General features: G+C 41.7%; 1 protein-coding gene and 1 long non-coding RNA gene across 2 annotated transcripts; one reads left to right on the forward strand and one right to left on the reverse strand.

Annotated features, from left to right (window-relative positions):
• Nucleotides 1–22,580: 22,580 nt before the first annotated feature.
• On the forward strand, nt 22,581–81,982 carry LOC144589446 (uncharacterized). Its single transcript, XR_013545541.1, has 2 exons — nt 22,581–42,161; nt 81,796–81,982. It is a non-coding gene; the product is annotated as an uncharacterized LOC144589446 (long non-coding RNA).
• On the reverse strand, nt 59,550–64,554 carry LOC144589445 (uncharacterized). The gene has a single exon (XM_078394063.1). It carries the CDS (start codon nt 63,824–63,826, stop codon nt 61,793–61,795), a length of 2,034 nt encoding a protein of 677 aa, XP_078250189.1. The 5' UTR covers nt 63,827–64,554; the 3' UTR covers nt 59,550–61,792.
• Nucleotides 81,983–144,179: the final 62,197 nt, after the last annotated feature.

Genomic DNA, 144,179 nt, shown 5'->3' on the forward strand with positions numbered 1-144,179 from the left:
CAATCTTACAATGGCTGGTCTTACGACCGTGCAGCACAGAGGCTTCTGTGGTTTAATCCACAGTGTTACCATGCCCCTCTTATAAGCCACTTATATGTATATCTTGCTAAATGTATTATGGGAAACATACAAAGCATGAAGACGCATAGGAACAAAGAAGCCTTAGGTACAATAGCACAGGTATACTATCCTCTGCATAAAACAGGTTAAGGACACAGATAAATCCTATCCATCATTTTTGTTTTGGACTCGTCAGATGCAGAAGGAAATTGTTACAGTTTGAGAAACATCCTGAAGGAAAAAGGTTACTCCAAGGAAAGAAACTTTAAGGAATACCACTTTTAATTACTTATTTCAATTCAATCAAATTAATCAATCAAAAACCTTTATTGGCAATAAAACCAATAACCATACAATCAAGATTAAACTTTCCACTGCAATAAGATAAATACAGTCAAGTTATTGATTTATCAGTGTTGATGGTTAGATCATTCTTGGAGCAGAAATCAGCAAAAGCTGGGAGCAATTGTATAAGGTCTGACTTAGTGGTAGATAAAAGAACAGTATCAACCTACAATAGCAATGGAACAGAAGATGAGTTCATCCTAGGAGCATGATGTTCAATTATGGCAATATGGTCTGGTAGATCTGACATGAATAAACTAAAAAGAGCAGGAGCAAGGACACCAGCTTGTTCAACTTCTTTAGAAATTGGCTTCTTTGGTCAGAAGATGTTTATTATTGACCTGACTTGGCAACTATTGTCAGAGTGAAGTTTACATACCAAGAACAACAGACGAGGGTCTTTTCCTTTGCTGGTCAGTTTATTCCAGAGCAGAGATCAATTGATGGAGTCGAATGCTTCATAGAAATGAAGATAATATTTCTCAGCTAGAAATGCTTGAGTGAGCGAGTGATGAAGTGTTGAGGATCCCACTTGGAAGCCCACCTGATCCTTACCAGGCAGGCTAAGATCAGTCATCCATTCCAAGAGATGCTTCGCTAGATGCTTAGCATATATTTTACCAAGTATTGAAAGTAAGCTAATAGGGCGGTTGCCCTTTTTAAACACTGGAATAATGATCCTCCTGGGACAAAGCCTTGTTGTCAAGATCCAGTTGTAAGAAGATTTCCCATAGAGTCGAATCTATGAGATCACTTAGTCTTGGGGTTTTTAAGGAGGGATGTACTCTCTGTTGGCTCTTATCTGAGTGTCCAGGCAAGAGTAGATCATGTGATGGGGCATCCACACTGCCTAAAGTAGGTTCTCCTGAAGTGATCTCCATCAGGGCATCATTTCCAGGTGATGCAGAGATAATTCCAATAGATCTTGTATTGGGAGGGCATGTTGAGTGTGTTGAGCCTCATGGTTGCCAGATTCCATAGGCTTTACTGCTGAGCTTAGTTGCACAGGGATAGCCTCAAATTTTAAAAGCAATTCTCCAAGGCAATTTGTCAGTTCCTCGAGTTTTTTCAGAGTATCAGACCTCTTGTCCACAGCTGTCTGGCTCTGTTTAATCTTTTGCTAATAAGCTCTGGAAGGAGGATTCTCGGCGGTGTTGTGTTTTGGCTGCTTATCAGTATGTAAGTGAACAGAAAATGACCACTGTCTTTAACACAGTGACATATGCCTTAGTTACATCTTATGGAGAAACTGAGAACTTAGGAATATGAAATGTAGTCATTTGACACTTTGATGCTTCTGTAAGTGCCTAGGAACTGACGCAACAGAGAAGTTCAGCATGTAAAAATACAATCCATAGGTCAGCTTAGCCCAACGGTTCCTTCTTCTTTGTGATGATTGCAAAAATACAATCCATACTTCCAACTTACCACCTGTTATTGAACACTTCAAAGAAAGGGCTGAGATAGAAACAGACACTTCTATATGTATTTTATCAGAGGGCAAAACAACCGCACATCAAAGCAACCACACAAGGACTTGAGAGGGTTACTAATAAGTTATCCTGCTTGAATGCTCCCACAGTGATAAGCTACGCTACCTGGTCATTTCCATAGCAATGTCCTATACTAGCAACATCAGTCTTGCAATAAGGCAGGTCGTTTTCGCTTGGTTAAATTATAAATACAAGATGAAATCTCATAGAACATTATTAATAAGATACAATAAAAGACACAGACTGTTATTGAATGGACACATATCTAATCTGAAGTGATCACAGAATTATAGAATCACAGAAAAGTGAAGTTGGAAGGGGCCTACAAGGCCATCAAGTCCAACCCCCTGCTCAATGCAGGAATACAATCAAAGCATATCTTCCAGGTGATGATCTAAGTTTTTCTTCAATGTCTCCAGGGTTGGAGCACTCAACAACTCCCGAGGTAACTGGGTCCACTGTCGTACTGCTCTAACAGCTAGAATACTAAATCGAAATCTGGCTTCCTGTAACTTGAGCCCACTGTTGTGTTTCCTGCACTCTGGGATGATCAAGAACAGATCTTGCCCCTCCTCTGTATGACAGTGTGAGGGTTCATTATTCTTCACCTCCCCCGAACCAAATAAACTCAGAGACTTGTTTAAACCAAACACTTTGTCTTCATTTATTAATGGGGGTAGGGGAATGGAAATGTCCATTAACCTGGGATCAAACTTCTCCTGAGGAAACAACGGTTCTCTCAGGGTTGCACCATCTTCAACAAACGGGTTGCTTGACCTCGACGTCCATGGACCGGCCTGAACCTGTGAGGGTTCTTCGGGTTCAAGGTCATCTGTATCCTTCATCAATAACGGGGTGGTCTCTTCATACCCTGCAGATTCCCAGGGTATGTGGTTCTCTCCCTCAGTGTAACCCCAGGGTCCTGGTAGCCACCCAGTTTCCTGAGTTCTTCTATATGCCATTGTCTTTTTTCTTCCCTGTCCCTTTTTATCTTCCTCTTCTCTTCCACTAACCTGCGTCTCCACTCCCGTGTCTCTCTTTCTCCCCAATAGGAGGGGCGTACTGACATTTCTCGCCTCCTCCTTTCCTCTGCCTCCCTTTTAGTTAGGCATACCGATTCCCACAGGCCGGTCCAAGGGTCTTGAATGGAGACCCATTCCCATCCACCCTCTTCCCTCTCTCTCTCCTGACTGACTTCCCCAGCAGCCCCCTCTTCTGGAACTCTCCTCTCCTTTCCCGCCCAAACTTGAGGAGTCTGGGTAGCTACCGTTAACCCTCGCATGTCCCGGGTTAGATCTAGGGTGTCCACTGCTTGATGAAGCATCCGTGGTGGGAAGGGCGGGGGAGCTGTTTGCGTGCCCATAGTGGCCTTAGGGCGAGACGGCACTCCCAACATCACCTCTCGACCCGGGGTATGGGTATCACACATCCCCCCCCCCAAGAGTGCCATCCGCTTCTCCTCGCTGCTCGCCCACGGACCCTGCTGAGAAAAATAGTCGACATTAGTATGCTCTTTACCCTTCCTGTACCTTACTTGAAAGGAGAATGGTTGCAAAGCTAAGTACCATCTGGTTAATCGCTGATTGGTCTCTTTCATCCTCTCTAACCACTGCAAGGGGGCGTGATCGGTAACAAGATCAAAGGGAGCCCCTAGTAAATAACATTTGCGCTTATGTGTAGCCCATTTGATGGCCAAAGCCTCTTTCTCAATGACAGCATACTTCTGTTCCCGGGGAGATAACTTACGACTTAAATATAACACCAGGTATTCCGCCTCTTCTTTAATCTGCGATAGGACTGCACCTATACCCCAATCTGAAGCATCCGTAAAGAGGGTGAAGGGTATACTGAAGTCAGGTGCAAACCTAGTGGGTAGTTCACAAATGATCTCCTTCAGGGTTTTAAATGCCCCCTCTTGAGAGGGACCCCATTTCACTTTAACCGGGGCCTTCTTTCTAGTAAAATCCGTTAGCGGGGCTGCTATGGACGCGAAGTTGGGCACGAACTGCCGGTAGTACCCAATAAACCCAAGAATTGTTGGACCTCCTTTTTGGTCCTAGGTCTATACCATTCTGATATCTTGGTCACTTTTTCCTCTTGGGGTTGAATCTCCCCTTGTCCCACTTTATATCCTAAATATTCCACTTTGGGTAACCCTATTTTACATTTCTTAGGGTTATCAGTTAGCCCAGCTTCTCACAGCCTTTCCAGCACCCTTCTAAGGTGGGATAGGTGTTCCTCCCAGGAGCTATTAAAAACTATGATGTCATCTATGTAGGCTGCTGCACAATCTTGTAAGGGCTCTAACACCCTATCCATTAGCCGTTGAAATGTCGCAGCTGCCCCATGTAGCCCAAACGGCATTTTCTTGAATTGGTATAACCCTTTAGGGGTGCAGAATGCCATTTTCTCCTTGTCTTGGGGTCTTAAATGGATTTGCCAGTATCCCTTAGTTAAATCGATTGAACTCAGAAATTTGGCCCCCCCTAACTTATCTAACAAGTCCCCCACTTGAGGCATGGGGTACTCATCAAACCTTGAGATGGCATTAACCTGTCTGAAGTTGATAGAAAACCTGAGCGACCCGTCAGGTTTTGGTACCATAACTGGGAAGCTTCTCCAGGGTCCATTAGCGGGTTCTATCACCCCAAGTTTAAGCATTTCCTCTACTTCTTGGTTAATGACCCCCATCACATGTCTAGGCCATGACCTTCCATTGACCCTTACCACCTTCCCGGGGAGCGTTTCAATATTGTGTTCCACCAGTTGTGTACACCCAGGTATTGGGGAGAATACCTGAGGAAAGTCTTCCTGCAACTGCATAGCTTGTTGCCTTTGTTCACCCGACAGTAGTTCCCCTACAATTACATCACCTCCTGCGGTTAGTTCTTCCCTGTCAGGCCCCAACTCCTCATCTACTTCTGAGCCGAACAACACCTCTCGGTCTACCCATTCTTTCAATAAGTTTATGTGAAATACTTGTTTTTTCTTTTTTCTATCAGGGGTCTCTACTTCATAATCTACCTCATTTAATCTCCTTAGAACTGTGTAAGGTCCATACCATTTAGCCAAAAACTTCGAAGTGTCGGTAGGTAACAACACTAATACTTTCTGTTGGGGTTCAAAACTCCGGGGTCTCACCTTTTTGTTGTATGACCCCTTCTGTCTAACCTGGGCCTGTCCCAGATTTTCTTTAGCCATTTCCCAAGCCAATTGTAAGCTATTTCTTATCTCTACAATTTGCTGTAACACCCCTTTTGAATGATCTTCTCCTTCTTCCCATCTTTCTCTTATCAGATCCAGTACTCCCCAGGGTCTTCTGCCATATAACAACTCAAAAGGGGAAAAACCAGTGGAGGCCTGAGGAGCCTCCCTGATAGCAAACATCAGCGGGGCTAGAAAAGTATGCCACATCCTGGGTTTTTCCATGGATAACTTCCTGAGCATCCCCTTAAGGGTTCGATTAAACCTTTCCACCAATCCATTGGCTTGTGGATGATATACCGAGGTTCTGAGAGGTTTGACCCCTAGTAATTGTCACATCTGTTTAAAGGTCAAGCTCATAAAATTAGAGCCTTGGTCGGTTAGAACCTCCTTTGGGAAACCCACTCTGGAAAATAATTCAAGCAACTCTTTGGCCAAGACTTTTGCTGTGGTGGACCTTAAAGGCACAGCTTCAGGGTATCGGGTGGCATAATCAATGACCACCAATATGTACTGATGTCCCCCAGCCGACTTGGTTAGAGGTCCTACGATGTCCAGGGCAATCCTGTCAAAAGGTCGGTCTACTAGAGGCATAGGTACCAGCTCTGCACCTGGCCCTGCTTTAGGTTGGGTCATCTGGCACCTGGCACAAGAATGACAGAATTCCTCTATATCTTGGGACATCCCCGGCCAAAAGAACCGCTGTTTAACCCTAGCCAATGTCTTCTGGGTAGCCAAATGACCGGCTACTGGTAGGTCATGTGCCCAATGCATCACCCAGAATCGCAAACTCTCTGGAATTACCAGCTGGGACTCTTCGTCGTCAGAGGTGTTGTTCACTTGATACAACAAGCCTCCCCTCAGTTCAAATCCCTTTGCCCCTGCTGGGGTAGTCCCTTCTGCCACCGCATGTTGCAAACAGTTGATAAGTCCCGCATCATCTTGCTGTAGGCTTCTTATCTGTTCTCGGGACAAATTCATGACCTCTAACTCTCTGGCCTCATCCTCTTCTTGAGCCCAGTCTATTTCCCTAGGCTCGCTAGTCAAATGGTTTAGTCCAGGCCAGTCTCTACCTAGCAGCATTTCTCTGGTCATACCGGGGACTATTCCCACTTCCATTTCTCGCTTATGGCCGCCTATCTCAACCTCGGCCATTGTAGTCGCATACTCCTTGGTATCCCCATGAATGCATTGAATCACCGTGATCTCGGGTAACCGGTCGCCCTCTAGCTCTTTTACCAGCGTTTTACTGCACCCGGTATCTACTAAAGCCTTCTTCGTTTGTCCGTTAACTTTTGCCTCCACTACCCAACCTGGGTGGTTTTCTTCACCCACCTTGGTCATCCCGGCACAAGCCTCGGCCCACGCACACTCCACTACGGGGCAGTACTTCCGGATGTGGCCGAACTGGCCGCAGCCGAAGCAAGCGGTCATCTTCTCCTTCCCCAGGTTCCATGTCGCTGCCTGCTTGGAGCCTGCTGGGTTATTGGTTATCGTCGGCCTGGGCACCTGCGCTCCCACCGGGTTTGCATACTCTATCCGGTCAGGACGCGTCTTCTTCACCACCACCGGGTTGGCTCCGCCGGAGTTTGCTTGACCACTTTGCTTCGCCATCTTCTCTCGCGCTCTCACCTTCTCTCCCTGTGGCGCAGTTCGAGTTCGCCACGTCTCTTCCACTTCCAAATAATCCTCTAGTAGCTTCACAGCGCCTCTAGGTCAGAGGGCTTGTTCTTAACCACCCAGTTCCGCGCGCCACTGCTCAACGTTGAGACTAACTGTTCCATAATCACTATTTCTAGAACTTGTTCCGCTGTCTTCCCTTTGGGTTGAATCCACCGGGTTGCGTTAACTCTGAGCTTCTGGGCCGGTGTCCTGGGATGTAAGCCTGGTTTTAGTTTTAACTCTCGAAACTTCCTTCTGTATGCTTCTTCGTTTAAGTTTAGGGTATTCAAAATGGCTGTTCTGACTACATCATACTTTCCCGCCTCTTCTGGGTCTAACGTATCTACTATTTCTTGAGGTAATCCAGTGAGGTATGAGGTCAATATTAGAGCCCACTGTTCTTTCAGCCATTGAGCCGAGGTGGCTACCCTTTCAAATGTGTGTAGGAAGGCGGCTGGGTCGTCCCCCGGACCCATTTTTTGAAGCTTTATGGGTGGGCGCATAGCTATTTGTTGTTTCTGTGCTAAACCTTCTGGGGTTACATTGGGCTGAGGTGATTTCATTTGTTCGATTATCATCCGTTGTTGATTGGCTAGATGTTTCAACAGGGCTTCTTGTCCCTCAGTTATACGTTTCATCCATTACTCCGCGTCTGTGGGTTGCGGGGGAGGCCCCACGGTCTGGGCGCCAATATGTGAGGGTTCATTATTCTTCACCTCCCCCGAACCAAATAAACTCAGAGACTCGTTTAAACCAAACACTTTGTCTTCATTTATTAACGGGGGTAGGGGAATGGAAATGTCCATTAACTTGGGATCAAACTTCTCCTGAGGAAACAACGGTTCTCTCAGGGTTGCACCATCTTCAACAAACGGGTTGCTTGACCTCGACGTCCATGGACCGGCCTGAACCTGTGAGGGTTCTTCGGGTTCGAGGTCATCTGTATCCTTCATCAATAACGGGGTGGTCTCTTCATACCCTGCAGATTCCCAGGGTATGTGGTTCTCTCCCGCGGTATAACCCCAGGGTCCTGGTAGCCACCCAGTTTCCTGAGTTCTTCTATATGCCATTGTCTCTTTTCTTCCCTGTCCCTTTTTATCTTCCTCTTCTCTTCCACTAACCTGTGTCTCCACTCCCGTGTCTCTCTTTCTCTCCAATAGGAGGGGCGTACTGACATTTCTCACCTCCTCCTTTCCTCTTTTAGTTAGGCGTACCGATTCCCACAGGCCGGTCCAAGGGTCTTGAATGGAGACCCATTCCCATCCACCCTCTTCCCACTCTCTCTCCTGACTGATTTCCCCAGCAGCCCCCTCTTCTGGAACTCTCCTCTCCTTTCCCGCCCAAACTTGAGGAGTCTCGGTAGCTACCGTTAACCCGGGTTAGATCTAGGGTGTCCACTGCTTGATGAAGCATCCGTGGTGGGAAGGGCGGGGGAGCTGTTTGCGTGCCCACAGTGGCCTTAGGGCGAGACGGCACTCCCAACATCACCTCTCGACCCGGGGTACGGGTATCACACACAGCCTTTCAAATGTTCCAAAAGTGCTATCATATCACCCTTCAGTCTTCTTTTCTCAAGGCTAAATGTGCCTAGTTCTTTCCTCATAAGGCTTGGTTTCCAGCCCCCTGATCATCCTAGTCGCCCTCCACTGAACTTGTTCCAATTTGTTAGCATCCTTCTTGAAGTGTGGTGTCCAGAAAACAATCTTCAAGGTGAGGCCTAACCAGTGCTGAATAGAGGGGGACCAGAACCTCTTGGGATCTGGAAACCATACTTGTATTAATGCAGTCTAAAATAGCATTTGCCTTTTTTTTTTAGCCACATCACATTGTGGGCTCATATTTAGCTTGTGATCTACGACAATTCCAAGATCCTTCTCACTCACAGTTTTGCTGAGTCAGGTATCCCCCATCTTGTAACTGTGCAATTGTTTTCTTTTTCTGAGGTGCAGTACTTTGCACCTATCCCTGTTGAATTTCATTCTATTGCTTTCGGCCCAGTGCTCCATCCTATCAAGGTCATTTTGAATTTTGTTTCTGTCTTCTAGGGCACTGGTTCTTAACCTTGGGTTACTCAGGAGTTTTGGACTGCAACTCCCAGAAGCCTTCACCACCAGCTGTGCTGACTGAGGTTTCTGGGAGTTGCAGTGCAAAAGCATCTGAGTAACAAAGGTTAAGAACCACTGTTCTAGGGTATTAGCTATTCCACACAATTTGGTATCCTCTGCAAATTTGAAAAGCATCCCCTGCACTCCCTTATCCAAGTCCTTAATAAAAATATTGAAGAGCACCTTGAACAGGACTGAGCCTTGGGGTAACCCACTTGTGACTTCCTCCCAGTTAGAGAAGGACTCATTAATCATCACCCTCTGAGTACAATTCTGTAGCCAATTGTGTCTCCACCTGACACTTGATCTATCCAGCCCACACCTAGTATTAGCTTGCCAATCAGAATATCATGGGGCACTTTGTCAAAAGCTTTGCTGAAGTCAAGATATACTACATCTACGGCATTCCCTCTGTCTATCAGGGAGGTGTGATCAAAAAACAAGATCAAATTCATTTGGCAGGATTTGTTTTTGACGAATCCATGTTAGCTTCTAGTTATTACTGCATTGTTTTCTAGGTGATGCACAATGACCGCTTTACAATCTGTTCCAGAATTTTGCCTGGGATTGATGTCAGGCTGGCCTGTAGTTCCCAGGTTCATCTTTTTTTGCCCTTTTTGAAAATAGAGACAACATTGGCCCTCCTCCAACCCTCTGACATCTCACCCATTTCCCCTGATTTCAAGAAAATAATGGATAGCTGTTCTGCGAGTTCTTCAGCCTGTTCTTTCAGTACACTCAGACGCAGTTCATCTGACCCTGGAGATTTGAACTCATTCAAGTTGGTAAGGTATCCCTTGACTATTTGTTTATCTACATCCAGCTGCAATCCTCTTTGCCTCCCCCCTTTGCACTTCCAATTTGTTTGGAAGTTTATAGTCTGTCTTATGGGAAAAGATGTTAGAGCATGTGACAGAAAATGGAACTGATGCCAGGTGAACATCCTTAGAGCAGTTGAAAAGATAACAGAAATGACTATGGATAAATTTACTCCTTATTCTTTTATAAGGCTGGTGAGCCATTATCTTTTTAGAAATAAGGCTATGCGTGTATAGAGATGCTAACAGGCTGAATGATTCTTCTGATTTTTTACAAATTTCTTCTTAAGAACTTTGATATATTCTAGATATGTATTCTCTGCCTTGTTAGGTTATTAAGTCCTTATTCTTCATTTTCACTCTTGGAAGAGTCTGTATTCATGATAGAAATGCTCCTGTATTTCTGGATATAACATAAAATATTCTTTTCATGTTTTATTGTACTTATGCTCCTATATTTTACTGTATTTAGGTTATTTCAATACTATGTTTTAAATTCAAACACATCTTAAGTTCACTTTTTGTATTTTTAAACATTTATATCTACATAGCTGTAAGGATATTTGCAAGATAAAGTGGCATGCCTGTAATGTCTTAGGAGTCACATGTTTTTAATACTTTTGGGTTCTATGTTTTTCATAGAGAACATAGTTGTGGCGTTCACCCTTATTATTCTGAATAGGTTATGCATTATTCATGTTCTGTGCTGATGTGGTTGAGCAGTGGGGCCACCAGAGATGTTAAAAGTGCGGAGCCTGAGAGGAGAAGGGAGAGTGGAGTTCAGCCAGAGATAGAGAGAGAGAGAGAGATAGGTGGGAGATCTGAGGTGTGATTAGTCTAAGGAGTGAATAGTAACCTGTGAGATTTAAATAGAAGATTGATGCTTGATGAACCTGAACTAAATGCTTATGAATTATTAAAGAAACATCTGTAATTAATAAACTTGTTTTAAGAAAAAGTGAAAACTGAATGGACCTTCATCTTTCCTTTAAAAAAGTATGTTGATTTAGTGATCAACTGGTGGCAGCATGTGAAAAGGTGTTTGGTTTGCCATCATGTGCTCTGTGTTTGGGAGACTAACAGGGGCCATGAGGCACAAATGTCACAATAGTATATGTAAAAATAAAACTTGTAGAAAATTAACAAGTTGTGGCATTGCCTGGAATGAAAACACCTGCAATGAGATACATGAGTTTAAAATTGCTTGTCACTGAATGTCTCGTTTCATTCTTGTCAAGGATAATTTTCAAACTTGCGACAGAACAAGGTTTGTGTTAATGAGCAGCCATGTTTGTACAGGTGTGCAAGAGTGCTGAATCATGCTGAGTCATGGATGATTCAACATCTGCAGTGATTGGTTATATGCAAATGTGTATATGCATATATATGTGGAGATGTACTGAAGATGCATCTGGATCTCTTACTTGAATGTTATCCTGTCATGCCGTCAGTTGATGCTGCTGTACATACTGTAAATATACTCTGGTGTCGAGAGAAGCTGCCTGTGTGTATGTGTAAGTTATTTGGCCTACTTGGACTGGGCAAGACTCTGCTAATTTCCACCAGTGCTGCACCAACAATTCTGGGATTAATCCTTTATTGGGATAATGTCAGCGATGATTAATCATAAGCTTCTGTTCTTTACCTGGGTCCTTTCTGTAGGGTCCTTTCAAGCAACTGTCTGGATTTTTGGTTGAAAGGGTTATGGTACTAAAACTAGTCCTGCTTCAACCAGTACTGAGATGTTTCAGTGTTTGTGTGGGAGTGGCGGCAGTTACTTGACAAGGTTGGGGCACTGGCTCTAAGTGCCTAGCCTAGACATTGGGTGGAGGGGGGAGCTTTTTAGTGACTGGTCTCACATTATAGAACTCAGTTCCATGAGACACCAGCTTGGCACTCTCCCTTCTGTCTTTCTGCCTGCTGTCAAAAACCTTCAATTTCATGCAGGTATTAATGTGTAAAGATTTGAAACTGCCGCTAGGAAGGGATGTATAATTTTAACTGGTTTTAACAGAGTTTCATCTTCTGTCTTTTAATAATTCACATGCTTTTTCAAAATAATGTTGATTTTTATACATTGTGATTGTTTTAACATTTTTGTTTTTTAAACCATTGTAACGTTCAGCCCTGCCCTCACCTGTCCGTCACAGCTGGAACAGCAGCCAATGAGGGGACGGAAGGTGGTGCTAAAGGGGGAGGAGCTAGGGTATAAAGGGGTTTGTATGGTTTTTGAGAGATCAGTTTGAGAGACAGATAGAGTTAGAGAGTGAGTGAGATCTGGAGAGCTTGTTTAGAGGCCTGTGTGCCTGTGTAGTCAGTAAGGGATAGTCTATGTTTTGCTTAAATAAGAAACAGTGATTTACCATTGAGATTAACTTCCTGTGATTTACTTATTTTATTTCTTGTAATCAATAAACCATTTTTGTTTAAGAGAAACCCTAGTCCTTGTGATTTAAAGGACAGGTTGGTGGCAGCAAGAGTGTGTAGTGGCGAGTTGGGCATTCTGAGAGGCCTGAGTAGGAGGTGACCTCAGAGTGGCTCAGCCACGTTACAACAATTAACCAAGTAAACTATGGATTTACTTGTTTTAACCTCTGGCCTTTCTCTACAACTAACCATGTCTTCAGCCTCTGTCCTAACTTAGTTTAGGGAATAGTCACTGCTAGAGCATCATTTGCATTCTTTTTCTGAGCTAGTCATAAAATTTATGTCAACAATCCTAATGGTTCATCTTTCGTGTCGAATCTAGCCATTCTGATCATTTATCCATTTCCACCGTATCCAGAATTTTTGCTGTTAACTCAACTTGTGATGGATTCTCTGGGACTTTCCAAAGTTTTGCAAAGAGAATTCTTGTAGCTGTCAGGATATGGATGGCTAAATATGTTTTCATTCATTCTATTGATTTCAGAATTATATTTAGAAGAAAGAATTCAGGGGTTACAGTTATTGGAATCTCTAGAACCTCTTGCAAAACCATTTCAACCATTTTCCAATATTTTTGGGCTTTCCTGCATGACCATCACACATAGTAAAAAGAACCTTCTTTTTGTTTACATCTCCAAAAGAGGTTTGAATTTTTTTTGCATCCATTTTGGCTAGTTTTGTGGGAGTTATTTACCATCTGTAAAACATTTTAAATATATTTTCTTCAAATGTTACTGACTTAGTAACTTGTTTTTTTCATATTTGTTCCCACAGATCCAAACTTATGTTGTGCCCAATATGCTGTGCCCACCTTATCATACATTCCTTAACCACCTCATCCTGGGTATCAAAATCTAATACAAAAATTATATAGGGCTTTAATATGCTTGTCTTTGCTATCCAAGAGGATTCTGTCAAAGGGAGTATTGTCCACATAGAAACCTTGCTGCTTATCTTTACCATATCTTGAAATTAATTGAAAATGCGACCACCAATTCATATCAAATCCCTGCGCTACTAATTCATCTTTGATTTTCAGTGTCCCATCTGGTTTTAGTACTTTTCTATATCTTAAGATTTTCTTGTTTTCTCTTGAGTTCAGAAGAGAAAATGCCTCCACTGGTGTTACCTACTGGTGTTATTTTGACATACATCTGTCTCTGAATTTTAGTCCCAGACCATAGTAAAGATTTTCTCAAGATATGATTATTACATTGTTTAAAATCATTCACTCTGCTGTACCAAAGAAAGGCATGCTACCTCCATTTCAAATCATGACATTCCAATTTTAATAGTCTTTGATTTTCCAGTCTTTGATCCGCGTTAATGAGGCTGCCCTGTAATATAGCAGCCAGTTCAGGAGACCCATTCCTCCTCTCTGTTTCATATCCTGAAGTGTCTTTAATTTTATCCTTGGTTTCTTCCCTTGCCAAACAAATTTAGAAATAAGCTGGTCAAGTTCTTTAAATATTGGTTGTTTCAAAATCACTGGAAAGTTTTGAAATAAAAAGGATATTTTTGGTAGGATATTCATTTTAACTGTTGCAATCTTGCCCATCATTGTTAATTGTAGATTTCCCCAACTAATCAAGTTTTTATTTCTTCCATCAATTTCAGGTATTTATCTTTCGTTAAGGTACTTTTTTTAAATAAAGTTTATTCCAAGATATTTTACTTTCCCTCCTGGAAATTTGTAAGATTCAAGAAGTCATCAATTTCTTTATGTTGTGTGTCTTTGGATAGAATTTTTGTCTTTCTATGGTTTATTTTGAGGCCCACCATTTCTCCAAACTCTTTTAATTCTTTCATAAGTGCTTTAGTTGATTCTTGTGGATCTTCCACCACTACAAGTAAGTCATCTGCAAAGGCCTGTACTTTCAACAACTGGCTTCTAATTTTGAGCCCTTTGATTTTATCAGAAATTATTATCTGATGCATTAAAATTTCGATTACTGTCAAAAACAGCATGGCTTTTTGTATTTTAGTTTCTTCTGATAGTTCTCCATTAATTCTTATTTTTGCTTTTTGATGGGAATAGATCAGTGTGGTATCTGCCCAGGTTATGAATATTAATGTGCTATATGCATGGACCAGTGAGAGTCCTGGAGAGGTGGAGCCACAAGATATGAGTTTCTGCAGGAGGAGGAGAGAGTTAGATTGGAAGTTTTAGATTTGAAGATTGGTGGTTTTGGAGTTTGGGGTGAAGAGAGAGAGGGTTGCTGGCTGAGGGCGGATGAAGTAGGACATTTAGTTAAGAGTTAAAGACATTGTACCTTCATCACCTGTAATAATAAACAACTTCTATTTGGTTCTGTTTAAAATGACACATTGCCTGGACCTCTGTTATTAATAATACATAATGTTGATGTAATCAACTGGTGGTAGCGACAAAACACGTAGCTTGTGCCCTTTGATTGGTGAAACAACCAAGGGACAGACAGGAACATGACAATCACTTTTATATTGTTGATAAAGGATTGGCCCACCTCCATTTCTTCTAAATAAAATATCATAAAATTTCAGTTTATGTTATCGAAGGTTTTCTCTGCATTGATAAAGAACAATGCTGTTGATTTTTCTGGATGTGCCTCATAGTATTCTAGGAAGTTTATAAGATTCCTCAAATTATGTCTTAAATATCTTTCTGGCAGAAATCCTGCTTGATCTTCATCAATTACATTGATCAATACCTTCTTCAATCTTGTAGCTAGAATAGTTGTATATATTCCATGGTCAATGTTAAGAAGAGATATTGGTCTGTAATTTTGAATTTCTTCAGTATCAGTGTCTTCTTTGTGAACTATCGTGATTATAGCTTCTTTCCATGTACAGTGGAGTCTCGACTTACGTCAGGCTCCACTTACGAACTTTTCGACTTACGAAATTCTCCGGCTGCAAAATTCCACTTCGACTTGCGGCCGGAGAATCGACCTACGGACCAGAAGGTGGAGGCGGGGAAAGCGCCAAATTCAAGTTTGGTGCTTTCCCCACCTCCCCCTTCCAGTATGTAGGCCGTAGGTCGTGCCTCTGGATGCCTTCCAGGGCTTCTCCGCCGCCATGGGAGGCATCTTGGAGGTCCCCACCACCACCGATAGTGCTTTGGAGCCACTATCGTCGTTGGCGGGGGACCTCTGAGATGCCTCCCATGGTGGTGGAGAAGCCCTGGAAAGCATCTGGAGGTCCCCTGCCGCCACCGCCGCTGCTGGGAGCCGCACCATGCCCGGCTATCCCAGCCATGCTTGGACTCCCATGAGTCCCAGCATGGCTGGGATAGCCCCGCGTGGCTCGGCTCCCGGCGGTGGCGGCAGCAGGGTGGGGGGGTCTCCGGATGGCTTCTCTGCCTGGAAGGTATTGATTTTACCTTTTAAGAAACTACTCAATGAAATTCAACAGGAGAAAATGATACTGAATACAGTGGGGTCTCGACCTACAAACTTAATCCGTATTGGAAGGCAGTTCGTAGGTCGAAAAGTTCGTACGTCGAAAATGCATTCCCCATAGGAATGCATTGAAAACCAATTAATCCGTTACCCACCCAAAGAACAATCCCCCCCACACACATGAAATTACATTAAAAATAAATTTTAAAAAACAACTTAACACATCTTCAAGGGGTCCCCCGCCACCATTGCTGCTGTTGCAGGGCTTCGGTGCGGCTGCCAGAGGCCTCTCAGAGCTCCTTCGCCACAGTCATCAACGCTGCCGGAGGACTCTGAGGGCTTCGGCGCCGCTGCTGGAGGGCTCTCCGAGGTCCCCCGCCACCACCGATAGTGCTTCAGAGGCACTATTGGCAGTGGGGGGGGACACCCAAGAGGCTTCCCATGGTGGTGGGGAAGGCCTCTCGAGGTTCCCGCGCTGCTGCTGCCACTGCTGGGAGCCGCGCCGGGCTATCCAGATAGCCCCGCGCGGCTCGGCTCCCACCGGCGGTGGCAGCAGGGTGGGGGGGCTCCGGATGCCTTCTCTGCCTGGAAGGCATCTGGAGACCCCACCCCCACCCTGCTGCCGCCGCCACTGGGAGCCTTCCAAGCTCTGAAATGGCTTCCTCCGATGTTGGGGGAAAAGCCCTTTGAGAGCTCGGAAGGCAAACAGGCAGGGAGAGAAAGGCTGGAAATGCGAATTTTTCTCCCTGCCTTCTTGCCTTCGGAGCTTTCCGCTGGACATTGGAGGAAGCCATTTCAGAGCTCCGAAGGCAAGAAGGCAGGGAGAAAAGGCGGGAAATTCACATTTCCAGCCTTTCTCTCCCTGCCTGTTTGCCTTCCGAGCTCTCAAAGGGCTTTTCCCCTGACGTTGGAGGAAACCCCTTGAGAGCTTGGAAGGTTCTCGCCGCCGGCGGCAGCAGGGTGGGGGGGGCTCCGGATGCCTTCTCTGCCTGGAAGGCATCCGGAGGTCCCCCCACCGCCGCTGGGAGCCACGCCGCGCCCGGCTATCCCAGCCATGCTTGGACTCCCATGAGTCCCAGCATTGCTGGGATAGCCCCACGCGGCTCGGCTCCTGGCGGCGGTGGCGGCAGGGTGGGGGGTCTCCGGATGCCTTCCAGGCAGAGAAGGCATCCGGAGCCCCCCCCCCACCCTGCTGCCGCCGGCGGCGAGAACCTTCCAAGCTCTCAAAGGGTTTCCTCCAACGTCGGGGGGAAAAGCCCTTTGAGAGCTCGGAAGGCAAACAGGCAGGGAGAGAAAGGCTGGAAATGTGAATTTCCCGCCTTTTCTCCCTGCCTTCTTGCCTTCGGAGCTCTGAAATGGCTTCCTCCAATGTCCAGCGGAAAGCTCCGAAGGCAAGAAGGCAGGGAGAAAAATTCGCATTTCCAGCCTTTCTCTCCCTGCCTGTTTGCCTTCCGAGCTCTCAAAGGGCTTTTCCCCCAACATCGGAGGAAGCCATTTCAGAGCTTGGAAGGCTCCCAGTGGCGGCGGCAGCAGGGTGGGGGTGGGGTCTCCAGATGCCTTCCAGGCAGAGAAGGCATCCGGAGCCCCCCCACCCTGCTGCCACCGCCGGTGGGAGCCGCGCCGCGCGGGGCTATCTGGATAGCCCGGCGCGGCTCCCAGCAGTGGCAGCAGCAGCGCGGGAACCTCGAGAGGCCTTCCCCACCACCATGGGAAGCCTCTTGGGTGTCCCCCCCCCACTGCCAATAGTGCCTCTGAAGCACTATCGGCGGTGGCGGGGGACCTCGGAGAGCCCTCCAGCAGCGGCGCCGAAGCCCTCAGAGTCCTCCGGCAGCGTTGATGACTGTGGCGAAGGAGCTCTGAGAGGCCTCTGGCAGCCGCACCGAAGCCCTGCAACAGCAGCAATGGCGGCGGGGGACCCCTTGAAGATGTGTTAAGTTGTTTTTTAAAATTTATTTTTAATGTAATTTCATGTGTGTGGGGGGGATTGTTCTTTGGGTGGGTAACGGATTAATTGGTTTTCAATGCATTCCTATGGGGAATGCATTTTCGACGTACGAACTTTTCGACCTACGAACTGCCTTCCAATACGGATTAAGTTTGTAGGTCGAGACCCCACTGTATTCAGTATCATTTTCTCCTGTTGAATTTCATTGAGTAGTTTCTTAAAAGGTAAAATCAATATTTCCTCAAACTTTCTATAATACTCTGCACTAATCTCATTGCTTACTGGAGATTTCATAAGTTTTTGTTTAGAGAAAGCAGTTGAAATTTCATTCATCAAGTATGGTCGATTTAAAATTTCCTGTTGTTGTTTGGATAATTTCAATTTGTATTTTCCTGTTAATTTTTTAAATTTTTTAATTTATCTTCGGATGGCAGTCCCTTCTCCATGTAGAGTGTTGTATAGAATTTTTCCACTATTTAAAAAAAATCTTTAAAGTTTGTAAAGTTCTCACCCACTTTATTCTTAAAACTTTGAATGTAGTTTTTGGATCTTTCTCTTTTCAGTTTGTATGCAAGCCATCTTCCTGTTTTATTGGCGTTCTTAAAATAATTTTGTTTAACAAATTTCAGTTTGGTTGCAGTATCTTCTGTCAAAAGAGTATTTAATTCGTGTTGTTTTATTTGTATTTTCTGTTTTATTCACGCTGCTGGTGGATTTTTTTCATTTTTTCCCCTAAATTTGCCAATTCTTTCTCCAAATTCCTATATCTTGCCTCTTTTGACCCCTTTTTTTTGCTCCAAGTCTTATCAAAATGCCTCTAAGGACCACCTTACTGGCTTCCCCTACCACCTGCATGGGCATTCCTTTGGTGAAGTTCCTCTGAAAATACTCCTTCATTTCTTCATTTACTGTCTTGGAAATTTCTTCATCTCTAGGCATGTTTGTATTCAGTAGCCACAGTATTGGTCATTTAGATGTCTCCAGCTCTAAGGTTATTATGCAATGGTCTGATATTGTTCTAGGAATTATTTCTGTCCCCACTAAATTCTTTATCTATGTTTTCGGAATCCATAAAGCATCAATTCTGATTGATGTCTATTTGAGATGCATGGATTAATTTAGGTTGCAATTTTTCTTGAACAAACATTGCCACTCCCTTCTTTTTCTTCTCTGGGTCAGAAGATAAGAATAGCTTTCCCAGGCCTTTGTTTTCAATCAGTTTGGAGCCTTGTCTTATTGTTTGGATTTCTTGGAGACAGATTATATCCATATTCAAATTTCACAAATATTGAAATGCTTTGGCTTGCTTTTGAGGTGAATTCAGACCATTGATATTCAAAGATCAGATCTTCCATTTTCCCTTAAACATGTTTTGGTTTCTTATTAATTTTATCATCTTTCTGGTCCTTGGTTTTATCTCTTGCTGCCCTCCTGGTCAGTGGTGCTGCTGCCGCTCCCATCAGATCATCTTCTGGTTGGCATTCTTGATCTTGTAAGTCTACCAGGTCTTCTTCTATTTCTGACCCTATTTCTGATTTATCTGAATGATCAGATTTATCCATATGGTTATCCTCCTCTTCGTCCTCCTTGGTTTTGTTCTTAATTTTTCTTAAGTGATCCACTTTCATAGTAGAGGCGATGAAGTATCTCTGAGACTGATATTCAAATGTAAGCCCCTCTGGTGTGATCCACCTATAATGAATTGATTTTGTTCTGAGGAAGACCATTAGTTTTCCATATTCTTTCCTTTTAACTCTAACTTTCCATGGAATATGTTTCAGAGCTTTAACATTCCTACCATCTTGTACTAACTGTTTATCTTGTATTGCTCTCAGGATTCTGTCTCTAAAAGTCATTTTGATGAAACAAATATGAAGTTATTTGGGTAAATGGTTCTTTCTGATATATGCTGAAGATGTCCTTTTCATCAAATCAATATTCTGTAATATCTCTTCTCTTCAAATTCCAGACCATGTTGACAGGAATTTGCTGATGACTTCCAGTAAATCCTCAGATTGTTTCTTAGGGACATTGTGAAGTCTTAAAATATGGCTAGCTTGTTGCATTTGTATCTGTACCAAGTCTACTTCATCTTGTTGTCTGCATCTTTTCCTTTCTTCCAGGGTCTTCTTGACTTCATCTACTTTTTGCTCTGCTCATTAAGATGTTTTGGTTGCCCTGTTTATCACCTCTTTTTTTATCATCTACCTCTCTTTTCATCTGGGCTAGGTGCATAGAAATCTCTTTTGTTTGTTGCATCAGTGCCTCAATGCTTGTTTTTATTTCCTGTGTCTGAATATTCTGCTGCTGAAAGAACGTGTTTTGCTGGGTCATCATTTTTTTGAGCATCTCCTGCATGGTGTTTTGCATTTTAATTTGCCAATTTTGAGACTCTTGTGATGTCAATTTTGCCAATTTGCAATCTGGGGCAGGGGATGAGCATCCACTTCCTCCTCTGCCCTTAGAAGTCATCTTAAGGAAGCTAATAAGATTACAGTGGTGCCCCATTTGACAATTACCTAGTTAGATGAGGAAATCGCTTAAGGATGAAGTTTTTACGATCACAAAAGCAATCGCAAAACAATGTTTTAATAGGGGAAAATCGCTTCACGATGATCGGTTCCCTGCTTCGGGAACCGATTCTTCGCTTAATGATGATCAAAACAGCTGATCGTTGGGCTTTCAAAATGGCTGCCCGCTGTGTTTTAGGACGGAATCCTTGCCTTACAGGCACCGAAAATGGCCACCCTATGGAGGATCTTCGCTGGACGCTGGGTATTTCGCCCATTGGAATGCATTGAACTGGTTTTCAATGCATTTCAATGGGAATTTTACTTTTGCTTGATGACGATTTCGTTCTACAGCGATTTTGCTGGAATGGATTATCCTCGTCAAGCGAGGCACCACTGTAAAGTGTAACAAATAATATTTTTCTAACTTGGCTGGGTGTGACTAATATCTGATCAACAAATTTAATTCAAATGCATATGTGATAGACATAGCGAAAATACATATACATATACGCAAAAACCATCCAATGCCTAAGCAACATTTAGGTCATAGTTCATCATTGAAACAAATTCTGTCTTGTAGAGTCTCCCTTTGATGTCCGCTGGTTCGTAGCTTCTTCAGAGTCCATTCAATGTTCTTTATAATCCAGTATAATTTGTAATCCAAAATGCTCTGTCATCTTGTTCTAGTCCCTCTCTCATCAGCTTTCCACTTGATCACAGTTCAACCAAAGGTGGCATCATAGTTTTAGTTTTCTTACCAGGCAGGTCTTGTCAGATATCAAATTACTAAAGGGTTATTTTCAGGGTCATTCAATACACCCAGAACAGCAGACAAAACAACAGGAGTGACTTTCTCTGAATGCTTTCTCCTCCAGAGCCAAACTGCAAAGAAATGGAAAGAAGGAGGGGCAAAGAGAGCAAAGAAAAAAAGAAAGAAAAAAGGAAGACCTGTCTGGACTCTAGGACTTTTAAAAGCAGAAAGAAAGAAAGAAAGAAAGAAAGAAAGAAAGAAAGAAAGAAAGAAAGAAAGAAAGAAAGAAAGAAAGAAAGAAAGAAAGAAAGAAAGAAAGAAAGAAAGAAAGAAAAAGAAGACCAAGCAACCAAAATGAAGCTAGGGAGGGACAATTTGAATCAGCACTCCCTTCTTGAGTCGGGTTTAAGGATCTCCTGATGTAATCATTGGTCTAATTATGACAATAAAAATTTAATTATTATTATTATAAGCTACATAGGATAGGGTGGAGAGTTTGTCTTTCAGCATAAATAGTAAAACTACATTGAATCGGAACAAACTTTAATATTGTTCCAGAAAGTTGCAAGCAAGTTTTGCTGAATGTAGTTTTTAACTAGGTGTTTTGTACAGTATATGCCAATAAAGGCTTTTTGATTTGATTTGATAAGTAGGGATTCCTTTCTATTTATTAATCCTCAGCACTCAAAGGAACGTGGTGGCGCTGAGGGTTAAACCACAGAAGCCTCTGTGCTGCAAGGTCAGAAGACCTGCAGTTGTAAGATCGAATCCACATGATGGAGTGAGTTCAATCAATCAATAGTTTATTTACAGTCCTTAGACCAGTCGCTTGTCCCAGCTCCTGTCAACCTAGCAGTTCGAAAGCATGCAAATGCAAGTAGCTAAATAGGTACCACCTCAGTGGGAAGGTAACAGCATTCCGTGTCTAATCACGCTGGCCACGTGACCACAGAAGATTGTCTTCGGACAAACGCTGGCTCTATGGCTTGGAAATGGGGATGAGCACTGTGCCCTAGAGTCGGACACAACTGGACAAATTGTCAAAGGGAACTTTTACCTTTACCTAGCATTCAAAATTGGGTAAATCCACCATTTAATCTCTTTTGCAAAGGTCAGATTCGCCATCATCCATGTATTGAGAGAAACACAGTAGCTGTGTACCAAATTTTTCTATCGTCCTCTCTCAGAACAGTCTATAGTCACAAAAATACTGAGCAAGGCTTCAGCAGCTGGGGGGGGGACTTGGGAGAACTTCATTGCTTAACAACAAAACAAAACCACTTCCAAAGTAAATTCAGTCTCTTGCTTTTGATGTTCAGTTTCAGTTCCCCCCTCATCCCCTGAGCAGGTTTTCACCAAGTACTTCAAGTAAATAAAAAGTGGCCTTGATACAGGTATATAAAGTTCAGTTACCTCAGTTGTCCACCGGTTTATCTTGTTCCAAATAAGTTCATGTTTTGCTGTTTGCATGGAGCAATCATGACAACACCATATTTTTTGGCCCCTTCCAGTGATTCTGCCACAAAGGGAGATTTTCTCTGAGCTTTGGAGGTTGCCCTCAGACACCTCCTTTATCAGCTCAGGATCTCTCTCTGTTTAGGACCACCAATCTCTCCTGATTCACTGTTGTTGGCTCCTCCCCTCCCCGTATGTAGGACTTAAACTGAATTTTAGTATTAACACCTCCGGATCCAACATGAACTTTATGCTTTAATTGAAAACTTCCATTTTAAAAAGCCAGAAAAAATCCAGTTCTTTAAAAATCCTCTTTTTTGTCAAAATATGGCTATTACTCCTGTGCAGTGAATTCATGACTCCGAAAGCCGAGATGTGGATTGACATTGTGCCTGCAAGGAAAAGGATGCTAAGCATTACATAGCAAAGGTTGACTATAGCACTGATGGTAGTCAAGATAATCTGCAAACTCCACCCTTGTTCTCACCATTGTTTAAAAAACAGACTCCAAACAAGGGAACAACCCAGAATCTAAGTCTTTTTTAAAAAAAATCATATTAACCTTTTCTCACCAAAACACTAAATCATGCTATTTCTTTGTAAAGTTCTATAGATAGTTCTATAGATTGAAGAAATAATTAACAAATATGCACCAGTAATGTACATACACCACTTTACATGCTTTCCTTCTTGATACTTTATGCAGAAAATAATCTTGTAAGATAGGTTGGCCTGACAGTTGCTGACTAGCCAAAAAAGACAAATCAGTTCTTCATAGCTTCACTTAAACAGCTCTGCCCTGCATGTGAGTAGATGAATATACTTGGGATAGTACTGGCTGTCTTTATGTCCTACAGCATTCCAGCTAAAGCAGTTTATACAAACGGATGGACAGACGGACGGACGGACAGATGAATGAATGGACGGATGGATGGACAAACAAACAAACAGTGTGCTATTACCAGCTGCTTTGTTTAGGCTTGTCCCACATTATATAGACTCTCCATTTAGGAACGCAAAGAAAGTGTGTCAAATCCTTCATTGTCACCTATTTGGTCTCAAATCGACAAGAGTGCCTCTTAAGGAATTTTTCATTTCCCATGAGATTTCTTGTGGCTCTCACCTCCAGGTTAAGAGTAAGACAAGGAGCACTGTTTTTCTCATCCAGGTATCTGCAGTTTGTGCAAACTGTCTTTGTTCAAAGCTCACATTATTTCCCTTTGAGCAGAAAAACACACAAACACACACACACCAATGGGATATTGGTTTTAGGAAGCTTGAGACTGAATCCTCTCTCAGCTGTGTAGCACTTTTGGCAAGTCACTGCTACTTATTTGGACATTATAGGGAAAAGAAAGGGGCCCAATTTCCTTTTTGTTATTTGGTGACAGAAGTATCACTCTTCACTGGTATCCAAGGAAGCAGTGCCTTTCTAGGTGCAGAATACTGCTATTTCTTATTCATGCAAGCCCTTTCTTTCTGCTGATACATATGATGTGACCAAATGATGTGAGAAAGTAGTACTACATTATGTGAACTTAATGGTCAAACTGTAGGCTGTGCACCAAATAAAACAAACGGATCATATTCCATATAGTGCAACATGTCATGTCTAATTCTTTCCAAACCATCTTCCCACTATGTGAGTGCCTCAAGAAGAAATTCCTTTATACTTTGCTCAGAACACCCTCTTGACCACAACACTCCGTTGACCAATTGTTTTTCCTGGCTCAGTTTACTGTCTTTCATATTAGCTTCATATTTCAAACTGATAAATTGGCATTCAGCTGCTGGGGTTCTGGTTAAGCTCTCAAAACACCTCCACCATCTATATGATTTCAGTTTTAAATGATTGGCTGTGAGACTACATCTAGTTCAGTGAAGAACAGCAACTATTCATCATCAGGTAACAATGATAACAAATCTCTAAAATAGAGGAAATGTTGCAATAATTTTGAACAAATTTACCACTGGATGAGTGTCATAATGGCACAATGCATGGCTTATCCTTAACTCTGGAAATACTTTAGCTTTGTTTTAAGACAAGGGATTTAATAGACTAGATTTCACAGGCAGATAAATTTTATTATTTTTCTAGTCCTTGGAAACACTTGCCACACTTTACAAGTATCACATGGGGAAGACAGATAAGGGTTATTCAATATTGCAAAGTGTTTCAGAGTGGTGTCTCCCCTTGCTGCCTTTGGAAAATACATGTTGCATGAACTGCAGGTTTTTCATGCCATTTTTTAACTTACAAGAAGTCAGTTATCAATTATTTAGTGCATTTAAGGGCATGTTTGGTTTCTCATTGTGCTGTGTCTGAGTATTTCTGGGGTTGTGCTTCATTTTGGTCTGTGATCATATGCTTAGCTGGTGTCATCATTTAAGGACACACATTTTTCACAACCAGGTCCTTACTTGAACCAGGTCTGGACAGCATTTGCACCACTCCATTATCAGAGCTTTCACACTACAGCTAAAATGGCATGAAACCCACAAGTGATACAAAGCACATGATTCAAGGCCATGAAACCTATCATTATCACTGCAGGAAAGTTTAGTGGTGTTATTGTAGCAGAAAAAACAACAACATTCTACAAGGCAATTCTAAAAATGGGGACAGCCCAAACAAAAAATATATAATTTTCAAAATGAATTTGGATCAGTACCATATTTGGCACAGGTGTTGCAGACAGTCTGTGCCAAAACTTGGGCAAAGGGTTTTTGAGTAATGATTTTTTAAAGTAAAATTGCTTTACTGACCCACCCCTGGTGCAGAAACAAGTGATCTTAAATGTTCTCAAATTTAAAACGACCTAAGCCATAAACAGATGTGCAGTTCCAGTAATTAGATACCCAGCTGGAATAATAGATTGGACCCAAAATTAATTAGAATAATTGGATCGAAAAACAGGGAATCTAATGAACATGCATCACATACTCCATCCAAAAAGTGATGTAGACAGATTATATTTATCACGAAAAAAATGGAGGCTTTTGATTACTGCAAATACAGCAGGTAGCAGATGAAGGAAAAAGGAGCCTAAGTCTCCTCATCTGTGAATATCCATATACTGTACAAACAGATTACAAAATTAGACATGATAGAGTGGTGAAGTTAGTGCACTGGTCATTACGCAAAAAATGTAACATGCTAGCCTCCAAAAACCCATTGGAACATCAGGTAGAGAAGATGTCAGAAAATGATGAAGTCAAGATTTTGTGGGATTTCTGGATCCAAACTGATAGACATCTTGACATAACACACTGGACATTGTTCCCCCAATGGAATAAAGAGGCAAGTCACCGGTGCTGGAATTAATTAGGGCTACATTTTATTGAACAGGTAATGTTAACTCTTGCTGTTCTCCAACAGGAGGGCCTGCGATAGTGTGGAATTGGCTTTGAGGCTGAAGGTCTCACCAGACCCCCTCTCCAACTACATTCAGGCAAGTCCCACGCCCTGTTGTCATGCAGTCCCTTGGACAGTGTGATGCTAGCCAGCATCTGATGTGACCACCCCCAGGCCTGTAAGCCCCCTGTCATTGACAACCTTGCCCTGGGGAAGGCCCCAGCATGTACTCCCCCCGGCACTGTAACCTCAGGATCTGCAGCACCATGAGGTCAGACAGGCTATCAGCTCCCTTGCACTCCCTGGGCACTCACTGATCCTTGTTCTTTCCACACTACATGCCACAGAAATGGTGCTAGCTCAGCTATGCTCCATTTCCCCCACCAAAATGAGAATCTCAGCCTGCAGGCCCCTCTATAAATCACTCAAAAGTATCTTGATAACCTGTTCTGAGAAATGAACACCATCACCTCTATAGAACTCTGGCCTATTCAAATGGATGTCTGTATGGTCTACAAACTGAAACCAGGCCCTGGCTCACTGCCCTACAAACTCCTTATTAACGTTCCTCTTAACATGGTTTAAGCATTGCAAGTTACATGCTGCCCTCCAAATGTAACATAAATAATAGTAGACCAAAAAATCCTAGTTGCAAGAAACCTGTACTTCCAATCTTGCAAGTACCTCATCGCATCAAAGATAACAGCTTTGCCACAACACTTGGCCAAATCATTACTTGATAGGCTGTTTTTCAAAACTCTGCCCACATCATTCCCCTCTGTTCTTTCCATTCCAGCCAGATGGAGTCTCCCAGGCCTAAATCTTGGCCCCGTGATGTCCTGGCAGTATACTTAGCTGCCCAAAAGATAAAACTGTGGCCCACCAGCTGGATCCTCCAACGTTGCATGGGCATGTCAATACCTGGAAACAAAATAACCAAGAGCCAGTCTCAGGCCTAAAGCTGCAGCATGTCGTGAACATAAAGACTGTACTACTTTGATGACCACCTCCCCAATTTCTTGATGGGCTCCGAGCTATATCCCAATGTGGCTGCCATTGAAGCTGCCCCAATGTGAAATGAATGGGTTCCAAAATGCCAGTCCTGCAAGCCGACATACTATAATGCAAAAAAGTTGGTAAGCTTCCGAACCTGATACAGTGGTGCCTCAATTTATGAATGTCCCGACTTACAACCATTTCGATTTACAACCAGCTCCAGCCATTTGCTTCAACTTGCTGCCAGAGTTTTGAGCTATAATGAAAAAGGGGGGGGGAGGGAAAAAGGCAGGGAATTCAAATTGCTAACCATTGGTAGGTGAAGAGGCTGCTTCTTTGTAGCTCTTTCACCCAACCGTTAGAGTGAGTGTGATCAGAGGAGGCTTTGGATTGCTTGGTAAGGTAAGGTGCTGCTTTCTGCTTAAAAAAACTGTTCTAGGTGGTTTTTGCAGTGTGGCTTTGGGCTGAGGGGGTTATGTTTCTGTGCTGTGATAGGTCTTTGGGGGTTTGTATCAATTTCCCCCCCCATTTCCGATGGGTCTTGGGGGATTGCTTTTTGATTTTTCCCCCCATGTCCAATGGGTCTTGGGGTGTGTGTTTGCTTTTGGGGTTTTTTACCTTCCATTTCCAAAGGGTCTTGGGGGGTTTGTTTGCTTTTGGGGGGTTTCCCCTACTTCCAAAGGGTCTTGGGGGGATTGTTTGCTTTTTGGTGTGTTTTCTCCCATTTCTGATGGGTCTTGCAAGGTTTGTTTGCTTTTCTTACTTTCTGCTCTTATTTGCATTTCCAAAGGGTCTTGCACTGTTTGCTTGCTTTCTGCTTTGCTTTTTTGCATTTCCAATGGGTCTTGCATGCTTGCCTTGCTTTCTGCTTGGCTTTTTTTGAATTTCTGATGGGTCTTGCACGCTTTGCTCACTTTCTGCTTTGCTTTTTTGCATTTCTGATGGGTTTTGCATGTTATGCTTGTTTTTCTCCCCCCCCCCCCCTTTTCGGACAGAATAGATTAATTGTGTTCCAATGTATTCTTATGGAAAATGGTGCTTCGACCTATGACCATCTTATGGAACAATTAAGTTTGTAAGTCTTGGCACCCCTGTATCTGGTTAATGGGAAACCAAGTATCCCTGATATTACCCCCTACACCTCAAGAATGTCTCCAACACCTGTACCGGGCAATTTTCTGTAAGGGAACAGGGACCCAAAGTAACATAAGTCCCCTTACCAACCTGGTCCAACTTGGACCAATGGATGCATAGCTGAATTCCTCCATTTAAAATAGACACATTGTCCAACTGTAAGGCCATACGCGAGATGTCATTTTTAGCAGCTGCCACTACTTCCCTAACCCTCGAGGTTCCAAAAAAAAAATGCAATTAGCATGGCTGCTTGAATAAGTGCAGCCTCATTGGTTTCCCAACAGAAGGTGCCCCACAATCTGCTAAATCTAACCAGTATGTCTGGAGTCATAGGAGACCTGTCAGCGGTTGCTCTCACCCATTCCTTGTTCCACTCCTCAATCATCTTCCTGACCCTAAAATCAACTGTGGAATCTTGAACCCCTAGTGTCTTGAAGTGCCAATGCGGACATTTTGTCCTGAATCAAATTGGGGACTAAACCCTTCCTATGCAGTTAAACCGCAAATTGCTGTATGTGCTCCACTGGCACTGGCCATAATGATTCCAATCCCTCTACAACCTGAAATAGCCTAAAACTCTTCATTCACTGCTGTGTACCTGCAGCAGGTACTTGGGGCAACTGCCAGTCCTATTGCTCTTGTAGCTTCCCTTCTCCAATCTGCCATACCTCTACTGGAAGAACTTCAGACAACCTCCTGGAGCCAGCACCCTGAACCGCTTGTTCTCCTGTCAGGACAGGGCATCAGCAACACCCTTATCCAGACCGGAAATATGCCGTAGAGGTACAACAATGTTACATTGTAAGGTGTGCAACACAAACATCCTAACTTGCTCCATAACCCACTCGGATGTGGATGTTGTTCTTAATGATGTGCACAACTGCCAAGTTATCACACCAAAATTGTACCAAAGAATTCACCCATTCCTGGTCCCATAAAGAAAAAGGCACCCATTATGGGGAAGAAATCAAAAAATGTCAAGTCTCTCGTCAAGCCTGCTGCATGCTACTCATCTGGTCAGACGTCTGCACACCAGCACCCATTGGAATAAATGACAAACCACAGAGAGCCCACTGCATTGGCCTGCACCTGTAACTCTGCCCCCAAACTAATTTCAGTTCTCAAAAAATAATAAAACTTTTCAAAAATTGAACCCATACTTACAGATCCTGCCTCATTCCCCAAGTCATCTTGTTTTATGTTAAGGTTTGTGTAGGCCGCTCATAGCCTCGCATAACCTCCTAATGAACACCCTACCAGGAGCTACTTCTCTGCAGGCAAAATTAAGGTGCCCGACTACTTCCTGAAGATCTTTGAGGGTAACTTTTCTTTGGCTGATTAAATCATTCAATATCCTAAAGTTCAGCTATTTTCACCACTGACAGCCTACAGGTCTGTTGCCAGGTGTCTAATTCTATACCTAAGAAGGTTAAAACTGTGGCAGATCCTTCTCATTGGTCAATGGAAGCCCTAGTTCATGGGCCATCAACTGAAAGGCCTCTAGCAAAAACTTGAATCCTTTTCCCCACAAAAAAGAAAGTCATCTAAATAATGGGTGGAGCTATGTAATCCCATCCTGCCTCACAGCTCCCACTCCAAAAAGGAGCTGAAATGCTCAAAAGCTGTGCAGGAAACTGAACAGCCCATTGGTAGGGCTCTGTCCATAAAGAATGTGTCTTTGGAAGCAAGCCTAACAACTCAAAATAATCGGGATGAATTGGGAGGAAGCAAAACACAGATTTAACATCATACTTTGCCAATTCATCTCCCACCCTGCAGGACTGCACCATGTGCATGGCAGTATCAAAAGTGGTATACAGTACTGCACTGTGCAGAGCTCCTACGCAATGCCATCTGGATCAGCCAGGTGATGAATGAGTCTAAACTCTACTGGAGCTTTTTTGGGATCTAGTCCAAGAGGGGACACCCTGAGGTTGAGCACTGGCAGGTGATGAAAGGGGCCAAGAACTCTGCCTTGACACACTTCCTTACCTAGTTTGGCCCTAACCATATCCTCCATCCCTATGACTGACTTCAAATTGTTCGCAAATGCAGCCTTCCTCTCTCCTGTCACGGGAATTGGAAGCCAAACTGAAACCCATCAAACAAACAGGCAGTGTCTTCCTTTCTTGGATATCTCACTGAACATTTTCCTAGCACCCTAACTTTAATGGGCCTGGGTCCCTTTAGGAGTAGTAGAGGGGCCATCTGGCTTCCTATCACCACCTGCCTCCTTGCTGCCCCCTTTTTGTGGTTGTCCCATAAAACATCTTGCACTAGCATGATACCCTCCATATATGGAGCATTCACACCATTGGTGACATGTCCAAAACTGAACACAGTACTCTAGATGGGGGCTAATCAGTGCTGGATAGAGGAGAACTGGTACATCACAGGATTTATAGACTATATTTTTGTTAATGCATCCTAAAATAGCATTGGCCTTTTTTGCAACCACATCACACTGTTGGCTCATATTCAGTTTGTGATCTACAATGATTCCAAGATCCTTCTCACTCAGTATTACTAAGCCAAGGATCCCCTATCTTGTAACTGGGCATTTGGTTTTATTTCTCGAGGTGTAGAACTTTGCACTTATCCCTGTGAAATTTCATTCTGATGTCTAATTAAAATTGGGGTTGCTTTCAACTCAGAAAAGGAAGTGGCAATATCATTTTTCACTTTTAAGAGGCAATAGTCATTTGCTGAAGTAAGCTCATTCTGTAAAAGTCAGCTGTGTTGATCCTTTTCCCTTTTCTAAGGGGAAACTATACATTGAACCTTAAGTTTTTCATCAGTTTATATAAGATCACAATTTTTTGGTTGTGGGTTTTTCGGGCTCTTTGGCCATGTTCTGAAGATTCAGAATACAGCCAAAGAGCCAGAAAAACCCACAACAACCATTAGAACCCGGCCATGAAAGCCTTCGCGATCACATTTTTTTGCTCTACCAGCTCTACCACAAAGCAGATGGGCTTGCTTTCCCTTGATTCACATGATAATGGAACATAGAAGCAAGTCATGATCAATTAGACAAAACAGTTGTCTGTTATTTTATGTTTTAAGTATGGTAAGGTATGAGATCTGTATTCAGTGTCAGGTATATGTTGCATATATATGGCCTTATATTAGTTCTACTTTTGGGCTTCCATTTCTGCACACACACAAAAGGAGCATTCACGGCCCAGGGCATTTCAATTCAATTTTTTCCCCACAGATAAAATTTATCCTCATTTTCAATTGTTCACATATTAGCCATCATAAAAGGAATCCTTTGGAATCCTTAAGGGAGGCCTAGACTATACAGCACATGTTCTTCACTTGCTGCATTATGAGGTAGCATGTGAAATTGATTTATGATAAAGCAGAATATCTGATAGCAAAGGTAGCAATAAAACAGATGGGTCATTGGTATGACATATACAAGAGATATTCACCTAAAGCCAATTTCTTAGTACATTCTATTGTAACTCTATGCTTCATGATGATTGTATTGTTGTGTCTATTATATCATTATAGAAAGATTTTCATATTGTACACATAATTTGTATGGAAGCCACCTAGAGTGGACTGGTAGCCCAGATAGGCGGGATAAACAAACAAACAAACAAACAAACAAACAAACAAATAAATAAATAAATAAATAAATAAATAATACAGTAGCTGGGCATGACAATTTGTTGGTATGAGTGAGGGTGTGTGTTCATATCAGAATTAGATTAGACTAGTGTTTAAATTAGGTAATAATTAATAGAGGTGTCAGTTAGATTAGGCTGTGCTACCATTAATTAGTAGATAAATAGAAAAATAGTAGCAGTGTTATCAGAATAACATACAGTATTTTGATAATAAGGGGAGGTGGAATAACACGTTATGGTTAGAACATATTAATAATAGACAGTAATGGATAAAGCTGTGCTAGCAGATACACCACTGTGGGACAAAAGCATTGTTTTGCTGATAAACATGCTTGACCTGTGCAGAAAAAGTGTCTAAAGGGCAAAGTGCTCTGTCTAGAGTAGAAACTGTAAATAAGTGTTTGAAGTAACGTCACCAGGAAGAGAACAGAAAAACAAACAACAGAGTCAACAGGAACTGGAAGAAAACAGCAATAGAATATGTGGCCAGGAAATGATGAGAAAGCAACTTCAGTTGGAGAATCCCAAAGCTGCAAAAATTTGTAAATGTAGGAGGGCTGCAGCCCCTATTTGGAGAAACACCCACAGAAACATCAACATGCACCCATCTCCCCCACACCCCTTTGATATCCCAGCAAGGTAGAAGTGTTGTTGTTGTTATTGTTTAGTTGTTTAGTCATTTCTGACTCTTCATGACCCCATGGACCAGAGCACGCCAGGCCCTCCTATCTCCCACTGCCTCCCGGAGCTGGGTCAAATTCATGTTGTTAGCTTCGATGACAATGTCCAACCATCTCGTCCTCTGTCGTCCCCATCTCCTCTTGCCTTCACTCTTTCCCAATATCAGGGTCTTTTCCAGGGAGATTTCTCTTCTCATGAGATGGCCAAAGTATTGAAGCCTCAGCTTCAGGATCTGTCCTTCCAGTGAGCACTCAGGGTTGATTTCCCTTAGAATGGATAGGTTTGATCTCCTTGCAGACCAGGGGACTCTCAACAGTCTCCTCCAGAACCACAATTCAAAAGCATCAATTCTTCGGCGGTCAGCCTTCTTTATGGTCCAGCTCTCACTTCCATACATCACTGCTGGAAAAACCATAGCTTTGACTATGCAGACCTTTGTTGGCAAGGTGATGTCTCTGCTTTTTAAGATGCTGCCTAGGTTTGTCATTGCTTTCCTCCCAAGAAGCAGGAATCCTTTAATTTCATGGCTGCTATCACCATCTGCAGTGATCATGGAGCCCAAGGAAGTAAACTCTGTCATTGCCTCCATATCTACCCCTTCTGTTTGCCAGGAGGTTAGTTTTTTTTGATGTTGAGCTTCAGGCTATTTTTTGCACTCTCCTCTTTCACCCTCACAAAGAGGTTCTTTAATTCCTCCTCACTTTCTGCCATCAGAGTGGTATCATCTGCATATCAGAGGTTGTTGATATTTCTTCCGGTAATCTTAATTCTGTTTTGGGATTCATCCAGTCCAGTCTTTTGCATGATGTATTCTACATATAAGTTAAATAAGCAGTGAGACAATATACAGCCTTGTTGTACTCTTCCCAATTTTGAACCAATCAGCTCTTCCATATCCAGTTCTAACTGTTGGTTCCTGTCCCACATATAGATGTCTTAGGAGACACATAAGGTGGCCAGGCACTCCCATTTCTTTAAGGACTTGCCATAGTTTGCTGTGGTCCACACAGTCCAAGGCTTTTGCGTAGTCAATGAAGCAGAAGTAGATGTTTTTCTCAAACTCTCTGGCTTTCTCCGTAATCCAGCACATGTTAGCAAAATGGACTCTAGTTCCTCTGCCCCTTTGAAATCCAGCTGGTATTACTGGGAGTTCCCAGTCCACATACTGTTGAAACCTGCCTTGGAGGATTTTGAGCATTACCTTGCTAGTGTGTGAAATGAATGCAATTGTACGGTAGCTGGAGAATTCTTTGACACTGACTTTCTTTGGGATTGGGATGTAGACTGATCTTTTTCCAATCCTCTGGCCACTTGCTGGCATATGGAGTATAGTACCTTAACAGCATCATATTTTGAGATTTTAAATACTTCAACTGGTATGCTATCACCTCCACTGGCCTTGTTGTTAGCCATGCTTTCCAAGGTCCACTTGACTTTACTCTCCAGGATGTCTGGCTCAAGGTCAGCAACCACAATATCTGGGTTGTCCGGGACATACAGATCTTTCTGGTATAATTCCTGTGTATATTCTTGCCACCTCTTCTTGATGTCTTCTGCTTCTGTTAGGTCTCTCCCATTTTTTGTCCTTTATCATGTTCATGTTTGCACAAAATGTTCCTTTATTATCTCCAATTTTCCTGGACTGATCTCTGGTTTTTCCGTTTCTATTTTCCTCTCTTTCTTTGCACCGTTCATTTAAGAAGGCCCTCTTATCTCTCCTTGCCATTCTTTGGAAGTCTGCATTCAATTTTCCATAACTTTCCCTATCTCTTTGCATTTTGTTTCCCTTCCCTTCTCTGATATTTGTAAGGCCTCGTTGGACAGCCACTTTGCTTTCTTGCATTTCCTTTTCTTTGAGATGGTTTTTCTTGCTGCCTCCTGTACAATGTTACGAGCCTCCATCCATAGTTCTACAGGCACTCCAAATCGAGATCCTTAAATCTGTTCTTCACTTCCACTGTGTATTCATAAAGGATTTGGTTTGGATTATACCTGTCTAGCCCAGTGTTTTTTTCTACTTTCTTCAGTTTAAGCTTGAATTTGGCTATAAGAAGCTGATGATCAGAGCCACAATCAGCTCCAGGTCTTGTTTTTGCTGACTGTATAGAGCTTCTCCATCTTTGGCTGCAGAGAATATAATTAATTTGAATTCAGTATTTCCCATCTGGTGATGTCCATGTGTAGAGTCGCTTTTTGTGTTGTTGGAAAAGAGTGTTTGTGATGACCAGCTTGTTCTTTTGAAAAAACATTTAGTCTTTGCCCTGCTTTGTTTTGAACTCCAAGGCCAAACTTCCTGTTATTCCTTTTATCTCTTGACTCCCTACTTTAGTATTCCAGTCCCCTATAATGAGAAGAACATCTTTCTTTTGTTTCAGTTCTAGAAGGTGTTGTAAGTCTTTGTAGAATTGGTTAATTTCAGCCTCTTCAGCATTGGTGGTTGGTGCATAAACTTGGATTACTGTGATGTTGAATGGTCTGTCTTGGATTCATATTGAAATCATTCTATCATTTTTGAGATTGTATCCCAGTACAGCTTTTCCCACTCTTTTGTTGACTATCAGGGCTACTCCATTTCTTCTAAGGGATTCTTGCCCACAATAGTAGATATGATAATCATCTGAACTGAATTTGCCCATTCCCGTCCATTTTAGTTCATTGACACCCAGGATGTCAATCTTGCCATATCATGGTTGACTGCATCAAGCTAACCAAGGTTCATAGCTCTTATATTCCAGGTTCCTATGCAGTATTTTTCTTTGCAGCATCGCATTTTCCTTTCACTTCCAGGCACGGCTGCAGCTGAGTGTCCTTTCAACTTTGGCCCATTTGCTTCATTAGCACTGGAGCTACTTGTCCTTGTCCTCTGCTCTTCCTCAGTAGCATGTTGGATGCTTTCTGACCTGAGGGGCCCATCTTTCAGTGTCATATCTTTTTAGCCTTTTGTCTCTGTCCATTGAGTTTTCTTGGCAAGGATACTGGAGTGGCTTGCCAGTTCCTGCTCCAGGTGGATCACGTTTCGTCAAAACTCTCCACTATAACCTGTCCATCTTGGGTGTCCCTGCGTGACATAGCCATAACTTCTCTTAATTATTCGAGCCTCTTCACCACGAGAAGGCAGCAATCCATGAAGGGGAGGTAGAAGTAGGGAATGTAAGTATGGTTATGTGCATATATAAATACATGTAAGGATGTAAGTGTCTGTATGTATGTGTTTTCATGCATTCATGTGTATTTGTATATTGTTGTGATTTACTCAGTATTTCAAATTAAACTAAAGAACATGAAAATCCAATTGGTCTCTGTGGCACTCTGTCTGATGTACCGCCCATAATCAGCTGTAAAGAACCTCACATAATTTGTAATAAGGATCAGCTGGTACATCAGATGATCCACTTGAATCATCAGCAATAAAACCAGTGTTGGCACCCAGCAGTAGTACTGGAAGTTATATTTTTCACAATGGCTGCACCATGGTGTCATTCTGGTTTATAAAGTGATACAAGATATAGTCTTCAAGCACTGCAGGAAATGTCCCAGGGTGTCACATCATTGAATGGATAGCATGATTAAATTATCAGATACACACACACCACTCAATTTGTAAACACACTCAAAAAATGTGCCTCAACCACAAGAATTTCAACAAATTTTCTTTCAGTTTCAAACAATTTTGAAAGTATTTTATTTACAAGTGTAATTAAACAAGAATTGGTTGAAATATGGAGAATATTTCTGACACAGCAGTAGTGTATGTTTTGCTCATTATGCCTTTCATGACTAACAGCCACAAACTGATTCTTGAAAATATGTTCCTGGTAGCATCCCAATGATAATTGCAGTGTTTGTTCTGGACATTTATGACAACTGATATGGGCTGAACAATTCACACATTTAAATCATTACTTATTGCAAAAATCAAATAATAAACATGTGTGTGTGTGTGTGTGTGTGTGTGTGTGTGTGTGTGTGTGTGTGTGTGTGTGTGTGTGTGTGTGTGTGTGTGTGTGTGTGTGTGTGTGTGTGTGTGTGTGTGTGTGAAGAACCATCCCCAAATCCACATGAATCAAGGTTTAAGAAATAAGGTCATACACATGCATGTGAAACCAAACATTGGGCACTAATAAAACTCCAGATGAACAGAAGTCACAAACCTTTAAGAGAAGAGACGCTATGATAAAAATCTGAAGAAAAAAGAATTGTAAGCAACATCCAAAATAACAAGAGAATAAATCAGTGAGATGTGAATGCTTGAGCCCTACACCAATAACAGACATTTTAAATTGACAGTCTCCAACTCCTATGGGACATCTTAGAGCAAGATGATTGGTTGGTGAAATTAGACTGGAATGATGTCTCTCTGTCCTGCAAGTGAAAGAATGTCAAAGGTTCCTCTGAGCCTTGCTGGGAAGGCAATGATTTGGCAGGACTCCAGATTACCATTTGGCTTCTTGTCAGCTCTATGGTACCAGCCTTCTGTGAACTACAGCTCAAAGTAATAGTCTGTTTAGACAACATGCTGATTGTAGTGGAGAACAGAGAGCTGTTAGTAGTGCAAGCTGTTTTGGTCGAAAGAGTGGGACAGAGCCAAGACTTCCTTCAAACTTTGGCCCCCATCCAATGCTTAATTCAGTTCCTTGGATGTACAGTGCAGAAGTCTGTCTGTTTTGAGAGATTTCTAGCCCATTACAAAATAGCTAGTAAATAGTCAACAGCAAATAATAGGCTTTTGAATGGTGCAAGTTATCTTTCTTCGGGATTTAACTTAATATAATAGAATTTTTCTTAGGTCACCCTGGCAAAACCCTTAAAGATGAATGTTCTGTTCTTATTTTGCAATGTTGGGAAACAAGCAATTGAGTTTCCCCTTTAATATCTTTACATTGAACAGTAACACTACTCCTTCCTTCCAAATTTGTATTGAAATAATAGACCTGAAATTAAATTTTTCTGCCTATTGAACCCATTCAATTTTTTATATAGCATAACTTCATGATAATCACTGTGCCGTCCACCCAGGTCATGAATATTCATATGTTATCTGCATGGACCAATGAGAGTGCTGGAGAGGAGGAGTCACAAGATAGAAGATTCTCTGCAGGAGGAGGGGGAGAAGAGATTGGAGTTTGAGAAGAGTTGAGAAGGGAGGTTTTGGAATTGGAGAGGATTTGCAGTTGAGAGTGAATGAAGTGAGATGTTTGGTTAAGAGTTAAAGACATTGATTGTACCTTCATCACCTGTATTAATAAACAATTTCTATTTGGTTCCATTTAAAATGATGCATGGCTTGGGCATCTTTTATTAATAATACATAATGTTGATGTAATCAACTGGTGGCAGCTGAAAGACATGTAGCTTGTGCCTTGTGTTTGGTGAAGCAACCAAGGGACAGGCAGGAACATGACAATCACCAACTTCTTTAAACTCTACCACCTTATCAGCTAGAATGTGTTTTCCTTGCCCTCTTTTCCCATCCCTGATCAGCCCCTTTCCTTCAGTCTGTTTTAACTTTCTTACCTCTTAAACTCCTTTGCAACTTGTTACGACTTGAAAATAACTGTCCACAAGCAAGAACAGAGTGCTATCCCAGGTCTCTGTATCTTGAAAGAAGAAGGGTAGGTAAGTTAGGTGAAGAATTGGAATTGGTACTTGACACTGGAAACTTTGTTTATCCCTAGATTTGACCTTCTGAAATGAAACATGTTAAAGTGTTGGTTCTGAAAATTCAAACTTAATTTTCAATTGTTCTTAAAATTTTTAGTTCAAATTACTTTAAGAATTCACACCACACTGAAAAAAAAACCATGTCCAAAGTGTTCCCTCATTATGAACATAATGACTAAAGACTGCAGCAAAGTTCCCCTTCAGTTAAAAAGTCTAAAGAAGTTAACTGCCTAAAACTGAAGGTATGTATTTGACATCATTGATCTTTCTCAAGGACAATGAGAGAGAAAACTAGCAAGGCATAGGAGATGCCTTCCAGCATTCAATTCATCATCAGCTATCTTTAAATTCAGCATAGTTTGCTCAGGAGGGCTCTCCCAGGAAACTGTCCAGAGACAAAAGAATTTTGCATGGACATAGAAATGTGATTACTGTCACTCTTCATTTCTTTCTTTACAAAACACGTCTGCAGCAATAGATGGTGCCTTGCAGCAAGGTCTTGCTATCCTCATTTTTTACCAGGGCAACACAGTCCTTTTTACAAGTCCCAGTTTTATCCTTTACATGAACAAAAGTTGGCACCTACTGTGCTATCCTTTGATAGTGGCATTCATGTAAAGTTCTTGATGGAGTCCGATAGCTGAGTTGATAGCTGCAGGATATCTTCTGCGTGCTTCCCATTATGTTCCATGGTATGAACTAAATGAGATACGGTTTGACATGCGGTGGGGAAATCTTGACTCTCATTCCAAGGATTAGGTCTTGGGGGCCAGAAACAAGTTGAAGCCCTCACCTAATATGCTAATACAACATATTTTTATTCCAGGAGTTACTTTTTCAAGTGGAAAAAGGCAGCTGCTATTCAAGCATGCAAAGAAAAGTAATCACAGACACAGTGATCACAGACACAGAGACTTTAATATATATGCTCAAGCCATTTCTTTACACACACAGCACCCCTTGACCTAAACCATGATATGATGGACATTTTGCTAGTAACATATATTTTATCCAGGCAGGGAGAACTGCGTTTTCTGCCCAGGCACACAGGCAAATGACTCCCACAAATTACTGTCAAGCCTATATTCATTCACACGTGTCTATTGAAAACTGATTCCCTGGTAGACAGGTGATCATAAGCTGGATTTATTGCAGTTTGTGAATCTGTCAAGTTGGCAGCTGTGCATATTATTCATTCAAGCAAGATATTTGCATGGCAGTCGTGGGAGTCATCTCATGTCTGAAAATAAATAAATGAGCAGATTTCAACTAAGCAATACAGAATATCACTACTTAGAGTTTAGACTGCCAACAAAGGACAGTATTTCATAGTGCTATGCCTCCATGGAAACGTATTTATAATCATATAGATTTTCACCTGAGTGGTGCAACTAGAATAGCTGTCCTTAACGACACCTATGTGCTTTCGAGTTCAGCAACATGGGTACAGGGATGTGGGCCCATGTGCTGTACAATCTTGAATTTGGGACAAGTTAGCAAATAGTTTTCAGCTACATCATTTATTTTTTCCTGCTCAGAAATATTAGCAGAAAGCTGCATCCCAATAGGAATTCTATTGGGTAGAATGGGTGTAGGAATTTTGACCTTTGTCCCCCCCCCCAAGAGTACTGATTGAGATTGGTGTTCTCTCATCAGCAATATACATTGGGGAGCCCTCTATTTCAAACTAATGAAGTATGACAAATGGGGGGATAGAGTAAAGGGAGATGGGAAATAGACAATAGTTGGAATGACTGTTATAAGGGGCATTGGAAAGGAAACAGGTGAAGCTATCAGTGATGCTTGAGGTATGGAGCGCAGCAAACTTACTTTTTGTATCGATTTCTTTTTTCTTTTTTTACTGCTACTACTGTTAGAAATCAGGTGATGGTACCAGTGTGTGGCAGAAAACCTGCCAGTACCACCTTCTTTTAGCAAATTCACAGTGCTAGAGAGACTCATGAATCTGTGTTGCCAGAGTCCAGGGCTGGCATAAGACACTATGTTATCTGAGTCCAGAAATTGACATTATGAATTGCCTGTAGTCACTGTACCCTAATGTTGGAGAGAAGTGAATTGCAGCTGTCTTCCAGGTTTGTGAAACCAGACTTCAAAGGAATCTTGTACAGAAATTGTGAAGAACAATAACTGAAAAAAGCAAGCTAATTGCATATTTCCAGAAAATGGGACAAGATGCTACTGAAAGACAATCTGACATCTAGACATTTTGAATAGTTAAGGATTGTTCCCTTCTGAACATGGGCAATCATTAACATCTGATTTTTCTCTAAGATGTAGCAACAAAAAACACCCTCCTCATTTCAAGTGCATAAATGCCAAAACAAGCACAGTATTTTGGAACAAAGGACAGGAAACACCAGAAAAATAAAATGATTTAAATAACAAGCAACATGCTGCCTTCTCTTGACTCCTATTGTCTGCTCCCTGACGTGATTGCCCCATCTTGCCTAATGGTAGGGCCAAACCAGCTAGAGACCCTATTTCATGCCCTGTATTGCGATTTTCCTTTGCCTGTAATCTTTTTATTCCTCTCACCACATCCCAACAAACATTTCACAGTTCTGTAATTAGTAATATGTATGATAAAGAAACTATCAGAGAGATTGTATGTCCAGCAGGATGACATCTATAGGACAGGCCTTATGGAATATGTGAGAGAAGAAAAATAAATTATATTTTACAGCTTTAAAATATTTGCACATTTCTGACAGACACCTGGTGATGTATGGATGGAATAAACCTCAGACATCCACTTTGCATTGGGAAATGGCCTAACACTGAGAAGCTGATTTTAAGAGCTCAGTTGAAGCTGGCAAACCATGGGGGGGGGCAAGGAGGGAGGGAGACAAGGAAGCAAGAAACAGCTGGAGCTGGGCTAACTTCCAAGACAAAACATTCATGATTGATGACTAAAAGTAAGTCCATATTGGACCTCTTCCTTTCTGGCTTTTATTAACTCTTTAACAGCTATCAGTATGTGAAGACGCATGCATGGAAATGCAATACACTGTTGAAAAGGCAGATTTATAGTCTCAAATGTTGGTTATGAATCTTGTTTTTATATGTTGAATTCACTCATCAAAATAAATGTCTGTGTGACTACCTATATCTCTACTCACCTTGGTCCTGCACATTATATGCCTCAGTCTCATGCAGCTGCTACTTGTTTCAACAGGACGTGCCCAAAGCCTCTTTGTGGACTTCACTAAGGTTTTCTGGATATGACCATTCAACTGCATGGTTCAGACATGGTTATATAAAATTTCTGGCTAGTAGCCAGAGTTAGTAGCATGGCATAAAAACAGCATGTAATGTGGGAAGAGGATGTGTTTCATGTAAGGAAAACATAAGAGTCCAGCTATCAAAATTAGTTCCTGCTACATATGTGATTTTCAAACTGGAAAACCTGTGAGCAAGCAGGGAACATGGTCTTATTGACCAATCTGATGCATGTCATTTAGTCTCACCTTAGACCATCCACCTATGTAGCATAAATATCTGTATGAGGGCTCTGCTTTTCACATGCACAGCATCACATACAAAGGCATCCTTGCAAGTCAGAATGCTATGCCATCTGGCTTTCATGCAGATGCTAGGGTGGATCTATTTGATATGGCATGTTGGCTAGAAAAGTATTTGGTGAGGTCCCATGTTTTGCTCATGTTTTTAGGTTGCCCATTTTACTATGCCTGCATAGGACTTCTCTAAGTAGAGTACTGTTCAAACATACAGCGTTTTGGCTGATCTATATTGATTGTATCCAGGACTTCTGAGACCTGCATTCAAATCCTCACTATGGAAATTCATTGAAAAGTTGTGAGAAAGGACTATTAATATATTATATTATTTATATATATTACAAATACATATAGTAATATTACTGTCTCCCACTCTTAGAAAAAAGACAAAGAATAAAAGGATTTTCTCTTCACAGCAAGATTTTTCTGTGCGATTCCCCACTTCTCCAGGAATCATATAGTAAATTTTACAGGATTTCTTCAGTCTTCTGAAGCTGAAAATTGATACTGAGATCTCCATTTTTCGCCCTGGGATCTGAGATTTCTTAGGGAAAAAAAAATCCAAAGGAAGCCATGTGATCATTACATGATACAAATATAGGTGAATGTGACACCTTTATTAGACTACTAAAAATCAAACAATTAATGTAAGCTTTCATGGAATAAACATCTTATTATTCAGGCACATACCAGTGAATTGTGATTTGTGCAGAAAAATTGTAAATGAATGTCCCAAAATACATGGCAAAGTTTGCCAAACACAATTTTCTTCAGCTGTATTTAAAGCTAGTAACAGGCAGGCTGTGGGGGTGTGGTTTAATGCTTCATCTCACATGATGTGGTTGGAAATTTCAACAGTATTCAGACAGAGGCAGTCCGTCACTCTGCTTAAGCCTCCCCTTCCTCAACATAGGCTGCTTTGGAAAATGAAGCCCTTCTGAAGAGCTGTCGACTACGGAAGATAGAAAACCCAGCAAAAAATAATCAAAATCCTTTATGGTGAGACTCTCTGTGATTTGTCTTTTTTCTTTTGTTAGTTCCTGGTCTGTTTGAGCTCCTCCTCATAGTTATTTGATTTTACCCACCCCCTCCCTCTGAACAGCAGCTTGGAGCAAGGAGAGCTGTGAGGTGTGGAGAAACTGGATTATAAAATGGGAGCAAAACTGAAGAATCAACTGACAGTCAAATGTAAATGAAGAGTTAAAAAGTGTATTTGGTTTTTCCTTTATGGCATCTGGTAAGACCTCTTGGAAAATTACAGGAAACTTTCTCTGAAAAAGAGGGATCTGTCTTTCTAAACCTACTACAACTCCTGCATAAAAAGCAGAAGTGCCATTTTGGCAAAGCACGTACTGAGTAGACAGTATTTGTTCTTTTTTGTTTCTTTGCTACTGGCATACATCCAAAAACTCCCCAGGGAGTGTCAAGGCTATCCTGTAAGCATACAGGAATTAACTCATTACTTGCCGTTCAATAACGAGGAAAAAGATCTCAACTTGTTATAGGGAAAACCACTGGAGGGCAGCAGAGGACAACAGAGGACGCAGAAGATACAGTGTTGATATATCCAAAGAAGATACATTTCTTTACTGTGCGCCTAGACTTAATTTTGATCTCTGGAATTGTACAAACAATGATTATTGGCCCCTCCTAACCCATTGGGATCTAGTGGATATAATGCTGGTTTGATTTGTTCCTATCCTTTTATTTTGTTTTTTGTTTGCTTGTTTTTTCCTTTATTCTTAGAAAACTTTTTTCCCCTACTGCTTTTTCATTTTTGAAGTAGCTGGAATTTTTCTTTTTTGTTCCTTTTTCCTTTTTTGCCTTGTGTTTTTCCCTTCCTGATATTTTTTATTTTTATTTATTTTCTTTTTTTGGTTTAATTTTTGAATTTTTCAGAGCTTTATTCAATCTTGGGCTATAAATTTTGCAATTTAGAGGCATTGGAAGATTCCTTGGATTACAATCTTACAAAGATCCGTTGGGATCTCTAGAAAAGTATAAATAAACAAGCTACTAATGGAATACTTACATAAAGACTTGGCAATCCAGTCTGGGTTTTGGAATTACAATACAAACAAATTTGGGCATTGTTGGGGTTAACCAGTAACATTTTGTTAAGGGGCTGTTGACCCAAGCTGTTACCTTTCTCCCTTCTTCAACTTCATTTGTCAAAACCAAAGTTAGAAGATACAAGCATTGGAAATAATAGGAAAATGATTAATTATAGGGAAAGAACATTCACATTTGAGAATTTAAAAAAGAGAGAGACTCTAGGCAAAAGCTGCGATCCATTGGGGATATTGCCTCAAAGAGACCTATTGAGGAACTAAGAGATTATAAAATGTTATGTCTTTATTCTGGAGTTTCTAAAACTGTTAAGCTTGATCTGACATTGTAAGTGGTTAGCTATTGCCCTGTCATATAACATATTGTGAGCCATACTAGGTTAAGGGGGGAAGCTAGAATAGGCTTTAGGAAAATAAGTCCTAGTACAACTAAAGGCTCCAAAAAGACAGGATCTGCACCTCCCTCAGGAGCATCCTCAAATGCATCATTGACAACAGCAAGTCCAGCCCAACAGAAAAATGTAGGAGACATTATCCAAAAAGAACAACAGAGTAAAGAAATGCAAACCATTTTGGAAATGTCCACTGATATAAAACTAAACCAGCAATGCATAGAAGAAACAATTGGTATAAACCAAGCTAAATTAGAAAATAAAATGGAGGAGATTAACCAGCAGATTGTCACATTAGCTAATCAAATTGTGGAAACGAATCAGAAAGTTTAAGAAAATAAATTGCAAATTGAAAAGTTAGATGGAAAAATAATAGAAAACAAAAAAGAACTGGCAATATTGAAAGAGGAAGAGAAAAAAAGCCGAAGAAGCTTTGAAGATGTATGCAGATGCAACATTGGTATTAGAAATGGACAGAGCTTCAAACATCCTTAGATTTTGTAATGTTCCTGAAAATAAAGACATCAAGCTCTCAGATCAAAAGGAAGACGCCTTGGCTGAACTTTAATATATGGAGAAATCCCAGATGAACCAAGAAATGGACCAGATTTTCAGAATTAACTCAAGCTTTGCAAGAAAGAATAAGACCCCAAGGGATGTTCATATATTCCTGAGGAGGAAAGTTAAAGAGAAAAGGCTAAGAGAATACCCATTAAAGATCAAAGATAAAGAAATCAAAGTTTTAAAACAGATTCCATGGAAAATTCGAGAGATTAGAAAACAATACTTTCTAACAAAAAAACTAAATGAGAAGAACATACATTTCAGATGGCTGATACCAGAAAGAATTTTAGTAAATTGGCAGTCAAGAAGATTTAGGTTAGACAGTCTCAACAAGGCCAGAGACTTCTATGAGAAATATATAGCCACAGGGGAAGAACAAAGCTTCTCAACGGAGATAGAAGAAGAAAGACAGATAAGAGCATTTATAGATATGAAAGGGGAGGAATACAAGGAATGTCTAACAACCTATAAGACAATGCAATGAGAAAAACAAAAGGATGTCAATTACAAAACTGCTGAAAAGAGGAAAAGAGGAAAACCAGAGGAATCAACCCAACATATAAGTGAACAGGAGATAACAACAGTATTTTTAGGAAATATAAATGGACTGAATTCCCCAAAGAAAAGACGGATTTTTTTTTTCAAAGCTCCAAAAAGAAAAGACAGATACAATTGTTCTCCAGGAAACCCATATCCAAGAAAAAAATAGCAAACTATTAGAATGTCCTAAATAAGGTAACCTGTTTTACGCGTATGATCCAAAACAAAAGGAAAGGGGAGTCGCTATCTACGTGAAAGCCTATAAGGAATCCAAATTTATCTACACAGATCAAGAGGGAAGAATTCTAATGGTGGAAACAGAGATTAATAATAAAAATCATTGGTAGTTGCCATATATGCCCCCAATGAAGCGTTTTATAAGAGGCTTTATAATCTTCTAATGGAGAAGAACTATCAAAACATTTGTTTAATTGAAGATTTCAACGCGATAGTTGACCCAGCCAACAAAGGATTACAAAAAGAACCATAAAGGGAAAAGTAAAAGAAAGATATTACCTAAAATATTTTTGCAAATGGCAGAAGAGTTAAGGTTGGAAGACACTTGGCGTGGACATAATGGAGAAAAATTACAATATACATTTTATTCTAATAGACATGAATCCTGGTCCAGAATTGACATGGTATGGACAACAATTGATCGCAGGGTAGGAATAGATGAATATACAAACAAACATATGGGCAGATCACAACCCACTTAAAATTGTTTGGAAAGAAAAAGAAAAACAAAAAGGAAGATGGACACTTAACACAATGATTTTGAAAGAATAAGAATTCATAGACAAAGCAAAAAAAGAAATGCAATACTAGTTTAAAGAAAACAGAATACAGCACTCCTCGTCAAAGGTGATATGGGATGCAGCTAAGGCGGTATTCTGTGGCTTAGCAATATCATATATAATTAAAAGAATTAAAAAGAAAAGACAGAGACACAATAACATGAAAGAAGAATATAAAAAATTGGAATCAGAACTTCAAAATAACAACAAAATGGTGAAAAGGGAAATGAACTTGCTGAAACATAAATTGAACCTTATAGATACAGAAGAAATGGCACAATAAAGCTACATTTTTTGAAAACGCAAACAAGCCACGAAGATGGCTAGCATATAAACTGAAGAAACAGAAAGAAAGGAGACAAATAAATAGATTAAAAGATAAAAAGGTACCTTACAAACTCAAAAAAGTCAAATACACAGTATAATAACGGACTTCTATACTAATCTTTACAAAGCACGAGTGACAGATAAGAAGATAAAGATCTACCTGGAAAGAGCAAATCTCCCCAAACTATCAGAAAAAACTAAAAAGATGATGAATGCAGAAATAACATAGTTAGAAAGTATAAATAAGCAAAAAAATGAGAAAAACCCTGGTCAAGATGGACTTCCTGCCGAATATTACAAAACTTTCCAAGATGAAATTGTGGAACCACTGAAAAATGTTTGTAACCAAGCACTGAAAGAAGCGAGGACTCCAAAACCCTGGTCAGAAGCAAACATTACATTAATACCCAAGGAAGGAGTGGACTTGACTCAAATAGGGAATTATAGGTCAAATTCTCTTCTCAATGTAGATTATAAAATATTTGCATCCATCATGGCAGAAGGACTGAAAAATTTTTTTATGCAATTTATACATGAAGACCGAAATGGTTTTCTCCCAAAACGACAACTGAAGAATAATATAAGAATAATAGTAGATATTCTATAATATTATGAAGCACATCCGGGAAAACAAATGGCTCTTCTGTTTTTGGATGCACAAAAAGCTTTTGATAACTTAAATTGGGATTTTATAAAGATACAACTTGAGATGATGGACTTTGGACAAAACATTTTGAATATGATAGGAGCAATTTATACAAATCAAGCAGCAAAAATAGTTGTTAATGGAGAAGGAACAACAAAAATTGAGATTGCTAAAGGAACACGGCAAGGATGTCCACTCTCCCCATTGCTGTTTATTCTCTCATTGGAAACATTAAAGAGAGAAATTAGACAGAATTAAGGAATACAAGGAACAAAGATCAAAGATGAAACTTATAAACTTCAAGCATTTGCAGACAATCTGGTCTTCATTTTAGAGAACCCAACAGAAACAGCTCCAATCTTACTTCAACAAATTAAGGAATTTGGCGAGGTAGCTGGACTAGATAATCAAGAAAAAAACAAAATTCTTAACCAAAAATTTAACTGAAAAACAAAAGACCCAACTCATCTCAAACACAAACATTCAAATAACAAAAAGTAAAGTATTTATGAATTAACCTGACTGCCAGATGTTCACTGAAAGAAGATAACTATGTGAAACTCCTTGAGCAGATTAAACAAGACTTGGAAAGATGGGAGAAATTACAACTTACATTTTTAGGAAAAATTGCAATGGTTAAAATGAATATTCTCCCAAAAGTAAACTTCCTTTTCCAGAACTTACCAATCAAATTAAAGGAAAAGTTTTTTGAAGAGTTAAACACCCTAGTTGCAAAGTTCATATGGCAGAAGAAGAAGTCAAGAATTAAACGTAAATTACTACAAGACGCAGAAGAAAGGGGAGGATTTGGTTTGCCAAATTGGAATTTATACTATCAAGCAAGCACTTTAACTTGGTTTAGGGAATGGATAAAGCTAAAAAAATAAGAGAATACTATACTTACAGGGACATAACCTGCAAGCAGGTTGGTATGGGTTTCTATGTTAAGGAAGAACTAAAACTCACAAATACTTTGAAAGAAATATAATAAGGAATTCTCTGTTAAAAGTCTCAGGAAAAAATTAACTTAAAATATATGTGAAAATACCTAGTTGGATTTCACCCATGGAAGCATTTACACTCCCAAACTTGCTAAATTTTGAAAAAATAATGATGTATAATGAGCTTTTAAATGCTGAGGGACTTCTAAAGAAAAAATTCAACTAGAGAACCAAGAATTGATCTTTTCATGGTGGCCTCTAATGCAATTACAATCAAACTACAATCAAGATTTTAAAAAACCACAAGTATTCTATAAAGAATATATAATATTTGATAATGTATTACTCTCCACAGAAGAACAACAAATTAAAAACTGTATACATTTCTATTGCAATGGGACACAGAAGACGAAGAAGTTAAGGAGACAATGTTAAAATAGTCTAAAAACTTTGGATATAATATAGAATTAGAAAAATGGCAACAAATGTGGACAAAAAATTACAAGCTAACATTAGCAACCTCCTATAAAGAAAATTTACATATAAATTCCCTCCAGCCAGACTTGCAAAAATGTTTCCAAATATGTCGAATAAATGTTGGAAATGTAAGAATCATGAAGGAACTTACTACCTTGCATAGTGGACATGTAATAAAGCAAGAAAGTATTGGGTTAAAATTCACGTGTAGATTAAGCAAATGTCCGAACAAGAAATAGAATTTAAACCAAAAAATATATTTATTGAGATTAACAAATAACATACGTAAATACACAAAGCTATTACCTATTACTACATGTTTTGACTTCAGCTAGATTAGTATGAGCGCAGGTCTGGAAGGAGGGAAATCCGCCAAAGGATGACATGATCATTAAGAAAATACTAGAATGTGCAGAAATGGACAGATTAACAAAGAGATTAAAAGGACAAGAAAAATCAACTTTTTACCTAAACTGGAATTTATTTCATGACTGGTGTAAAGCAAAAGTCCCGTAATAATGGAATTAAAGTGAACAGTACGGAGAGGACCTCACCAGAAAAAGTATATCAATAAATAAGATTGCTTGTAGGTTAAGCTTATATTTTTTTCACTTTATATATGATGCTGTATTTATATGTTTTTAAGTTTTATGTTGGAAAATAAAATATATATTTTTTAAAAAGAGAGAATAAGAGGGTGTGGGGTTTGCCCTTGTGGCCCCTGCTTGTCTTTCCTTCACAAAGGCTTATGTCACATTTTCTTCTCGCTGCCACCAGTGGATTACCTCAATTCACAATATAAATCACGTTGTTTATTGGAGTGAGGCAGACTGAATAACAGCAGTTCTTATGCTAAGATTAACAGCCATAAGGACTTTACAGTAGATTGTAGGATAAGGTCCAAGGAGAGGGGGAGGGTGTGCAACTCCAGGAGACCTGTTTCCCCGCTCCTTCTTGAACAGTTATGTGATCAAGAGGAGAGTCTATGTAGGGACCAATATGAAGTGGCTTTATTTAAAGCAGCTGCTTATATTTTAGTTATTTTATTTTGGTGCCCCTTTGAGTCAGCGAGTTGGTGCAACAGGAAAGGCAGATGCCTCTAGATATGCACTGCAATAGGGTGATGTTATGATCCAGCTACAGCAATTTTAAAATTACAATTAGGCGAGCAAAGGCCGACCAGAAAGGCAAAGGGAGATTGTTGGTGTTTGAGTAAGGTGGCTTTAGGTGTCTTTGTCTTGTCGTAGCCACCCAAGCGTTCATGGAGTTTAGATGTCAAGGGCCTGGATACTTTTACAGCATGCAGCCAAATCACCATTTACGATATATCAATTTTGAAAGTTGATGGACCTGTCATTGGACAGAATATGTTTTAGGGGTTTGCAATTTGGGACATGTTCTTTCAGAATTGGAGCAACACCCAGCGGCTGCTCTTGGGTACAGTACAGATCACATTAAGCAGTTTGGAAGTTGGTCCTCATTTAGTTATCAACGTTATATCGGAACCCTACCTAATGTGTGGGCAGGGCTTATTATGTTGTTTCAGGTGCTGCGGGGACTGCAAGTCGAAGACATGTTAGGATCATCCACCATGTCTGTGTTATTGGGCAGGACCTTGTGCTGCCAATTCCCACTTGGGCACTGCACTTGGGGCTTTCTCCCCATGCTCATGCTTACTTGAGAGGTGTGCGTGGCTTGCTACGGATCCAGCTTGGATGGCTGACAGTGTTTGACCAGCACCACGGCTTTGTTATTGGGCAGAACCTTGTGTGGCCAAGTCCCACTTGGGGACTGCTCTTGGGGCTTGGTGCCCATGCTCATGCTTACTTGAGAGGCGTGTGTGGCTTGCTATGGATCCAGCTTGGATGGCTAACAGAGTTTGACCCATCCCCGCCAAATGTCTGGTTGATGCATTAAGGCGGCAATGGTTTGTCTAGTGCACCTACTATGCTGATCATATGGTTCGCGATCATTCCATGACTTGTATGGTGTGGTGTGTGAAATGTGCTTGATGTTAACACAGCTCGGCACCATGTTAATCATGAAGTGTGTAAAGGTGTCTGCCAGGGTGGTCTTGGCTCTGTGGTTAGTCACCACAGGATTCAAGTATGCAATCCTGCTCTTGTTCACAGTGATGATATCCACTTGTCGGATGCAGGCTTGAATATCTTTTTGGATGATATTAGAAGGGGCCTGCTTGCTGAACTTCAGAGGCTCTGTGGTGGGCATGGGATTTACCTATGCTAGTCCCTATGCTGTGGCGGGTAGTGCAGAAAAACAGGTGTTTTGGTGTGTCACATTTGTAACTCAGGTAAGCCAACAGCGCATCTGACCTCCTGGCTCTGCGGATCGTGTGATTATAGGGCTGGTTTGGGAAGGATGCGCTGGGACCAATAGTCATCAAATAAAGATGGCTTGAGGTCTGGAGGTGTTTATTAGCAGCACGCCGGGTTCCTGCTGTCTGTGAGACAGCAGGAATCCGAGGCCAGGGACTCGCCCAATGGATAAGCAAGGGGTATTTTATTACCCCTATCTGTCATCATTTCCACACTATTGCAGGCCCCTTTTACTGAGCCAATTGATGATTAATTTGAAAATCTTGAAATAAAGTGTGGCCTGTATTATAATTCCAACACTGTTGTCTCGCGTCTTTATTCCGGGCTTGGGCGGGCAAGTGGTTTTCCCCATGGTGTTGCAGAACTGTGCAGCTTGCCCAAGGCCACACAGAGTGGCTCTGCTCACAGGGGGCACACTGGGGAATTGAACTCCCCACCACTGACTCTGCAGCCACATGCCTAACTCAATGTTTACTCAGACATAACTCCTATTGTATTCAGTGGGACTTAGTTTCAGGTAAATATGTACAGCAGTGCAACCTCATAAGGTTTGAGTGTTACTTTCTTAAAAGGCAAAATCCAAAGAAACCAAACCAAATGAGACAAACATGTGGCACCTTAAAGACTAAGTATTATATTTGCATGTGAGCTTCAAAGTGGACTTGTCCAGAAATGATTTTTGACAGAAAATTGCTCAAGGAATTTCAGTTGTTATCATACAACCCTACTGGTTTGTTAACCCAATTTTACTAAAAGATGCCCAGAATGACCAAGAGCGATCAGTAGGTTTGCACTTCAAGCAGAAGCAAGAAAACATTATGTGAATCAAAATGTTCTTGGCTATAACCTTTTAGTTAAAATCAATAACAGAAATTTTGAATTAAGTGCAATTTATATCCTTCACAGTTTCTTTTAGTGTGGATGTGGTAAAGACTAAGGATATGGAGAAATAAATGGCATGTTAAAAAAACTAAATATGGAATATATTGTTATACATATATAATGGATAAACTGAGTGACTTTTAAAAAAAGATGAGTCATGAAAATCTTCAAGAAGTTTTGCTTCTATTCATTCTCTCTTAGTGCCAAGTCTCCATGTTATTATTATGGAAGTTCCCATAAGGTTATGTGTGTGATCACTATATTCTCAGTCTCACTAAGATGACATTTATTATTATAAAAATAATCATGACATTAGAAAGGAAAGATTAAAAAAAGGATGACAAGGTTTATGAGAATAGCATGCATCTCAAATGAATACATTGATTTAAAAAGTGAAATTATTATAGATAGACAGGAGTTTCCTGATTAGTCAACAGATTATCACAGATTATTTAAAGCAGGTCAACCTAGAAGACATACCTGCTTCGTGATACCTGTAATATACGGATTATTCAGTGATGCAGCCAATACCTGAGAAAAACTACAAAATCCCTATTTCATGAGGAAAGATCATGAAAAAGGTATAATTTGACAACCTCCATTTCTAGAGAATGGAAATTCTAGACCAGTTTTGACTATTTCTTTTATATCATAATAGATGCAATCTAACCAATGGTAGTTTCCAAACCTGTATCCACTTACCAAAATGAGTTTGCCTTACTGTTCAGTAGAACCATAGAAAGAGTTCCCCATTCAGATCCCATTTAATGTGCTATCCAGATCACATCTTTGTATTACAAATACAGATGCTTCACAACTAATTTTAGCAATTCTTACAGGTATAGGAAAGAACCTGAGCAGAAGTAAGTTGAAAGATGCTTCACACACAAATTATTCACATATATGAACCTGATGTTCGTTGGGGCCAGATGAAAATTTCATTTTGATAAAAATTGGCCACATCAATCAAAATGTGGAAGAAAGTGAAAGATTTCCCCATCCCTGACCTCTGTTTATGAAATGGAAATAGAGAGGAAAAACAAACTGGTTGCAATTGTGTGACTTCACACTGCATCTTAATCTGGAGGTTGTGCAGAATAAATTCATGAGGCAGATACTGGGTCTTCCTCCCGGGACTCCTTCAGCTCATATTAGGGCTGAGCTGGGTCTCCCTTCAATTATGGTCAGAATTGATTTGGCCTATTTTAGATACTGATGTAAACTAAATAAGCATGGAGGACCACTCCCGGACCAAATGCTGCTGGTTAGAGCAATTGTGGATGGGAGGATGGGCACAGTGGTGTCAATTAAAGGTTTTCAGTCTTTCCATGGAAAGGTTTCTTTGTTTTTAGTCCTCAAGCTCTTAGGAGTTGGATTTTTGACTCTGATGCCAGTCAAGATAGGGCTGCCATTGGGTCACAATTCTCTATTGGGTATCCTCAACTTCAAGTTAATCATGCAAAACCATACTGTGTTGAAACACTATCCTTCCCACAGCTCTGTAGAGCTTTTACAGAACTCAGATTCCAACAGATGCCCTCTACATATCTTAAAGGGCAATATCATGGGACCCCAGTTTCAGAACAAATATGCGTCTATGGCTGTAATCAGTTTGAAGATATAACTCACTGTTTATTGTTCTTCTCCTTTTAGATGGATCTTAGAAAAAGATTTCTGTCACCTGTCATCCAGTCATTTGCCAGCTACACCTCTGAGTAGCAGTATTACGTCTCCTCTCTGAAAATCAGTGATTTATACTTACTCTGTAGCCCAATTTGCGCTGGTAGACAAGAAGCTGGGTTTTTGTTTTCTCAAGGATCTTAATGGTGTAGAGCTACCACAAACATGTGCAGCAGGTTTGATGGTTTTGAAGGATGTGATGTTTGGTCAGATGACAAGCATCCTAATGAGCTATCATAATTACCTGTTTTAAACTGGAAAATATTATACCTTTTTTTGTATTGTATATTGTAAAGGCCTTTGGTCAGAAACAATTAAGTATTTTCTAGTATAGTATCTTAATTCTTTCCCTTCCATGCTATCCTTATTCTTCCCATATCTCCTTTGTTGGTCTTATCACTTGCTCCATGTTATTGCAATGTGTGCTACTCTCATGCAGATATGCTAAAGTTCTCAGCAGGTGAATCCTTGCTCCTGGTTGCCAAAGACGTCCCATGATACATGATACACCCATTCTTTATGCTGACACTGGCTGCATGATTTCCCCTCTCCATCATGTTGTTCTATCATCATAATATCATGGAAGACATGCAGTGAGTGACACATATCATGAAGCCAGAATTTTACTAAGTTCTCCAAAAAAAATTCGAGTTCATGAAGGTGATCTCATTTTGGCAAATGTGAATCTTAATGAGCACAAAAGGGTATCCTGAAGACCCATGTTGCCAGCAGAAAAAATGATACCAAAGCTTTACAGAGCAAAGGGCAGCCAGAATGGTTATAGTACCAATGGCAACTGGTTTCTAGGATACCCTCTTGTGCTCACTACAATTCACATTTGTTAAAAAACAGCCCTGACAACTGCTTTCTGTTTGAGTGAGAAGGGGCTCACTTATGAAAAAAGGAGTCAATTTCTGGAATTTTCCCTTGCTTATTTATTTATTTATTTATTTATTTGATTTGTATCCCGCTCATCTGGTAACACAGTACCACTCTGAGCGGCTAACATAAAAATATACAATTATAATAACATAAGTCCAAAATATCAAAATATCAATTAACAAAACATAAGTCATAAATAATAGATAGAGAAAGAAGAAGAAGTAATATAAATTAAATTAGGTGCTGGCAGGAGGGAAGGCCTTAACATAAAGCCATGTTTTTAATTGAATTTTGAATGTACCCAGCGAAGGGGCCGCGCGAATCTCAGGAGGGAGATTGTTCCAAAGGCGAGGGGCCACCGCCGAGAAGGCCCGGTTTCTTGTCCTCTCTCTCCGGGCCTCCCTCGGCGTCAGGCCCCTCAGTCTCACCTCCTGGCTCGCGCGGGTGGTTCGGGTAGAACTTGGTGGGTGAAGGCGTTCCGCCAAGTATCGAGGTCCCAAACCGTTTAGGGCCTTATAAGTAAGCATTAAGACTTTGAAGTCAATACGGAAACAAATGGGCAGCCAGTGCAGTCTAGCCAGGGTGGGGGAGATGTGATGATATTTCCTCCCTCCGGTGAGGAGTCTGGCTGCTGCATTCTGCACCATCTGAAGTTTCCGTATCAGCCTCAAAGGTAGCCCCACGTAGAGCGCGTTGCAGTGATCTAATCTTGAGATTACGAGCGCATGTACTAAGGTAGTGAGGGCCCCCGTGTCGAGATAGGGCCGCAGCCGGGCAATCCGCCAAAGATGGAAATAGGCGGAGCGGACAACCGACGTCACCTGTGTTTCCATGGTGAGCGTCGGGTCCAAGTGTATGCCCAAGCTGCGGACCCCGCTCACTGGGGCCAAGGTCGCCCCCCCGAAAGAGAGAGGGCCAACCAGGCCACCAACTACGGGGGGCCCCACCCTCAGAACTTCCGTCTTGTCCGGGTTCAGCCGGAGGCCATTTTCCTGCATCCATTCCAGGATGGTCTCCAGGCAGCGCTGGAGGGTCAGGACGGCATCACCTGCAGTTGGCAAAAAGGAGATGTAGAGCTGAGTGTCGTCAGCGTACTGGTGACACATCGCTCCACACCTCCTGATGACGCCCGCTAGCGGCCTCATATAGATATTAAATAGCATTGGGGAGATAATCGACCCCTGTGGAACCCCACAATTGGAGCTCCACGGGGCCGAGACATTCTCCCCAAGCTGAACTCTCTGGGGACGGTCCTCCAAGAAGGAGCGGAGCCAGGCTAACGCCAGGCCACCGATTCCCAACTCGGAGAGCCTCCCCAGGAGGATACCGTGGTCGACGGTATCAAAGGCCGCCGAAATATCGAGGAGGACCAGCAGAGACGTTTTGCCCCTGTCGGCCTCCCTCAGCAGGTCATCATACAGGGCGACCAATGCCGTCTCTGTCCCGTGGCGCGGCCTGAAGCCCGACTGGAATGGATCCAGTGCATCTGTTTCATCCAAGAGTGCCTGAAGCTGGTCTGCCACCACCCTCTCCACCACTTTGCTCATGAAAGAAATATTGGCGACGGGCCTGTAATTGCCAATTTCGTCCGCCGCCAAACTAGATTTCTTTCGTATGGGCCTAATGAGTGTCTCCTTGAGGGCAGATGGGAATCTGCCCTCAAGGAAAGACCCATTTATTATAGCTGTGGCCCATTCAGTTGTTTTCGGCCTGGCTGCTTTGATTAGCCAGGCCGGGCAAGGGTCCAAGGAGGAGGTGGTGGCCCGACAGCGGTCAAGCACTCTGGTCACAGAATCAGGCGTAACTGGCTGAAAAGAATCAAAAATAACCGGGCAAGACAGAGCGCTGGACATCTCAGCTCGATTCACTGTATTCAAAAAAGGAGAGAGCTCCCGGCGGATGGCCTCCACTTTAGATTTAAAAAATGCCGCAAATTGGTCCGGTGAAAAACTAGGGGGAGGCCGATCTCCCGGGCCAACTCCGGATAGGTCGCGCACTATACGGAAAAGTTCCGCCTGCTGGTTGGATGCTTCGCTTATCCGGTTAGCGAAGAATGATCTACTGGCAGCCTTCACCTTATTCAGGTAAAGGTTAGTTGCGACCTTAACGGCTATCCAGTTATTGTCCGTCGGATTCTTCCTCCATCTACGCTCTAGCCTTCTCCTTATTCGCTTCATCACCCGGAGCTCCTGGGAAAACCAGGGCGCCGGACGAGTTCTGCGTCGGAGAGGGCGTTTGGGCGCGATCGTGTCCACTGCCCGGGTGGCAGCGGTAGACCAGCTATCCACCAGGACGTCGACAGGAGCGCTAGCCAGGTCAGCGGTAATCCCTCTCATGGCATCTTGGAAACCAATCGGATCCAGTAGTCTTCGAGGGCGGGCCATAACAATAGGCCCCTGCTCCCTGCGTGGGGGGAGAGCCACTGTGAGGTTACATTTAATCAGGTGGTGATCTGACCATGACAAGGGGACTGACACCAGGTCCGCCACCATCAGACCACTCTCACCCCAATTGGAGGAAAAGACCAGGTCCAGTGTGTGACCACCCACGTGGGTGGGGCCGTTGACATGTTGGGACATGTTCAAGGAAGCCATGGTTTCCAAGAACTCAGAAGCTGGCCCAGTAACCTCTGCCTCCGCATGCACGTTGAAATCACCCAAGACCAAAAGCCTCGGGGATCCCAACAATGCCGCGGAGACAAAGTCAGCCAGCTCCGGAAGGGAAGTGGCTGGGCCGCAGGGAGCCCGGTAGCCCAGCAAAATCCCAATTCCATCCCTGGCCCCAATCAACACGTGAAGGGCCTCTAGACCCGGCCTTACCGCCGAGGAGCGCCTGGTAACCTCCAAGGTGGATTTATATACAATGGCTACTCCCCCCCCCCCGCCCTTCCAGTCTACCCTGGTGCTGGACATCATAACCGGGCGGGCAGATGAGAGCCAGAGGAGGTCCACCCTCCCCATTAAGCCACGTCTCGGTTATGCATGCCAGGTCTGCATCCTCCTCCAGAATAAGATCTTGAATTAGTTGGGGCTTGTTGGATACAGACCTGGCATTCAACAGCAGCAGGGTTAGAGTGGAAGGCTGGCTGAACTGGTTACCTCGATTCTGGGGGTTGGTCGCAGCCTCAGAACAGGGGACAGCCTTCAGACATCTGTTCCGCGTTCTACTAACACGAGTGGGGGCTGCGCCAACGCCATATCGCCCTCTACCCATAACCACCGGAATGTTGAAAGGCCCCTCGCTGGTCAGGCAAGCCTCCCACTCCATACCAGACAGAGTAAAAAAAGAAAAGAAAAGAAAGAAGAAAAAAAAAAAAAAAAAAAAAACCTAACTAATAACACAAACGTTCTAATACAGATTTATAAGCAAATACAAAGTGAATTAATTTAAAATTAAATATAACTAACGGTGTAAAACATAATAAAATAAAAGAGGTGTTACCCCCCCCCAACTGGGTCCAGTCCATCCTTTACTGGCTCGCAGCCTTACCCTTTGAGCTTTGCTTGGTGTCTCTTTGTGAATGGTGGTGAGCAGAAGAGGGTATCCTGTAGATCATCTTGACTGCTGACATTGGTGTAATCAACATTCAGAATGCCCTTTGTTAGGCAAAGCTTGGCATCCTTTTTCTTGTGAGCAATGCAGGCACAATACTGCACAACAATACTAGCCATTTCCTGGCATTTTCAATCATGAATAAAGAAGCACAGTACCCCAATTCAGAAACTGGAAGTTATTTGAAGAATTGTATTGGATAAAAAAGTGTAATTGTGTATAGATTTAAGTAATGTAATGAACACAGCCTTCCTATTACGTTCACAGGCACAGCTAATGGATTTTGCATCTGAGACGGCATGAGTAGCTGTTTTCTGAAAACCCCATGATATTTGATTTTATGTCATTAGACTATGATATGTATATGATTGTGATCAGACATGACATTTTCTCTTTAGCTACCTTTTGTTGCTTTTAGTGCCTGGTCATGTTACTTCTCTTGGTGCTCTTTATGACCTCTCTTTGGTATCTGTAACATCCTGAGAGAAATAAGCAAGATACTCTCCATGATTTATGGGATTCCTGGTTTTGTATTTTGTATCTCTCTGTTGTTTTAGAAGTACATCTGGATTTTATATATATATAAAATTTTATATACATAATTTTTGCACAGTTCTGGAGAAAATATGATGTTGGACCTGTTCCATAACTCAGTTCTCTGAACCTTCATTTTGCTCAGACAATTTCCATTCAATAAATCTACAAGATTTCCAACTCTGATTTTCTTGGATACAAGATTCATTCCTCAAGCTTTGAAACAAAGGAAACTTAGAATAAACTGGATGGCAGTGTGAAGTTTACCTAACAGAACTGCTTTTCTCACAGAGCCCTGCTTGCCTAAACACAGCTGTGCTTTCTTGTATTTTTTGAAAGTCTGACAATAGCAACAATAAGTTCAGTTGACTCTCAATACCTATAGATATCCCTATGTAAAGATTGTGGCCTTCATAGTGGTTCTGTGAGTGTTCATGGAGAGACTTCTTATTAGAATTATCTCTGTTCATGAACATAAGTACAGTTTGAGCTGAATTGAAATATATATTCAGCATTATGATAAACAATTTTACACTGGCCATGTTCCTTGTACTACATGTAAAAAATCATTCTGAACTAAGGAGGTTTCATTTTTTCTGGCATTGTAAAGGGAAAGTTGTGAGGAAAATTTATTTTACACAGAAAGGGATCGTATTTTTCAAATATTGATGGTAAGCACCTTCAGACATGAATTTTCTTTTGTTCATGTTATTGTTTAAAGCATTATGTTTAGTCAAATTAAATATTACTTTAACTAAATGATTGGTGAAAATGCAGTTATCAGCCACATTGAAAAAGTGTGGACTCCTTTTGATTTTTATTTCGATCACACTATGTAGTAACAGAAAATTATATCCTTTCCTCTCCAGCTACAGCCTTGATAAATATGTAATGCAACCAAAGCATAGTAGCTTTTGAAAAAGTACATGAGTATATGGAATATGGAATAAAACAACCACACATCAAAGTAACACCTATTTTTCACATTAGTCATCCGTCTAAACAGGCATATATAACACGTTGTTGTTATTTAGTTGTTAAGTCGTGTCCGACTCTTTGTGACCCCATGGAGCAGAGCGCACCAGGCCCTCTTGTCTTCCACTGCCTCCAGATGTTGGGTCAAATTCATGTTGGTAGCTTTGATGATACTGTCCAACTATCTCATCCCCTTTTCCTCTTGGCTTCACACTTTCCCAACATCAAGGTCTTTTCCAAGGAGTCTTCTCTTCTCATGAGATGGCCAAAGTATTGGAGCCTCAGTTTCAGGATCTGTCCTTCCATTGAGCACTCAGGGTTGATTTCCTTCAGAATGGATAGGTTTGTTCTCCTTGCAGTCTCCTCTCCTCCAGCACCACAATTCAAAAGCATCAATTCTTCAGTGGTCAGCCTTCTTTATGGTCCAGCTCTCACTTCCATACATTGCTACTGGAAAAACCATAGCTCTGTCGGCAAGGTGATGTCCCTGCTTTTTAAGATGCTGTCTAGGTTTGTCATCGCTTCCCTCCCAAGAAGCAGGAGTCTTTTAATTTTGTGGCTGCTGTCACCATCTGCAGTGATCCTGGAGCCCAAGAAAGTAAAATCTGTCACTGCCTCCATATCTTCCCCTTCTATTTGCCAGGAGGTGATGGGACCAGTGGCCATGATCTTAGTTTTTTGGATGTTGAGCTTCAGACTGTTGGAATCCGGCTCCAACAACCTGTGGTGATGGGAGAGGTCCCTGAAAGGTTCCGGAGGGAGAGACCTCTGAAATAAGGAGACTGCAGTCGAATTAATCTTAATCTTTTCAAAGCGTGCTCAGGATCATTGGCTGAAGTTGCTGTTCAAATGGTCAGTGATAACAGCTCTCTGTGAAGACAGCTCAGCTCTCTGTGATATCAGCTTCCCCAATGATGCCTGGCACCTCCTTTTATTCTCTTACCGGTTACATAACATCAACTGTCAGGTTTACATGAGCCAATAGGACGCTCTGCTCAGTAACACACCATATTACATCACATGAGGAGATCAACATGGTTCATACAACATGGATATTAACATGACAAGAAATACCTTTATATGTTTAGCTATGGCATACATTCCCACATTCCCTCCGTTTTTGTTTATTTAAAATGTTGCCAAATGTAAACACTAACAGATTTAAAAGTCATTATCATAAGAATACAAAGCATGGTACCTAACTTGATATAATTGTTTTGCGGAGACAGTTTGGGATGATTTCTTGCAACACTGTATACACATAGTGAGAAAGGATGAAATGCACTGCACAGAACAACAAACAACAACCAATATTGCAATAATGATAACATACATCAATAGAGAATGAACCCAGCCAAAACCTGGAAGCCAAGACCATAGAGACTCCCACCAAGATAGGTCAGAGGAGTCGTCCCTAAGACCGTCCATGACTTCTTGCAACCGAAGGACAGATTGCTCAATAACCCCAGATTTATTTATATAGAAGCAACAAGAAGTATTGAGCCAGGCACACAAGCCACCATTGCGAAGAAACAAAAAGTCAAGGCCCAAGCGATGTTGTACAACAACGTTAGCTAAAGAGTCTATTTCAGTTTGTAGGGCTTTGATGGCAATTTTAGAAGCATTAGCAAGTAGCTCTATATCTTGGGAGATTAATTCTAGCTTAGCATTGGTGGCAAGCCCATTGAGACCTGGTACAAACCATCCAAAAATATCTAATGCAACAATACCAGCAGTTTTATTCAGTGCACATTTATAGATATGAGGGTTTCTAGCATGTTTTACGTTGTGATGCTGAGCAATATACAAATTATAGGGACCTAACGTTCCAAGAGTACAGCGTCCTTTCCAATTAGCAGGGAGAACCTTGTAAGCGGCATGACCACAGATGAAGAAAATGCCTGGGGGTAAACCAAACGTGTAATTTTCAGAGACATTTCCTAAATGAATATCTGTACATTGATATTGCATGGTCCGAAACAGAAGATATTGTTGAAATGGGAGTGACATATGGGCACCATATCGAGTTACGTTATCAGGCCAGCCAGTATAAGGGATACAGGTGAGATCCTTACTAGTACAGGAATTACCCAAAATATTACAGGTCCCACCAGTGAAAACACAGGATGAGTCAGGACAAGGGCAAGTAGGTAAATAGGCATACTCGCCATATCCCGAGGAGGCATTAATCCAGTCTATGGCACCATAGGGAATAGCGATGGAAAGATTACAAAAGGGATAAGAACCTAGATCCACAGAACCATTAAACAATTCAATACAAATGGGAGCTTTGGGCCATAGGTAGTTAGGTACTAATGAAATGGCACGGGGGGTTTGCTTGGAAGACGCAGTAGCATTATCATTAAAGATAGATACATTAGCCCAAAACGAAGTGTTAACAAAGCTGAAAGGGCCTAAAGGCCAATATCTATTATACAGAGAATGAGCACACATCCAACAATCAATATTAAAATTAAGCATACAATGGTAAACATGCAGGAGGCCACCTTTGTACACAATGTTTTCCCCATATTGTGCATCCTGGAGCTGCTTTGCAAGTCTGATTACAGCACAGGAACTTCCCATTGGAAAAAGAAGCCTTTGTGATACTTGTGTAGTAAATCTGTATTGTTTTTCAGTTCTCTATGCAAAGTCTCTAACCATCGTCTTTGACTCTCTTCGCTGGCAGAGTTACGAAACCAGGAAAGGTTGGGCAGCCAAGACCATAGGCTATCCCAAAAACCAATTGCTTCTGAATCCAAAGGAATCAGAGGTTAACCTTAAGAGAATCTTCCATATGTGATATAGTAGCAATAATATTTGGTGTATAATCAGAAATAAACATGCAACAATGAGTATGAACAACAGCACAGATTCCTCCTTCGGAGGCAAGCAACATATCAACAGCGTAACGAGTTTGTAATACAAAATCACGTATCTCACTTTGTTCTTTCTTTAGCAAAGTTATAGCTGTAATCATATCATTAAACATACTGATAGTCCAGTTGTTTAAGGCATGTAAGTCATAATAATTCATCATAGTACCCATAGGTGGAATAATTCCATGAGAAGTACCTGCCCACCAGGATCGGGAAAGAAGCGAAGATAAACATATTGTGTGTCCACTACTAGGTTGAAGTCTTCATATCGAAAGAGGTCAAATTCCAAAACAGCAGCAAGTTCAGAACGTTGAGCTGATGTCTGTCGCTTGGTAAATCGAGACATCCAATGCCCTTCAGGATCTTGCCAGACAACTACTCTTTGTTGTGGAGAACCATTGGTAAACAACATGCGCTTTCCTGCTAATGGCTGGGGAGAAAAGCAAGTGGTTAAAGAGTAAGAACCAGTAGAGAAAAATGTTAGCCTTTTGTCCTTTGGTGGGATAGGGAGAACAGTCCCTACGAAATCAGCAAAAGCAACCTGGAATGTGGAACAAGTTTGCAAAAGTCTCACCACGTCGCCCTGTGGAAAGGAAGAATACACAGATTGAATATCAAGTCCAGAAAGCTGACAACATCTGGTGCAAGCTTTGTAGAACAGATCTGCTATCTGGGCAAGAGCTTGGTAAGGAGACTGTCTCTCTTCAACTTTGACAACACTATCACCAGGCTCTCTGACTTTACTGTTCCCTAATGTGACTTTTTCTATAGCTCCTGCCACCACCTTAGCAGCTTGATAAGGGACCGTGGGGAGGTCTTCAGTCTCTGGAGAGGATTCTATGGACACCACCATTTTATCCACCTTTTTGAGCTCCTTAGAAACAGAGACATCATCTGCATAAATATTCTCCATTTGCAGCTGAGGAATCTTCTCTTTCTTAGGCAGATCTGCAGCCTCTGCATCCAGAAACCAAGAAGTGGGTTCATTTTTGGATGGTTCCAATGGAGGCTGGAAGGATTCCAAGTAGGGCTTGCTAAGGGAAGGAGATACCTCTTCCTGAACTCCTTTTGGTGCAATCTTGGCAGTAGCTTCAAGTGGTTTCTCTTGCACAGCTTCTTCCTCCTTCTCACCAGAACCAAATTCTGGCTGGCTCCTCACTGTGTCACTATTTCCAGAGGGCAGTGATGCCTTCTCAGTATGTTCGGTATACTCGGGCACAGGATGTGGAACAAATTCTGGAATCATCATCTTGGAGTAATCTGTAAAGGCTGGTGAAGCACATTCATCAGAGTCCTTTGTTTCTTTAACTAAGTCACATGCAATGGATATATAAGATGTCTCCAGGTTTTCTAAAGGTACATCATTCTTAGAGTCAGGTTTCTTGCTAACAGCTTCAGCCTTCATTTCTGGTGGCTGGTTTCCCGATACATTCATGGCCTCCTGATAGGTTGGTGACTTGCGTGGTGGGTCTTTTTGAGGCTCATATCTATCAGGTACAGGTGGTCTGCCAGCTACGCCAGGGTCATTATCATCAGCACCGGGAATAGCTGGTACAGCGGGTCGTCCACGAATAACAGGAAACGCTGATAAGATAGAGTTATCTGTAGCCCCAGCTTCGCAAAGGGCAGCTGCAAGGGATCTGGAATGCATAGTAGTGTGCCCATGGGGGGTTGAACCTGACGCAGAGGGTTTAATTAGTACTGCCTTGTTATGTTCATCAGTGGGAAACAGATCAGGGCTGGAGTCCTCATCATCTCTCAACAGTTTATCTGGAGGTTTTGGTGGCAGCCGCCCCTGGTTGTAATTTGGTGGCGGCGGTGCTGAAGGCATGAGATTTAAAGGTTGAGGAGGCAAGATTTGAGGCAAGGGAGGATAAGAGCTGTTCCCAGATGCTAGTTGTTGACTAAAGAGAATGTTATTTGGTGTAAGTCCCTTTAAACAAGCTCGGACCTTACACCAGGTAAACAGAATTCGAGAAGACACTTTTGGATTGCCTTGAAAATTCATGCCAATTTTTGTCCACTTTTCCAAATCAAAAGTTCCAGATTCGGGTACCCATGGACACATATCGCTGATAGTCCAAACTAGGGCTTCGACTTCCTTTTTAGTAGCAGAGTGTCCATTTTCCGTTACAAGATAGTAAAGATCATCAACATATTTAGACTGTTGAGGAGACAGTGAAGAACCCATAGTTTTCTAACTTTGAGAGGATCACTCACCCGGGATCTAAAAAGATGCGAGGCGCGCGCTGTAATCCTTGCCGGACGTGGGTGAGGGAGTGACCTTCCACCGGTCTTCTTAGCTTCTGGGAGCCTCACGCTGAGAAGCAGGCCTCACACTGAAGTAGGCCGCACACGCTGGAGTAGGCCTCACACTGTGATGTAGGCTTCACACAGTGGAGTAGGCCTCACACTGTTAAGTAGGCCTCACACAGTGGAGTAGGCCTCACACTGTTAAGTAGGCCTCACACAGTGGAGTAGGCCTCACGCAGGGCACCACTTGTTGGAATCCGGCTCCAACAACCTGTGGTGATGGGAGAGGTCCCTGAAAGGTTCCGGAGGGAGAGACCTCTGAAATAAGGAGACTGCAGTCGAATTAATCTTAATCTTTTCAAAGCGTGCTCAGGATCATTGGCTGAAGTTGCTGTTCAAATGGTCAGTGATAACAGCTCTCTGTGAAGACAGCTCAGCTCTCTGTGATATCAGCTTCCCCAATGATGCCTGGCACCTCCTTTTATTCTCTTACCGGTTACATAACATCAACTGTCAGGTTTACATGAGCCAATAGGACGCTCTGCTCAGTAACACACCATATTACATCACATGAGGAGATCAACATGGTTCATACAACATGGATATTAACATGACAAGAAATACCTTTATATGTTTAGCTATGGCATACATTCCCACATCAGACCATTTTTTGCACTCTCCTCTTTCACCTTCATTAAGAGGTTCTTTAATTCCTCCTCACTTTCTGTCATCAGAGTGGGATCATCAGTATATCTGAGGTTGTTGATATTTCTTCCAGCAATCTTAATTCTGGTTTGGGATTTCTCCAGTCCAAACTTTTGCATGATGAATTCTGCATATAAGTTAAATAAGCAGGGAGACAATATACAGCCTTGTCGTATTCCTTTCCCAATTTTGAACCAATCGGCTGTTCCATATTCAGTTCTAACTGTTGCTTCCTGTCCCACATATAGGTTTCTCAGGAGATAGACAAGGTGGTCAGGCACTCCCATTTCCTTAAGGACTTGCCATAGTTTGCTGTGGTCCACACAATCAAAGGCTTTTACATAGTCAATGAAGCAGAAGTAGATGTTTTTCTGGAACTCTCTGGCTTTCTCCATAATCCAGTGCATGTTAGCAATTTGGTCTCTAGTTCCTCTGTGCCTTCAGAATCCAGCTTGTACTTCTGGGAGTTCTCGGTCCACATACTGCTGAAGCCTACTTTGTAGGATTTTGAGCATAACGTTGCTAGCATGTGAAATGAGTGTTTAACATACATGCTTTTATTTTTGTTTCTCTCCCCCCCCCCAGTCTGAATTGTGGTCTGAATCTGGGTGTGGATCCTGCACTAATTTTTATTGGGAATCCAGATGGGTGGCTTTGCCTGTTTCTAGGGAGTTCTATGCCTCCCTCCACAACCAATCTTCCCCACTGCAGCCTCCCACTCCAGTTCTATAACATAATTGCCCAGCCTAATGCCAACTCAAACTAGCATGGGGGTGTTCATCCAGATCTATACCAGGGTGATTGCACTCATGATTGCAGTCATGAAGATGTTGTAACATTATGTTGCTAAATACCTTGAGGGGAAGGAATTATTATTATTATTATTATTATTATTATTATTATTATTATTATTATTATTATTATTATTATTATTATTATTATTATTATTATTATTATTATTGTTGTTGTTGTTGTTGTTGTTGTTGTTGTTGTTGTTGTTGTAGTAGTAGTAGTAGTAGTAGTAGTAGTAGTAGTAGTAGTAGTAGTAGTAGTAGTAGTAGTTCATTCATGGCAGGTAGTTTCTGACTATCCTTTACATTCACCCACTATGGAGAGGTGAACATTTCAGTTTTCATAATCAGTTTGACTGAAATATTTGTTTTTAAAATGAATGTGAGAGCAAGTAAATGACAATCCTACTAAAGCGCATTTATTGTATAGCAGCCCTGGCCAAGACCCTGTTGGATGTCAGTGAAGTGTAAAGGTCTGCTGGCTCATTGATATGGTATGTCTTTCTACCATAAGCATTATCTTTACATAAGCAGAGATCCCTGTTAAAAGTAGCCAACCTATGCTTGTTTTAAAAAGGTCCCAGATACCTCTAAAATAGAACAGTGCAATATGCAAAAGGCTCAGACTACAATAATGGCATGCAGTGCATAATTTTTTTTAAAGTTTTTTTAAAAAACTTTTTTTGTTTCTGGTGCCAAATTAGGATTTCCACCTCTGTTTCTGGCTGGATCCATATCTTTAACAATATGATTCTGTCCATACGAGGAATTCATCTATATTGAGTTTGGTTGGTACTGATAGCTGAGATGTTTGTTGCATTCATTTTCTCTAAAATTCATATTTTTAAATAGATTCATAAGGAAGAACTTCATAATGTTTTTAAATATATAAATATGGGAGAAAGTGCAACTGGCAGATAAGTTTATAGCAATTCTTGGCTTTTCAGAAAGCTTCATATTAATGAGTCTGACCATAACCTTGAAAAGTAAGTTAGTATAATTATGTTCCTCCCAGCATCATGCATATGTTGGCCTCAGGTTGACCAATTGATTATTGGCTTGGTTGTCTGCATAGGTCAGTTTGGATTTGAGGTAAAATTTGAAATGGAAGGAAAACCACCTGGGTTGCCTTCTTGGCCATGATCGGACACTCATTCATATTATTATTTATAATGCACATAATATTGTACTTCATTGTACATCCAGAGAATATTGTCATGCTGCCAGCACCCAAGGGGATTAGATCTCTCTTCCTCTATCAGGCTTTTATTAAACCATTTTTGTAGGGGCCACAACATCAGTTTAGATACCACTGTTTCTACTGTCTCCCAAATGTCTGTCTCAAGGTGAAGTCTTTGTCAATGTTTGAATCCTCTCCCCAAATGCTGCATAGGGAATATAGTCTTGTATTATGTTTTAAAGGTCATTTCACATGGAGCTTATCTTAAAATGCTGATTGATCCTTTTATTCTTTAGACCCATCTGATATGAATTCCTTTCACTAGAGCCTCATGAACTGTCTGCATGTGCTGCTGTGAAAATCATTATGTTACAGAACTGCAGCAAAATTCTCAACAGCAATGGCAGGAAATTTTATTGGAACCTGTTGCGCAATTAAATACATCACAAGCTAGATCAGGACTTCTCTGCATTTTTAAAAACCATACAGTGCTCTTTCCTATGAGGGTACTTTAAAAATAAACACAGACAAGAAGAAAGAGGACAAAGAGAAGAGAAAGCAAAATCAGTGTGTTGGACTTTAAGAGCCATGAACAGAAGGAACATTCTGCAAATATCCATTATGTAGAGATGAGTGAGTACTTCAGTTCATTTTTTCCTGGAATTTACAGAAATCCACAAACTGCTTATTTATTTCTTGCATTTATGCCTTGCCTTTCCATTAAAAGAAGCGCACAAAGCAGCTTACAGTCCTCATAAAAGATTAAAACAAGTAAAGCCAAATGTATCTATAAAATCAAATAAAACCAATCTCACTGCAAAAAATATTAAAATCAGCTAAATGGATTAAAACCACTAAATTCAACTACTGTAAATGTACAATTTTAAAAAACTACTCTGTAGGGCAGATTAAACTTCATATGCCATTACCTGCCCCACCCTGGAATAAAGACACGAGACAATTATTATGGAATAAACATGGGCCACACTTTATTAATTATTCATTAATACCATCAGTAAATTGGATGGCCCTGCCATAGTGCAGAATCAGGTTCTGCAAAGCGGCCTCAATAGACCCCTACCAAATTATGGGTGAGTCCCGAGCCCCAAGTACCCACGGTCCCGAAGACAGCAAGAACCTGGCCGGCCCCAATTTGACCACCCCCGGAACTCCGGCCACCTCCTCATTGTTGGCTGTTGGCTCGGGAGTGGCCCCAGTGGCCCCCAAGCACTGTAATCACACTATCGGCAGCATTGGGAGATCAGATGAGATATACTTTACCTGTGTTTGTGAGCTATACTTTACCGGTGACCTGTGTCACCGAAACCTATTCTATCCGCACTACCCACCTGTTTGACTAAATTAACCATCTATGCCAGCACTCCTCAACCAGATAGGCAAAAAATCCCCGCCTCCAAAGGCCAATCAGGAAGCGGGTAAAAAATTTCTATCCAGCCCCCAAAAGGCAACCAGTAAAACTCACACTAGTATATAGAGCGGGCAGGTGGGCAGTGAGTGACGAAGAGGCTGAAAGGAGGCGGGAACCCAGAAGATATCTTCTGCTCCTTCCCCTCCCCTCCAGGATTGCTCAAGCGAGATCACTGTGTCTCATGCTATCCGAGGAGGGAGATAATGGTGGCCCATGCTGACAAAGAAATCTCACCAGCAGACTGAACAGTCTAAGTAGACGAGGTTTTGCCCCCTTCTTAACATCAGTCAGAGCAAAATCAAGTTCCAACTTGGAAGGGAATGCATTTCACAATCTGAAAGCCATACATAAGAAAGCTCTTTCTCATTTGTCTGTGCAACCAGAGATGGGGACTTGGATTTAAATTGCACTGGTGACTCGGCTCCTAGAGGCATCTTTTGGGGCCACTGTAAGATACAGGAAGCTGGACTAGATGGGCCCTTGGCCTGATCTCCAGGATAGGCCATTCCTCGAAACTCTGTCCACATCATACCTCTCCATCCTTTCCATTCAAGCCATGTGGAGTCTCCCCAGCTGTTCGGTTAAGATCTTCAGGTGAAGTGCTCTTAGGAATGTAAACCTCGAGGCAAAATCCAGAGTCCCGGAGGCAGTTCATGTCATTCTGGCAACTCCTGTGATGACACTGGAATCAGTTGTATTGGCTCTTGCCTTTCCATTGGAGTATTTCAATGATGTAGAGAGAGGGGATCTGCTGTTTGGGTAACATATTATTTTACCCAGGCTTCATGTTCTGAAAAGGACACTCCAGCTTCACATACAGCATCAAAATAACATGGGAAGTAGCAGTTACTGGTTATAAGTCTTTGCTCGATTGGAGTAGAGCTATTTCCGATGGTGGGAGAGGTAATTGCACCTCACTAGGTAGCTACTGCCCACCTTAAGCTGGGCAGCCTGCAACCAGTAAAGTGCTGCCTCGCCATGGTCTGTTAACCCCACAGGATGCATGGAGTTTAGAGTGAAAGCCAACAAGCAGATCAATAACTCTGTACCATGCAACAATCATAAGAAAACTTCTGCCCTAAATTTGGGCACCTGGAATGTTTGGACGATGACCCTGGCTTTTCTGATGAAATGAAGGAAATAAACAGCATGCACAAGACAGCTGTCATCGACAGGCTGCAGATGGACATTGTTGCCCTGCAAGAGATGAGATTGGCAAACATGGGATCTGTGAAAGAAAAGAAAATCTTATTCTTCTGGCAGGAAAAACCATTGAATGAGACCAGGGAATATGGTGTTGGCTTTGCAGTTAGAAATACTCTGCTAAGATCCATGGTTTCACCTACTGTGGGGAGTGAAAGAATCCTATGTCTGCAGCTCCACTGATCAGCAAGACCGGTCACCCTCATTAGTGCATATGCACCAACACTGTCTTATTTATTTATTTATTAAATTTATACCCCACCCATTTAGACTATGTCTACTCTCGGCGGCTTACAATAAAATAGCATAAAAGCCATAATTAAAAGGAACAATTTAAACAGCAATATTGGTAACATTCAAGATGAAAAGATGGAAATCAGAATAGACAGTGGAAAGAAAAATAAAACTCAGGAAGTAACATGGGGGAAGGCTTGCCTAAAGAGCCAGGTCTTAAGTTGGCTCTTTAAACTGTCATCTACAATGGAAGTCAAAGACAAATTCTATTATGGTATGGCAGCTGCTATAAAAAAAAAATCCCTGAGAGAGTGCCGCTTTTTATTCTCAGAGACTTTAATGCTGGAGTTGGTGCTAATCACAATTCTTGGCCCACTTGACTAGGCCTTTTTGGCATTGGAAAGATGAACGAAAATGGCCAATGATTGCACGACTTTTGTTGTTATTATGATCTTTGTGTCAGCAACATGTTCTTTAATAGCCTTCCCAGTATTATGATCACACACAGTTATCAGGGTGCTGATTGGGACACTGATCACTCCCTTTTCTGGGCAAGGTGTTGGAACATGTGGTGGCTGAGCAGCTCCAGACTCTCCTGGATGAAACGGATTATCTAGATCCATTTCAATCATGTTTCAGGCCGGGTTATGGGACGGAAACTGCCTTGGTCACCCTGTTTGACGATCTTTGCCGGGAGAAAGACAGGAGCAATGCATCCCTGTTGATTCTCCTGGACCTCTCAGTGGCTTTCAACACCATCGACCATAGTGTCCTTCTGGACAGATTGTCTGGGATGGGAATGGGAGGTACTGTTTTAAAGTGGTTCTGCTCCTACCTGGCTGATTGAGTCCAGAAGGTAGTGCTGGGGGATAGTAGCTCTGATCCATGGCAGTTGCGTCATGGGGTTCCTCACAACTCTATACTGTTCCCCATGCTATTCAATATCTACATGAAACCACTGGGGGAGGTCGTTAGGAGGTCTGGGCTGCGGAGTCAGCAATATGCTGACGACACCCAGCTCCACCTCTCATTTTCTATCAATCCAGGCGTGGCAGTCACCGTTCTGAACTTGTGCCTGGACTCGATAATGGTCTGAATGAGGGTCAATAAACTGAGGCTCAATCCAGACAAGTCAGAAGTGCTGCTGGTAGGTGCCCTGCCAGATAGGTTAAAGAGCCATTTCCTTGCCTTAGACGGGATTACATTCCCCCTAAAGGACAGGGTCCGCAGCTTGGGGATGCTCCTTGACCCCGGACTGACCTTGGAAGCCCAGGTGGACTCAATGTCCGGGGTGCCTTCTTACAGCTGCGGAGAATATATCAACTTCACCCTTACCTGGATGAGCGGAGCCTGGCAACAGTCACTCATGCAGTGGGAACAACCAGACTGGACTACTGCAATGCGCTATACATGGGGCAGCCTTTGAAGATGGTCCAGTGACTGCAACTGGCACAGAACTGGACTGTGCGGCTGGTAAGTGGTGCCACCGCACGGATTCGTATCATGCCAGTTCTGAAAAATTTACACTGGCTGCCGGTTGCTCCTCGGGCCCAATTCAAAGTGCTGACTTTGACATATAAAGCCCTAAATGGCTTAGGACCTGGTTATCTAAAGGATCGCCTTCTTCCACATGAGCCTGCCTGTCTTCTGAGATCAGGCCAGGAGGCCCTTCTTAAGGTGCCATGCCTGAAAGAGGTGAGGGGGATGGCATGTCAAAAAAGGGCCTTCTCAGCTGTTGCCCCCCAACTTTGGAATGCCCTCCCTATAGAGATCCGCCTGGCTCCAACACTTTTGGCTTTTCGGTGCCAGGCAAAGACCTTTCTGTTTAGCCAGTATTTTAATTGAACAGTATTCTCTAGCTGGCCACATGAGCAGCAGGACTTATTAATATTAATGTTTTAAGAATTGCTTTAATATAGTATATTTTATATTGTCTTTTTAATGTTTTTAATGTTTTTAAGTTTTAATATTGTTGCACGCCACCCAGAAGCCACTGGTAATGGTGCAGCTAAAAAATACTGTAAATAAATAAATAAAGAAAGAAAAACTGTGAACAAAGAGATTGTGTTACACGAAAAAGGAAGGAAGACCACATACTGACTTCAGCAAGACTCACAATCAAAGAAAATGGAGGAATTTGCCCTAGAACTTGAGGAAACCCTTCCAGGCCTGGCTGATGCAAATGCACTTGAACGATGGGAACATTTCAAGAACGCTGTTTATAACACTGCCTTGTCCACATTTGGCAAGAAGACCAAAAAGATGGCCGACTGGTTCAAAGCCCATTCGGAGGAGCTGATTCCAGCCATCGAGGATATGAGGAGAGCTCTAGCAGCATACAAAGCCTGTCCTAGTGAGTACAACTTGCAGGCTCTTGGAGCTGCTCGTAGCCAAGTCCAACAGACTGCCAGGAGATGTTCCAATGATTATTGGCTTCAGCTCTGCTCTCAGATACAGATAGCAGCGGACACAGGTGACATCAAGGGAATGTATGACAGTATCAAGCAGGCCTTAGGTCCAATACAGAAAAAATCTGCTCCTTTGAAGACTGCTACAGGTGTGGTCATCCAGGACCGAGCACAGCAGATGGAATTTATTTATTTATTATTTATTTTATTTATTCAATTTATATGCCGCCCACACTACCCAGAGGTCTCTGGGCGACTTACAATAATTAAAATTCAACACAGTAAAAGATAAAATAATTAAAATACAATTAAAATACAATTAAAATTGCCATCAGACCCACAGCTAATATTATTTCAATTAAAAGCCTTCTGGAACAAGAAGGTTTTGACCTGGTGCCGAAATGTCATCAGCGTCGGCGCCAGACGAATCTCAGTCGGGAGGGCATTCCATAGTCTGGGGGCAGCTGCCGAAAAGGCCCTTTGTCTACAAACCATCCCTCTTACCTCCTTAAGGGACGGCTCTTTCAAAAGGGCCCCCTGGCTAGATCTTAACTGCCAGGTAGGTTCATATGGAAGGAGGCGGTCCTTCAGGTATCCAGGGCCCAAGCCGTTTAGGGCTTTATATGTCAAAACAAGCACTTTGAATTGGGCCCGGGCAGCAACTGGTAGCCAATGTAACTTATACAGAATCGTCTTGATATGTTCCCTGGCGGCTGCACCACTCACCAGCCGCGCAGCTCTATTCTGGACCAGTTGCAGTCGCCGGACCGTCTTCAAAGGCAGCCCCACGTAAAGCGCATTGCAGTAATCTATGCGGGATGTTACCAGTGCATGTGTGACTGTCATGAGACTCTGCTCGTCCAGGTAGGGCCGTAGCTGGTATCATTTCCACAGCTGAAGGAAGGCGCCCCTGGCCACCGAGTCCACCTGGGCTTCCAGTGTTAGACTGGGGTCCAGGACCACCCCCAAGCTGCGGACCCTGTCCCTTAGGGGGAGTGTAACCCCATTCAGGGTGGGGAAATGGCCCTCCAGCCTGCTGGGTGCCGCACTACTCTAAACGATATTCCAGAGAGAATGCAGCAAACAAAGAAGCGTTAAATAACATTTAATGCCTGCCTGTCTTGGAAGAGTTGGACAGTGAACCAAGTTTAGCAAACATAAAAGCAGCCTTGGATTCCCTCGCCTCTGTCAAGGCACCTGGGAAGGATAACATCCCTGCTGAAGTGCTGTAAAGAAATCATCCCCACCAAGCTGTATGAAATATTTTGTCTTTGCTGGAGGGAAGGTGGAGTACCACAGGACATGAAGGATCCAAACATAGTCACATTGTATAAGAACATATAAGAACATATAAGAACAAAATCCTCTTTCCAGCTAGTCTACCAAGCACATTCAGCTGTTATTTCACTTTGCCATGCGACCAGAATTAGAAGACACCCTGCTTGGAATAACATCCAGCATGCCAGGAGGCATTTGGCACACCTACTTAAGGTGCCTATTTCTGTAGTAGATCTCTCAAATATTGTTCAAATATCCTCTGGTCAGCAATTCTCACATTTCCTATTGGAGTTCCACTCTGACTACATTCCATCTCTCCTGTTTGCCACAGTTAAATTCCTCTCCAAATATGGAATAATTCCTCATCGTTTCTTCTGGAATCTAGCTATATCTCATCTTGTTGCGAAGAAAGAACACTTCTACAGAAGAAATCCAAGAGCTGGCTCCACTGTGCAACCTTCCTGTCCGGAACAACCTCGTCCTTTTCCCCCTCCCATTTTGGATTGTCCTTTGTTCAATCCCATACCCTTTCCCCTCCCTTCTCCCTTACAGACTGTCAAGATGGACACTACTCCAGTGGAAACCCCGTTGTCAAACCCTTCTAATGGTCCAGATGATTCCACATGTGTTAAGTCCTCATCATCATCGAATATTTTATTGAATCATGAACTTAACAACCCTGTGCTCTCTAACATTGATAATGCTCCTATCATCCCTTGTTCTGCTCCTATCACTAATTCTGTGTCCCAAATACCTCTCCCCCCTCTGTATTGTTAAAAAAAGCTCTCGAGCTGACTCTTTCTTATTAATAGACGCCCAATCCCAGTGTCCTCCTCCACTTATCTATGACTTCACAGGTTCCCGTGTCCCTCCAAATAGGGGGACTTGTTCTCAGGACCCCTGTTCCCCTGCCTCTTCCCCTTCTAAACCCCTTTCTTGTGGTTCCTCTGCAACTGTCCTGGCCTCTAATCCCCCTTCTATTACTCTGTTTTCTGACATCAATGCCCATTCTTCTTTACCTAGCTGTTCTATCTCATATAACCCCCCTTGCTGACTAACTAACCCCTGTTCCTCCTCTTCAATTTCTGTCTTGCCCTTAAAAATGATCTCCTAGAACATCTCAGGTTGGTCAAAGAAAGCCCTTGATAAAGATTTCATACAATATCTGAATGTTTTCGATATTATATTTCTCCAAGAAACCTGGTCCCAATCCTCTCTGAGTCTCCCTGGTTATACTTCTTATCATCTATCCGCTTTCAAGCTCAACCATGCGGGTTGTCCATGTGCAGTACTCTGCTGTTTTGCTAAAGATTCTGTCCCTTTCTCTATGTCTTCTCTTTCTTCTCACTCCCTGTATACCCAAGCCTTTTTGCTTCAAACTAATGACCTCAAAATCTTGCTGTTTAATGTTTATATTCCACCCGTGACTCCTTCGCCCCAGACTCTGTGGGAGGACCTTGAGGATTTGGTGCTGAAATATTCCAATACCATACCCCTGTCTTCCTTAATGATCTTAGGAGATTTAAATTCTAGAATAGGCCCATCCAATTCTGCCTTAGACCTTCATATGAATTGGAATTCAGAAGATCTGACTCCTCCTTGTTTTCTTACCTCAAGGACTTCCAAGGACCATTCCTTTAATAGCTACACTCCATTTTTATTGACCTGTGTGCCACTCTGAATGTATTTATCCTCAATGGTTCTTCAGGCAGTGACATTCCCGGTGAATTTACTCATTTTTCAGTGAGAGGTTCGAGTGTCATCGATTACGTTCTTGCCTCTCCAGACCTCTTACCCCAGATAATGACCTTTTTTGTAGATACCTGCACTGAGAGCGATCACCTTCCTATTCTCCTATCTCTTTCCCTCCCCCTCCCACAGGCTCATCCCTTACCGGTCCCTCGTAGATCTCTCTACCCTTTCAAACGCTCTTTAATAACAAACCAAGTTTTTTCCCTTTGGAGTCATCAAGCAGAAACCAAGTCTCTTACTGATAATTTAAATTCAGCTTCTTCTTCCCTCACAGCTATCTCTGCATATAATTCTATAATTGATTCATTGGTTCAATTTCTGTGCATTTCCTGTCCCTCTCAAACACCCAGGGACAACCATAGCTCTTGGTTTGACTCAGATTGTTGGTCCCTAAAAAAAAAAAAAAATCAGGACACTATTCCAACTAATTCGTCAACAACCCACTCCATCACTTTTACAATTGTATTTTCATTTGTGTAGGGCAGGCCGTGCCTTGTTCGATGAGAAAAGACATTGGTTTGCCCAGCAAAAATGGTCCCAACTCCATCAAGCAATTCTATCACATGATCAATAGGCTCTTTGGTCTCTGGTGTCTCGGGCTAACTCTCCAGCTTTTAAACCATCCAATTCTATTTCCTCTGTTACCTGGATTGATTATTTTACTAAAATTTTCTCCATCACGTCCTCATGTTCTTCTTCAGTAAACATTTCACAAGACCTTCCTGAGTGGTCCCCAGTCACCCCTGAAGAGATCCTCGAACTAATTATCTCACTTAAACCAGGCAAAGCTCCTGGCCCCGATCTCATTTTTAATGAGATCTTGACCATAAACCCTCACTGGTGGGCAGAGCCCTTAGCTACTCTTTTTACCCTAATAAATCACTTTGGCTGTTTTCCAAACTCCTGGTTATCATCCATACTTATACCCATTCATAAAAAAGATGATCCCTCTCAACCGTCAAATTATCGCCCAATAAGCTTATTATCCAATATTGGAAAATTATATTCTAAATATCTCTTGAAAAAACTCTCCACATGGGCTGCTGACAAAGATCTTCCTGGAAAGGAACAGATAGGCTTTTGTGCCAGAGCGTCTACTCTGGATCATATCTTTTTGCTGACTTTTCTTGCTGAAAAATACGCAATCCACAACAAAACCAAACTTTTTGTTGACTTTGTGGACCTCAGAGGGGCATTTGACTCTGTCAACAGAGATCTGCTATGGAAAAAACTTTCCAACTGGAGTATTGATCCACGGCTGCTATTTTTGCTCCGCCAATTGCACTCCCATAATTCCTGTCAGGTTTGTTTACCTGACTCCAACACTCTTACCAAAAAAAATTCCAATTTTCAAAGGTGTTCGCCAAGGTTGCATCTTGGCCCCTTTATTATTTAATTTATTTTTAGCTGATCTTCCCTCTTTTCTTTCCTCTTGCAATCAGTCGGCACCCTTAATGGTGTTCCCTTATCTATACTCCTGTATGCTGATGATACAGTGCTGATGTCTCGTACTAAATCAGGACTTCGTCACACTTTACTTAAATTTCAGGATTTCTGTGATCTTAATGATCTATCCATTAACCCAAATTTTGTTTTTTCCCCACTCCTGGTCCCCTACATCTTGGACAATAGGATCGTCTTCGTACCGTCAAGTTCACTCTTATAAGTATCTGGGTCTTCATATTCATCACAGACTCAGCTGGACATTTCATAAAAAAGCTGCCATTTCTTCAATTTCTCAACAATTAAAAGCTATTTCTAAATTTCATTATTCTTCCAGAAACCAGTATATCCCAGCAGCCATTCAGATTTTTTCAGTCTAAGATTCTTTCTCATTTGCTGTACAGTGTGCCTATATGGATACACTCGGTTAATTTGGATATTGATCAAGTTGCAGCAACGTTTTTTCGCAGAATATTAGGAATTCCTAACTTAATTTGGCTTTCCACTATTTCTTTAGAATTGGGCATCCACCTACCTTCCACAACTGCCTGGTTACTTACATTTAAATTTTGGCTCCGTCTTTTTTTAAATTCACATTCTGGATCCCTGATATATGGTGTGATTCTTACTCCTTTTCTTGGTTCCAGCTTATTGAAAAAAAACTCTCTTCTCTTCACATATCCCTAGAATCTTTGGCAGATATGAATCTCACCAGGGCTTATTCCATAATCAAGGACAAGCTCTGTCACACCGAATTCAATCACCTATACAATAACCTTAACCCTGTATGTTCCCCTCTCTCTGTTGGATTTTTTCCATCTCAGGATCACCCTCCCAAATATTTCCACTCCCTAGTAAATCCACATCTACAAAGAGCTTTTATGTTAGCCCGTTTTAACATTTCTCCTTCGGCCACCCATGCCGGTCGATTTCTCAATATCCCTCGTGAAAAAAGACTTTTTTTGTTTTGTTTAGAGATGCCTGACACCCTGGTTCATATACTGTTTTAATGCCCAGCTCATTCCCACCTCCGAATTTTTTTTCTTGAACCTTGGATTTCTTATTTTTCCAATTCTCCTGAGACAATTATTTCTATTTTCATGAGCGATGAATGTAATGCTCTGACCACTGCTGTTGCAGGTTTCTTACCTGCAATTCTGAAATTGTCCCCTGCTTCTTGCTCCTAATTTGTGAAATCTGTGTAATTTTACTTTTCCTATTTTGCTTGTGTTGTTGTAACTTGTAAATGCCATTAAAGGTTTCAGAACAGATAAGATATCATCCCCACCAAGCTGTATGAAATCTTTTGTCTTTGCTGGAGGGAAGGTGGAGTACCACAGGACATGAAGGATCCAAACATAGTCATATTGTATAAGAACAAAGGAGACAGGGGCAACTGCAGTGACTACCGTGGCATCTCTCTTCTCAGCATTGTAGGGAAGCTGCTTGCCCGTGTTGTGCTGAAGAGTCTTCAGGTGCTTGCAGGCAGAATCTATCCAGAATCACAGTGTGGATTTCGAGCTAATAAATCCACCACTGACATAGTTTTTTCTTTCAGAGAGTTGCAGAAGAAATGTATGGAACAATGACAGCCACTCTTTGTGGCCTTCATAGATCTCACAAATGCCTTTAACTTGGTTAGCAGTGATGGCCTTTTTAAAATAATTCCCAAGATTGGATGTCTACCTCAGCTCCTTAAACTCATCAGGTCCTTTCATGAGGAAATGAAAGGCATTGTAGTTTTTGATGGCTCGACATCAGATCCTTTTGACATCCGAGGTGGAGTGAAACAGGCTATGTCCTTGTACCAACCCTGTTTGGGATCTTTTTTGCTGTCATGTTGAAGCACACCTTTGTGAACTGCAACAGAAGTGTCTATTTCTGGACTAGATCAGATGGAAAGCTCTTTAATCTCTCTAGATTGATAACGAAGACCAAAGTAGAAGTTGTCAGTGATCAGCTCCCCAAGAGGATGCTTGACCGGTCGGACAGAGAGTAATCAAGAGATTGTACACCCTGAAATGTGCTGAGAGAGTCCCATAGCTCAGTTAGGCATGTTCAACTCTCCTTCTTACAAGTCTGCCCTAATAAGAACACCCTTGTACCTTTGAATATTACTGATAGAAAACCATGTGGGCTTTGTAGTCATTAGACTTACTATGCACCACAGGTAGGACTCGTTAAGTATGCAAGGCTGAGGCAGCACCATCAGATGACCTATGACAAGTTTACTGTTCAAGAAACCAATTGATTTTTATAATCATTGTTTTATTAAAGAAAAAAGTAAATTCCATAAGAAAAAGTCGATTTATGCAAAAGCAAGCAAATAAACATTATGCTGGTTAACTACAAAACTGTAGTGAAGTAAAGAAATCATGAAAAATATACAAGTGTCCAAAAACATTAAAAGAATTCAAAAATCCAAGAAAACAAATAAAAACAGGCAAATAGGAAAAAGCCTTCCCTCTAGTTCAATCAGGTAATCCATCAGGAAAAACAAAATACTCCAATTAGATAAGAAAAAGTCCAAAGTCCATTATTATCCTGTAAAAAGAAAAATACTGTACAAAAGAAAAGTCCTGTAAAAGAAATATCCCATCTTGGTAATTCAGTCATATTGTCCTTAGAATAGTCCATAAGGGTGTCATGAATACTCCATGAGTGCGTGTATGTCCAAAGGTAATCCATGCACGTCTCTTGGATAATCTATGTGTGTCATAAGAGTAGGCCACAAGTGACCTAAGGGTAGGTCATGAGTGACATTGTCCATAGGCAAAAGTTCCTTTTTCAAGAGTAATCGGCAAATCCTTATCTGCTCCTTCCCACGATGTCATCCAATCACAGTACGTCGTTAGGCAAACAGTCCTGCTGTACCACCTGACCTTCCTTCCCATGGCTAACAGATGTTATTTGAGTTTTCAGTGGTTTTGCAATGAGTCACAACAAAACCCATCTATCTTATCATAGAATGTCCTTCTCACGCTCTCAGAAAAGCATTCTCCCAACTCTCACTAGTAACACTCTGCCAGCATTGCAAAAATCATTTAAGCAGAGAACCAAGATGGAACCTCTCTTGCATTTTATATTACTATAAAACCCATATTCAGTACAATATTTTAACCACATATCCCATCTCATCTCAGAAGTCCTTAACAATCATTTTTTATTTCTTCTTGTTTAAATTTCTCAGTCCCTGTTTCATCTTTCAGTGTTTGTATTATCATTTTCTCCTTCTTTTTCCTTAATTTATAAGCTAACCATTCCCCGGCTTCTTTGCATTAAAAAAAAAAATGCTTTGCAAATTTAAGCTTCTTTGCAGTTTCCTCAGTAAACAATATATTTATCTGGTGTTGTACTAATTTTATCTTCTCTTTCAGTTCTGTATTTGTTGGGTTTTGTTTTAGATGTAGTTCATCTGAGGCTAATCTCTTTTCCAAAATCTTATATTTTTATGTCTTTCTCTTTTTTGTTTTGATGCAAATCTTATGGCTGCTCCTCTAAAAAAATGCCTTACTTACCTCCCAAACCATTGTGTTTCTGGCCTCATATTCTGTTTCAGAAAGAAGAAATCCATGTCTTCTCTTATTTGCTTAATAAATTCCTCATTTTTTAAATGTGAAGTATTGAGCTTCCAATTTAATTCTCTTGATTTGCTACCCAGTTGTAATGAAACTGGACTGTGGTCTGCAAATCTGTTAGGTAAAATGTCTATTTGCTCCAATTTTTTTATTAGGCTTGTTGAGATCCAACATGCTTCAATTCTTGGCCACGATTTATGTCTGTTAGAATAAAAAGTATAGTCTCTTGTCTTTGGCCAGTTGTAAAAAGTTTATTGAGATCGTTCCTCTCTTTTTTAGTTATTTTATCTGATTTTGTATCTAGTTCTTTGTCAAAAACAGCATTAAAATCTCCTATCACACAACAGTAGTCATAATCTTTATTTGTTACTTCTAGTTGTAGTTGTTTTAATAAAATTCTTGATTTCCGTTTGGTACGTAAATATAAATCATTAGCATTTTCGTTAATGTTCTTTGGATTTCCACCATTAATATTCTTCCTTTGTCTGAGGCAAAATTAGTTTTGGTTCCAGTTCTGTCTTTATATACGTAGCCACACCTTTCTTCTTTTTACTTATGTCTAAAGATGCAAATAATTTTCCTATCCTTGAACATTCCAGCAGTTTCTGGTCTGCTCTTTCCATATGAGTTTCTTGAATGCAAATTACATCAGATTTCTGTTTCTGCAGTTGTAGAAAAATCTTTTCCCATTTTTGAGGTGAATTCAGGTGATTTATATTGATTGAAAAAAATCTTCATTTGTTTTCTAGTCATCTTGTTGTTGGTTACTACCTTTCTGTTTTTTCCTCATCATGCCTCTGGTACATCTTGGTTCAGCTAATTTTTGTTCTCCTAGCTCTGTGTCTGATTCTGATTGTGATGGGTGATCTGATTTCCCTTGAGGTCTTTCTTCTGATTTTCCCTCCTTCTTTCTCTCTCCCTGTATTTTCAGATTCTTCTCATTTTTTTCCATAAAATCTTTCGCTTTCATTGACAATGTTATAGTATATCGCTGTGTGTCAATTAAAAAAAAAATGAACCTTCTGGTGTCAGCCATCTACATGAAATTCCATTTTGTTGGAGTAACGGTGCAAGGGAGGAGTATTGCTTCCTTCTCTACCTCATTTGCCAGGGAATTTGTTTTAGGACATTAATTTTCTTGGAGTTTGTTTCTTCTTGCGTATGTTGTGTTCACCCTGAAAGTTGCTTCCAAACACTGCTGTATGTATTTTATAGTGTTTTCTTACCCAGGCTGAATACTGATCTGGCTCCTTGGTGTCATGTGTCTTATTCTGCCCTGATCTTAATTTTCTCACCTGGCTAATCCCAAAGACAATGAACCTAGAATGGGTCATTTACTAAACAGAAAGGTGTAGATAGCCAGACCATGTAGGATATTTACATTCCCTAACCTCCAGATAATCCTTTAAGCATACAAACAAAAGAAGATGATTACATTTGAGATGACTCTTCAGCTTTTGTACTTTTGATGGGGGTCATCTCAAGCTATATTGCAGTATTTCTTCTGGGGGTCATGGCTCACTTTTAGACCTTTGAGGCCTCTCTTGGTCTGCCATTGTTTTAACCTATACTCATCCTTGACAAGTTGCAAGTTAAAAACAGTCTATGAGTGCACATTGCAGTGCTGTTTTTCAAACCTGGATACATTGGTGACACCTCACAAGGATGGAAGGCTGAGTTAACCTTGAACCAGCTACCTGAGTCCATTGGGATCGAACTGTGAGGTAGAGGCTTCAGACATAGAGTAACACAGAGGTCTTGACTGTAATATTTGCAGTTTAACCACTATGCCAGGACGTTCAATATACAGAACTTTATTGTGGTGGGTCTACAATTTACCCTTGATTTTTATTGCAACAACTAGCAGAAACATACATTACTCTCTCACCATTCATTTTTTTTGCAGACTTTAAAGCAACCTTTGAATCATAGAATCATAGAAAAATCATAGAAAAGTGAAGTTGGAAGGGACCTACAAGGCCATCAAGTCCAACCAACTGCTCAATTCAGGAATACAATCAACGCATATCTGCCAGGTGATTATCTAAGTTTTTCGTGAATGCCTCCAGTGTTGGAGCACTCACCAGCTCCCAAGGTAACTGGTTCCACTGTTGTCCTGCTATAACAATTAGGAAGTTTTTCCTGATATTCAACTGAAATCTGGCTTTCTTTAACTTGAGCAGATTGTTGCATGTCATGCACTCTGGGATGATTGATAACAGATCTTGCCACTCTGTATGACAAGCTTTCAAATATTTGAAACGTGCTATCATATCACCCCTCAGTCTTCTTTTCTCAAGGCTAAACATGCCCATTTATTTCAGCCTTTCCTCATAAGGCTTGGTTACCAGCCCCCTGATCATTTATTTATTTATTTATTTATTTATTTATTTATTTATTTATTTATTTATTTATTTATTTATTTATTTATTTATTTATTTATTTATTTATTTATTTATTTAATACCCCGCCTATCTGGTCAATTGTGACCACTCTAGGCGGCTTACAACACACACTATAAAACAGTTAAACATATAACATACCACATAACATAATATAATTTGCATATATAAAAAGAAATAAAGTTTTTTTCCCAAAGATGGCAAGAAACAAGGTATATTGTAGTAGAAAAAGAAAAAAATAATAGTTAGGAATTAACTGGAAAGGGGGAAGGCCTGCCTAAACATCCATGATCATCCTTGTCACCATCCTCTGAACTTGTTCCAATTTGTTCGCATGTTTCTTGAAGTGTGGTGTCCAGAACTGGACACAATACTCAAGGTGAGGTCTAACCAGCACTCAATAGAGGTGAACTAGCACCTTGAGGGATTTGGAAACTATACTTCCATTAATGCAGCCTGTCATGTTCCCGCCTGTCCTGTGGTTGTTTCACCAAGCAAAGGCAAGAGCTATGTGTTGTTCAGCTACCACCAGTTGATTACATCAACTTTATTCACTTTAAATGCTGTAAGCCGCCCAGAGACCTTTGGGTAGTGTGGGCGGCATATAAATTAAATAAATAAATAAATAAATAAATAATAATAATAATAATAATAATAATAATAATAATAATAATAATAATAATAATAATAATAATAATAATAATAATAATAATAATAATAATAATAATAATAATAATAATAATAATAATAATAATTAATAACAGAGGTCCAGACAACGTATCATTTAAGAACTAAGTAGAAATTCTTTATTGTTACAGGTGATAACAGTCCAGGCAATATCATTAACTCTCAACTAAACAACCTTCTCTCTTCACTCTCAACCGCCTACTCTCCTCTCTCCCTCCTTTGCTTCACCCTCACTTAACTCTGCCCCTCACCAACTCCTATTGGTGCATGCAAATCTCCATATAAATATTAATGAGCAGGGTGAACGCTACATCCCTCCCCCTTAATTATTTTGTTTTAGGAGGTCAAATAACAGTTTGCTCTCATAAACAAAGGTTCATGGAAGAATGCAAATATTAACTTCTTACATTACTAATGATACTATTATTTGTACTAGCACTGTATCTTAGTTTATTAACATCTAAGCAAATTTTGCACTTTAAGCATATCACATAACTATTACACAAACAGAACAGCTAATATTGAACTCAGGGAAAAAAAGAATTTTCTCAAGTCATCTGGCCTTCTAGACAAAGCATCTGCGACAACATTCTGAGATCCTTTACACTGCAGATTTCAAAATTAAAGTCTTGCAAAATCAGTGCCCAACTCATAAGCTTGCTGCTATTAAATTTCATAGTTCATAGCTACACCAAAGGTGAATGATCAGTACAGAGGATGAATTTCCTTTCCCAAATGCAGGGCTTCAGCTTCTGCAGCATCCATACAATAGCTAGACACTCTTTTTGATGGTAGATAAATGTCTCTCGCCAGGCTGGAGTTTCTTGCTGATACAAGTCAAAGGATGTAGATTCCCGTTGTTGTCTGTTTGGCACAACATGGCTCCCAGTTCCATGTTTGATGCATCCATATAAATGATGAACTCATGGTTGAAGTCTAGTGCAATAAGGACAGGTTTTGTAGTCAGCGCCCTCTACAGATGATTGAAGGCCACCTGGCATTCTGACCTCCACTGGATGTTTTCAGTTTGCTTCTTTCAGGTTAAGTTTGTTAATGGAGCAGCTATCTTACTAAACTTCAGGACAAGGCATCTATAATATCCAGCTAACCCAAGGAACACTCAATAGCCTCTGTCTTTCCATCTAGGGGTTGATTGTCCCTCCTACCACTACATGTCCTAGGTACTTTTTTTCAAAGTTACCAATTTGACATTTAGCTGCTTTTATAGTCAATCTGGCACACAGTATCCTTTGCAGCACAATCTCTACATGGGATTTATGCTCCTCCCAGGTCTGGTAAAAATACAGATGTCATCCATGCAGGCCATAGTGAACTCTCTCAGGCTATACAGGGTTTTGTCCACCAGCCTTTGAAACATGGGTGGTGCATTTTTAAGACAAAACTCATAACTCAAAATTCGTATAATCCTAAAGGACTGCAAAAAGCTGTTTTCTCTTGGTCCTTAGAATCCATGGGCACTTGCCAAAACCCTTTGGTCAAAACCAAACTAGAGATATATTGACATTTCCCTGTTGCTTCAATAAGGTCATCCAGGCGAGGCATAGGGTAGGCATCTGCCTTGGTAATATGATTTAGTTTTTGATGGTCCACACAGAACCTGATGCTCCCATCTGGTTTATCCACTAAGACTATAGGAGCAGCTCATGGATGGTATAATAATATTAGCTTTTAGCATCTCACTCAGCTCTGTGCAAAGCTTTTCTGTACTGTACAGGGACCTGTTACTCTGAAAGGACTGGCAGCTATGGGTTGGGTATCCCCAGTGCCTATTTATGCACCACCCCTTTTGCAATTCCAGGTTTGTATGAAAACACTGACCCATATTTCTGCAGGAGAGTACACAGCTCTTCTTTCTGTCTTGATGATAAAGCTGGGCTAAGGACCACATCTTCAGGGTTATTTTTAAGTGGGCGCCTGCATTCCCAGCATATCAATTTTTGCTTCTCTTCTGGGTGTTCCTTGATAATATATAGAAACCGGTTTTCTTTCCTATAATATGGTTTTAACATGTTGACATGGACTACTTTACAGCCTTCATCTTCTCTTGGAGAATATATTTGACATCATTCATTTTGGAGACCACTGTGTACAGTCCAATCCACGCTAATAGCAACTTATTTCCTTTTATGGGTCTCAGCATTAAGACTTATTCTCCAGGACTGAATGTTCTTTCTCAGGCTTTTTTGTTGTACCAACTTTTCTGTTTACATTGGGCCCCCTTATGTTTTCCCCAGCTATCTCTAGCCATCTTTGTAAGGTGTTTATTAAATTATCCATGTATTCTTTCTTTATAATCTTCCCACTTCTGTCATAACAAATCTAAAGGCCCTCTTACTTTACGACCAAACAAAAGTTCTAAAGGACTAAAACCTGTGCTTTCTTGGGGAATATCTCAATAAGCATATAGCAGTATAGCAAATTACAACTATAGCAGTAGTTGTAATTTATTATCCCAGTCATTCAGGTTGTCTGCCACATACACACGTATCATCCTCATTAAAGTTCCATTAAATTTTTCCACTAACCCATTCTTTTGGGGGTGGTAAGGAGACAACATCACATGGGAAATTCGACAGACCTCCCATAGTCTCTTCATTAGTTTGGAAGTAAAGGAAGTTCCAAAATCTGTTATTATTTCTGACACAAAACCCATTTGGCACACATAACTAATTAATACATCTGCCATGGTTTCCGTCTCTATTTTTCTTAGGTGGCGCTTCTAAGTATCTGGTGGCAAAATCAATAATGGATAATATATACTTATTTCCTCATCTAATCACCATGGGTAGGGGTCCTACCAGGTCCAGATCTAAATGTTGAGATAACAGACAATGGGTATAGTTTAGCTCTAGTTTTATCATTTCCAGTACTTCACTTCTGGCAAGTATCACAGGTTTGACAATATTGGTTAATTTGCAGCCCCATCCCTGACCAATAAAAATTTGGTGTGACCCTTTGCTTAAGGTAAAGGTAAAGGTTCCCCTTGACAATTTTTGTCCAGTCATGTTCGACTCAAGGGGGTGGTGCTCATCCCCGTTTCCAAGCCATAGAGCTAGCGTTTTTGTCCGAAGACAATCTTCCGTGGTCACATGGCCAGTGCGACTTAGACACAGAATGCTGTTACCTTCCCACTGAGGTGGTCCCTATTTATCTATTTGCATTTGCATGCTTTTGAACCGCTAGGTTGGTGGGAGCTGGGACAAGTGACAGGAGCTCACTCCGTCACGTGGATTCGATCTTACAACTGCTTGGTCTTCTGACCCTGCAGCACAGGCTTCTGCAGTTTAGCCTGCAGTGACACCACGTCCCTGACCCTTTGCTTAGTGTGCTCCAAATACCTCTTTGTGTGCTTCTTCCAGAATCTTTTCTTCATATTTAACAGGGGCAATTAGCTGTTTGTGGGGCCCTTCTCCACCCCTACAAGGTGCCATTAAAACTTCCCTGTGATGGCATTCCAGTTGAACTATTTAAAATCTTAAAAGATGATGCTGTTAAGGTGCTACATTCAACCACCTGTCCCGTGATTGTTTTACCAAGCAAAGGCACAAGCTACATGTTGTTCAGCTTCCACCAGTTGATTACATCAACTTTATTCACTTTTAATAATAGAGGTCCAGGCAACATATCCTATAAGAACCAAGTAGAAATTCTTTATTGTTACAGGTGATAACTGTCCAGTCAATATCATTAACTCTCAACTAAACAACTCTCTTCACACTCAACTGCCTACTCTCCTCTCTCTCTCCCTCCTTTTCTTTACCCCCACTTAGCTCCACCCCTCATCAACTCCTATTGGTGCATGCAAATCTTCACATAAATATTAATGAGGAGGGTGAACACTACACAGCCTAAAATAGCATTAGCCTTTTTTGTAGTCACATCACACTGTTGGCTCATATTTAGCTCGTGATCTATGACAATTCCAAGATCCTTTTCCCTTGCTGTTTTGCTGAGCCAGGTATTCCTCATCTTGTAACTGTATAATTGGTTTCTTTTTCCAAGATGCAGGACTTTGCATTTATATCTGTTGAATTTCATTCTGTTTCTTTTGGCCTAGTGCTCCATCTTATCAAGGTCATTTTGTATTTTGTTTCTTTTATTCTAGGGTATTAGCTATTCCACACAATTTGGTATCATCTGAAAATCTGACAAGCATTCCCTGCACTCCTCATCCAAGTCATTAATAAAAAATATTGAAGAGCACTGGGCCCAGGACTGAGCCTTGGGGTACCCAATTTTGACCTCCTCCCATTTAGAGAAGGACCTATTAATCATCACCCTCTGAGTACAATTCTGTAGCCAATTGTATATCCACCTGACACTTGATCTATCTAGCCCACACCTAGTCAGCTTGCTAATCAGCATATCATGGGGCACTTTGTCAAAAGCTTTGCTGAAGTCAAGATATACTACATCTACAACATTCCCTCTGTCTATCATGGAGGTGACCTGATCAAAAAATGAGATCAAATTAGTTTGACAGGATTTGTTCTTGACAAATCCGTGTTGGCTTCTAGTTATTACAGCACTTTGAAGTAAGTGCTTCTATTTTATTCAATTTATATTTAAATGCATTTTCCTCTTTATCAAGTTTTGAAACCCCTCACACACAAATCTAAGGAACAGGAGTATTTTGGTGGTTCTGTATGCAAATAGTGCTGTTCTACTGTCATATATACCTGAGACATGGGACTTGGAGTTGAGGCCTGGTACTTGGGACTTGGTACCAAAGACTTAGGCTCAGACTTGGGACTCTAGTCCAAAGACTTACCAACATCTCTGGCTGATGGCATTTCCTACTGGCAATCCCACTGTTCAGGCTTCAATCCGTATGCCCATTACATTCATTTCCTAATACTGCTGGCTGTTGGTGTGCACTCACTTTGTATTATATTAACAATGTAGAGTGCAACAAATTACTTGTGTAATCAAAGAACTGAGTTTGAGGAGCAAGGCCAATCTGGTCTCCCATAATTAATGTATAATATATGTTTCTTTTTAAAAAGCAACATTCCAAGCTCTATATCCTTCCTTACCTTGTATGTCAATAGAGTAGTCCTTGGACAAGAAATGTTGTACTGCCATAGTGTCTCCATTTCAGGGCTTTGTGAAGTAAATCTCTCTATTTGAAATCATTTGAAATTATTACTCAATTTTCTTCTTGGTTAATTTTTCTAACATACAAATGGCAAATGACAGTATAAGGCAGGGGTCTCAAACTCAATTTACCTGGGGGCTGCTGGAGACAGAGTCTGGGTGAGGCTGGGCCACATCAGATTTTTTTTTTAAAAAAAAAAAACACAAAACCTCACAGAATCGCCTTGCCAAAGGAGAAAAGCCCCCATTGGTACCTGTGAAATTCAACAGAATGGGGTGGCCCCTCCACAGGTGCGCGCATGCACACACGCAAACACACACACACACACACACACACACACACACACACAGAGGTCCAGCAACCTTCCTCTGAGGATCCCCCTCAAAAAAAGGCACACTCAGCGGCAGCAGTTACCCCCACCACGACAGGGGAGCATACTTTGTGAGGCAAGCCCAGGCAGCCTCTGGAGCCTAGGTGGCTGAGGCAGGATGAAGAGGAGGAGGAGGAGGAGGAGGAGGAGGAGGAGGAGGAGGAGGAGGAGGAGGAGGAGGAGGAGGAGGAGGAGGAAGCACCATTGGGTCAGGCTGATGCTGGCAGTGCTGAGAGAGAGAGCCAGAGAGCTGCTTCCCTGGAAGAGGCGATGGCGGTGGCAGATGCTGTTGGTGGCGCTGTTGGAGGCGCTCTTCAAGGATAAGCCAGGAGTGAGCTCACTTCTCAGACATCACTTGGTGGTGGCTCAGACACTTGGAGAAAAGGGCCAGCAGCGTGCCTCGCTCGTTGGCTCTCCCCCAAAGACAGCACCTCTTGCACCCTCCTTCCAGAACTGCAGCCTGCCACCCAGGCCGCCTGTCTGCCAGCTGACAGGCTGCAGTTCTGGAAGGAGGGTGCAAGAGGCACTGTCTTGGGAGACATCCAGTGAGCGAGGCGAGGCTTTTTTTTACTCTTGACAGCAGAGGACGTGTGGGTGCTTCAGAGAGGGGCAGGTAAGGCAGGGGCCACAAACTATCTTCCAACGGGCCACAAATGGCCCCCAGGCCACATGTTTGAGACCCCTGGTATAAGGAATAATACACGAATAACTGTATGAGAATGAGAAATAGCTGTATAACTGTATAACTGATAGGCCAAAAGTGGGATTTTATCAAAGCACTTAACCCTATGTTTCACTTCAGAAGTTCAATGTGTCACAAATGATTTTTTCATACTCAGATTTAAAACAGCCAATATGTATATCCTTCTCAAAAAAATAATTCCACATAAGCTTCAACACAAGCTTTTCTGTATATATAACAAAGAAAGAATACAGTCTCCTACAGTTTCATGTATTTGTGCAATTCTATGTATATATAAACTCTCAACAACTTACATGTTTATCCCTGTTTTGAGTGAGAAAGTGACAGGCATTTCCTTGTTTGACACTAACAAATGAAAGTAAGGAGCCAAATGCCTACACCACAAAGGGAACGGATCCTAGACATTTCATGGCAGAGAGACCTGCTTTAAGATCCCAGAAAGAAGCTGCAATCATAACAGATTAAAGAAGTCATGATAATTCTTTATTTTTTCTTTATTTATTTCTAGACAAAATATACTCCTCTAGTAGTTGTCTGGTGTCATGGCTGATGCTGCTTACAACACACAAGTACTGAGAATAAAACCTTATCTCTCTGCAAATCTTTTAAAGCCCTGGAAATATGCAGCAGTCTCATAGCAAAATAAAGGCCACAGATATGAGTCACCATAAAGAGCAGCAGTGTCTGGAACAGCTAGGATTTGCTGAACTGCCTTGACAACATATTGTTGACTTGTATGGTAAAACCATTCAAAAGAGAAGGGAAATGAATTTCCTTTCTCTGGACGGGCAACTCATGGCCGTGCAGTTACTATTGCAATGCAGCTCCTATCAGATGTATAACCAATGCTGTGGTATGATTCCACTGGCTTAAGGAGAGGTATAGGAAGTGGCTCAGGGCAAATATGGTATCAGGGTCACAAGCTCAGCACTCCAATTGAGACTGGAGGAGGTCCAACCACATTCCTTGTGGGTAACCTTTGGGAGGATAAATGCCAGTGCTGTGTGAAACCAAAGCAAAAAATGAATAGTATGAGCAAAACCACCTAGACCCTTCCTATTTATAAGCAGCTGCCAACTCCAAACATTACACGCATCCTCATACACTGCAGTGTATTTCTGATTGTGGAACTCACTTTTCCACAAAGAAAACTGAACAGGGGCCATTCCATTAGTGGCTTGATACAAATGACACCAGTTTTCCTGTGACATATAATGAGAAAAAGCCAAAGAAAACACACTCATTTTGTGTACCAACTTCATGTGTCATGTTTTTCCTCTTTATTTTCTTTGAACTACAGGAGCACTAGGGTTGAGGGATGAGATACAAGCATAGTAACTTTCATAAGCATTGCTCTCAGTGGCAGAACTGCTCTGAAAAGGAATTTCAAAGGCATTTTATACACTTCCAGACAGAGATGTTTTTCACTGAAGGGTTGTATAACATGCTGTAAAACAGGCAAACCAGTTAAGTTGTGGGGAAAGCAACACATATAACGACTTAGATTGTTCCAAAAATGCAAGCGTTGTAGATCAAGACTAATCCCTTGCATGACATACATTTTCTGGATTGTTGTTGCTGTTCTTTTTCAGCAAATGAATGAAAATTAATATCTAAGTGCATTTCCAGTGTGTTCTAAAACAGTAAATTCTAATATCTCAAACTTCAGACATGATTTTTATATCAATTAATAATTTAAAAATAATACTTTACATTCAGTCATCAGCCACCAATACCAAATTCGTATCTCATCTGACAGTTTCAGTCAGGTTTGGCCCTCTGAATTAAATGAATATGTAACGGCAAAAGGCCTGGGCAACCCACCTGCTGTGAAGACTCAAGGCCAGCCCAAGACATTTTGTGCCTAAAGCTAGGGACAAGTGTTACCCTTTGTTGTTGGTGGGTCAGAAGGCACTGCAGCCAACAATGAATGGAGGCAGGTCAACAGTGGGAATTCATATACATTTGGATACAACAAATAGGCAGACAAGCATTTTCTGTCTCACATACACATACACACACTCACACCTATCTACATCTCCACATACAAAGGCAAGCAGCCAGACATTCACTCAAAACACTTCCTCACCTCTATTCATGTCCATAAATCATGTATGTCTCCAACATTTTCTCCTTTCTGTGACTGTTTTCGATGCTGGATAATTCACACAAGCCCAATTCACTCACTCACTAAGCTTGTGGAGCCAATATGAATTCAAGGGAGCATGCTAGTCCTGACTCCTCTGTAATTAATTTCAACATATGGAAGCAACAGTCTGAAGCAGAGAACACTGCTTTACTCAGGTAGCATCTCCATGTGAGCCAGGCTAAGACACTCCCTTCAGTCTCTATGTGCATCACACATTAGACCATGAATGAAGACAGTTTTTTTCACTCACATTCACTTTCTTATTTCGCTTCCCCTCCCCACTTCCTTCTCCTCCCAGCACATGTACATATACAGAAAGTTTTGGAATTCAGAAGGAGTGGATCACAGACAGGGTCCTAGCCTTCCAGGTCTGAAATAGAGGCACACAAGAGTGTAATTGATGGGGGGTAGTCTAATAGGGCAACTTCTACTGTTCAAGCAAAGTGAAAGATAGAGCTGCTCCTATTCTATGCACAGAAACTGAACAGGTTTGTCAATGAATCTTACTTCAATACTTTTTCAATGGAACAGTAAATTTCACCACACCGGAAGGTGGCAGATTAACTTATGGTGCACACAACAGACCATGTGACACATACTGCTCTGTCCTGAAAAGAAAAAGGACTATTTCGGTGGCTGGGCTTCAGGAAAAATACTTGCCTCACTCAGCTTAGTGGTTAGTCCATGTTGTAAAAGGTGCACATACATATACATTATATCGCATCAGTATGAAATAAATTTTGAGGAAACAGTAAGAAAAAGAAGAAACACTTAGAAATGTAATGTTAATCTGACACATCAAACTAACAGATTCCTCACATCTATGCTTTCATATAATGAAGTGCTGGCAAGGTCTTTGCACAGTCTTTTAGAAAAAGTCTGTTCATATGAGGGTCAATAAACACATGACATATGGTTTGTCATCTATTCATGGGGGAATTTTAAAGAAGAATGCAAAGACACTGTTGAAACATCACGGTGTAACTTAATTAGAGGAATAATGTTTGCTTGTATATTATTATGTGCTAGATCACATAATAATATATATAATAATCTTGCATGGGTTGTTTCATCAAGGTTTTCTATGAGAAATGAAAATGGCATGCAAAGCTTAATTCCATATAGTATCTGATACTGTGAACAATGGCCAGTAAGGTTCTGGTTTCAGTTCTCATCTCTGTCATGAATTCAGTAGCTGTTATTTTCTCACAAATGCTCTAAGTGTTTCCGGTTCTTTAGTAAGCTCACATTCTCCTTTGGTATACATTGTATAGAAAACTGATCAGATTTGCACTTCCTGGACAGGCAGGCAGCGGGATGGTGGTTCCTTCCTTCCTTCCTTCCTTCCTTCCTTCCTTCCTTCCTTCCTTCCTTCCTTCCTTCCTTCCTTCCTTCCTTCCTTCCTTCCTTCCTTCCTTCCTTCCTTCCTTCCTTCCTTCCTTCCTTCCTTCCTTCCTTCCTTCCTTCCTTCCATCAGAATGTTACTGTGACCAGACAAGCCTAGCTAATCACTTTTAAACTGCCCATTCCTTTTCTGAGGTTTGCCTTAAGCCCAAATCATAAGAGCCCAAGCAGTTTTTAAAGTTGAAGCATAAAAATGTTTATTGAAAAATAATCATGATTTGAACTGCACAGACATAAGCTTGATGTTCCATTAATAATACATTCCCACAGCAGATCTTGCCTCACAGATACAAAGTATTTCTCTTTTACCACCCACTCTAAAAAAACAACAACAACCTCCCTCCTTGGGAAACAAAATAACTCTCTCCTTCTCAGTTCTCTTCAGTCCTTCTTTTTATACCTCCTGCTGGCTCTTCTGGATTGGTTCTCCTCCTTCCTTCTTCCAGTCAATCTCTTTATTTCTGTTGCTGCTGGGTAAAATGGATGAGGGTTCCACCACAGTTACATCACTTAATATTATAGAGGTATGTGAAATATAAGTAAAATTAAAAACAAATTAGAATGTTGAGATAATAAGAATATTTCTGACCAGAACTGGGCTAGTTCAATAGTATTATCTCATCTATTTCTTAGATCTGCTTTCATAGAAAATTTGTCCTCTATCCAAGTACTTCCATTTTACTTGATTATTCTTTGATCAACCTACTTCACTTTGAAGTCTATCAAGTGGCTTCCAGATGATCCACCTAGAATCTTTTCCTGGCGGGAGACACTCTTCAACATTCAGGCTCAGAGTAGGAAGCTGGTTTTGGAAGATCTCGGGCTTCCAAAGAAGAAGAGAGTGTCATCTGCTGCGGCCTCGGCTGGGCGATATTCCATGTTGGATTTTCCAGCAGCGGCCCCCATTCTAGGAACATACCGTGTAGCCTGTGCTCCCTGGTCCAACTATAGTCTTGCCTTCCCCTCCCTCTAAGGAAGGGAAGGTGAAATGCCAGGGACTGGGTCTCTTTCAACCCAGACCTTATTTCTCTGGACGCTCCCTATATATATCATTAAGACCTTCATGCTGTACCCTGTGATTAACATCTTCTCTCTGACATTTTTATTGCCATTAACACCAGCTTTATTAAGCCCAAAGGCAACATCAAATTGGGCAAAAGGTGGAAGGACAAGACTACGAGGCGGAGGAGGACCAATGTGGCCTTCATGTGGGGGCTAGCACTTGGGTGTTTTATATATATATATTTCCCTTATTATTTTGTATTATTATTATTAATCTTATTTATTTATTTTTTAATTTTATTCTATGGGTATTGTAATTGGGATTCTTTACTTTGTAACATGGTATTTCTTGTGTATGTAGTTTGTTTTAGAAGTTTGATATTATTTAGTGTATTTTCTTGTTTTTTTCTTTTGCCTTTTTTCCCCTTTTTTCTTTTTCTTTCTTTTCTCCTCTTTAGTTAGACATGGAGGGTAAGGCCTGTCTGCCCAGCGAGGGGCCCCTGAACATCCCGGTGATCACAGGTAGAGGGCAATATGGCATTGGAGCAGTCCCTACTCGTGTTAGAAGAATGATGAGCAGATGTTTGATGGCTGTTCATTGTTCTGAGACTGTGTCCAACCCCCAGTACCGAGGTAGCCAGCCCAGCCAGCCTTCCACTGTATCCCTGATGCTATTGAATGCCAGGTCTGTGTCCAATAAGGCCCAGGTAATACATGACCTTATCCTGGAGGAGGATGCAGACCTGGCATGCATAACCGAGACGTGGATTGGCGGGGTGGGGGATCCTCCCCTGGCTCTCATCTGTCCGCCCGGTTACACTGTCCAGCACCAGAGTAGACTGGAGGGGCGGGGGGGAGTAGCCATTGTTTATAAATCCAGCTTACAGGTTACTAGGCACTCCTCTGTGGTAAAGCCAGCTCTAGAGGCACTCCACGTGTTGATTGGGGCCAGGGATGGAACTGGGATTTTGCTGTGTTATCACGCTCCCTGTAACCCAGCGACTTCCCTTCCGGAGCTGGCCGACTTTGTCTCTGCGGCATTGTTGGGATCCCTGAGGCTTTTGGTCTTGGGTGATTTCAACGTGCATGCAGGGGCAGAGGTTACTGGGCCAGCTCTTGAGTTCCTGGAAACCATGGCCTCCTTGAACATGGCCCAACATGTCAACGGCCCCACCCATGTGGGTGGCCATACATTGGACCTGGTCTTTTCCACCAATTGGAGATAGTGTGGTCTGGTGGTGACCCACCTTGTGTTGCTCCCCTTGTCATGGTCAGACCACCATCTGGTGAAATGTAACATCTCTGTGGTTCTCCCCCCTTGTAGGGAGCAGGGACCTATTTCTATGGTCCGCCCTTGAAGGCTACTGGATCCGGTTGGATTCTAGGATGCCATGAGAGGGGTTACGACTGACCTGGCTAGCACTCCTGTCAATGCTCTGGTTGATAATTGGTCCATCTTTGCAACCAGGGCTATAGACACGACCACGCCTAAACGCCCTCTCTGTCGTCGAGCTCACCCAGCACCCTGGTTCAACTAGGAGCTCCGAGAGCTGAAGTGACACAGGAGAAGGCTAGAGCATAGGTGGAGGAAGAACCCGACAGATTGCAATTGGATAGCTGTCAGGGTCGCAACTAACCTTTACCTGTCCAGGGTAAGGGCTGCTTGTCGAACTTACTTCGCTAACCGGATAAGTGAAGCATCCAACCAGCAGGCAGAGTTATTCCATATAGTGTGCGACCTATCCGGAACTGGTCTGGATGACAGGCCTCCCCCTAGTTTTTCTCCTGACCAGTTTGCAGCATTTTTAAAATCTAAAGTGGAGGCCATCCGCCAGGACCTCTCTCCTTTTTTGAACACAGTGAGTCGAGCAGAGATGTCCAGCGCTCCGTCTTGCCCGGTAACTTTTGACTCCTTTCAGCCTGACACACCTGATTCTGTGGCCAGGGTGCTTGACCACTGTCGAGCCACCACCTCTTTGGACCCTTGCCCGGCCTGGCTAATCAAAGCAGCCAGGCCGATAACAACAGAATGGGCCACTGCTATAATAAATGGGTCTTTCCTTGAGGGCAGGTTTCCCTCTGCCCTCAAGGAGACACTCATTAGGCTCATAAGAAAGAAACCTAATTTGGCGGCGGATGAGATTGGCAATTATAGGCCCATTGCCAAAGTTTTTTAATGAGCAAAGTGGTCGAGAGGGTGGTGGCTGACCAGCTTCAAGCACATCTGGAGGAAACAGATGCCCTGGATCCGTTTCAGTCGGACTTCAGGCCGTGCCATGGTACAGAGATGGCATTGGTTGCCCTGTACGATGACTTATTGAGGGAGGCCGACAGAGGTAAAATATCTTTGTTGGTCCTCCTCGACATCTTGGCGGCCTTTGATGCCGTTGACCACGGTATTCTCCTGGGGAGGCTCTCTGAGTTGGGTATCGGTGGCTTGGCTCTGGCCTGGTTCCGCTCCTTCCTGGAGGACCGTCCCCAGAGAGTTCAGCTTGGGGACAGTGTCTCGGCCCCATGGAGCCTCAAATGTGGGGTTCCGCAGGGGTCGATTATCTCCCCAATGCTGTTCAACATCTATATGAGGCTGCTGGGTGAGGTCATCAGGGGGTGTGGAGCATCGTGTCCTCAATACGTTGATGACACTCAGCTCTACATCTCCTTTTCACCAACTGCAGGTGATGCCGTCCTATCCCTCCAGCGCTGCCTGGAGACTGTACTGCAATGGATGCGGGATAATGGGTTGAGGCTGAACCCAGACAAGACGGAAGTTCTGAGGGTGGGTGGTCTTGTGGCTCGCGGCCTGGGTGGCTCTCTCTCCTTTGGGGGGGTGACCCTGGCCGTGAAGAGTGGGGTTTGCAGCCTGGGGGTTCACCTGGACCCGACGCTCACCATGGAAACTCAGGTGGCATCGGTAGTCTGCTCCGCCTTTTTCCGTATTTGGCAGATTGCCCAGCTGCGACCTTACCTAGACACATGGGTGCTCACTACCTTAGTACATGCGCTCGTAATCTCAAGATTAGACCACTGTAACACGCTCTACATGGGGCTGCCTTTGAAGCTGACGTGGAAACTTCAGGTGGTGCAGAATGCAGCAGCCAGACTCCTTAGTGGAGTGAGGAAATACCAACATATCTCTCCTACTCTGGCCATGCTGCATTGGCTGCCCTTCCGATTCCGTGTTGACTTCAAAGTGTTAATGCTTACCTATAAGGCCCTAAATGGTTTAGGACCTCGATACCTGGTGGAACGCCTTCTCCCACCTAGATCTACTCGGATCACCCGCACGAGCCAGAAAGTGAGGCTGAGGAGCCTAACGCCGAGGGAGGCCTCGAAGGAAATGACACGAAACCGGGCCTTCTCGGCGGTGGCTCCTCTCCTCTGGAATAACCTTCCTCCGGCGATTCATGCGGCCCCTACGATGGGCACTTTCAAGAGTCAATTAAAAACATGGTTATATGTTCAGGCCTTCCCTTCTGTCAATATTTAATTCTTTTGGTTGTTGTGGGTTTTTCGGGCTTCTTGGCCGTGTTCTGAAGGTGGTACTTCCTAACGTTTCGCCAGTCTCTGTGGCCAGCATCTTCAGAGGACAGCAAACTTTGCGAATACATTTAATTCTTTTTTTTTCTTTTCTTATCTGTTCTATTATTGCATGTCTTTCAATTGATTGTAATATTATTATGTTTTATTATAAATATACTTTTATTGGAAGCTGCCCAGAGTGGTCGACCAGACCAGATGGGTGGGATATAAATAAATAAATAAATAAATAAATAAATAAATAAATAAATAAATAAATAAATAAATAATTCATACATTTGGTTATATATATATATATATATATATATATATATATATATATATATATATATATATATATATATATATATATATATATATATATATATATATATATACCCACATCTGCAGCCCGGCAGTAGGAGATATATAGGATATATATGTATGTATGTACCTATCCTAATATACATACATACATATATTAGGATAGGTACATACATACATATATGTATGTATATGTGTATATATATATATATATATATATATATATATATATATATATATATATATATATATATATATATATATATATATATATATATATATATATATATATTAGGATAGGTACATACAAAAATGTATACAGAATGCATACATTTAAAAAAACAAAGTAGCAGTTTTAGAACATTTTATTTGACATATGCTTTCATTGTCCTATTTTGACAGATGCAGGATGTATTTTGAAAACTCAGCTAAAATAATGCACATTTTGGCACAGTTTAAAATATTAATTCACACATCGATATAGAAATGGGTCTGAAGGTATTTATGAATGAACATGTGAAATTGATCAAGACTGGAATGTATGTTGGTGTAAATTAGCAGAGTTTTGTTCCAGTCCAGGCAGTCCAGTTGAATCACACAGACAAAGACAGCTTCTTCCAACACCAAGTATATTTACAATATATACAGAAGTTTTAGCAGTACAAACCGACAGCAAGACATCCATCAGAAGAGGTCCTACATCTTCTCCAAATGTCCACACAATTATACATATGCACATTTACATATAGCCAATCAGTAAGGACATTGCATCACCCCAGACATTACTTCATTTAATACAGTGGTTCTTAACCTTTTTGAAAGAAATGCCCCCTTGAGCCATTGAGGAAGTTATCATTGCCCCCCTCCCCACGGCGATATCTTATTTATTTATTTATTTATTTATTTATTTATTTATTTATTTATTTATTTATTTATTTATTTATTTATTTATTTATTTATTTATTTATTCAAGACACTTAAATCCAATGACCCCTGAAAATAAAATTCAATTGCAAGAAAATGAAATGCCTGAAAAAAACCAGTAACATTTAAGTGAATTTTAAGATGTAAAAAGAAATATAAAAAGGGCTTAAAAACAAATCGCAATGCAAGAACTAAAAATTTCAAGATGAAAAGTTTGAAATTAAATTAAGATTCGATGAAAATACATATTCATGCACACTATAAAAAGGGTTAAAAAGACACAAAGAAAAATTTTACAGAAGGAGAGCAGCAAAAATCAGAGTGACAAATTATATACAGTGGTGCCTCGCTTGACGATTACCCCACTCCACGACGAATCCGCTTTATGATGAGTTTTTTGCGATTGCAATAGCGATCACAAAACGATGTTTAAATGGGGAAAATCCACTTTACTGTACGACAATTAGTTCCCTGCTTCGGGAACCGATTTTTCGCTTAATGATGGTTTTGAAACTGCTGATCGGTGGGTCACAAAATAGCTCCCCCCTGTGCAAAATGGCTCCCCACTGTGTTTAGGACTGATTGCTCGCTTTACAGGCACCGGAAGATGGCTGCCCTATGGAGGATCTTTGCTGGACGATGAAGTATTTTCCCCATTCAAACGCATTAACCAGTTTTTAATGCATTTTAATGGGTTTTTTACTTTCGCTTGACGATGATTTCACTGTACAGCGATTTTGCTGGAACGGATTATCATTGTCAAGCGAGGCACCACTGTATATATCTCTCTACACAAAAAGTTTACACAAAGAGCACAAAAAAATTGAAACCATAAAACTGAGAAATCAAAATATAATATCGAACTGGAGTGCACGTTAAAAAGTACAGTACAATACAAAGAGAAACACAACGAGAGCACAACAAGAATTCAAAAGTGAAGCAAACATCGTCACACTGTATAAGAACAATGGAGATAGGAGCGATTACAATAACTACCCTGGCATCTCTCTTCTCAGTGTTGCTTGCCCGTGTTGTGCTGAAGAGACTCCAGGTCCTTGCAGACAGAGTCTTTCCAGAATCACAGTGTGGATTTTGAGCTAATAGATCCACCACTGACATGGTATTCTCCCTCAGACAGTTGCAGGAGAAATGTAGGGAACAACACCACCCACTCTTTGTGGCCTTCATAGATCTCACAAAGCCCTTTGATTTGGTTAGCAGGGAGGGCCTTTTTAAAATACTTCCCAAGATTGGATGTCCACCTCGACTCTTTAACATCATCAGGTCCTTTCATGGGGGAATGAAAGGCACCGTAGTTTTTGATGGCTCAGCATCAGATCCCTTTGACATCGGATTCCAAAATATCTCCTGTATGGAGAATGAGCCCAGGGAAATCGCCCCAGAGGGAGACCGTAGCTGCGATACAAGGATATCTGCAAGCGGGATCTGAAGGCCTTAGGAATGGACCGCAACAGATGGGAAACCTTGACATCTGAGTGTTCAGCCTGGAGGCAGGCGTTGCATCACAGCCTCTCCCAATTTGAAGTGACCCTTGTCCAGCAGGCCAAGGTAAAGAGACAATCCCGAAAGCAGCAAAATCAAGGAGCTGGACAGGGAACAGACTGTATTTGTGTTCAGTGTGGAAGGGATGGTCACTCTCAAACTGGCCTTCTCAGCCACACAATATGCTGTTCCAAGTCCTCCATACAGAGCACATTACCATAGTCTCTCAAGACTGAACAATGCCTAATCAATCAATCACCCATGGACAAAACACAAAACAAGACATGAAAATGAAAAAAGGGTGCTGAGGTTTTTATCCAGTGGAAGTCACTCCACTGATAGAAAGCACTGTCCCCTTTCAGAAGAGGGAAGGAGACAGTTTTCAGTGATGCCCCTCCCTCTTGCAGATCACTTCAGATCTGCTGTTAAGTGTGAGTTGGGTAACTGAGCTTGGTGTGGTGGCAATGGAGAATGAGGGCAGCACAGGAGAAAGAAAATTAAGGTAGGGAAGCAGCCTAATTTCTCCTTCCACCAGCAAGATGATCCTTACTGGACACAAGCCTGTGTATTTCAAAGCTTGAAAAATGCAGCTTGATAGAAGCTTCACTTTATCTTCCACAAACTACCTCTGATACTAAAGGGTGGCAATTAAAAACAATATGTCTCCATGGCTTCTGGCCACATCCTGATAAAAACATAGCCAGGACTATGTAATAATGGCCCATTCTAGTTTCACCAAAAGACTTAGTCTTCATACTGACCAATAATATGTCAGCTGGCATATTATTGCCATTGCTGGCAATAATATGCTAGCAATTGGTTTTGTCACTTCAGCTACAAGTCCTAACAGAATTTTAAGAATCGGAAAATCTTAGAATAATAGAGTATTTGTTTGAGAGGAAAGGAATATTGATTTTGCTGCTGTCTGAACCCTAAATTCAAGATAGCAACCCACTTGGGTCTCAAAATAATTTTTTTGAAAGCAGAGCAATGTTAGAGATAAATTCTGTAAATAGTAGACTTTATATTAAGGAAATCGAGAAGCAAATTAGGGTTGTATATTGCCTTGTAGCAGTTTTAAATTCTTTTTTTTTAATTCAATGAGCAGCACCGCAGCTGCAGCTGCCTTCACAGGTTTGGTTTGCTCCAGCGCCCCCCTACCGCTGCCCTTCTGTTCCACCGCCCCCACACCACCCCTTTTCGTTCTACCGCCCCCCTGAAAAATGAAATCGCCCCCTGGGGGGCATTATCGCCCACGTTAAGAACCACTGATTTAATACACATTCTACATGGTTCAGCATTTTGCACACCTGTCCAATATGGCTGCTGATTTTTATAAGCTTTGTTCTGCCTCAGTGTGGAAATTATCCTTGACAATGTGCTGCCCATCACTGCTCTTTATTGGAAAGAGGTTCTACTTTCCAGTGAAATGAACATGTATATATCACTCACAACTGACACAAGGTACATGGATGTTGTAATCAAATGCTTGTATGTGAGTAAAGAAAGTATGGCAAGGAGCACTCCTAAAACCAGACAGAATTCTTGTTACATCAGTAAAACTGTCCTATGTACCTTAGCTGGAAAATAACTGCACTTATTAGAACAGAAGTGGGGAACAATGGCCTTCCAGAAGGTGTTGGATTTCTCCCCTAGCCAACACAGCCAATGGTAAGGGGTGATGAGAGCTGCAGTCCAAAAACTGGAGGGCCAGACACGTCCCACCCCTCAATACAAACATATACTCCCAACAAGCTCTAATACAGCACAATATGGTTATTTAGATCAGTCATTGGTCATCGCTTTGTGCTGGCCTGTAGCCGATTTGTTAAGAACTAGAATGCCAGGGACAGGGTCACTTTATTCAGAGGGCAAAGTGGGCATTTCCCATGGACCTATTGTCTGTACGAGCCCACATGAAGAGAGGGATGAAGCGGCCAGAGGAGCAGCAGCTGCTATATGGGAGCCATCAGGGCTGCAAGGGCAAGGCCAGCCCACGATGGTGGTGCACTGCACGCAGGTCGTGCTCCTGGCTGGTGAGCCATGGGGGCTGGATGGCAGGCAGGCAGTGCTCAGCTCCTTTGAACAGCACATCCTTCCCCTGATGGCCTACCATGGCACCGCCACTGTCATACCCAAGGAAGAGCTGTGGGACCCTACTGCCAGGCTGCAGATGTGGGTACTATCAAGGTAGCTGATCTTCTTCCTGTCCCAGGTGGTGGCACTGTGCAAGCAGGAGGTGTGCCTCCAGGAGGTGCTGCTGGGTGCCATTGCCCGATGAGGAGAAGGGTGCCCTCCTGTAGCTCAAGGACCTGCTCCAGGATGTCTTCTGGGCCCAAGGGCACCATACCCCTGGAGGTGCACATGGCCATTTTCATCCCCAGCCACTCCAATGGCATCCTGGAGTGCCTCAGCAAGACCCACCTCTCCTGACAGAGGTCAGGTGAGGAAGAGGGGGTCAGGCCAGCTGGGACATGCAGGGTACTCTGCCTAGGCTCAGGGACACTCTTTCTGCCAGCGCCCTCAGTTTGGTGGTGGTGGCTGTTCCTTCAACATATCCATGGCCCTCTGCCTCCTCCTACACCTGAACCTGTCATCCTGCAACCCCACACAACAGGCAGCCTCCCTCCCTCCCTTCCACAGAGGGCCTGCTTTGAATTGTAGCCTCAGTGTGTACTGCAAATGATGTGAATAACTTTACTTCTTCTCTGGATATGTGCAGAGTGCCTCAAAGTTCAGCTTTATGTTTCCCTTGCCTTGCCCCTCCCTCATACGCTAGACTTTCTTTTCATAGCTATATTGTTTGTTTGTTTACCTGAGCATTGTTCACTTATTTACTGCTACCAAAATTACCTTAACAAGTCAGTCTTATTTATATTACATTTTTCATGTTGTGTGACCTATTTAGGTGGGAGATAAGGGAGAGGGAGGGAGGAAGAAGCCCCCCATTATATATATGACTTGTTAAGGTAATTTTGGTAGCAGTATATATATTTACCAGGGCCCACCAGAACCTCAAATCAGCCCTGGCCAGGGAAACAGAGAAAACTTAAGAGAATGTCTCATTTAGAATTTCAGAACTTAGAGTGGCTTGGCAATTCATGAGAAGCAAGCTTTTAGGGAAAAAAACATTGAGTTCATGGGTTGTCCGGGACATATAATCCTGTGAAAACTATGTTTGAGAATAACAATCACATTTTTATTTAGAGGTTTGTCACTGAAATAATGCCTAAAACAAAATTTGAAACACAAAGCCAAACATTTTGGAGATTTAAATGAAGCCAGAGAGTTTTGATACTATCAACATTTTCCCAACTTTATGTGTTTCCTCCTACAGTTGATCTTTGGAACAATTAATAAAAAACAGTTTTATATATTTAATATACAAAAGCACACAAACATTTAACGTAACATCAGTCATACAGACCAAACACAATTTCCTCTTTGCAATTATGCACAGCCAAACTCCAAAACTGTTCTCTTTTGATATATGTTCCCATCTTTTTCTGTATCTGTTGTTCCATTCTGGCTGCTGATTTATCATTTCTTGCAGTCCAGTTTTCTGAGATCTTTTTTTTTTCTTGGGAAATGCCCATTTGTCATAGCATTTTATCATTTCCTGAGCTGCATCTGCAATTTTGGCCCTCTACATCTTTTCATCAGAGGCCAATTAAAAATAGAAAGAAAGAAAATGAAGAAGTATAGTTTTGTCACAGAATATAAAAATAGGATGCCCTCAAGTGGTAAAATGCAAACTCCACCCAGAAGAATATAAGTGATTAATCATAAAGCCATTTTTCAAGATAGAAATACCTCATTTCAATTGTCAGTTTTTTTGGATACAATCCTGTCTTTCCTTTCATTGAGACATGAAGAGTGATAGAAACAGCACAAAGTGTGCATGCTGGAAAAGCAAGAATTAGGTCATCCAGCTTTTACTTATTGGCTTGACATTTTCTGTCAGAAAAGATTGAACCGGTACAAACACATTTTGTCAGGTATGGCCTGAATTTTTATAATTGGTGGACTGTATTCCTTTTTATTTGTTGTAGCCATTTTATTTTCAGGTATGCATGTCAACAACATGCTACCCAGTTTATGAAGATTGCCCATGCTCCTACTGGGCCCGCCTCAGAGCAGTGACAGCAATGGAGAAAATCCATTCCTCAGCCACAATCCTATTACTTAGTTACATCAGAGTAGGTACAAGGGGGTGAAAGGTAATGGTGAACTGTGGCTAGTGAACAAATTGCTGCTTGTATCCCTAATTGCTGGGCAACAAACATGAATGGCATGTCAAGATGTGAAGCTTTGTGTTAAAATAATTAGGAGGGTGTAGAAAAAGCAGCCCTGAAAACATACACTGTATTTTAAAAATGAGGGTTGAGCAGCAGTTTACAAAAGCTTACTACAAAATAGCAGTACCTTTCCAGCTGATTCTGGAAGAAAGGTCACAATACAATAACATTCCTGACAGTTGAACATGCTTACAAATGATAACTGTAAACAAAGGAGAGAATTGAAAGTGTGTTGAAATAATTAGTAAAACATTGCAATGTGTAATTTGAGCTCCATGCCTCTGGGAAGGCAGGCAACAGGACATGAATGCAGTAACCATTCCCTTCTTCCCCTTAAGCAATTGGTATTCACACATATGGTGCCCTAAACATATTTAGTAACCAATAGCATACCTTTCCTACATTATTTGTTTAGCCCTATTCTTACCTTGGCCTGCCACTCTATGGCTGCTTCACTTGAGAGTACAGCTTCTTCTAAGGCTGTGTTTCTAACATCCCTTAAATATGTTTCTGCAACTGCAACAACAACAACAACAACAACAACAACAACAACATAACCTTCTATCTCTACAACAATTTGAGGAATAGAACATGAAAATACTACTTTCTAAATAATAAGGCAGAGCTTGGGAAATTTATTATCACTGAATGTCACTATGAAGCTCTCTGTCTATCTCATCTTCCCTGTTCCGTCCATTTTCATGTGGTTTTGGTGGTGGGAGAGGTACCATTCTCCAGAATTATGCAGTACACAAATTACTCTGCACAACAGGGGAGCAGTGAAATTTCATAGTAAATACTGGATAGCCTCTCACAGCCATGCTGTCTTCCCACAATATCCTTTAATTTCTTTATGATATCTATATCTTTGATATGGTTAACTGAAGTTTTTAAAATCACTTTTATATATCTTTTTATCTCTCTATTCTAGCTGCATGTAGGCAGGGGGGACAAGGGATTTATTAAGGGTGAAGTAGAAAAGTCTCATCTTGTCACCCCTGCCTGCAGCACAGTTGATGAAAGGGAAGCTTAAAGCAACGAGTTTGTTTTTCTATCCCCCAAGCACATTAAGCATTTCAATCTTGCTCAACTTAGCCTGAGAACTACATATGTTCTCAAAATGGGGAATTCGTTACTTCCACATCTGGATTTAAAAACTAAAAAACCCTCAAGTTCTTTATGTTACAAACATGGAAAATATGGATGCTTTGTTTAAGAAACAAAATCAAAATTGAAACAGAATTTTCTCCAAGTTGCACTAGCAAAATTCAAATAGGTTCAGCTGTTCCCAGAATAAAGAGAGCTATGGTGTTAGAGCCTGCCATACAGGCATTCGGTTTCAGTTTCGGTACCTTTATTGGCATATGAACAGACAGCAGGAGAACATAGATACAAACCAAACAATGATCAAAGGAAAAAGTAAGGTGAAAAATACATTCAAAGCAACGAGTAATATCATAGGTTATGGGTTAAAATAGAAATTTCCGATAGATATCCTGCAACGGCAGATGTAATCAAAGGACAAAAATCACTCAGGAAAAAAGCTACGGAGTTGGGAAAGAAAGAAAGCCACGGTTCAAGGCAAAGCTTTCTCAGAGAAGAATGAGCCGGGCAGTGAAGTAAAATATGATCCAGGGAATCTGGTAGAGTGTGACAAAAAAAAAACAGAGCCTATTTGCACGGGGAATCTTGGAGAAACGGCCTACATGGACCGCCGAAGGGAAAATATTCAGGCGAGCTAGCATGAATGCTCTTCTCTGATCAGGATTGGTCAGTGAAGAGAAGTAGTTGGAAGGACGTCCTAGGGAAGGAGGAAGACTGAAAAAAAGGGGAGAACAGGTGGGGTTCAAATTGGCTGAAAGTGTCTCATACTCAAGCTGCCAGAGTTTGTGTTTGATCAAGGAATGGGCCTGTTGTAATCCAACATCGAAAAGGGATTCTAGATTCAGTCCTAAGGAAAGAAGTTTAGAATCGATCAGTTGGAACCATTTTGATGTGTAAGAATCACTAAGAAGATCAAAAAGGAGGGAGTTAGAGTTAGAATGGAGATGGATACGGAGCCAGTATTTGAAGGTGGTAACCCAGGCAAGAGTAGACGGAAGGTGGGTTCCCAATTCAAGTACCATGGTGGAGAGACGGATCATATTGGGAACACCTAAGATTTTTCTGAAGAAAACAGCAGCAATAGAATCAATGTCATGGTTTACGGCCTCTATCCAGATGGGCACTCCATAAAAAAGGTGGGATAGGAGTTTGCACTGAAAAATATGCATGGCTGCCGGAACAAATTGGTTGCCCAAAAGATAATGAAATTTTGAAATTGCATTGAGTTGGGTAGTTGATGTAGAAATAACCAATTTTTTATGTGGAATCCAGTTTAGTTTGTGATGAAAAGTGAGCCCAAGGTATTTAAATGTTGGCACTTGCTGGTAGGAATGTGTACCAACTGACCAAGTGGACAGAGGACTAGATTTAGAAAAAACAACTATTTTTGTTTTGGAGGAATTTATGCAAAGGTCATTGACGGAACAGTAGTCTTGGAATTTGGCTAAAAGGAGACGCAGGCCAGGTTTGGAAAGGGAAAGCAGGACTGCATCATCTGCGTAAAGAAGAACTGAAAGAGGGGCGCCATTAAGAGAAGGGGAAGAGTTGGCAGCTTTAGATAAGAAAGGGGGAAGATCTGCTAAGAACAAGTTAAACAGTAAGGGGGCTAATATGCACCCTTGACGGACACCCCTATTAACTTGAAACCTATCCGATAGAATATTGGAGTTTGGAAGACGGATCTAGCATGAGTTTGAAGAATGGAGGCGCCTAAGGAGAAAGAGTAGTCGGGGGTCAATGCCCCATTGGGATAGTTTGTCCCATAAGAGAGATCTATTAACGGAGTCAAAGGCACCTCGAAGGTCTACAAAAGCGGCGAACAGTCTAGATTTATGGTGGATGGAATATTTTTCTGCTAGATGGGACAAAAGTAGAGTGTGATCAAGAGTGGAGGCTCCAGAGCGAAAGCCTATTTGCTCTTTCCCCGGAAGATTAATAGAAGAGGCCCAAGCAGAAAGTTTAGAGAGGAGAAGTTTTGAGTAGAGTTTGCCAATATAAGATAAAAGACTGATTGGACGGTAGTTACTGGGTAGGGAGGGGTCACCTTTTTTAAATATTGGGATCAGGGTGGAAAGTAACCAGGAGTTAGGAAAGATACCAGAATGGTTAACTAAAGTGAAGAGATTGGCCAAAGAGTGAGACCACCAGTGAGGGTTACTGGTCAGAATCTCAGTGAGGATTTGATCTGGGCCTGGAGCCTTACCAGATTTCAATGAGCTGATTAAATCCAATATTTCATCAGAGGTAACGGGAGGCCAATCAGAGAGGGCCTGCAGTGAGGAATCGAGAGAGGGGTTGGAATTTGGGGAGAAAAAAATTGTGGAGAAGTGGGCTATCCATACCTCCAAGGGGATAGAGGAAGAAGGGTCGGGAGAAAGGGAAGTAGTGGAGGAAGAAACCAGGGACCAGAAGGCCTTGTAATTATGTGATAGAATTGCTTGAAGCAGGTCAGACCACTTGCGTTGGGCAGAAAGATTTTTTTTGAGTCTAGTAATAATAAGCAGGACCTTCTGGCAGTAAGGTAGAGATGTAAGGAGGCTGGGGTAGGGTTAAGGCGGAAGGAGTGAAAGAGGGACCTTAACTTGCTTCTTAACCTGCCAACAGTCAGAATCAAACCAAGAGGTAGCTCGATTATGAGAAGAGGGGTTAATTGGACCGCTGAGAGAGATAACTAAGGAATCCAAAAGAGTATTGTAGGAGGTAATAGCTGTGAAGATAGAGTCCGTTGAAGCAATGGTACGGTTAAGATTGGAAATCTCTGGCAATAGAGTCCAAGAAAAGAAGTCAGTTTCTGTTTGAGGAGACCATTTAAGACGAGAGGAAAGTTGTGAAGGGGGGGTTAGAGGGGAGGGGAGCGAAGAGGGGAGGTTTAGGGACAAAAGAAGAGGCAAGTGATCACTGTCGGCACTAACTCCAACAGAAAAGTCAGAGAGAAAAGGGAGGAGGGCTGGGGAAGCAATGGCGTAATCAATTACGCTTGGACCCCTGATAGAAAGATGGGTGTATTCCCCAGGAATGTCCTTACCCCATGTGCCATTGAGGATGGCAAGATGAAGGTTGAGGCAGAGATTAATTAAAAAGGTAGCATGAGGAGTGATAATCTTGTCTCTAGAAGTCCTTGGGGAATTGAGCCAGGGGGGAAACGACTCATCAAACTCCAGATTTATTTGTTTGGCTAGAGCGGAGTTATTGGGTCCTAACCGGGTATTAAAGTCCCCTGAGATCAAAATGTGGGCAGATGGATTAGCTTCCAGATTAAGATTGACAAGATTCTCTACCTCCATCCAAGTGCTATTCAGAGAGGAGGATGGAGGCGGGAAATAAAGGTTAAGAAGTAGAATTTTAAATTCGCCGTACTGGAGGAGGAAAATTTGAATATAGGATGAGGGGGAAGGGATAGAAATGAGATTAAATAAGGAGGAGGGTTTGAAGAAACAACAAAGACCCACGGAGGGGCGCCCTCTTGAATTAGATTTAACAGCAGGGAGATGGTAAGTAGAAAAACCCTGGATAGACGGAGGGGTTAATAACCAAGTCTCCTGTAGGAGAATAATATCAAAGCTAGAGAGAAACTTAAGCAGATCTTTATCCGAGGCTTTTTTCCTCCAGCCACCTATATTCCAAGAGATCAGTTGGAGAGAGGGTTGGGGAAATGGGGGGGCCGGGGGGGGAACAGTCAGTCAGCAGGAGGCAGTGTTAGAATCTAGGTGAGGAAGGGGATTCACAGAAGGCAGAATGGGGTCAGGGACTAGAGGACAGATAGGGTCAGAGGATGAGGCTGGAGCATCTGATGCAGGTATAAGGTTGATAAAATCAAAATTAAGAGGAAGGGGTTTCTGGGACATAACATCGACCAATGCGAAAGAGCTGGTTGAGGCACCCCGGTTGACAATACATGCGGGAGATAGGGGGATATAGGGAGGAGAAACAACAGAAGGATTGGAGTATGCAGGAAGGGAGTCACAAGCTTCCGATTGGATTGAGGCAGACACATTGGTCGGCTGGAGATCTGAGATGGTCTCTTGAGGCTGGTATTAAAATGAGGATCTTCTTTCGCTTAAGAGAGAGAGAGAGAGAGAGAGAGAGAGAGAGAGATGGCAACTCTATTTCAGGACTAACAGAGTTGAACACAGGGTATGCAAACCATGACCTTGTTCATTCTAGATGTGAACACACAAACATTTTCACCATGGCTATGAGAGTCAGATTTGGGTGTGTGAATCAATCTCAGGCAGAATCTACACTTTTATGAGACTAATTTTTTACCTTTATATGGATGTGAAGACATTTATTTATTTATTTATTTATTTGTTTGTTTGTTTGTTTGTTTGTTTGTTTGTTTGTTTGTTTGTTTATTTATTTATTTATTTATTTATTTATTTATTTGTCTATCTGTTCATTTGTTCATTTGTTCACTTTGTATCCCTGTCCCATTAGTGTCATGGGACTGCCTTGGACAGGTTACAACACATGCAATAGAAAACAGAAATAAAAATAAAAGCTTAAAAGCAGTAACAATAAACCTAAAAAAACAGATGGCATCGACTAATTATATAAAACTGGAGCAGATGGAGGAAAAAACTGGAGAGAAGAAGGGGGGGAAGAAAATTGGGGAGGGAGGTGGTCAGCATGAGTTGGTATGGAAAGACTCCCTAAAAAGCAATGTCTTCCTAATGTCAACAGGGAGGGGTCTAGGCGGAGCTCCTCCAGAACCTGGTTCCATAAAGTTGGAGCCACTGTGAAGAAGGTCCTACCTCTTTTAGAGGATTTATGGGCCTTCCTTGGGGTGGCCTCCTGGCACAGCCTCGGCTAGGATGATCATGTGGGTTGGGCAGATGAGATTAAGGAAAGATCCTCCAACAAGTAACATGGACCCAAACCATGGAAGGCTTTCTATGTGAGTGTCAGAACCTTGATTCTGATTGTGGATGCCATGGGCAACCAGTGGAGGTGGGTCAGAACTGGAGTGATGTGGTCAAATTTACATTTGGTTCAAGGAGAAGCCACATGTAGAGAGCATTGCAATAGTCGATCTGGGAGATGACCATGGCCTGCACCAAATTCTTGAGGAAGTCCTTGTCTAAGTAGGGACAAAGTTGGGCAATTAGCCTGAGCTGGTTAAAGGCAGATCTGGACATGGGATGTGGACATGGCTGACTCCCAAGGAAGAGCCAGGTCCAGAAGAATGCCCAAATTATGAATTTGGTCCCTAATCTGGAGGATAATAAGACCATCACCCTAATTTATCAGATGCCCCATCAAGAGCAAAATCTCTGTTTTGTCCAGGTTCAGTTTGAACCCGAGGGTTACTTCAAGAACCAGCAGGCAAGTGGCGGCCATTTTGTAGGCAAGCCCACAGAACTGAGCCAGCATAAAAACAAGAACTGGGAAGGGAGATAAGACCCTTAGTTCAGAACAAAACACCTTCAGATTGTGTTTTGGATGCAGAGAGAAAGGCCATTTCATTTCACAATGTGCTAAAGCTAAAGAAGGGGACAAAAGGCAAATTTACTCAAGCCTAAGTCAGTGTACTGCATGCAGCAAAACAAAGCTACCTCAGAGAATGGTGAAACTGTAATTCCTAATGCAAGTGCAGCTAGGGCAGAGGGTCAGGGACAGCAAGCAGGGCAGCTACCTGAAGCTGAGATACTCCATTGCTATTTAATAGAGACCAACCAGGAGCTTTTTAAAAGTGCTGGAGATAACATTTACATAAACGAGACAACATTTATGGCTCTGAAAGACTCTTGCTCTCAAGTTACTTTGTGCCATCCAGACAAAATCCCTCCAGAGTACATATTGAAAAGTGAAAGCATGTCAGTTAAAGGGATAGGGTCAGAAATAATTACCATGCCAGTGGCTGAGGTACCTATAAGGTATCAAGGGTGGAAAGGATTATGGAGAATACGTGTAGCTGATCGATTGCCTATGCCTTGTTTAATTGGGATCAATCTCACTGAGCATGTCAAAAGTGTTTTAGTGCAGATTCGCTCCCAGCGGAAAGAGGAAGAAAAAGCAAAGTAGAAATGTGAAATTCATACAGAGTTGGTGAGAGGAGAGGATTCAGCAACTGAATTAATACCTATTAAGGTTCCCCTAGAAAGTACATTTAAAAGGGAACAGGAAGCAGATCCCACGTTGGATCAATGTTTTAAGAAAGTTGGAGAAGGTCAGTTAACCCCCAGGAATCCAGAAAGGTTCTTCCTAGAAAAAGATCTGTTGTATATGGAGACCTTAGTAAATCCCAGAAGGGGAAGGGAGACTCGCCACAAACAAACATTGTTCCTCTCAAATATTGAGTGGAGATAGTGGACAGAGGGCACACTGGTATCTTTTCAGTTCATTTGGGCATCACAAAAACTAAACAAAGAATTGCCCAAAACCTTTATTAGCCTGTAATGGGGAAGCAGATAAAAGAATGTGGCCAGAGGTGTGAAATAGGTCAGAGGCAAAGGGATTGCAACGGCAAATCCAAAGTGAAGTTGTATCCTTTACCTGTCATTTTGAACCTTTTCCAATGCATGGGTTTAGACATAGTTGAACTGTTGCCCAGAGTTACCCAGAGGGGAAACCAATTTAGCCTGACTATTGTTGACTATGCAACACATTATTCTGAAGCAGTTCCCCTGAGAAATATTGAGGCTCAGACCATTGCAGATGCTCTGCTGATGTGTATGTGTCGCATGGGGTTTGCGGATGAGTTAGTCATGTTTTAGGAACCTTTTTCCTGTCCAAGATGATGCAAGTAACCTCCCTAGTGAATGAGGTAGATTACATTACATTAAACTGTGGGAGGGAAAGGCAGGCAGGATAGTGGACCAGGTGAAAATGATCCAGCCCTGCCATGGAAAGGAAAACGTTGTCTTGTTGGCATTGAAAGAGGCAGACAATGAAAGATACGAGTTACCTTATTGGGAGGGGAGGGGTGAGCCCATATACACCCCAGGGGATGTCCAAATCAGTCCCTCACTTTCCCCGAAGGAACAAAAATAAGCTAGAGCCATGCTTATGAAGTACAAGCCAGTGGTAGTCAAAGGGGTAGTGCACCAGGGTGAAACCGGTGATGCACCCCCACATGCAGCTACACCTTATAGAGGCCGGGCCTGTGTAGTCAAACTTTGGGGCCAGAAAGCGAAGCTTGGTCAATATAAGAGAAGGGAAAAGCCCAAGAGAAAACATGTATGGCCGTATTGGAAAGGCAGAGGGGTGACCTATCAAAAGCTAAATAGGTTGAAACATAGCCTAACCCTGCCAGTGGTGCCAACTGCAAAAGGGTTGAGAGTGAGGTTTGATCTTGCTAGGCCCTACCTAAAGGATTTAACCAAGAGCATCACGATATCTGCTCCAGAGAGAGAGGTGAAACTGTATAGAGCAGCTAAAATAACACGGGGAAAGAGAGATGGAAGACACGCTGGTGACAGACTGCATACAGAGAAGTGCTGAGTGCCTGAGAAGTGTCACCATCGCGGAGGGGTCTGGATTTGAAACAGGAGCCACACCGAGCCAGGCGGATGACTGCAAGATCCTTCATCCAAGGACGTTCCGGAGAGGGAAGCTGCAGGTTGTCGAGAGACCCCAGCCATCAGTGATTAGTGAGTATCATGAAAGTGCAGAGGGAGATGGACTTCACCACATCTCAAGCCACACAGGAGGGTGGTATGTTTCCTTTATAAGCACTACTACTCCACCATGACTATGATGCTGGACTTACAAAAAGGACAAAAACGTGTTGTGGCGAGAGAATTCTAATGCCACAAAACTTGGACTGAAAAAAATAAAATTGGAAAAAAAGAGACTCAAAATGTGGTAGCAGTCTGCCTTAGACTGAAGACGAAGGGAATGGATTTCAGTAAAATGGCAAATGCAATACTGTAGAATGTTAATTGTACCATGTTAAATGTAATATGCTGTGTGTTCAATGAAAAAAAAGAATGTATGGATTAAAAGTGTTATGTGTTGTTGTTGGGTAAGCACCTGTGTAGATGATTGAAGTGGTGAGTATTGTAAATGAACTAGTAACTGAATCACAAGGTTCATTGTATAGCAAGCATATGTTGTTGGATGTTACCTATGTTCGAAGGTAGTAAGGTTTGATTGTACTGCTGTAAAGTTGATTGTGTACCACATTAGAGCTCCTCGTTGCTCATGAGGGTAAACCACTATAGGTTTTACCCCATGGAACAACTTTTTAAGGGGGGAGGTGTGTAGCGAACAGCCCTGCTTTCACCTGTCCATCACCGGAGAACATTGAAGATGGAACTTATGAGTGGATGGAAGGCGGAGCCAAGGGGGATGGAGCTGCATATAAAGACTGGTGTATTGAGTCTGAGAGGGAATCTGGTAGAGAGACTGTGTTTACTTGAAAGTGTCTGGCAAGTGAGTTACAGATCTGGGAGAATGTAGATTGGAACAGAGGGCTAAGAGAGTTTTGAAGTGGTATCTGATTAGATTCAAATATAAGTGATTGATAGCCTGTGATTTATCTCTTGAATATTAATCATATATTAATTTCCCTGAACATATAAAAGAATTAGGTTTTCAACAGCACACTTGTCTCTATATGTAATTGATATGAAAACATTAATATCTGGTGGCAGCGAAGAAATAAGAAGAGCGAGATCCTCATGAATGCCAGGGGAATAAGAGTCTTCAGAGGAAATCGCCACAATGATGTATCTGCTTTTTAAGATGTTGTCTAGGTTTGTCATCGCTTTCCTCCCAAGAAGCAGGTGTCTTTTAATTTCGTGGCTGCTGTCCGCATCTGCAGTGATCATGGAGCTCAAGGAAGTAAGCTCTGTCCCTGCCTCCATATCTTCCCCTTCTATTTGCCAGGAGGTGATGGGACCAGTGGCCATGATCTTAGTTTTTTGGATGTTGAGCTTCAGACCATTTTTTGTGCTCTCCTCTTTCATCCTCATTAAGAAGTTCTTCAGTTCCTCCTCACTTTCTGCCATCAGAGTGGTATCATCTGCATATCGGAGGTTGTTGATATTTCTTCCAGCAATCTTAATTCCGGCTTGGGATTCATCCAGTCCTGTCTTTCCCATGATGTATTCTGCATATAAGTTAAATAAGCAGGGAGACAATATATACCCTTGTCATACTCCTTTCCCAATTTTGAACCACTCAGTTGTTTCGTATCTAGTTCTAACTGTTGCTTCCTGTCCCACATACAGATTTCTCAGGAGATAGATAAGGTGGTCAGACACTCCCATTTCTTTAAGAACTTGCCACAGTTTGCTGTGGTCCACACAGTCCAAGGCTTTTGCATAGTCAATGAAGCAGAAGTAGATGTTATTATGTTCACCTCCTGCCCCTGTTTCGTTTTCTCGACCCAAAAGGGCTCATGCTGGTGACGTTCTCTCTTTCGCTGCCATCAGTGGAATTTTTTTTATCCATTCTGTAAAATACTTCAGTATGACACTGGCTGCCGACATCAGAACTGGTTTATTAACAGTTATTATGGTAATTCAGGATCACAGATGTTCTTTATTCATTTCATAGAATCAAATCATTGAAATATCATATATTCTGCCACACATCCAACCACTTTCTGTTTTTTTATTCACTTTAACCAGCTTATCTTTCTTAGTTACAGTTCTCACTCTATCTATGACTATCTCTCTCTCATGCAAACCTCTTTCCTTCTCTTTTTTTCTCTCTCTCTCTCTCTAACTGCCTTAACTGACACTCTGCCTCTGCCCCTCCTGTCCTCTCATAGGCTTATGCAAATTAGCTCCACCTATGAGTGAGAAATGTGATGTGGGGCATCCGTCACATGTTTTTTCTGGAACTTTCTGGCTTTCTCCATAATCCAGTGCATGCTAGCAATTTGGTCTCTAGTTCCTCTGCCCCTTTGACATCCATCTTGTACTTCTTGGAGTTCTTGGTCCACATACTGCTGAAGCCTGCCTTGGAGGATTTTCAGCATAACTTTGCTAGCGTGTGCAATGAGTGCAATTGTACGGTAGTTGGAGCATTCTTTGGCACTGCCCTTTGTTGTAGACTGATTTTTCCGATCCTCTGGCCACTGTTGAGTTTTCCAAACTTGCTGGCATATTGAGTGTAGAACCTTAACAGCGTCATCTTTTAAGATTTTAAATAGTTCAATTGGAATGCCAACACCTCCACTGGCCTTGTTGTTAGCCGTGCTTTCTAAGGCCCACTTGACTTCACACTCCAGGATGTCTGACTATTTATTTATTTATTTATTTATTTATTTATTTATTTATTTATTTATTTATTTATTTATTTATTTATTTATTTATTTATTTATACCTCACCTATTTAGACAACGCCGGGGCGGTTAACAATATAAATAGACTAAAAGCAATTTAATATATCAAAATAACAATTTAATAACAGTAATGATATTATTCAAGATGGAAAAATAGAAATCAAGTGCTGACAGGAGGGAAGGCCTGCCTAAAGAGGCAGGTCTTGAGTTTGTTCTCAAAAACTCCCAGCAAGGGAGCCAGGCAGATCTCAGGGGGTAGAATGTTCCAAAGGCAAGGGGCCACTGCCGAGAAGGCCTGGTTTCTTGTTCCTTCTTTCTGGGCCTCTGTCGGCATTAGGCCCATCAGCTGCCCCTCCTGGCTAGAGCAAGTGAGTCAAGTAGATCTAGGTGGGAGGAGGCGTTCTGCCAGATATCGAGGTCCTAAACCATTTATGTCTTTATATGTAATAATTAACATTTGGAAATCAATGCGGAAATGAACTGGCAGCCAATGCAAGGCAGCCAGAGTGGGGGAAATATGCTGATGTTTTCTCGTCCCACTAAGAAGTCTGACCACCACATTCTGCACCATTTGAAGCTTCCACATCAATCTCAAAGGAAGCCCCACGTAGATCGCATTCCAGTGGTTTAATCTTGAGATTACAAACATATGGACCAAAGTGGTGAGCGCCCCAACATCAAGATAGAGACGCAGCTGGGCAATCCGCCTAACTCAAGGTCAGCAACCACACTATCTGAGTTGTCCGGGACATCCAGATCTTTCTGATATAATTACTCTGTGTATTCTTGCCACCTCTTCTTGATGTCTTCTGCTTCTGTTAGGTCCCTACCATTTTTGTCCTTTATCATGTCCATCTTTGCACAAAATATTCCTTTAAAAGCTCCAATTTTTTAGAACAGATCTCTAGTTTTTCCATTTCTATTCTTTTCCTCTATTTCATCACACTGTTCATTTAGGGCCTCGATACCTGGCGGAGCGCCTTCTCCCACCAAGTTCTACCCGGGTCACACGGGCGAGCCAGGAGGTGAGGCTGAGGAGCCTAACGCCGAGGGAGGCCCGAAAACAGAAAACAAGAAATAGGGCCTTCTCGGCGGTGGCTCCTCGCCTGTGGAATAATTTACCTCCTGGTATTCGCGGAGCTCCCTCGCTGGGCACTTTTAAGAATCTACTAAAGACCTGGATGTTTCGGCAGGCCTTCTCACCAGATTACTTTTGATTTTCTCATCTTTTATTGTCTTTTTACTTTTACCTGTTTTGTAATTTGTTGTTTTATTTTTATAGTATTTTAACTCTGTTGTAAGCCGCCTAGAGTAGTCCTTCGCGACTAGATAGGCGGGATATAAATAAAATAAATAAATAAATAAATAAATAAATAAATAAATAAATTTAAGAAGACCCTCTTGCCTCTCCTTGCTACTCTTTGGAAGTCTGCATTCAATTTTCTGTAACTTTCCCTATCTCCCTTGCTTTTTGTTTCCCTTCTCTTCTCTGCTATTTGCAAGGCCTCTTTGGGCCGCCACTTTGCTTTCTTGCATTTCCTTTTCTTTGGGATGATTTTTGTTGCTGCCTCCTGTACAGTACAATGTTACGAGCCTCCATCCATAATTCTTCAGGCACTCTGTCCACCAAATCTAGTTCCTTAAATCTGTTCTTCATAATCCTGGAATATACATGGCCATAAAATTGAGCAAATTTCATCTTTTAAATATGTTGGAGTAGTCTTCCATTCTACCGGTAGTAGAAAAGCCCATTAGGACCACGCTGCTGATGAGGCACAAAGAAGCACATTGGCTATACTAAAATTCCTCAAGTCAAAAGGCGGTCACTGTATACCTGAAGCAATTAAATTGTTTGAAGCCGAGTCCATAGCCCAACTATTGTATGGAGCCCAGTTAGGCCCCCTTTCCAATTTTGCACCATAAGAGCTTGTGCAATCTAGATTTATAAGTGTCACATACAGCACTGATGGTACCTGTCTGTCATGGGTTGGAGGGAAAGTTCCATCCTATGGGGAGTGGAAGGCGGGACATCAGGGGGGAGGAGCTGTACTGTATATATATTTGGAGCTTGTGTGGAGAAGAAGAGTTGGAGTCTGTGTGTCAGACTGGGTACAACTGTTTGTCAGTTAGTACATACCTGATAGGTTCAGGTTTCTTTCTAGGTAGCCAGAACTGATAGGTTCAGGGTCTGTGCGTTACCTTAAAGTGTTCTGTGGGAACCAATCTGTTGTGTGTGTATGATTGGGACTATGCCACGTTACATTATCCTATTTACCTGATCCTTTTATTTACCCTGTTTGTTGTTTCAATAAACCTTGTTCTTTTATTTATTAAAATCCATTCCTGGTCTGTGTGACTCCTTACAGGGAATGGTTGGTGGCAGCATAACTATAGGGTGGGATACTCCAGTAGGTCTGGGGTTGCCACATTGATTTCCTCCCCTCTTTATAAGTTGTTTTGCGGGGGAAAAGCTAAAGTGCTTTTCTCCAAAAAAACAACCAGGATCAAAACACAAAAACAGTTATACATTATCATACAATCCCATAACCCATACTTACTCACTCTAGGTTAAACATATCATTTATGCATTTAAACATTAATATTTGCAATACATTAAGTTACCTTTATTAATACAAACCAAGCCTGTTCAATAAACAGGTACATTTAACTTTTGGTCACCAAAATATACACAGTCCATGGTTTCTTCGCCGTCTTCACTCGTCGGGTCTTCTTGACAAGGCGTCAGCAACACAGTTCATTGACCCTCTGACCACCTTCACTTCAAAGTCAAAATCTTGCAGGTTTAAAGCCCACCTCATAAGTTTACTATTATGGGTTTTCATTGTCTTTAACCACTGCAGTGGTGAGTGGTCAGTGCACAGAACAAAATGTCTTCCCCAGATGTAAGGTTTGGCCTTCTGAATCGCGTACACTATGGCCAGGCACTCCTTTTCCACGGTTGCCAAATGTCTCTCACCTTTCTGGAGTTTCCTACTCAGGTAGGACACTGGATGCTGGTCACCATTTTCATCCTCCTGGCAAAGAACTGCTCCTACCCCGCTGTTAGACGCATCGGTGTAGATGATGAACTCCCGGTCGAAGTCGGGAGCACGCAGCACTGGATAATGGACGAGCGCCTCCTTCAACCTCTGGAATGCCTCCTCACAGTCGCTGGTCCACGGGATGCGGTCATCAGACTTCTTCCGCGTCAGATAGGTCAGCGGAGTCGCCATCTCGCTAAACCTCGGGATGAACTTTCTGTAGTAGCCCACCAACCCAAGAAATGATTTGACTTTTTCCTTGGTGTTGGGTCTGGGCCAATCACGAACGGCTTCTACCTTGGCCTCTAGGGTTTTGATCACTCCTCCCCCTACTATGTGACCCAAGTATTTTATTTCTGGGCTACCCAGCTGACACTTGCTTGCCTTTACTCTTAGCCCTGCTGCACTTAACCTCTGCAGCACTATTTCCAGGTGTTTCAGGTGATCTTCCCAGGTATTGCTGAAGATCCCTATATCGTCGATGTAGGCCACAGTAAAGTCATTGAGCCCTGCTAAGGTCTGGTCCATCAGCCTTTGGAATGTGGCTGGTGCATTTCTGAGACCAAAACTAAGGACTCTAAACTCATATAGACCGAAAGGGCTGCAAAATGCGGTCTTTTCCTGATCCCTGGGATCAATCCTTAATTGCCAGTAACCCTTTACTAGGTCCAACGATGAAATGAACCGACAACCCCCTATGGTTTCAATCAGGTTGTCTAGCCTGGGCATTGGGTAGGCATCAGGAGTGGTTACGCGGTTTAATTTCCGGTAATCTACACAAAATCTAATGCTCCCATCAGGCTTGTCCACCAGGACTATCGGAGAGGACCAAGGACTAGAAGAGGGGACGATTATGTTCTCCCTAAGCATCTCGTCCAGCTCCTTCCGCACCTTGTCCCTATAGGGTCCCGTCACTCGGTATGGGGATACTGCTTGCGGGGTTGCATCCCCTGTGTGGATCCGATGCATCACTCCCTTCACTATTCCCGGCTTATTCGAAAAAACCTTATGATATTTAGTGAGCAGCACTTTTAGTTCTTGCTGCTGGTCTTGGGTGAGTGCAGGACTGATCTTCACCTCATCTGGGTTCCCCTCATTATTATTGTTATTCCTATTTCTACTCATTATTTCCATCTTCTTCAGCTCAAATGCCATTTTTTCTAACTCCAACTGTCTCTGTTTCTCTTCCCTTTCAAACGCCATTCTTTCTCTCTCTCTTTCCATTTCAAATTGTCTTTGTTTCTCTCTTTCCCTTTCCTCCATTTCCCTCACCCTCAGTTCATGCTGTTGGGCTAGGAGCATTTTTCTTAGTTCTGAGGTCAGTTCTCCTGTGCTCTCATCCTGCACTGAGCCAAATTCCTCCTCAGAACCTTGTTCTCCCTGTGGTTCTCTCACTTCCCCCATTTCTGCCATTTGGCTTCTAGTCAAGGGCATAATCCCCCCAGAACAGGCTGCCTTCAAAAGTCACGCCTCAAAATAAAACGACGACTTTTTTCCTTTTGCCTCAGAAACAGCCTTCTATAGACTGCTGCTGTTCCTTCAGCACCAACTTGCAACTGTTACCAGGCAGAATTCACCCCCTCTGCTAGGCCTCTCAGCAGACAGGCTAGATCACTGTTACTTCACGCAGCTTTGCCTCAGCCCTTTCCCGCCAAAACGGGTTGCCTCAGAGCTCCCTAATCTAGTCCCCCCAACCTGAGTTTGCACGTTCTTCCACTAGCCTACCTCCCCGTGAGGTAAGCCTAGAAGATTACCTACGCGCCCTCAGATTTTCCCTGACTAGACCCCCCTTGCTCTGGGCACACTTGCCAAGGCTTTGCTGGACCACTGGACAACTGGACTAGTCGTATCCCACACGCTGGACACCAATCAATGTGGCAACCCCAGACCTACTGGAGTATCCCACCCTATAGTTATGCTGCCACCAACCATTCCCTGTAAGGAGTCACACAGGCCAGGAATGGATTTTAATAAATAAAAGAACAAGGTTTATTGAAACAACAAACAGGGTAAATAAAAGGATCAGGTAAATAGGATAATGTAACGTGGCATAGTCCCAATCATACACACACAACAGATTGGTTCCCACAGAACACTTTAAGGTAACGCACAGACCCTGAACCTATCAGTTCTGGCTACCTAGAAAGAAACCTGAACCTATCAGGTATGTACTAACTGACAAACAGTTGTACCCAGTCTGACACACAGACTCCAACTCTTCTTCTCCACACAAGCTCCAAATATATATACAGTACAGCTCCTCCCCCCTGATGTCCCGCCTTCCACTCCCCATAGGATGGAACTTTCCCTCCAACCCATGACAGACAGGTACCATCAGTGCTGTATGTGACAATAAGATAGGCCCTACAGGTTCCAAAATGTGTCTCTAATGCCACTCTTAGACTAGAGCTGGGTCTTATGAAAATGGAGGCCAGGGTGTGGGTGGTCATCCTTAATTATTGTCTTAGATTATCTCTTCACCCCTTGGGCCTTGCCCCATTAACCTTAAGAGATTATTTTAAGTCTACCTGGAAAAGGGCTGTGGTATCAAAAATTTCATCCCTGGGTTTTTCCTCAGGTCTCCTACTCAGCATGGAATATGATCAGGACAAAGCATTCATTAAACAGTGGGTAAAAGACACAGAGCGACAACTGGACTTAGCCAGATCTCCAACTTTTATTATGTGCTCCTTAATTTTGTTAACAATGTTACTTTGAAGCTCCTGTATATAATTCTTGAAGGAATCTTCTGTTGTAGATTTGATGGGCAGTCGTGCTCTCTACTTTTTGAATGTAGATTTCGTGTAGACAGACGCTTTCTGTTACAGACAGAAAAATTCTTCTGTTTTCTCCAAAGCCTACCAGACCAGCTTTTATTTATTCCCTCTCCCAGTTGAAAGCCATAAAGCAATAAGGTCAATTGATCAGTTCACCTCTTCATTTATTAAGTCAGCCCAGACTCAAACTCCTGCCAAACAGCTCCAATTGTAAATCCAGCCATGGTGAAGATGAGTTTATTTTGTAATCCACCTCTCGCAGCTTACAAGATCACTTAGGTGAAATTTCTCAGGCTTCTTAAACCTCTAATTTTGTATTATAACAATTATTCCATCCATCAGAGGGCAGGGGGTTGAGAAGAGAGAGTCTCCATTTATATCTTTAGCTAGTTTCTGTTTCTATTTCACTCAGATGTGATGCAGTAAAAATTTACCAATGTTTCAGGGTTACTTAGTGTCACATACAGCACTGATGGTACCTGTCTGTCATGGGTTTGGAGGGAAAGTTCCATCCTATGGGGAGTGGAAGGCGGGACATCAGGGGGGAGGAGCTGTACTGTATATATATTTGGAGCTTGTGTGGAGAAGTTGGAGTTGGAGTCTGTGTGTCAGACTGGGTACAACTGTGTGTCAGTTAGTACATACCTGATAGGTTCAGGTTTCTTTCTAGGTAGCCAGAACTGATAGGTTCAGGGTCTGTGCGTTAACTTAAAGGGTTCTGGGGGAACCAATCTGTTATATGTGTATGTTTGGGGCTATGCCACGTTACATTATCCTATTTACCTGATTCTTTTATTTACCCTGTTTGTTATTTCAATAAACCTTGTTCTTTTATTTATTAAAATCCATTCCTGGTCTGTGTGACTCCTTACAGGGAATGGTTGGTGGCAGCATAACTATAGGGTGGCATACTCCAGTAGGTCTGGGGTTGCCACATTGATTGGTGTCCAGCGTGTGGGATACGACTAGTCCAGTTGTCCAGTGGTCCAGCAAAGCCTTGGCAAGTGTGCCCAGAGCAAGGGGGGTCTAGTCAGGGACAATCTGAGGGTGCGTAGGTAATCTTCTAGGCTTACCTCACAGGGAGGTAGGCTAGTGGAAGAACGTGCACACTGGGATTGGGGGGACTAGATTAGGGAGCTCTGAGGCAACCCGTTTTGGCAGGAAAGGGCTGAGGCAAAGCTGCGTGAGGTAACAGTGATCTAGCCTGTCTGCTGAGAGGCCTAGCAGAGGGGGTGGATTCTGCCTGGCAACAGTTGCAAGTTGGTGCTGAAGGAACAGCAGCAGTCTATAGAAGGCTGTTTCTGAGGCAAAAGGAAAAAAGTCGTCGTTTTATTTTGAGGCGTGACTTTTGAAGGCAGCCTGTTCTGTGGGGGGATTATGCCCTTGACTCGAAGCCAGATGGCAGAAATGGGGGAAGTGAGAGAACCACAGGGAGAACAAGGTTCTGAGGAGAAATTTGGCTCAGTGCAGGAAGAGAGCACGGGAGAACTGACCTCAGAACTCAGGAAAATGCTCCTAGCCCAACAGCATGAACTGAGGGTGAGGGAAATGGAAAAAGAAGAAAGATTAGAGAGAGAAAGAATGGAGGAAAAGGAAAGGGAGAAACAGAGAAAATTTGAGATGGAATTAGAGAGAGAGAGAATGGAAAGAGAAGAAAGATTGGAGAGAGAGAGGATGGCGTTTGAGTTAAGAAAATTGGAAATGATGAACCAGAACAATAATAACAATAGAGATTCTGAGGTGGGCCAATTGTCTAAAACTGACCTGAAGAAATTCCCTGTGTACCACAAGGGAGATTGCCCTGAGGTGTTCTTTTCCCTCGTGGAAAGAGCGTTTGTGGACTTCTCAGTAAGGGAAACTGAGAAGATGACCATTATGCGATCTTTAATCAGTGGCAGCCTGGCAGAAGTCTATGCAGAGATGCCAGTGGAACTGCTGAAAGACTTCGCTGAGTTTAAAAAACTGGTGTTTGCCCGACATGGGATAAATGCAGAACAGCTGAGGCAAAGATTCAGGTCACTCACAAAAAAAACAGAGCAGACTTTTACCCAAGTGGGGGCCCAACTGGTGAGGTTGCTAGAGAAATGGCTGTCTCAGGAGGGGACAGAGACCTTCCAGCAGCTCAAAGACCTGATAGCGCTGGAACAATTTTATTCAGTCCTGCATGGGGAACTAAAGTTCCATGTGAGGGAGAGGAAACCTAAATCGGTGACAGAAGCGGCAGAGATCGCAGATTTTATTTCCCAAATAAGGAAGCCCTTAGGTGCTGAGGGGAAAACTGTGGGTAAGCCCAAAGAAACCTACAGCAGGTACTCTCAGGGACCAGGGAAAAACCAGCAAGGGGGAGGGGCCCATGTTGAAGGGAAGCCCTCAGACATGAAACCACCAAGACCTCAGATTTTGGAGGGAAAACCAAAACCAGATGAGAAAGACTCCAAGTACAGCAGAAAATGTTATTTCTGTCAAGGAAAGGGCCATCTAATCTCAGAGTGTGAGAAATTAAAGCAGCTAAAAGGAAATTTGCCTCATGATTTGAGTGGAACCAAGCCAAAAGCTGTGTTCTGTGTCCAGACAGAGCAAAGCTCCTTGCCACTGAGGGAGCCTGTTGCCATGGCTACTCAATCTGGACCAGTTACATCTGCTGATCAGGCTGGGGAAAATGGTCCTCTTGTGGAGGTCAAGCGCTGCTTACTGGTTAGGACAGATTCGCAATTATTTGAGACCGCAGGGGTGGACGTAGGAATACTTGACCATCAGTATAGGGGGCTAAGGGATACTTGTTCCCAGGTGACCCTGTGCCATCCAGACATTATTCCTAGGGAGTATATAATCCCAAATGAGAGCCTGAAGGTGGCAGGGATTGAGGGGCAGGTGATCTCACTGCCAGTAGCTGAGGTACCTGTGAGCTTTCAAGGCTGGAGGGGAGTTTGGCGGCTAGCGATTTCATTGACTCTGCCAGCAGCCGTGCTCGTGGGAAATGACCTGGCTGAACATGTGAAACGGGTGCTAGTGATTACACGCTCACAAGCTACCACGGGGACAGTTCAGGGGGGTACTGAAGGGCCCGAGGCGGAAGCAGATGAGGGTAGTCCCGAAGCTGTGGCAGAAACCTTAACCACAGACAGCAAATTTGGCCAAGAGCAAAAGGCAGACGCCACTCTCCGAAAGTGTTTTGAAAAGGTGACGGACACCCAGCTAACACCTGAAACCCCAGCGAGATTTCGCGAGAAAAAGGGAATTTTATATAGAGAGACCCTGATGAATATCTCAAAAGGGGGAGATGGGATCAGAAGTCAGCTAGTGGTACCTGAAAAGTATCGCCCCATGCTCTTACAAAGGGGGCACTCTGACATGTTTGCTGCGCACTTAGGGGTGAACAAAACACAGCAGAGAATCACACAAAATTTTTACTGGCCTGAAATAGGGAAGCAGATCAAGGAGTTCTGTAAACAATGTGATGTGTGTCAGAGGCAGGGGAATAACCGTGACAGGACCAAAGCGAAGTTGTGCCCTTTGCCTGTGATTGACACCCCGTTCAAATGTATAGGAGTGGATATTGTGGGACCTTTGCCCAAGGCCACAAAGAGGGGGAACCGGTTCATTCTCACCATTGTGGACCATGCCACGAGGTACCCCGAAGCCATTCCCTTGACTAACATCGAAACTAACACAGTGGCAGATGCCTTGGTGGGGTATATGTCCAGGATGGGATTTGCCTCAGAAATAATCACAGATTTGGGCACATCGTTTACATCAAAGCTCATGAAACGGTTATGGCAAATCTGTGGAATTAAACACAAGGAAACCACTGCCTATCACCCTGAAAGTAATGGGTTAATGGAGAAGTTCAATGGGACTCTGATGCGCATGATTAGGGCTTACTTGGCAGAGAATCCAAACAATTGGGACCAGAAGCTGCAATCCCTTTTGTTTGCTTATTGATCAGTGCCCCAAGCCAGTACCGGGTTCAGTCCGTTTGAACTTTTGTTTGGGAGAAAAGTAAGAGGTCCACTTGATTTAATCAAACAAAATTGGGAGCAGATCACCCAGGATGACCCACAAGATGTTGTGACGTACATAGACACTTTAATGAATGACCTGAAGAGAAACCTAGAGCTAGCAGCAGAAAACCTGCAAGCTCAGAAGGTCAGACAGAAAACCTGGTATGACCAGAAAGCCAGGGAGAGGCACTTTAACCCAGGGGAGGAAGTGCTTTGGCTTAGGCCCTGCAAAGAGAACAAACTGCAGCTCAAATGGGCAGGACCATACAGGGTCATTTCCAAGATGTCAGATCTGAACTACCTTATAGAGCAGGAGGAACACCAAACACGAAGGGTGGTACATGTGAATGCCCTGAAACCCTACTACAGAGGGGAACAGAGGGTTTTATTTGCCATAAAAGCAGCTGAGAGTGAGGAAGCTGAATTACCCTTCTGGGAGGGTAGAGGGGAAGTGAAATATAACCCAGATGAGGTAAAGATCAGTCCTGCACTCACCCAAGACCAGCAGCAAGAACTAAAAGTGCTGCTCACGAAATATCATAAGGTTTTTTCGAATAAGCCGGGGATAGTGAAGGGAGTGATGCATCGGATCCACACAGGGGATGCAACCCCGCAAGCAGTATCCCCATACCGAGTGATGGGACCCTATAGGGACAAGGTGCGGAAGGAGCTGGACGAGATGCTGAGGGAGAACATAATCGTCCCCTCTTCTAGTCCTTGGTCCTCTCCGATAGTCCTGGTGGACAAGCCTGATGGGAGCATTAGATTTTGTGTAGATTACCGGAAATTAAACCGCGTAACCACTCCTGATGCCTACCCAATGCCCAGGCTAGACAACCTGATTGAAACCATAGGGGGTTGTCGGTTCATTTCATCGTTGGACCTAGTAAAGGGTTACTGGCAATTAAGGATTGATCCCAGGGATCAGGAAAAGACCGCATTTTGCAGCCCTTTCGGTCTATATGAGTTTAGAGTCCTTAGTTTTGGTCTCAGAAATGCACCAGCCACATTCCAAAGGCTGATGGACCAGACCTTAGCAGGGCTCAATGACTTTACTGTGGCCTACATCGACGATATAGGGATCTTCAGCCATACCTGGGAAGATCACCTGAAACACCTGGAGATAGTGCTGCAGAGGTTAAGTGCAGCAGGGCTAACAGTAAAGGCAGCAAGTGTCAGCTGGGTAGCCCAGAAATAAAATACTTGGGTCACATAGTAGGGGGAGGAGTGATCAAACCCCTAGAGGACAAGATAGAAGCCGTTCGTGATTGGCCCAGACCCAACACCAAGAAAAAAGTCAAATCATTTCTTGGGTTGGTGGGCTACTACAGAAAGTTCATCCCGAGGTTTAGCGAGATGGCGACTCCGCTGACCGATCTGACGCGGAAGAAGACTGATGACCGCATCCCGTGGACCAGCGACTGTGAGGAGGCGTTCCAGAGGTTGAAGGAGGCGCTCGTCCATTATCCAGTGCTGCGTGCTCCAGACTTCGACCGGGAGTTCATCATCTACACCGATGCGTCTAACAGCGGGGTAGGAGCAGTTCTGTGCCAGGAGGATGAAAATGGTGACCAGCATCCAGTGTCCTACCTGAGTAGGAAACTCCAGAAAGGTGAGAGACATTTGGCAACCGTGGAAAAGGAGTGCCTGGCCATAGTGTACGCGATTCAGAAGGCCAAACCTTACATCTGGGGAAGACATTTTGTTCTGTGCACTGACCACTCACCACTGCAGTGGTTAAAGACAATGAAAACCCATAATAGTAAACTTATGAGGTGGGCTTTAAACCTGCAAGATTATGACTTTGAAGTGAAGGTGGTCAGAGGGTCAATGAACTGTGTCGCTGACGCCTTGTCAAGAAGACCCGACGAGTGAAGACGGCGAAGAAACCATGGACTATGTATATTGTGGTGACCAAAAGTTAAATGTACCTGTTAATTGAACAGGCTTGGTTTGTATTAATAAAGGTAATTTAATGTATTGCGAATATTAATGTTTAAAGTAAGTATGGGTTATGGGATTGTATGATAATGTATAACTGTTTTGTGTTGTGATCCTGGTTGTTTTTTTGGAGAAAAGCACTTTAGCTTTTCCCCCGCAAACAACTTATAAAGAGGGGAGGTGTCACATACAGCACTGATGGTACCTGTCTGTCATGGGTTTGGAGGGAAAGTTCCATCCTATGGGGAGTGGAAGGCGGGACATCAGGGGGGAGGAGCTGTACTGTATATATATTTGGAGCTTGTGTGGAGAAGTTGGAGTTGGAGTCTGTGTGTCAGACTGGGTACAACTGTGTGTCAGTTAGTACATACCTGATAAGTTCAGGTTTCTTTCTAGGTAGCCAGAACTGATAGGTTCAGGGTCTGTGCGTTAACTTAAAGGGTTCTGGGGGAACCAATCTGTTATATGTGTATGTTTGGGGCTATGCCACGTTACATTATCCTATTTACCTGATTCTTTTATTTACCCTGTTTGTTATTTCAATAAACCTTGTTCTTTTATTTATTAAAATCCATTCCTGGTCTGTGTGACTCCTTACAGGGAATGGTTGGTGGCAGCATAAGTACAGGGTGGCATACTCCAGTAGGTCTGGGGTTGCCACACTGAGCTTCTATGCCACTTTAATATTACTTTCTCTCCTTTAAAATCAGTCTCTTAAGTTATAGTTATACTTGCTGAAGCTGAATAAAAGTCAATTAGTCATTGCTCATGCAGTCAGGTGTAAATCTTCATACCTCCCCTCCAGGCAGCTTACTCACCCTCATGGTGCCTCTCGAGCCAGTTGCTTTAGGAAGAAATCTTTCACAAAAACATATTTGCTGAGTGAATTTGGAGGTTTCCAAGCCCTACTTGCTACAAGCCCACTCTCCTGTGAAAAATTTGCTCCCCCTTCAGCTGGGGGGTCCGCTGGCTCTGAGTATACACAGGGGTTCCCAGAGCTCTAGAATTCCCCTATTCTTGCTGCCATTGCTCCACCCCTTCTCCCTTGTCTCCTCTTTTCTATTTACTGCCCCCTGGATTCTTATATTTTGGTTTTCTTAGAATCAATGTAAGGTTACTTGTTAAATTTTAGATTGATGTTCAGTTTGGGTTACTGCTTAAATCGAGTTTGTAATGGGCATATCAGCTGTTTATACCCCATTCTCATTATGCTGGTCAATGATTGTAATAAAGATTTAAATGAATTGAATGATTATTTATTTAAAATATTTCTAATCCTCCTTTGTCCTTAAAAAGACCCAAGGTAGCTTACAACAATTAAAAGGGAGTATTTAAGATCATTAACAATGAGTGAATTATACTAAAGAGATCAAATAATACAATTCCAAAACAAACAAACAAACCAGCCTGCTTGCAGAGGGACAAGAAAGATGAGGCCAGTCTAGTGTACTGTGGGAGAGACTTCCACAATCTGGGGGAAGAATAGAGGGACAAGCAGGATAGCAAATCTGGGAACACATTTCTATATTCAACAGCTAGCCCTACTATAGTAGATCCACTGAATCACTTTTTCAATGGATCAACCAAACCTTATAAAAATCCTAAATTGAAATCAACTTAAAATGACCCTAATAAGGCTTTCAAGGTAAGGGAAATATTTAAGAAGTGGTCTTACCAGTCCCACGCCCCCAGTGAGTTTCCATGGCTGAGTGGGGATTCAAATCCAGACTTCTTGTGTCTATTCTGCCCACTACACCACACTGAGCATCCAAAGAGGACATATTTCTGAGTAAAAGCCTAAGGTTAGCTATGGTGGAGGGAGAATTCAGAGTTTTGGGTCAAAGAAGCAATTTCCCCCAAGCTCTGCCCATAACTCCCCATAACTGGAGACTCTCCTTCACCACACCACATTTTTCTTTCACATTGAAGGCCATGGCAGCATTAAAAGTGATGGAGACCTGTTTTGTGGGCTGACTAGAGACACATTCTGATTGGCGAGAATGCTATGCTATGCAAATAGGTCCTTGGGAATTCTCAGAAGTTATGTTTCTGCACAAGGGAAAACTGTTATTTTATTTAAAAAATCACAACTCAAAAACCTTTTGCCCAAATGTCCCCAGATTTAGCACACAGCAAGAGCAGACTTTTTACTATATCCGTGCCAAATTTGGTGGCGATTGAAGGTCCAGTTTCATATTTACATTTTTTGTTTTGTTTGGGCTGCTCCTATTTTTTAATTTGCCTTACAGAATGTTGAATACTGCTGATGTGTAATATATTGATGCCCTGCCTGGCACCAATAACAAACATGGGAGGAGGGAAATCTTTTGGACTGCTTCATTACTATAGATGGGCTAATTATATCACTCACTCAAAACTCAAAAAAGTTCAGCCTCCTACGTATGAATTTCTATGAAATTTTCTTTGCATGTTTGCTAAGAAATGTTCAAACTGTTTGTGTGGGTGGAGACGTCTGCCTATCCTAAAGATAAAGGCAATTGTTCTACAGTATGTTCACTCAGAATGGACTTAAAGGTAAAATGTATCATCATTTCTAAAATAACTGACTGCATACTTTCTGCTTTACTTCACTGTACTATGCTTATTTTACTAGCATAGGGTAATCGGAACATCTGTCTTTTGGCCCCACAAAAGGGGATGCATCTCCATTTCCACATGAAGTCCACCTCTGCACAACAGAGACCATTTTGCCCCACGTCTACTGAGACCCTTATAAAAGGGCAGTGCTTGGGAAAGCTTTGGCAAAAAAACATTCTTGCAGAACTGAATCCTAGCTGTAGTTTTTTCACCAAGGCCGTGTAATTGCTGTATTCCAGGGAAACATGCTATTAAATACCATTTCAAATACATATGCATAGGATCTTTTATTCACAGTTTAAACATTTGTCCTGAGGCATACACTGTCTAAGGAAGCAAAAAGCAAAGACAGATTTATTTTACTGTTCCCTCCAAGGAAATGCTCAAAGTGCATGAAACACAGAGCACTCAGAAATTCAAATCAGTAGCTGTGTTCTTTTCAGTGTGTTTGCTGTCAGCTAGATAGACTTATGAACTGCTGAGCTTTTCAGACACTCTTCTTCAAAGATTTTCCTTTTAAAGAAAGCAATTGATTTTCTTCCTATCAGACCACACAGGGAAAGAATCTCTGACATACAAATTAGAAGTGCCCCATTCTTTCCTTCCTGTGGTCTTTTATTTATATAGTATGATGCCTTGGGCTAGAATGGTCTTATAGCAAAGAGTAAAGAAATCCCAATGTTCACATTGTTATTAAAACACAAAAACTTTCAGCAAAAGGGAAATAAGGAAATCCACCCATTGAAATTTTGAAAGTAACTTTATTCATACATATTAGTTGTAACGATGCCAGGAGAAGTCTGAAGCTTGGATAATAGCATTGACTGTAACAAGGAGCCAAATTACTGTATAGGTTTATATTCCTGGGACATTTTCAGTAGAGGAGTGCCATTTAAGAATTTTTATTTTTATTTTTTTACTTTTTGATCTATTATTTTCTTGAAATCATGGAGGACGGGCAAATTACCAGATAACTGGAAGAGAGCTTTTTGTCCCACTCTTCAAAAGGGGCAAAAAGGAGGAACCAGGGAGCTACAGACTGGTCAGAATGACATCAATCCCTGGGAAAATTCTGTAGCAGATTATAAAGTAGCCACTCTGCAAGCACTTTGAAAACAATGCAGTAAATTAAAAGCCAACATGAATTTGTCAAGAACAAATGCTGCCAGACTAATCTCATCTCATTTTTTTGATTGGGTAACCTCCCTGGTACATGGTGCCCATGATATCTGATTAGTAAGCTAACTAGGTCTGGGCTGGATAGAACAACTGTCAGGTGGATACACAGTTGGCTACAGAATCGTACTCAGAGGGTGATGATTAATGGTTCCTTCTCCAACTGGGAGGAGGTCACAAGTGGAGTACCCCAGCGCTCAGTCCTGGGCCCTGTGCACTTCAACATTTTTATTAATAACCTGGATCAGGGAATATCGAGAATGCTAATCAAATGTGGTGGCGCTGTGGGCTAAACCGCGGAAGCCTGTGCTGCAGGGTCAGAAGACCAAGCAGTCGTAAAATCGAATCCACACGACGCAGTGAGCTCCCGTCGCTTGTCCCAGCTCCCGCCAACCTAGCGGTTCGAAAGCATGCAAATGCAAGTAGATAAATAGGGACCACCTTGGTGGGAAGGTAACAGCGTTCCGTGTCTAAGTCGCACTGGCCATGTGACCACGGAAGATTGTCTTCGGACAAACGCTGGCTCTATGGCTTGGAAACGGGGATGAGCACTGCCCCCTAGAGTCGAACACGACTGGACAAAAATTGTCAAGGGGAAACTTTACCTTTACCTAATCAAACTTGCATATTCATTGCATGTTTTAAAAATATCTTTTAACTGAAGTGTCTTAATGCCATTTTCTTAATAATGTGTCAAAAGTATAACGTTTTTGCCTTTATCTGTACTGATTTTGATCTGTATTTATTTTTGATCTTGCTGTAAACTGAGTCCCTTTTCAAAGAGTCATGAGGGATATATAAATCAAAGAAAGAAACAGGAACTAATTCTAAATAACTTATTATTTACAATAGTTACTTCCAAGCTCAAAGAAGAGGGGATAGAAGCTTCCAAACAGTGACCTTTGATATGCCATGCAGGCTGTAGCCACACATGTGCTGAGCATCTCCAGTTTCTAGATTTTTTAAAAATTTCATTTGTTTCATACTGAAGCAGTGCACAAATGGCATTGTGACCCTCTCATATGCTATTTTGCAGGCAGAAATTCTGGGGAGAATTGTCCCACATTTTCCTGAGGGATGAAGAAATTGTCCACCATATTTTTGGAGGTGGGCCTCGTTATCGGCAGTAGCAATGACACAACTTTTTTGCTTTTTTTGAAGGCAACTCAGAATTTAAACAAGAAATAGAATGTGCATGTGCAGTCATTTGCTGCATCAAGATTATTCGGATGTAGTTCTGAATGTATGTGCCATTTATCTACATTGTTTTGCATCACTTTCAGGTGGATACTCATCCAAATGTACATCATCACACTTGGGTGCAATAGCAAAAATAGATTGACTTGATAATTGGCTTTTCCTGTCCTCTGCTGTGGAAAAATTCTGCTGTATCTGGACAGTAATCATAATCTGCTTCAGTCATGGCCTGTTATCCACCACTGAAGTTGACTGGGCATAGGAAAAACATTACATAATGATGGTTCCAATATGTGATATAACTGGGAGATGGAAAACCTACCACATAAATGCCACAAGCAAGGTTCTGCTGTTTTCTTGATTGCCTTCTTTGATAGCAAGATTCTGACCTTGTTAGAACAATAGCTACTGTAATTTACATGGAATAGCTAAGTACAATATTCTAAACATAATATTCTAAATGCAAGAGCAGTAAGTGGATTTCTTTATGGTGAAACAAAAGACCTCCACTTTTTAAAAAGCTGCACTATATATCTAACTATATATTTAACTATATATCTAACAGCCACAACCACGCAACAAAAACTGATCAGTTCTATTGCATGCAGTTTGTGTGAAGGCACTGATATTTTAAATTGAGACTATTCTGTAACTAGAATAGATAACTATTCTGAAGAAAATTAAAGAAAATGGGACAAATTGAGTATAGGCTTTTGAAATATTCTTATTCTAAGAGATATAGATTAATAAAATTCACAAAGAATTAAGCAAACTCTTAATATATTTTTCATATATAATGATCAAGCTATTTGAAAATGCAAATTAGATGTAAACTTTCGAATTAGATGAAACATCCATCAGAATGTAGTAATAGCAGTCAGCTCTGAACTACACGTTATTCGTCAATAATTTCAGATGCACGCAGCACATTTAAACATTAAAGCCATAAACAGTCCATGCTTTTAAAAGTATTATTATTATTAACATTTTATTAGTTTTTCAATCTATCTACATTCAGTTCGTGCTTGTTGAACATCATGTTACATGGGTTGCTTATAATTATTTGTTTTTGCATCTTGGTGTCTTCTTAGTTGTCCCTTCAAAATCTTTACATTTTTTAAACATTGAACCAGTCATGTATGTATTTTAGTGTACAGTATTGGCTACTATCATAATATTGCTCTCATAGTATACAATGTCCTCAAAATCCTCTAATCAAGTACCTAATACAAACAATTTTGGTTTCAAATCTATATAAATTTGAGGCAATTTAACCAACCAACTTTGTATTTTATAACAATAATAACTAAAGAGGTTTCTAACACATAATAAATGTTATCTAAAGCATTTTATATAGATTTTCTTTATATAATTGTTTAGCCATTTCTATCTTCACATTTTCTGTCATATCTATATCAATCATATCTAATATAGGTTAAGTACTATTTTTTCACCTCTTTCTTATGTCTAGCTTCAATTTATCTTAAGAACCACCTTGTTATGCCTTAACCCTGATTAATGATCCCTTATTTCAGTTTGATTCCCTTTTCTAATATGTAAGATATGTCCCCTTACAATTCCAGATGTTAGGTGTATACCTGTTTCTACGTTGAAGACCACCTTCATGTTTTTTACTTCTGCATCTTTCTAAGTAACTCCTTCTCTTATTTGTCTTTTCCCAATTCTTATTCCTATCTCTCTAAAAATTCTGCCATCCCTTGTAGCATCTGTGATCATTTTTTGCACTTGATCTATCTCCAATAGAACTTCCAGACTATTTTTAATTACATCTACTGGTTCTCTACCCTTATCTTCCCTTAGCACACCTTGGTTCCAGGGTTAGAATTAGCTCCTAAATTTTCTCTGCTGATTCCCTCCAGCCCCTCCTTTGATTGGCATACATCATCCACCACCCTGTCATATCCTTCTTCATTATTCCCTGTCTCCTGTTAACTATAGTCCTTCTTTAACTGCTCATTGAATAATTTCACCTCTTCATTGTGGGATCTCACTATTTCCAAAATTGATTGAAGGGTAGATTTTGTTTCATCCCAAAAATTTTCTTCTCCCAAATATCAAATGATTGTACAATGGTGCTTCAACTTACGAATGCCCCTACTTATGACCATTGTGAGTTACAACCAGCTCTGGCTACAAAATTTTGCTTCAACTTGTGGCTGGGGCTTCCAGTTACGACCAAAAATAGGCAGGAAAAAGGGGCAGGAAATTCAAATGTGCTAACTGTTGGTGGCGAAGAGGCTGCTCCTTTGTAGCTCTTTCACCCCAATGGTTAGGGAAAGAGATGCAGTGGTGGGGGGAGGCGGCAGCAGTGGTGTCACTCAGTGTGCCTTGCCACCCTCCATAGGTTGATGCCACTGCTTGTGGTGGTGCCTGACACCACCTCGAGTTCCAGCACCAGCACCAATAAATGTAGCAACCCCAGACCTACTGGAGTATCCCACCCTGTAGTTATGCTGCCACCAACCATTCGCTTTCCCAAGTCACCCAGACCAGGAATGGATTTTAATAAACAAGAGAACAAGGTTTATTGAAAAAACAAACAGGGTAAATAAAAGGATCAGGTAAATAGGATACTGGAACTTGGTATAGTCCCAATCATACACATACAACAGATTGGTTCCCACGGAACACTTTAAGGTAACGCACAGACCCTGAACTTATCCGTTCTGGCTACCTAGAAAGAAACCTGAACCTATCAGGTATGTACTATCTGACGAACAGTTGTACCCAGTCTGACCCACAGACTCCAACTCCACTTCTCCACGTCAGCTCTCTTACGAAGGACTTCCCCCAAAAATATACAGTACAGCTCCTCCCCCCTGACGTCCCGCCTTCCACTCCCCATAGGATGGAACTTTCCCTCCAAACCCATGACAGACAGGTACCATCAGTGCTGTATGTGACACCTCCCCCCTTTATAAGTTGTTTTGCGGGGGGAAAGCTATGTCGGGCCTTGGTGCTCCTCGCTGCCCTCTGCGGGCCAATGCCAAGAACAAAAAGCCCCTAGTCCAGCAGCTCCTCTCCCTCCCTTTCCCCTCACCTGTTACCAGCTGCAGGGTCACCAGTACCATCAGCAGCTGCAGTGGCAGGATCCGCGGTGATGCTCCCACTGTCCAGCACATGGAGGTAAAGCAAGCAGTTGATGGGGGAGGGCAGGACTGAGGGTGAGTGGCACACATGGGAGCAAATGAGCAAAAAGTCAGCAGCTGGTAAGGTCCCCCCAGCACAACTCAAGCCAAGGCAGGAAGGATAGGAGGGGCCACCAGAGGATCTTTTGGCATTTGCCTCAGAGGAAGTGGCAACTCAGCTCCAGCTGAAGTAGCAGCTTGGTCTCATGTTTGCCCCTTCTTTCTCTTCCCCTCTCTTTCTCAAGCCCCACCCCACTCTGCCTTCCCCACATCCTGGGTGCTGGACATGGGCTCAGCACACAAAAGGCAGCTGGCAAAGGAGTTGGAAAAACAGGCACCACTGTGGGTGGCTGGCAGTGCTAGTAGCTTCCTTGCACTCCTCCTTGTTCCTCCTTGATCCTCAAGTGGCAGCTGCTCCTGCTGCTGCTGCTGGGTTGCCATGGCTGGCGATTCGAGGCAGCCCCTCTCTCAGTGTGCCCCAACAAGCAGCCGCCGGTGCGGTCCTATGGGAATGCATGCTTCAGCTTATGACCATTTTGAGTTACATCCGTTTTCTGGAATGGATTATGGTCGTAAATCGAGGCACCACTGTATTCCAAGTGAAGGTTGTCCAGTTGCTTAGAAGTAATCAGTCCAATTCCATCAATACTTGATCCATAGGTCCATTTTATTAGATTGGTCATCTTTAAACATGTCCAATCTTAGACATGTAGGGTTACCACAACTTGGAGCCTGAAGGACACTTGCTCATCAAATAGTTTCCTCAATGTTTGTATTTATAGCCTAATGTCCTTTCTAATCCAGCCCCAGAAGCAGTCCATTCCTGTATTAATTCTATCCTGGCTTATGTTCTAGTCAAGTTCAGGACTCAGGATACAGTTTAAGAAAAATTCAAATTTTGCAGAATTAGACTTTTTTATTTAAATTCAACATACAAAAAACAAAAACAGAGGAAAAAAGAATAAAAAAACTAAACTATACGCTCTACTAAACTAAACCCTCCCCCCTTTGGAGTCAGAGACTCCAGCCTCGTTAGCCCTTCACTCTCCCTGGTTTGGTTTCCAGTGTGTACTGAATAGATGTACATATATAGTAAAATTTGACCTACACTCCTGTCTTCCTCTCAGCCCAAGAGTATATTAGTTCCCAGCTTTGTTTTACATAGTCTCTTGGTTGTTTCCGTAATGCTTCTGATAGTGTGTCCAGTTCTGTTATGTCCCATAGCTTCTTTAACAACTCTTCTGTCATTGGAGTCTCTTCACTTTTCCATTTTTGGGCCCAGAGTAATCTAGCTGCTGTGAGTGTATACATTAGACAATGCTTTATTTTTTAATCATTAATTCCTGGCATGACATTCAATAATGCCATCTCAGGTTTTATATCTAATTTCTGATGCGTAATTTCTTTCACTATTTCCCACACCTCTGTCCAATACTTTTTGACTTTTTCACATGTCCACCACATATGATATGAAGGTCCTGAATTTTTCTACACTTCCAACATATATTGCTGTTACCCTCTGACATTTTTGCTAGTCTTACAGGTGTATAGTGTCATGAATTTGATTATGAAAATTGTAAAAGTAGAATAGAGATGGATTTTGTTTCATAACAACAACGAAACAACTAGAAGCTGACTGATGTCCAGGTGTTAATTAGGAAAAAAAAATGTACAAGGTCAGTTCTTTTTCCAGCAGTAGGAAAAAAAAAGTAAAGAAGAACAAGATGACCCTTATCTTATCAAAACTCCAACGGACAAGGACACAATGGCTTAATTTAAGAAAGATGGGCGAAGAGAGAGAAGAAGGACTGAGAAGAGAGATGGGGGAGAGTTTGCTTGCACGACAGCCAGAGACGACACACGGAGAGAGATGCATCTGGCAGAACTTTAATTTGAAGACTGCGTAAGAATGTTAATTTAAAATATAGCTAGACTGTCTATTGTTTTCGTTTTATAGAGGCAATATCTGGTGGTGAAGGCTGGGGTATTGGAAATAATGATGTTATTATGCTTTAGTATGTTTGTTTGAATGCTATCTTGTTTTAATAAAAGATAAAAAGACAATTTGTCTGTAAGTTGGCTCCTTGTTTAGACCACAGCTACTATGGTAAAATTGGCTACTTTAAAAATATATTATTTGATCTGGCCGTGTTTACGCTACCAAATTAGGGTCCTAAAGTAATAAAAAAGGAAGAGCAGACCTTCCAGATTGTTTATTTAAAATCGAGACAGGCTTGGGTGAAGGAGTGAGAAGTCGCCTAGGGCAAAATTACAGGACCCGATTTTGCTGGCAATAGGGACGGATCATTCAGGATCCCTCTCTGTCTCGTGTAAAGGCAGTTCTAAGGAACACTTTTACCACATATAGTGCCATCTATAAAACATTTTGAGGATATTTTCTCTAAGATTTGCTGGTTTGATCATCTTATAACTTTCTTTCCACATCTTAGTCCAATCATCAAGACCTATGTTATATCCAAAAAAAATTTGCCCATTTTACCATCATCTCTTTCACCCTCTCATCCTCTAAATCATATTCTAATATGCATACATTTTAAATTATTTTTTCATCAGTATAAATCCACAGTCTATCCACCTGTACTTTGCCCTCAAAGAAATCCACAGTTCTATCTTTTTTGTATCTTGATTCTAATTTCACCATTGACCACCAATCAGCAGCTACACCCAATTTTTCAAGCTCTTGTTTGTCCTTTATCTTCTGTACTTTAGTGAACAAATTTTCATATGTGGTCAAAATTCCTTTCTGGTTCAGGACTTTTGATGTAAACGCTTCTATAGGCGCCACCCACAATGGGATTTTCTTATAGGTTTGTGCTTGGAATTTTTGCCATGCTATCCCTAGGGCATTCCTGATGATGTGTTCTCCAAAATGTGAGTGTTCCTTATGTCTCCCGTACCATACATATGCGTGCCATCCCCTTTTTAGATCATGTCCCTCCAGTTTCATAAGTCTTTGATTTTCTAAGGTTATCCATTCTTTAATCCAGGTCATAGGGCAGGCCTTATAATATAGTAACCAATTTGGTAGACCCACTCCCCCCTTTCTTTCAGATCTTGTAGCAATTTAAGTTTTATTCTTGGCTTCTTAGGTTTCCAGAGAAAATTTGATGTTAAGCTGTCCAAGTACTTAAAATATTTAAAGTTCAGTAGTATTGGGAGATTTTGGAATAGGGATAAAAGTTTTGGTAAGATCATCATTTTTATTGTTGATATTCTTCCCATAAATAAGAGTTGTAGTTTGCTCCATCACTCAAGATTTTTCTGAATTTCTTTCTGTATTGCTAAATAATTTTCTTTCATTAAATTGCTTGGGTTTTTTGGTGATGACCACTCCTAAGTATTTAATTTTTTCACCGCCTCAGAATTGGAGTTCCATGCTAATTTTTCAACATCTTCTTTCTTTATGTTTTTGTCATAAATTTTGTTTTTTGATAAATTACTTTAAATCCAGCCACATGTCTGAATTCTTCTATGACTTTCAATAACCCTTCAAGATTTTCCAAAGGATTTTCTCGTATTATCACTAAGTCGTCCGCATATGCTTGTAACTTAAATTCTTCTCCTCTAATTTTAAGTCCTTTAATTGCCTTGTTGTCTCTAATCTGTCTGTTAAGTATTTCCAATATTAAGATGAATAATAAGGGGGATAGTGGGCATCCCTGTCTTGTTCCTTGTTCAATCTGTACATTTCCAGTTAAGTTACAGTACCATTGACATTTATCTTGGCTACTTGCTTGGTATATATTGCCTTAATTGTTTGTAAATATGTTCCTTCAAAGCCCATTTTCTTCAGTAATGACAGCATGAACTCCCAATTTATATTATCAAAGACTTTTTCTGCATCTAGAAAAACTAACATCATCTACTTTTCTGGGTGCATTTCATAATATTCCAATATGTCTATTATCATCCTTATGATAATTTCCTTTTAGGAATAATGATGAATAAAGCCTGTTTGATCTTTATGTATTATTGTTTCGAGTATCTCCTTTAATATTGTTGCTAAAATGGTTGTGAAGATCTTGTAATCAATATTCAGGAGAGAAATTGATCTGTAGTTCTTGGTTTGCTTTTTATCCCTCCCCTTTTTTGTGTATTAGAGAGATATATACTTCTTTCCATGAATTAGGAATTAGGAATTTCCCCTTTAATCTGAACATCTTCAATTAGTTTCTTAAATTGTGGGCTTAAAATTTCTTCAAATGTCTTATAATATTCCACTGGTAATCCGTCTGGGCCAGGAGATTTGCCACTTTTTTGTTTCTTCCATGCTTCTCCAATCTCTTCTATTTTATGCTGTAAAATAAAGTAAGCCCTTTTTTGTTGGTCCCTTCTTTAGCTCTGCTTCCTCTTTTTTAAGACATGTTATTAGGGTTTGATATTGTTTATTCCTTTCCTTTTTTCTCTGTATATTAAATTCTATTGCGTATCCTTGGAAATATGCTTTGGCTGCATCCCATACCACTGTCATTCCTGTATCTTGAGATTTATTGATTTGGGGAAAAAATTCATCTAATTTTTTATTTTGTTCAAGAAGGTCTCTTAACAATTGTGTGTTGAGTCTCCAAAAGCTACTCCTTGTCCCCTGTCCTAATGTCATCAATATGGATTATGGTCTGCATAGGTATTTGGTAAAATTTCAATGTCCTCTGCTAGAAGTATAGCTTCCGCTGATATCCAACAATTATCTATTTTTGGCCATGATTTATGTCTGTTTGAGTAAAATGTATAGTTTCTTCTGTTTGGATTTCTGAGTTTCCATAGGTCAATTAAGTTTAATTCTTCTGCCATTTCAAGGAACAATTTAGGTATCATATTCTTAATTTTTTCCTCCCATTTTCAGTTTCCTTGGATGTGTCCTTCTCTTTGTCAATTATTGCATTAAAATCTCCCATAATACATATTTTTGTTCTGACCTTTGTAGTAATTGATTCTTCAATTGGGAATAAAATTTACCTTGGGCTTCATTCGGTGCATATATGTTAGCCAATAAGATTTTTTTTTCCTCCTTCCTTAGAGATTTCTACTATTAATAGTCTCCCATCCTTGGCTGTGAACACTAATTCCGGTTCTAACTCTTTTTTGATGTACAGAGCCCCTTCTTTTTTCTTTTGTTTGCTTGAGGCTATGAAGACTTTACTCAATTTTGGATTTTCTAATAATTTTTTATATTTTTCTCTAATATGGGTCTCCTGAATGAATATGATATCTACCTTGGCTTTAAGGAGTTTGGTGAATATTTTTCTTCTTTTGGGGGGGTGAGTTAATTCCTCTAACATTCACTGAGAGAAGTTTAACTTGTTTAGACATCTTGCTGATCTTTACTACCTTTTTAATCTCTCTGTTTCTTTCCCTTGATTTTCCTTCCTGGAGATGATTTCCGTCTCCTCTTGCTTCTTGTTTCTCTTCTTCTTCTTTTTCCTCTTCTGATTCTTCACTTGAGAATTGTAAATCCCCTTCTGATAGATTCAATTCATGCTTCTTTTCCTTTATGAAGTTTCTGGCTTTCATTTTCCTGTTGAGATTAAATCTCCTGGATTGGAAGTTCAGAAGAAAATAAGAGGCTTTTCAATCTCTAAAGTTGCAAGACGTGCTTGCATCTCATCTCTTTCAGCTTTCATCTCTTGTATCTCTTGTTCTACCTTTGTCAATCTGTACTGCATCTTCTCTATCTTCTCACAGACGGCATCTATTTTCTTGTTAGTGCTTTCTGCGTTCACTTTGGCTTCCAGTCTAAATTCTTGCATCTGCTCAGACAATTGCTTGACAATATTTGTTTGCATTTCCTGCATTGCATTTTAAAAGGGATCTTGACTAATTAATTTAAGTACATTTGTGCTTCGGCTGGGGGAGTCATCTCTTTTAGTGGCCCTGGTATTCATCTTGATGTTTCAACTACTTCCCTATCTATCAGCTTCCTGCTTTTCTCCCCCCAAGAATATTTTCAGTTTATAATTCCCTTTTTATCAGCATAAACCGATATATAATTGCTCACAGATTGACAAAACCTAACTTAAAAGCAAACAAAAAACAAGAGTGCTAGCATATATTCCAAGATAGACCACTAGATGTCTTCAGCATCTTAAGCTAGTCTGAAGCTTCTTCTCTTCTGTTCCCTTGCCAATTGAATGAAGCAAATCTAAAAATCTGTCTGTTGAGGTACACTCTATATACCACTAGATGTCCTGTGAGTCTTGCATGACTTGCACACTGTTGAGAGTTAACCTACTCAAGGAAGAAGAAAGAAGATATACCCACTCTTCATCCTAAACTTGGCTGGTAACAACACCAAAAACCAGTTTAGGACCTTGAATTATATTCCCATTTAAAGAAGCCATTAAAAGATGATCTGTAACAAACCTTAAAGTCTATCTGTTGAAGTGCAATCTATATTCGACTAGATGTCCTGAGAGTCTTGCCGGTTTCCCACACACTGTCAAGAATTAGTTTACTCAAGGTGAGAGAAAGAAGAAACACCCACTCTTCATCCTAAACCTGGCTGGTAACAACACCAAAAACCAGTTTAGGACCTTGAATTGTATTCCCATAAAAAGATGACTGTGTGTTCTTGAAAAAAAAAAGCCACCAGAAACAGTCTGCTGATACATTACAGCTGAGATCTAGTCTCTAACAGGCTTTATCTTTCCTTCTTTTCGCTATCCAGGTTGAGCTAGAAAGTGAAAGTCCTTCTCATAAAGCTGCATTGGCATGTCCTGACTCCTCCTCACTAAGTGTTATAGAGCCAGTCATTGCCTCTATTTCCCCACCAAATTCTTGAGTGCAGCTTCCTCCTTTATGCATATAACTGGGCGGGGGGCTGGAAATAAGTAAAACAGTGTTGCTTCCAGACATGTTATAATTCCATTCAAATTGAGAAGTTTAGTGAAAGTTTAGAAAACTGTTCAGCCCACTTCTCCCTCCTCTCCCAGTTAGGTTCTTGCTTAGCAGCTCAAAGCAATCTCTCCTCTCCTTTGTTATTTCAATCTCTTAGTTCCTCCAGGCATAAGGGGGAAACAAAGCCCCCCCATGAGTCCCCTGGGTGTCTGGCTTCCTGATTGTTATGGATTGTCGCTTATAGCTGCTTATTCCCTTTCTCTTTCAGCATAGGTACAGCACTGTGGAAACATGCCAAGGATTTTAAAAAGTGGATCTTCTGTGCTCTGCTATTTCCAAGTCAAATAATTCTCACACTGAATACACATCTGGGACATTGAGTTCTATCAGTTACTCACTTCCCTCGGAGGAGCTCTGACCACCCGAGGCTGAAGTCTCCAAGTCCGTTCCACAGAGCCACTCAGCTAAACGCCATAGAAAGATGGTGCTGACAGGATCTTATGTCTGAGGGAGAGATTTCCCGAGGGAGGGGAGCTGCTTGCTATCCCTTCCTCGGCTTTCCCAGCCCCTCTACGACTTGGGGGAGCTTGTCCTAGCTCCCCCTATCCCCAAATAGATTTGGGGGGTCACGATCCCACGGCAGCAACAGGTTACTGGGAACCCCAGATTTCCTGCTGCCACACTGCTCCTCGCTCTGCCCTCCCTCCCTGCAGAATGAGACTTTTGAGGATTAATATGTCTATATTTCAGTCAGTCCTCAGAATGTTTAGAACAGAATATGGAGAGACTGAATAGTTTCCTATAGGCAAAGGTGCTAGACAAGTGTGGGATTTATCTGCCTATCTGTTCAATAAGAACACACAATATATCTTACGGAAAGCCAGACAAAGTTACTATGAAGGAGTAATGAAAAGTGGTGGAAGAAATATCAATAATTTAAGATATGCAGATGAAATCATTTTCCTCACAGAAAGCAGCAACGACTTTTAGTGAAAGTAGAAGAAGAAAGTGCTAAAACAGGATTGCAGTTAAACATGAAGATTAAATCATGACTACAGAAATACTACAGAACTTTAATGTCACAAAAGATGGAATTGAAATTTAGTATAACTTAATTGAATCATCAATCCAAATTGAGATTGCAGCCAAAAAATTAGAAGACTAAGACTCGGAAGGGCAGCAATGAAAGGCTTAGAAAAGTTAATCAAATGTAAGGATGTGTCACTAGAGACTAAGACCATTCAAACTTTTGTATTCCCAGTCATCAAATCTGGACATTAAAGAATGGTGAAAGGGGGAAAAAAAGGTTCATTTGAAATATGGTGCTGGGGGAGAGCTTTATTGATACCTTGTACTGCCAGAAAAATGAATAGATCTTAGAGCAAATGAACCCTGAATTTTGTCTGGAGGAAAAAACGATTAAACTTAGGCTGACCTACTTTAGGCACATCATGAGAAGGAAGGATTCTCTGTAAAAGACAACAATGTTTTCAGATTTGTATTTTAGGTATGTATGAATAATAATCATGACAATAATGCTGGGAAACTTCAAAGATATCAAGAAAAGAGAAAGACAAAATACAAAATGGATTGATTCCTTAAAGAACCATAGGCTACAACAGATTGTTGGGAAAATAATGAGGGTGCGAGACACTGAGATAAGAGGTTCATATATGTTTTATCTAGATCTCTTAGGGAAGGGTAAATGGGAGTCCCTAAGAAATAAACAAAGCTCTAAAACTATATTACATACCAAAATAGTTGAACAGAGTAAGCAATCAGCAGTTTAGGTAATGCCAACAAACAGGCAAAC

This window comes from Pogona vitticeps, chromosome 5 (assembly GCF_051106095.1).
Source record: "Pogona vitticeps strain Pit_001003342236 chromosome 5, PviZW2.1, whole genome shotgun sequence".
In the NCBI taxonomy this organism is placed as follows: Eukaryota; Metazoa; Chordata; class Lepidosauria; order Squamata; family Agamidae; genus Pogona; species Pogona vitticeps.

Excerpts from the sequence above, each read along its gene's own strand:
- LOC144589445 (XM_078394063.1), bottom strand. The coding sequence starts at position 63,826 with ATGGGTTCTTCACTGTCTCCTCAACAGTCTAAATATGTTGATGATCTT.